At 38.2% G+C, this 141,377-nt stretch overlaps 6 protein-coding genes, 1 long non-coding RNA gene and 1 other non-coding gene across 8 annotated transcripts; 2 read left to right on the top strand and 6 right to left on the bottom strand.

Moving 5' to 3' along the window:
* Positions 1-738: 738 nt before the first annotated feature.
* On the bottom strand, positions 739-18,008 carry LOC134817725 (zinc transporter 6-A-like). The gene is made up of 9 exons (XM_063826968.1): positions 17,731-18,008; positions 17,403-17,514; positions 17,019-17,206; positions 16,708-16,815; positions 16,391-16,474; positions 16,164-16,289; positions 15,758-15,863; positions 12,763-12,859; positions 739-1,178 (listed from the first exon to the last, which is right to left on the bottom strand). The coding sequence occupies exons 1-9, from the start codon at positions 17,813-17,815 to the stop codon at positions 975-977; spliced, it is 1,110 nt and encodes a 369-aa protein (XP_063683038.1). The 5' UTR covers positions 17,816-18,008; the 3' UTR covers positions 739-974.
* An 834-nt stretch (positions 18,009-18,842) lies between these two features.
* On the bottom strand, positions 18,843-31,579 carry LOC134817944 (titin-like). Its single transcript, XM_063827324.1, has 8 exons — positions 30,378-31,579; positions 29,799-30,161; positions 22,154-24,199; positions 21,803-21,972; positions 21,405-21,557; positions 21,138-21,292; positions 19,944-20,078; positions 18,843-19,791 (listed from the first exon to the last, which is right to left on the bottom strand). The coding sequence occupies exons 3-8, from the start codon at positions 24,027-24,029 to the stop codon at positions 19,488-19,490; spliced, it is 2,793 nt and encodes a 930-aa protein (XP_063683394.1). The 5' UTR covers positions 24,030-24,199; positions 29,799-30,161; positions 30,378-31,579; the 3' UTR covers positions 18,843-19,487.
* Trnal-caa (transfer RNA leucine (anticodon CAA)) lies at positions 24,534-24,645 on the top strand. The gene is made up of 2 exons: positions 24,534-24,571; positions 24,600-24,645. It is a non-coding gene; the product is annotated as a tRNA-Leu (tRNA).
* Positions 31,580-31,830: 251 nt separating the features above from the next.
* LOC134818318 (coatomer subunit epsilon-like) lies at positions 31,831-33,860 on the bottom strand. Its single transcript, XM_063827831.1, has 3 exons — positions 33,700-33,860; positions 33,237-33,355; positions 31,831-32,891 (listed from the first exon to the last, which is right to left on the bottom strand). Exons 1-3 carry the CDS (start codon positions 33,845-33,847, stop codon positions 32,271-32,273), a joined length of 888 nt encoding a protein of 295 aa, XP_063683901.1. The 5' UTR covers positions 33,848-33,860; the 3' UTR covers positions 31,831-32,270.
* Positions 33,861-34,270: 410 nt separating this feature from the next.
* On the bottom strand, positions 34,271-42,763 carry LOC134817831 (dual specificity mitogen-activated protein kinase kinase 2-like). The gene is made up of 6 exons (XM_063827171.1): positions 42,636-42,763; positions 40,590-40,695; positions 40,219-40,361; positions 39,508-39,654; positions 35,957-36,128; positions 34,271-35,640 (listed from the first exon to the last, which is right to left on the bottom strand). Exons 1-6 carry the CDS (start codon positions 42,750-42,752, stop codon positions 35,297-35,299), a joined length of 1,029 nt encoding a protein of 342 aa, XP_063683241.1. The 5' UTR covers positions 42,753-42,763; the 3' UTR covers positions 34,271-35,296.
* Positions 42,764-43,005: 242 nt separating this feature from the next.
* On the bottom strand, positions 43,006-44,581 carry LOC134818240 (uncharacterized). The gene is made up of 2 exons (XR_010160615.1): positions 44,273-44,581; positions 43,006-44,071 (listed from the first exon to the last, which is right to left on the bottom strand). It is a non-coding gene; the product is annotated as an uncharacterized LOC134818240 (long non-coding RNA).
* A 16,105-nt stretch (positions 44,582-60,686) lies between these two features.
* LOC134818560 (uncharacterized) lies at positions 60,687-74,562 on the bottom strand. Its single transcript, XM_063828175.1, has 9 exons — positions 74,427-74,562; positions 74,150-74,202; positions 72,811-72,898; positions 72,310-72,415; positions 71,885-71,945; positions 71,548-71,675; positions 61,988-62,022; positions 61,506-61,653; positions 60,687-61,244 (listed from the first exon to the last, which is right to left on the bottom strand). Exons 1-9 carry the CDS (start codon positions 74,549-74,551, stop codon positions 60,933-60,935), a joined length of 1,056 nt encoding a protein of 351 aa, XP_063684245.1. The 5' UTR covers positions 74,552-74,562; the 3' UTR covers positions 60,687-60,932.
* Positions 74,563-80,599: 6,037 nt separating this feature from the next.
* On the top strand, positions 80,600-97,512 carry LOC134817825 (kinesin-like protein KIF6). The gene is made up of 17 exons (XM_063827165.1): positions 80,600-80,729; positions 81,083-81,232; positions 81,391-81,466; positions 81,600-81,694; positions 90,095-90,197; positions 91,282-91,371; positions 91,808-91,973; positions 92,169-92,256; positions 92,896-93,039; positions 93,159-93,349; positions 93,720-93,909; positions 94,642-94,839; positions 94,970-95,111; positions 95,264-95,393; positions 95,638-95,828; positions 96,005-96,163; positions 96,961-97,512. Exons 1-17 carry the CDS (start codon positions 80,670-80,672, stop codon positions 97,080-97,082), a joined length of 2,295 nt encoding a protein of 764 aa, XP_063683235.1. The 5' UTR covers positions 80,600-80,669; the 3' UTR covers positions 97,083-97,512.
* The last annotated feature ends 43,865 nt before the right edge of the window (positions 97,513-141,377 follow it).

Here is a 141,377-nt window from a genome sequence, read left to right on the forward strand (position 1 = left end):
ACACTTCAAACCTCAAAAATATGATTAACAATCGAAACCAGAAACAGCTGCTTATAATGAAGTTGCACTGCTGAAAGATGTATGAAACAGCGATAGTGAAAAATCGTGATTGATAGAAGCTGGAGTAGAGTTGAATGGTGAAGGTTTTCTAAGTGTACGTATATGTACCTTGTTTTTGATGAAGCTTTAGTGGGACACGAATGGATGGAGACATCCTGATCCGGTAGATTTCCACAAAATGGTCAACCCAACAAAAACTCGGCAGTAAACCTGAAATTGTTAACGAAAGCACAAATTGACCATTGGCGATGAACTTTAAGTTTTAATCACTCGAAATTAGCATGCTATACCTTTGATCATGAATCACAGACTTTTAATCGAGTAAATAGTGTAGTCAAATATGAAGTATAGAATAACTGAATAAGGTGTTATTAAGGCTAGACGTTAACTAAGCTTGAAGCAAACTACTGAGGATATAGAACCAGCGCAGCACTCCTGACAAAACCAATTTTGCAATTTATCCAATGCGAAAATACGTATTAACAGTTAAATGAAAAAAGTTTGGGCGAGCGATTTAGTGAGCGCGTAATGGTCTGGCCCGGCGCGCGCTACTTCGTAGCACGTGCCAACACTTCGAGAAGAAAGCGGCGCGCGCTAATTCGGAGAAATTTAGACGAGTAACATCCGTCACGTTTTTTAAATTTGTGCGACCAGAAATTTATACTAACTGAAACTGTCTTTGTTATTATTTCAGTGCGAACCAGCGCTCACACTCTCACAGAAAATCTTACATCACAGTTGACAGGATAATAATCTTAGTTATTAATTCTATCAACATTCTCTAATAAAGCGATGATTAAGAAATCCGCTTATTCTGATCTAAAATACCCAAATGATACAGAAATCATGCTTCGTCACGTTTCTCCCAAAAAATCACATACTTTAAATTAAAATAAACACATATTGGTTTCTAACTAAAGCGTCCTCTCATTTCTGAAGCCAGAAGCGTTAAGTTTAGTAGCAGGTCTGAAGCCATGGGTAGCCGATGCTGACGTCACAGTTGGTCGTGATGACGTCATCAAGGGAGTATGAGCTATGTTGTTGAACAAGGCGGCGGTCTCTTCTTTTATCACTTGAACGTTGAGAAGTGTAACGTGTTGAGACAGCCTGTGTGTTACCTGTAATATAGTACAACGTCAGTGTAGTATTCTCAGTATGTTCCAACTTCCACTAAGGATGTCAATTATCATGTCGAAAAAGTGGATAAAACAATTATACTTCGAAGTTTTCTCCGGAATTTTTTTGAAAGGTCACACGAATGAGCTTAAAATTATGTCTATTACCACCGCAACATTCCATTAAATATCTTACCTCAGCTAGAACAGTCTGCTATAGATATCTTACCTCAGCTAGAACAGTCTGCTCCATTAAATATCGTACCTCAGCTAGAACAGTCTGCTCCATTAAATATCTTACCTCAGCTAGAACAGTCTGCTCCATTAAATATCTTACCTCAGCTAGAACATAGAACAGTTTGCTCTATTACCACCGCAACATTCCATTAAATATCTTACCTCAGCTAGAACAGTCTGCTATAGATATCTTACCTCAGCTAGAACAGTCTGCTCCATTGAATATCTTACCTCAGCTAGAACAGTCTGCTCCATTAAATATCTTACCTCAGCTAGAACAGTCTGCTCCATTAAATATCTTACCTCAGCTAGAACAGTTTGCTCCATTGAATATTTTACCTCAGCTAGAACAGTCTGCTCCATTAAATATCTTACCTCAGCTAGAACAGTCTGCTCCATTAAATATCTTACCTCAGCTAGAACAGTCTGCTCCATTAAATATCTTACCTCAGCTAGAACAGTTTGCTCCATTGAATATCTCACCTCAGCTAGAACAGTTTGCTCCATTGAATATCTCACCTCAGCTAGAACAGTTTGCTCCATTAAATATCTTACCTCAGCTAGAACAGTCTGCTCCATTAAATATCTCACCTCAGCTAGAACAGTTTGCTCCATTAAATATCTCACCTCAGCTAGAACAGTCTGCTCCATTAAATATCTCACCTCAGCTAGAACAGTTTGCTCCATTAAATATCTTACCTCAGCTAGAACAGTTTGCTCCATTAAATATCTCACCTCAGCTAGAACAGTTTGCTCCATTAAATATCTTACCTCAGCTAGAACAGTATGCTCCATTAAATATCGTACCTCAGCTAGAACAGTTTGCTCCATTAAATATCTCACCTCAGCTAGAACAGTCTGCTCCATTAAATATCTTACCTCAGCTAGAACAGTTTGCTCCATTAAATATCTCACCTCAGCTAGAACAGTCTGCTCCATTAAATATCTCACCTCAGCTAGAACAGTTTGCTCCATTAAATATCTTACATCAGCTAGAACAGTATGCTCTAAATATCTCACCTCAGCTAGAACAGTTTGCTCCATTAAATATCTTACCTCAGCTAGAACAGTCTGCTCCATTAAATATCTCACCTCAGCTAGAACAGTTTGCTCCATTAAATATCTTACCTCAGCTAGAACAGTTTGCTCCATTAAATATCTCACCTCAGCTAGAACAGTTTGCTCCATTAAATATCTTACCTCAGCTAGAACAGTATGCTCCATTAAATATCTTACATCAGCTAGAACAGTATGCTCTAAATATCTCACCTCAGCTAGAACAGTTTGCTCCATTAAATATCTCACCTCAGCTAGAACAGTCTGCTCCATTAAATATCTTACCTCAGCTAGAACAGTTTGCTCCATTAAATATCTCACCTCAGCTAGAACAGTTTGCTCCATTAAATATTTTACCTCAGCTAGAACAGTATGCTCTAAATATCTTACCTCAGCTAGAACAGTTTGCTCCATTAAATATCTCACCTCAGCTAGAACAGTCTGCTCCATTAAATATTTTACCTCAGCTAGAACAGTATGCTCTAAATATCTTACCTCAGCTAGAACAGTTTGCTCCATTAAATATCTTACCTCAGCTAGAACAGTCTGCTCCATTAAATATCTTACCTCAGCTAGAACAGTTTGCTCCATTGAATATCTTACCTCAGCTAGAACAGTTTGCTCCATTAAATATCTCACCTCAGCTAGAACAGTTTGCTCCATTAAATATCTTACCTCAGCTAGAACAGTTTGCTCCATTAAATATCGTACCTCAGCTAGAACAGTTTGCTCCATTAAATATCTTACCTCAGCTAGAACAGTTTGCTCCATTAAATATCTTACCTCAGCTAGAACAGTTTGCTCCATTAAATATCGTACCTCAGCTAGAACAGTTTGCTCCATTAAATATCTTACCTCAGCTAGAACAGTTTGCTCCATTGAATATCTTACCTCAGCTAGAACAGTTTGCTCCATTAAATATCTTACATCAGCTAGAACAGTATGCTCTAAATATCTCACCTCAGCTAGAACAGTTTGCTCCATTAAATATCGTACCTCAGCTAGAACAGTTTGCTCCATTAAATATCTTACCTCAGCTAGAACAGTTTGCTCCATTAAATATCTCACCTCAGCTAGAACAGTCTGCTCCATTAAATATTTTACCTCAGCTAGAACAGTATGCTCTAAATATCTTACCTCAGCTAGAACAGTTTGCTCCATTAAATATCTCACCTCAGCTAGAACAGTCTGCTCCATTAAATATTTTACCTCAGCTAGAACAGTATGCTCTAAATATCTTACCTCAGCTAGAACAGTTTGCTCCATTAAATATCTTACCTCAGCTAGAACAGTCTGCTCCATTAAATATCTTACCTCAGCTAGAACAGTTTGCTCCATTGAATATCTTACCTCAGCTAGAACAGTTTGCTCCATTAAATATCTCACCTCAGCTAGAACAGTTTGCTCTATTAAATATCTTACCTCAGCTAGAACAGTATGCTCCATTAAATATCGTACCTCAGCTAGAACAGTCTGCTCCATTAAATATCTCACCTCAGCTAGAACAGTTTGCTCCATTAAATATTTTACCTCAGCTAGAACAGTATGCTCTAAATATCTTACCTCAGCTAGAACAGTTTGCTCCATTAAATATCTTACCTCAGCTAGAACAGTCTGCTCCATTAAATATCTTACCTCAGCTAGAACAGTTTGCTCCATTGAATATCTTACCTCAGCTAGAACAGTTTGCTCCATTAAATATCTCACCTCAGCTAGAACAGTTTGCTCCATTAAATATCTTACCTCAGCTAGAACAGTTTGCTCCATTAAATATCGTACCTCAGCTAGAACAGTTTGCTCCATTAAATATCTTACCTCAGCTAGAACAGTTTGCTCCATTAAATATCTTACCTCAGCTAGAACAGTTTGCTCCATTAAATATCGTACCTCAGCTAGAACAGTTTGCTCCATTAAATATCTTACCTCAGCTAGAACAGTTTGCTCCATTGAATATCTTACCTCAGCTAGAACAGTTTGCTCCATTAAATATCTTACATCAGCTAGAACAGTATGCTCTAAATATCTCACCTCAGCTAGAACAGTTTGCTCCATTAAATATCGTACCTCAGCTAGAACAGTTTGCTCCATTAAATATCTTACCTCAGCTAGAACAGTTTGCTCCATTAAATATCTCACCTCAGCTAGAACAGTCTGCTCCATTAAATATTTTACCTCAGCTAGAACAGTATGCTCTAAATATCTTACCTCAGCTAGAACAGTTTGCTCCATTAAATATCTCACCTCAGCTAGAACAGTCTGCTCCATTAAATATTTTACCTCAGCTAGAACAGTATGCTCTAAATATCTTACCTCAGCTAGAACAGTTTGCTCCATTAAATATCTTACCTCAGCTAGAACAGTCTGCTCCATTAAATATCTTACCTCAGCTAGAACAGTTTGCTCCATTGAATATCTTACCTCAGCTAGAACAGTTTGCTCCATTAAATATCTCACCTCAGCTAGAACAGTTTGCTCTATTAAATATCTTACCTCAGCTAGAACAGTATGCTCCATTAAATATCGTACCTCAGCTAGAACAGTCTGCTCCATTAAATATCTCACCTCAGCTAGAACAGTTTGCTCCATTAAATATCGTACCTCAGCTAGAACAGTTTGCTCCATTAAATATCTTACCTCAGCTAGAACAGTTTGCTCCATTAAATATCTCACCTCAGCTAGAACAGTTTGCTCCATTAAATATCGTACCTCAGCTAGAACAGTCTGCTCCATTAAATATCTTACCTCAGCTAGAACAGTTTGCTCCATTAAATATCGTACCTCAGCTAGAACAGTCTGCTCCATTAAATATCGTACCTCAGCTAGAACAGTCTGCTCCATTAAATATCTTACCTCAGCTAGAACAGTTTGCTCCATTAAATATCGTACCTCAGCTAGAACAGTCTGCTCCATTAAATATCTTACCTCAGCTAGAACAGTCTGCTCCATTAAATATCTTACCTCAGCTAGAACAGTTTGCTCCATTGAATATCTTACCTCAGCTAGAACAGTTTGCTCCATTAAATATCTCACCTCAGCTAGAACAGTTTGCTCCATTAAATATCTTACCTCAGCTAGAACAGTATGCTCCATTAAATATCGTACCTCAGCTAGAACAGTCTGCTCCATTAAATATCTCACCTCAGCTAGAACAGTTTGCTCCATTAAATATCTTACCTCAGCTAGAACAGTTTGCTCCATTAAATATCTTACCTCAGCTAGAACAGTATGCTCCATTAAATATCGTACCTCAGCTAGAACAGTTTGCTCCATTAAATATCTTACCTCAGCTAGAACAGTTTGCTCCATTAAATATCTCACCTCAGCTAGAACAGTTTGCTCCATTAAATATCGTACCTCAGCTAGAACAGTCTGCTCCATTAAATATCTTACCTCAGCTAGAACAGTTTGCTCCATTAAATATCGTACCTCAGCTAGAACAGTCTGCTCCATTAAATATCTTACCTCAGCTAGAACAGTTTGCTCCATTAAATATCTCACCTCAGCTAGAACAGTTTGCTCCATTAAATATCGTACCTCAGCTAGAACAGTCTGCTCCATTAAATATCTTACCTCAGCTAGAACAGTTTGCTCCATTAAATATCGTACCTCAGCTAGAACAGTCTGCTCCATTAAATATCGTACCTCAGCTAGAACAGTCTGCTCCATTAAATATCGTACCTCAGCTAGAACAGTCTGCTCCATTAAATATCGTACCTCAGCTAGAACAGTCTGCTCCATTAAATATCGTACCTCAGCTAGAACAGTCTGCTCCATTAAATATCGTACCTCAGCTAGAACAGTCTGCTCCATTAAATATCTTACCTCAGCTAGAACAGTTTGCTCCATTAAATATCGTACCTCAGCTAGAACAGTCTGCTCCATTAAATATCGTACCTCAGCTAGAACAGTCTGCTCCATTAAATATCGTACCTCAGCTAGAACAGTTTGCTCCATTAAATATCTCACCTCAGCTAGAACAGTCTGCTCCATTAAATATCTTACCTCAGCTAGAACAGTTTGCTCCATTAAATATTTACCTCAGCTAGAACAGTATGCTCTAAATATCTTACCTCAGCTAGAACAGTTTGCTCCATTAAATATCTTACCTCAGCTAGAACAGTCTGCTCCATTAAATATCTTACCTCAGCTAGAACAGTTTGCTCCATTGAATATCTTACCTCAGCTAGAACAGTTTGCTCCATTAAATATCTTACCTCAGCTAGAACAGTTTGCTCCATTAAATATCTCACCTCAGCTAGAACAGTCTGCTCCATTAAATATCTTACCTCAGCTAGAACAGTTTGCAACATTAAATATCTTACCTCAGCTAGAACAGTTTGCTCCATTGAATATTTTACCTCAGCTAGAACAGTATGCTCTAAATATCTTACCTCAGCTAGAACAGTCTGCTCCATTAAATATCTTACCTCAGCTAGAACGGGGGGGGGGGGGGGGGGGGGGGGGGCCAATGGCATAAAATGGCATAAAATGGAGACTTTTTCTATGGAGAAAATGGAAAAACCCATGAGTAATTCTCCATTTTCTCCATTTTATGCCATGAATTTTGTCTTCGAAATTTCATTTAACACCTAAATTGGACATCCTAACATGTTTATTGACGCCTTACTAGGGGCGTAACAAGCTTATGAAAGCTCATAATAGGAGGGTTAATTTTTTAAGTCAAAATTTTTCAAAGTTTTTCCGAAAAACACTTTTCTCCACGTTTCATGCTACCCTGTTCATTATTTGCCGAAAATATTTGTTCGGTTTTTCGAAGTTCACAACTTCCCCTCGATACACAATTTTGGACTCGAGGTAATGCGATCTCGGAAGGCAGACCTCCCCTTTGAAACACGAGCTCGGAATCGGGAGCTCTCGATACGGGAGGTACGTATCGAAAATGACTCGGACCGAACATTTTCTAAGTTAACATTTTTCAAAGTTTTTCTGAAAACCACTTTTCTCCATGTTTCATGATACCCTGTTCATTTTTGGCCGAAAATATCTTTTTTTAAAATAATTTTTCTCGAAATTCTAGATTTTTCAGGTTTTCAATGGCATAAAATGGCATAAAATGGCATAAAATGGAGACTATTTCTATGGAGAAAATGGAAAAACCTATGAGTAATTCTCCATTTTCTCCATTTATGCCATTGGCCCCCCCCCCCCCCCGCTAGAACAGTTTGCTCCATTGAATATCTTACCTCAGCTAGAACAGTCTGCTCCATTGAATATCTTACCTCAGCTAGAACAGTTTGCTCTATTACCACCGCAACATTCCATTAAATATCTTACCTCAGCTAGAACAGTCTGCTCCATTAAATATATTACCTCAGCTAGAACAGTTTGCTCCATTAAATATCTTACCTCAGCTAGAACAGTCTGCTCCATTAAATATCTTACCTCAGCTAGAACAGTTTGCTCCATTAAATATCTTACCTCAGCTAGAACAGTCTGCTCCATTAAATATCGTACCTCAGCTAGAACAGTCTGCTCCATTAAATATCTTACCTCAGCTAGAACAGTTTGCTCCATTAAATATCGTACCTCAGCTAGAACAGTCTGCTCCATTAAATATCGTACCTCAGCTAGAACAGTCTGCTCCATTAAATATCTTACCTCAGCTAGAACAGTTTGCTCCATTAAATATCGTACCTCAGCTAGAACAGTCTGCTCCATTAAATATCTTACCTCAGCTAGAACAGTCTGCTCCATTAAATATCTTACCTCAGCTAGAACAGTTTGCTCCATTGAATATCTTACCTCAGCTAGAACAGTTTGCTCCATTAAATATCTCACCTCAGCTAGAACAGTTTGCTCCATTAAATATCTTACCTCAGCTAGAACAGTATGCTCCATTAAATATCGTACCTCAGCTAGAACAGTCTGCTCCATTAAATATCTCACCTCAGCTAGAACAGTTTGCTCCATTAAATATCGTACCTCAGCTAGAACAGTTTGCTCCATTAAATATCTTACCTCAGCTAGAACAGTTTGCTCCATTAAATATCTCACCTCAGCTAGAACAGTTTGCTCCATTAAATATCGTACCTCAGCTAGAACAGTCTGCTCCATTAAATATCTTACCTCAGCTAGAACAGTTTGCTCCATTAAATATCGTACCTCAGCTAGAACAGTCTGCTCCATTAAATATCTTACCTCAGCTAGAACAGTTTGCTCCATTAAATATCTCACCTCAGCTAGAACAGTTTGCTCCATTAAATATCGTACCTCAGCTAGAACAGTCTGCTCCATTAAATATCTTACCTCAGCTAGAACAGTTTGCTCCATTAAATATCGTACCTCAGCTAGAACAGTCTGCTCCATTAAATATCGTACCTCAGCTAGAACAGTCTGCTCCATTAAATATCTCACCTCAGCTAGAACAGTCTGCTCCATTAAATATCTTACCTCAGCTAGAACAGTTTGCTCCATTAAATATTTTACCTCAGCTAGAACAGTATGCTCTAAATATCTTACCTCAGCTAGAACAGTTTGCTCCATTAAATATCTTACCTCAGCTAGAACAGTCTGCTCCATTAAATATCTTACCTCAGCTAGAACAGTTTGCTCCATTGAATATCTTACCTCAGCTAGAACAGTTTGCTCCATTAAATATCTTACCTCAGCTAGAACAGTTTGCTCCATTAAATATCTCACCTCAGCTAGAACAGTCTGCTCCATTAAATATCTTACCTCAGCTAGAACAGTTTGCAACATTAAATATCTTACCTCAGCTAGAACAGTTTGCTCCATTGAATATTTTACCTCAGCTAGAACAGTATGCTCTAAATATCTTACCTCAGCTAGAACAGTCTGCTCCATTAAATATCTTACCTCAGCTAGAACGGGGGGGGGGGGGGGGGGGGGGGGGGGGCCAATGGCATAAAAATGGCATAAAATGGAGACTTTTTCTATGGAGAAAATGGAAAAAACCCATGAGTAATTCTCCATTTTCTCCATTTTATGCCATGAATTTTGTCTTCGAAATTTCATTTAACACCTAAATTGGACATCCTAACATGTTTATTGACGCTTACTAGGGGCGTAACAAGCTTATGAAAGCTCATAATAGGAGGGTTAATTTTTTAAGTCAAAATTTTTCAAAGTTTTTCCGAAAAACACTTTTCTCCACGTTTCATGCTACCTTGTTCATTATAAGCCGAAAATATTTTTTCGGTCAAAATTTTTCAAATTTTTTCTGAAAACCGCTTTTCTCCACGTTTCATGCTACCCTGTTCATTATTTGCCGAAAATATTTGTTCGGTTTTTCGAAGTTCACACCTTCCCCTCGATACACAATTTTGGACTCGAGGTAATGCGATCTCGGAAGGCAGACCTCCCCTTTGAAACACGAGCTCGGAATCGGGAGCTCTCGATACGGGAGGTACGTATCGAAAATGACTCGGACCGAACATTTTCTAAGTTAACATTTTTCAAAGTTTTTCTGAAAACCACTTTTCTCCATGTTTCATGATACCCTGTTCATTTTTGGCCGAAAATATCTTTTTTTTAAATAATTTTTCTCGAAATTCTAGATTTTTCAGGTTTTCAATGGCATAAAATGGCATAAAATGGCATAAAATGGAGACTATTTCTATGGAGAAAATGGAAAAACCTATGAGTAATTCTCCATTTTCTCCATTTATGCCATTGGCCCCCCCCCCCCGCTAGAACAGTTTGCTCCATTGAATATCTTACCTCAGCTAGAACAGTCTGCTCCATTGAATATCTTACCTCAGCTAGAACAGTCTGCTCCATTAAATATCGTACCTCAGCTAGAACAGTCTGCTCCATTAAATATCTTACCTCAGCTAGAACAGTTTGCTCCATTAAATATCGTACCTCAGCTAGAACAGTCTGCTCCATTAAATATCTTACCTCAGCTAGAACAGTCTGCTCCATTAAATATCTTACCTCAGCTAGAACAGTTTGCTCCATTGAATATCTTACCTCAGCTAGAACAGTTTGCTCCATTAAATATCTCACCTCAGCTAGAACAGTTTGCTCCATTAAATATCTTACCTCAGCTAGAACAGTATGCTCCATTAAATATCGTACCTCAGCTAGAACAGTCTGCTCCATTAAATATCTCACCTCAGCTAGAACAGTTTGCTCCATTAAATATCGTACCTCAGCTAGAACAGTTTGCTCCATTAAATATCTTACCTCAGCTAGAACAGTTTGCTCCATTAAATATCTCACCTCAGCTAGAACAGTTTGCTCCATTAAATATCGTACCTCAGCTAGAACAGTCTGCTCCATTAAATATCTTACCTCAGCTAGAACAGTTTGCTCCATTAAATATCGTACCTCAGCTAGAACAGTCTGCTCCATTAAATATCTTACCTCAGCTAGAACAGTTTGCTCCATTAAATATCTCACCTCAGCTAGAACAGTTTGCTCCATTAAATATCGTACCTCAGCTAGAACAGTCTGCTCCATTAAATATCTTACCTCAGCTAGAACAGTTTGCTCCATTAAATATCGTACCTCAGCTAGAACAGTCTGCTCCATTAAATATCGTACCTCAGCTAGAACAGTCTGCTCCATTAAATATCTCACCTCAGCTAGAACAGTCTGCTCCATTAAATATCTTACCTCAGCTAGAACAGTTTGCTCCATTAAATATTTTACCTCAGCTAGAACAGTATGCTCTAAATATCTTACCTCAGCTAGAACAGTTTGCTCCATTAAATATCTTACCTCAGCTAGAACAGTCTGCTCCATTAAATATCTTACCTCAGCTAGAACAGTTTGCTCCATTGAATATCTTACCTCAGCTAGAACAGTTTGCTCCATTAAATATCTTACCTCAGCTAGAACAGTTTGCTCCATTAAATATCTCACCTCAGCTAGAACAGTCTGCTCCATTAAATATCTTACCTCAGCTTGAACAGTTTGCAACATTAAATATCTTACCTCAGCTAGAACAGTTTGCTCCATTGAATATTTTACCTCAGCTAGAACAGTATGCTCTAAATATCTTACCTCAGCTAGAACAGTCTGCTCCATTAAATATCTTACCTCAGCTAGAACGGGGGGGGGGGGGGGGGGGCCAATGGCATAAAATGGCATAAAATGGAGACTTTTTCTATGGAGAAAATGGAAAAACCCATGAGTAATTCTCCATTTTCTCCATTTTATGCCATGAATTTTGTCTTCGAAATTTCATTTAACACCTAAATTGGACATCCTAACATGTTTATTGACGCTTACTAGGGGCGTAACAAGCTTATGAAAGCTCATAATAGGAGGGTTAATTTTTAAGTCAAAATTTTTCAAAGTTTTTCCGAAAAACACTTTTCTCCACGTTTCATGCTACCTTGTTCATTATAAGCCGAAAATATTTTTTCGGTCAAAATTTTTCAAATTTTTTCTGAAAACCGCTTTTCTCCACGTTTCATGCTACCCTGTTCATTATTTGCCGAAAATATTTTTTCGGTTTTTCGAAGTTCACACCTTCCCCTCGATACACAATTTTGGACTCGAGGTAATGCGATCTCGGAAGGCAGGCCTCCCCTTTGAAACACGAGCTCGGAATCGGGAGCTCTCGATACGGGAGGTACGTATCGAAAATGACTCGGACCGAACATTTTCTAAGTTAACATTTTTCAAAGTTTTTCTGAAAACCACTTTTCTCCATGTTTCATGATAACCTGTTCATTTTTGGCCGAAAATATCTTTTTTTAAAATAATTTTTCTCGAAATTCTAGATTTTTCAGGTTTTCAATGGCATAAAATGGCATAAAATGGCATAAAATGGAGACTATTTCTATGGAGAAAATGGAAAAACCTATGAGTAATTCTCCATTTTCTCCATTTATGCCATTGGCCCCCCCCCCCCCCCGCTAGAACAGTTTGCTCCATTGAATATCTTACCTCAGCTAGAACAGTCTGCTCCATTGAATATCTTACCTCAGCTAGAACAGTTTGCTCTATTACCACCGCAACATTCCATTAAATATCTTACCTCAGCTAGAACAGTCTGCTCCATTAAATATCTTACCTCAGCTAGAACAGTTTGCTCCATTAAATATCTTACCTCAGCTAGAACAGTCTGCTCCATTAAATATCTTAACTCAGCTAGAACAGTTTGCTCCATTAAATATCTTACCTCAGCTAGAACAGTCTGCTCTATTAAATATCTTACCTCAGCTAGAACAGTTTGCTCCATTGAATATTTTACCTCAGCTAGAACAGTATGCTCTAAATATCTTACCTCAGCTAGAACAGTTTGCTCCATTAAATATCTTACCTCAGCTAGAACAGTTTGCTCCATTAAATATCTTACCTCAGCTAGAACAGTCTGCTCGTTGGCATCTCGTCTGACCCTTACGTCGAGGGTTCCCGCTAAAACACCCCAAGTTAACGTCCAGAAGTGCTCGTTCCTGTAAAAAGCAGTGATGTTCACATCTTCTAGCTTAGATATGTGAAATAAATCAAAATATTTGTATGTTTATGTCACCAAATAAATGATAGACGAACAACACATTCATGATTGTAATTTCTTTAGTTTGGGGATATTCTTGTAGGTAAAAAGACACAGGAAACGGTCCAATTTCTTCAAATTTTCTTAAATTCAGCTACCTATACCCTTCTGTCGTAAGAGTTATAATACGGAGTTTTTTTTCGTGCTTGTCCATATGATGACCGCTACAACAATTTAATATATTTTGATATCTATACAAAATTTGGGAAAAATAACCTTATTTTTTGTGTGCATGGAATGACCGAGCAAATGACATGTAATTTAGTATCTACAAGTATTATTCGACTGAATCGGCAAGATCAGATTTAGACAATTCGTAAAAAAATCATTAGGAATTTGCTGTTTGTAGTAAATGGGAATATAAAGTACTAGTGGACTATACTACAAATTGTAGAACTGCGAAAAATATAATATTAAAAACTTCTGAAACGCTAAATGGAAGGGCTAGACACTAGTGACCTCTGTCGTCAGCATCAATATTTTCAGGGGCGCACTAAAATTTTGGTTTTGCTTCGGTGCCTCGCCGATTTAATCGACCATTATCCCTTTTTGGATATAATCTAGGAGTTATTTCGCCATCCAGCGCAAAAAAGGAGCAACGACTAACTTTGCCTAGTTCTGACCTAAAATGAAGAGCTATTATTTACTGGTCACTTTTAGTAAAAAATAAGGCTGTGAGACTGACTAATTCTTTGTTAGTGATATGCTAAATGATTTTATGTTTTATAATTTGGATTTATTAGTCGAGAACTGGATAATTATCTTGTCCATCATCACTTTAAAACTCAACCGTTCGCCATTGCGATCACTTTGATATCTCTCGAATATTTGAAAAGCACGTTTTGAGTGCACGAAATATATCATGATGCTTTTAATCACGACTATCTTCATAACTGGAATCTCCGCTTTTGACCAAACAGGTAGGCTGGTTTCGTACTATTGCATAATGCAGAATGCCTTTTCATTCTAAACTAATTAATATTAAATCGTTAATATATTAATATGAATCAGCACGAAAGATTTTTGAGACTTTCAGGTCAAATAGCATTTCCTTTGACAATTTGAACACCTAGGCTGGAAAGCAGTACGAACTGGCGGTAGCATAAACTATGACCTGGAGGAGACACCACTAGAGATAAAATCAGACACCAACCTAGGGAGGAAACTCGACATTCTCTTCTATTCTAACGATCAATGGGCAGGAGGAATCTCAATTATTTCCCAATCCACTCCAAGATACTATCTCTACTACTGCGGCGGGTCATATTATGAAACCTCCTCAGCAAGCCTGCCATCTGCCACTATCGAGATATGGAGGATCACACTAACCAAGACCTCTGGTGTCCGAGTTGTGGTACAGTGTAACGAAGTGGAAGTGGTCAACATCCTGATGTCGATCTCTACGTGTAGCGGTGCCTATTCGCGTGTTAGCTGGAGCAAAGACGTAGATCAGATACTGTTCACTATCAGGGACACCGGTTCACATTTCTACAGAAAAAGGATACCAGGTACGGTAATTTGAAGTTAGAAAAATAAAGTATGACAAATGAAAATCATTATGAGCTGTCAATAAATTACGTAGTTGTTAAAGAGTGTGTAACGTGTATTCAAATTAAATTTATGATTCAAGTTAAATCAAAGTTTGTAGAGACTGAACGAGGTTGGGAAGTTTCAAAACTGGGATATGGGTGGGGTGATTAGTGCAATCTCTATTTATAACACAATTTTTATTCGACTGTTATTATTAACCAAGATATCTATTAACCAAGGTATAGGTATACTATACTACCGCCATGTTCCCATCTATCTGGATATTGGACAATATCAGAAAGATTAAAACGGGGGGGGGGGGGGGGGGGGGGAGATTTCCTCTAGGCTCCGTGTGTATTAAAGGACTTCTGTAAGACCTTTTGTTGAGAGGGATAATTTAATTTAATTGAATACTTGTCCTCCAGCATTCTTTGTTAAACAAATCACTAGTACCATGTTAACGCACAACATAATTCTCCCGAGTAAAATATGCTCGCACAAAACTTGGTTACCATGAATATGGAGCATAGTACTCAGCCTCCTAAGGGCCAATATGAATAACCGGCATGGAATCAAGTCACGTGGGTAGTCATGGGGTTTTATTGGCTAGATATTCTGAATAATTCAAGTGCGCGATAGACAACTTTACCCTGTCACAATTTATATCGAAAAAATCTACCACTTAAAATATCCTTGACGCCACCAATTGCTCATCTAAATTTGACATATTTAATTAACAAAACATGTAAAGTCTTACTCCCCAGACGCTGGATTATCGCGTATTTAAGAGACACCGTATGATGGGTCCACTGCCCGTTACTCACTTTGACTAAATTTCTGCTAATTCTCAGTTGTTTTTACCATTGTAACCCCTGTTTTACGCTAGTCATCGTTATTTTTAAGGTTTAGACACTGTCCAATGGATCGACAGGTATGGTCTGTTAACTGTTTTATTTCCAAATACCCTTTACTTTTGTGATACAAAAACAGTATTCACTAAGACAACACTCTAAATTCTAATCTCTAATAAATTCTGGACCTACGTAAAATACAAATCCAAGTCACCCAGATCTCTGAAAATACAATTTAAATCGTTGCCGAAGAGTCAAGCTGATCAAGCTGACCCCTTTAACGATTATTTTGTTCAAAGCCCAATTTTTGTTATGGATTAGTTTTTTAAAGTTTTTTAATGTATGTATCAGCACACAAAATGGCTATAACGTGGTTTTAACCTCATTTTGTGACGTTATCAAATGAAGATTCTAACCTGAACTCCAGTACTCCGTCAAGGGTTGCAGCCTCCCTCAAGCACTTGTCAAGAGAGGATATCATGTGACCGGGGGTGGTCTGGAGCAGCACTTTGCTTGTATACACTGACAGATAATATCTATAAGATTTAGAGAATTAATGGGATAATTGAGATTCTGATAATGAATAGTTCAATTATCATATTCATTTAAGAATGAGGTCTAGGAGAATTCAAACTACAAAATAGATCGACTAACGTACACATAATATATATAAAACAGACAGACAGACAGACAGACAGACAGACAGACAGACAGACAGACAGACAGACAGACAGACAGACAGACAGACAGACAGGCAGACAGGCAGGCAGGCAGACAGACAGACAGACAGACAGACCGACAGACAGACAGACAGACAGATACCTGTCATTGGCAGTAAGGTAGCGATGGTAATAAAGCTGATAAGGATAGCTATAAGAGGATCTGCTCCTGGCAGATCATATGAAGTAACTAGGTAGTATGAAGCTGCAACCCCCAGAGAGGATAAACCTGAAACGGGAGGAGAGTTAAAAAGTTAGAGCGTCCATTTCTATCATGAATATCATAGATCATTTGCCGGTAAATAAAAATAAAAACAAAACAAAACTTACATGTTACAAGAGCTAACGGGTTGAGAGGTTTACCAGGCAGAAACAATCCTGCCAGAAGAGGCACATACCCGAACAAGCTGCTACCTAATCGGAAAACAAGCTTAAAGTGGCAAATCAGTAGTCACGTGACATTTGGAGTTAATAAAATACCAGTTCTAAATAGTGAGAGGTGAAATGATACCATCGAGTGTTTTTTTCCATAAAAAATACTTAACTTAAATCAATATCCATACTTCATTCATTTTATCTTGTCACGAAGGCGGATTCCGTCGTAAAATAAAAAAGATTGAATTGCAAGAAGTTCCGAGTTTAGTTACCTAAATCGTTGACTGAGTCCTGTACCCAGTTGCTGGGAGAGGAGCGAGCTAGGTGCTCGTAAGCTGGGTTCTTCACCAGAAAAGTAGCTCCGAAATGTAGTCCAAGACCTGGTATTGAGTATATTGATTAGTAGGGGGAGGCAGGACATATTATTTGCTTTGACACGTGATGATTGGTAAAATGCGACCATTTAAGTAAAGCGTAGTTTGCTGAAATCTGTTCAAACACTTGCTTAGTGTTTAGTGCTTATTTCATTAATAAATATAACTTCCAACTTTGACTCAAAAACAGCGCATAAAATCTCACAAACCAAACACAGTAGCCGGGAGCATGGAATCAGGTCTGAAGTCCAGTCCCTCGAGGAGATGATGCACAGCTTCCTTTATGATAAAGAAGGAAATGAACTGGGTGAGTAGAGTAGCGGAGAACACAGCCAGAACCTCTACTCTGGAGTAACCGTATGTGAAGGTCAGGGAGGGAGCCTGTTTCTCTGACCATCTGAACAATAAATAATTCAATATTCTCCTCACATAATGTTGCAGGTTGAGCTTCAACCCGCTAATTTGTTTCAATTTCTTTCCTAGCCCCAACCCTCTGATGTTTCGATCAATTTTCAAAAATTTGTATTACAGCTATCAAAAATATCCAGTATTGGACTCTACCTGCAGCCGATAGGATTAAAGAAAGTAATTACCTGAAGATGAGAGCGGATACGAGATTAGCAAAGTCAAATAGGGTGAGAAAGGTGAGGGCCCGCAAAGCTAGACTGTTTGTAGAGTAAACCCAGTAAAACATGAATAGTATACCTGGAGAATTAGAGTTATTAGAAATGTAATAAAATAAGCAAATATTTTCTATTATATAGGTGAATACTGAATAATTATATAACATTGACTTAACTTAGCATTATGAATGGCCACCGAAAAATCATTTTACTGCTCTTTGACTGCAACTAAAATAAGTCGGATTTAGTTCCTTAATCCAAGTAAAATATCATTTTCAAAAATTCAGGTTCAACTGACCTAAGAATGTTCCAGATATGGCATAAATACATCTCCGAGATTGAGGGTCACCGGAGAGCGATCTCAACTCCTTTAGCAAACCCATATCTTCAGCAACACCTCCGAAGTTCTAATAACACCAAACTTTGAGTAAGTTAGTTTGCAGTTATAAGTAATTACTCGGTTGTAATCAATTATTTAATTGATTAATTAATTGCTCTGCCACAGATGAGATGTTAAGGTAATGTTGTGATGTAGCTCCTTGATAGAGTAGAGTTCTTTCTCGCATGCTAAAAAAAGAATAGTTTCGTTAAAATTTATTTTAAAGATCGGTCCCGTTATTTGAAAAGCAAACCAAATATCAATTATATAAGATACCTTTGTAGCTTTGTAGGTAAACACAAACTAAATATATATTATATATGTGGTAATAAGAATCTAAATAAAACAAAAAAGTTTTTGTTATAGATTTTAGCTAATTCGATTTATTTGATGAAGTATAATAAAACAGTTCATTCAAAATGTGTACTGGTCTATATAATAATAGTCCAGCACAATAACTTTCTGATATATCATATCGCTACATTTATACCGGCGGAACCGTAAAGCGGTAAACAACGATGACAAATTATTATTTGCGTATACTAAACTAATACTTAATTGTGATTACTTAATATAATCATGAGCTTAACTTTTGTATTATATGCTTAATTAATATCGACTTTCTTTGTTTAATACAAGCACATTACACAAATCAAGTCGATATTAATTAAGTTAGATATAACAAATATAATAATAATATATAATAATATAAGATATAACAAATTATCTAGTACACTCTCTGAATGATGGACGATATACAAATTTGATATCGAACGGTCAATACAAAACAAAGACACGACCCAAAGCAAAAAAAAACTGTCCAAACAAAACACTCTCTCTACATACTCCGGAGAGATCGATTAATCATCAAAAGATTTTCCACGTTTTAAAAACGATGTTGGGTTGATAACACAGAAAGTGCTGTCATGTTTTTATTACGCCACTGAAAATTTAATTTATAGAAAAGTTCTATGGTAGCCAATAGAAGGTTGTATGAAATGAAATGAAATGAGGTATTTATATCCCGCTCATATGATTAACCAACAACACAAGGAAGGTGGTTAACCATGTCAGAGCGGCTGACTGTGAGTGATGTGAGCAAATGTGTAAAAGTGAACTAAAGTATAACTCGTCATAAGGTAAAGACAAAATTAAAACATCTTTTATTGTAAACCACACTAAACTAAATAGAAGCAGAAACCATACAATACATGTAGGTAAAATAAAGGTACAGTGACATAATCAGTCAAGAAAGAGACAGATCCTAGAAAGTTAGACATCAAGACATAAAATGGAGTGCGGTAAAAAATAGAAGCCAACGTGTCTTGCAAAGTGAAGACAATGGAAAGAAAAAACATCAGAACTGATTATATAAATGATTCTTTAACATTCGCTTGAAACAGTTGGTATCAGTAATACTTCTCAACATCAGCGGAAGAGAGTTCCATGCAACCGGTGCATGGCTTGAAAAACGTCTGTCATCAACTTTGGATCTTTTATTCTTTTAAAACAATTTAAAAAAATACCATCAGTGTATAATTACAGCGGGAGTTTTACAAGAGTTTTTTTTTCAGATCAACTATGCAGATAATCTATACTTGATATAGTACAAATATCGGCTTTCGAACAAGTAAAACCAAATTAAGAATATACCGCTGCTAGCAGCTCATTTTAAGTCAATCATCATCGTCGTTGTCAATATCGTTGTCATTTTCATCGTCATCATCATCATCTTTTTCGGATTCTTCACTTTCGCTTTCACTTTTCTCCTCTTCACTATTTTCACTTTCACTATCACTTTTATCTTCAGCTTGTTTATTTAATTGCTGGATAGCTCCGTCTTTTTTATCTTTGTTCTTGTCTTGGTCTTTGTTTTCCCCGTCAAGTTTATCTTTGTCCTTATTTTCGTCATCACTGCCTGCTTCGTCATCGAATATATCGTTGTCAAGCAATTCTCGTTCCAGCTGTTTGGCATCAAACCTAAAATCGCGTGTTTCAAATTAAATATTCTGCGATATCATCACTCATCAGACTTATAAAAATCAAGCCTCAAAAGTTGACGAATTTTTACGGTTTATAAAAAAAAACCTTTAAAAAAATATTAATTAAGAGTCCATTATCAGCACTCTTACGTGGATTGAATGTTCTGGAGTTTTCGTCGGGCATCAGTTTTATTCCTCTTCAGTTGTTTCCGCAGCATAGGATCTTCTTTAGCGGGGTCTTTAGTAATGTCCACCTGGTCCATCAGATGAAACCCACCGTCCAACCTGAGTAAATGTGGAGTTATAGGACGTGAATCTTGACTAATGATGGGTAGGCGATGTTAATTGTTTAACTAGCTATTAAAAGGAGCAGTTTGGACTTTGGAGCATATTAATATTATATTACTTTATAAGTATCTACGCCTGCAGTTAGTAGCCCAGTGATTATTTCAACAAGTACACATAAGGGGGACATAATTGTAATTCTGAGACTGATGTGCTGCATATTTTGTTAATATTACTCCACTATCGTCAGTATTGTGCAATTCGTACAATAATTAAAATCTCTCACTCGATAATTGCTAAGGGTAAGGGTTACATAAGCTAAAGAATCGCACTCAACACCTGTTAAGGGGAGCGATTTTTATTATCATATTATACTTTTATTGTCCCGGTCATCAAAGCGTGATCTTTCTAAAATTTACGCAACATTTGTCAAGTTTATACATGTGTTTTCGTCTTTCGCAAGAAAGTTGACCTTAAATGGCTTATTTTGCCACGATGCTAGGCCAGGTATTATCTAAAACAATAAGAAAATAAATAAAAGTTCGAATGTCAGGTGTAAACGTGAACAAATATTACTTCAGCTCAGTATTCTTTTAAGGTTGGGGCGAATGGGTGCCTTGAGAAAAATTGCTCTAAAAAGTTTCTCCCCGTCAGTTTCAGTCTGATAACTTTTTGGGTTGTTTGATTGACAACATATTCCTGAAGAGAAACCTACGTTAAGAATTTATTCACATAATATATGTGTTATTAATTGGAATTCTTGCCCTTACTATCAACACTTGTTGAGAGGAGTGATATGTACTTAGTATTATATATCTTAGTATATTATATTATCGTATAATCGTCCCGACGGTCGTCTAAGCTGGGTTTTCCGAAGAAAATGTACGTCGATCTCGCACTATTTTTCAATTCTATAATATCTTATTTGTTTTTGTCTTTCTGGCTCACGGAGAATTTACTTCGAATAACTTAATTACGACAATAATAGAGTATGAACAATCTAAGACAGAGAGATTAAATTTTTCTTAAATTTTCGGTATAAACGTGAACAAATATTACTTCAGTTCCGTTTTTCTGTGTGACTGTATCTGAGATCCAGCGTCTAGGAACACTTGCTTGGCCAATGTTTTCACTTTTTTCTCCTTCATTGAAATTTTGCACTCTTTTAAACCCCGCTCGATCAGACGTCTGACATCCTGAATATCTGGAAATTTCTGAAAATATAATTAGGTTTAGGATTTATGCTATTAGTGGTAAATAAGCAGGATTTCATTTTACAATATTTAATTTCCAGCCAGATTAAACGGGTTTAATGGGTTAGGAAACCTGTCGTGCGTTGAGTCTTTCTTCAATATACTGGGATAAGACTGGAATGCCACAGTTAACTTTCACGTTGAAGTAGTAATGACAGTTTAGGTCACCTTGAACCTCTTCTAACTTTTGTAAAACCTTCCTATGTTTCTTCTTCAACTTTGCCTCCTGAAAACGTTGCCGGTTATTTAAATTAAATAATATAGGCTCAGTTGAACTATTTTGGGGGTGAAGAAAGTGAAAGCATTCTGGTTTCAGCACTGCACCTTGGTTCAAACACTATCAATTTTTAACATGCCATATAATATAGTGCGAAATTTGCTAATTTTCAGTATGTGAATTGTGATCGGTCCAACGGTCAATCCACGTGTTATGACATAACATCACGTATTAAACAATCATAACATGCAAACCTGTAGGTATAGATTACCCCACTTGTCCATCTCTTCACAATCAATATCAGCCTCCTGGACAGCCTTGATCCGTCTGGCTAACCGGACTAGTTTCCGGCTCAGTTTCTCCACTTGTGCTACTTTCTGCTTGTACTCCTCCGACTCTTCGTCCACTTCCGGGTCAGGGTCATCTTGAAATATTTTGCTAGTCTCTCTTCAATCAATATTTAATTAATTTATTCAGCGCATTTAATTAATGTTTATATACATACTTGGAGATGTAGAGATAAGAAGAGAGAGCGACGCTGATTATAATTGTTCCTTAAATACTAACACATATATTTAGAGATAAAATCATCAAAAGCATCTCACCTTCGCTCTCAGATTCCTTGTTCGGCTCACTATCGTCAGAGTCGCTAACCACGGTAATACGTGAGCTGCTAGGCTGTGCATCCATCTTAAAACAGGCTGGTATCTTAAATCCAGTCACTGCAGGTCCTGCAGGTTTCAAACTAACTCTCTTTTTCTCTGGCTCTTTGCTTTTATCCGGTTGGGGAGGGTTTAGAGATTGTACTGATAGCCTTTTAGGTTGTTCAGTATTTAGAGATTGTAATGATATCCTTTTAGGTTGTTCAGGATTAAGAGATTGTAATGATATCCTTTTAGGTTGTTCAGTATTTAGAGATTGTAATGAAAGCCTTTTAGGTTGTTCAGGATTTAGAGATTGTAAATATGATATCCTTTTGGGTGGTTTAGGGAAGAAGATATTACTAACTGGATCAGTTGTTTTTGTTTTGTTTTCATCTTGTTTCATATCAGAAGGGGTTTCAGAAGGAGTTTCAGAAGGGGTTTCAGAAGGGGTTTCACATGGCATCACGTAATCTGGTCTCAAGGTAACTTCACGGGACTTGTTTTGAAGTGGACCAAGTTTAATCTCCACGTATTGCACATTCCCGGGTTTCACTGAGGTAATCATGCAGTCACGTGATGTCTCCTTAATAAACTCAATGCTTTTCTGGGATAACGAAATAGGAGTGTGCCGCTCGGGTCGTTCGTCACTCTCCATCTCGTAATTTGAGATATCCTCCTTTTCGACGAGACTCTGACTGGAGGGTATAGTCAAGTCATTAGGACCGACTTCAGCACGTTCGTCCGTTTTTTGTTTTGCGGGGTTTGTATTTTGACCAACAACAAAAATAACAGAGTCAGATGATTCTTCTCCAGCTTCCATACGCGATTCTTCAGTAGAAGTAGACACTTCGACATCATTAATGATAGTCAATGATTCGCCGCAATCAGGTTCGCTGTTAATTAGACCAACAATTTCTTCTCTTTGATCTTCAACAGGAGGATCAATAATTTCTAACGAACCAGACACTGGAGTAGTTACGACCGTGTTCTGTTTTGTTGGGTTCGAATTCTGACCAACGATGAAAATGACGGGGTCTGATGATTCTTCTTCAACTTCCCTCCTTGTTTCATCTTCAGAAGTAGACGCACCGGCTATAGTCAAGGATTCGCCACAATCAGTTTCCTTGTTGATAGGACTGACAACTGTATCTCCTTGATCGCCCTCATTTGGTTCAATTATCTCTAAAGAGTCAGACGTTGATGATTTGTGTCTCCTCTGTTTGATCTCCTGTTTCATTTCGGACAATTCACAAGAAACGTTTTCAGGAGCTGGCAGATTCTCGACAGCTTCCTCTGGTGGCGATGTTTCAGTCCCCAGCTCATGCATGTTATCATTGAAAATTCTAACGGAATCCGATGTCGAACTCTTATCGCTGGAAGAATTGTCGGACTCTATCTCTGTAGCAGAGAGCAGTTCGGATGAGGTTGGGATATTTTGCTGAGTTTCAAGAGTTGCGATTATACAGGAGTATTTTAATAAGTCATCTCTGTTCAGAACATTTGTACTCAAGCTATTCCTTTCTTCCTCAGTATTCTCCTCATCGTGATCTTCTGTTTCTTCGCATTTTCCGGAATCTTTCTCCCTTTCAGTTTTATCTGATTTTCCTTCAGAAGAATTTTCTATATTATCGGGATCAATTTCCTCCGCTTCTTCGGTGGTTGCATTCTTTTCCACTTTCCGTATTTTGTTCACTTTCATCTTCGTTCTTTTTATTAGAGGCAATAATAGTGATATCTCCAATATTCCCAACACTCTCCGGAGAAGTTTCTTGAGCACACTTCGAAGGATCCATTTGTTTGCTTCCAACTTCACCGTAATCAGTGTCAGAAAGATCATTTGAGTCGCAGCCAGATTTAGAATTCTCGCTCTGATCGGTGGCGTCTATGTTTGTGGGGAAAGGAATTAAATCCTGGTCGATAAGAGGCGAGGACAAGTTGCTTGAAGACTTGGCTGCCGATGGAGAGGTCGCTTTCTCGTCACGTGGTATCGATATAGATGTCCTGGAACTGAAATAATACGATATTTAGTGAAATAGAGAAATTGACTTTTTATCGACCCCAAGTTTTCCGCCCGACAGAATTGTAGCCATGTTATTGATATTTTGATAACAATTGTGCAATGTTATTAAACGAACTGGTACTACCATTTAACGTTTGTTATATGTTATACAATAGCGTTATGATCTTATGTTCAAACAATATCGTTACATGTAATACGATACAGCTAATTATACTTATTAGTCACACGAAAAGCCTCACAAGACCACTGTATGGTTATCACGGTGAAGTGACGAGGCTTTATTTAGCGCTATATAGAGAGTAAGAATTCTTATAATAGTATGTCAGGATGGCCGAGTGGTCTAAGGCGCCAGACTCAAGAGTAATCTTGCATTCGTACGAATGAGCATTCTGGTCCACGAATGTGGGCGTGGGTTCAAATCCCACTTCTGACACTTTTGCTGCACTGGTTAAGCACTCAAATTAAGTTAATCTGGAAATTTCAATACTTTCTGGGTGGAACCTCTTGTGGGTAATTTATAATTACAAATTATAATTACAATTATAATTACTAATTATCCCTGACAACAAGGAGCCTGTTGATGTCGTACAGACTTTTAGGATGCACAAATTTTAAAATTTTTGTTATAACATAATATTATAATAATACATATAATATAAGTATTCATTCCATATTGTAAAAAATGTTCAAGAACTTACATAAAAATTAAAACTGACTAGATTTCAGGATCTTGGTTTGGTTTGGTTGATTCGTTTCATACGTTTAGTCAAGAGCCGACGTTTCGAACACTTAAATTTGGGTACAGTTCTTTTTTAAATATTATTATATAATTATCAATCATGAAGACCATCGACACTGTCCGCGCAACCATAACAACGACATGCTAATTGGACAGCTACAAAGGAATGCCAATTGAGCACTGAGCTGCAATAGTTAATTAAGTCACAGAAATGTGGCATTTTTAACATTATAGGGGGGGGGGGGGTGACATGTCTCCAATGTCTCCAATGTCTTTTGTCTTTTTTGAAAAGATAGGGTGCAGAGACAAGTCCTGGAGACATTGGAGACATTGGAGACACAGCTTTTGGAGACATTGGAGACATTGGAGACATTGGAGACAAAGCTTTTGGAGACATTGGAGACACTGGAGACGTAGATGTATGATTGGAGAAGGAGGAGGATCTAGGAGGAGGATGACCCAGGAGGAGGACTCAGGAGGAGAAGGAGGAGGATGAGGACTCAGGAAGAGGACTGAGGAGGACTGAGAAGGAGGAGGACTGAGGAGTACTGAGGAGGATGGCTGAGGAGGATGGCTGAGGAGGATGACTGAGAGGGAGGAGGAGGAGGAGGAAGAGGAAAAGGACTGAGGAGGAGGAGTAGGACTGAGGAGGAGAAGGAGGAGGACCTAGGAGGAGGACCCAGAAGGAGGACTCAGAAGGAGGAGGAGGAGAACTCAGGAAAAGGACTGAGAAGGAGGAGGACTCAGGAGTACTGAAGAGGATGACTGAGGAGGAGGAGGAGGAGGAGAAGGACTGAGGAGGAGAAGGAGAAGGTGGAGGAACTAGGAGGAGGATGAACCAGGAGGAGGACTCAGGAGGAAGAGGAGGAGGACTCAGGAGGAGGACTGAGAAGGAGGAGGACTGAGGAGAACTGAGGAGGAGGAGGATGAGGACTGAATAGGGGGGGGGACTGGGGGAGGACTGAGGAGGAGGGGGACTTGGGGAGGACTGAGGAGGAGGAGGAAGACTGACGAGAAAGATGAGGAGGAGGACTGAGGAGGAGGACTGATGATTGAGGAGGAAGAGGAGGAGGATGAAGAGGAGTAGGAGGACTCAGGAGGAGGAGGACTCAGGAGGAGGAGGACTCAGGAGGAGGAGGACTCAGGAGGAGGAGGAGAACGACTGAGGAGGACTGAGGAGGAAGAGGAGGAGGAGGAGGAGGAGGAGGAGGAGGAGGAGGAGGAGGCTGTGTCTCCAATGTCTCCAAAAGCTGTGTCTCTAATGTCCCCAATGTCCCAAATGTCCCCAATGTCTCCAATGTCTCCAAAAGCTGTGTCTCCAATGTCTCCAAAAGCTATGTCTCTAATGTCCCCAATGTCCCAAATGTCCCAAATGTCCCAAATGTCTCCAATGTCTCCAAAAGCTGTGTCTCCAATGTCTCCAATGTCTCCAATGTCTTTGTCTTTTTCGAAAAGATAAGGTGCGGGAGACATTGGAGACATGCCATTATAGTGCCTGACAACAATACATTTTATTTTGAGCAGTGCATTAGGGGGTATGTATATGGGTCACGTGGCTAATAGCCGGTACGTCTACGTCTGAGCATGCTCGGTTAATAGCTATACCAAAACTATGCCTGTAATGTCGAAAACGTTATTTTTTGTGTGTACCAATATGTTCGACTTCAAATGAACATGTCCAATGTCCATATACTTTTGAGGCGACATACTGCGTTTAAAGATACTTTTCAGCAGGATTACTGTAACTAAGACTTGGGCCAATGTTTAAACTTGGGCCAATGTTTAAACTTGGGCCGAAGTTACATCCTGGTTACGGTTACGATTCTCCAAAAACAATTCATATGAACATAACATTATTATGATGTAATGTATCTAATATTCCCATTGTTAAGAACGATTATAAAGTCGAGGAATAGTAAACAACGGCATTCAACATGGCGCTCCAGGGTACCTCGTCATAATCGACAATTACCCTCAATCTCATGCTCAAACAATGAAAATATGGAAATAAGCTCCGACTCTCATGCGCCTAGCACTAATTGCTGTGGAGAAATTATAAAAATAATAGGCCTGATCATCTCCTCTTCACATACCTGGACCAGTCAATCTCGTAATAGAACTCTCGTAATAGAACTCTCGTACTATAACTCTCGTAATATAACTCTCGTACTATAACTCTCAAGCTTAGTTTTATTTTCGTTACTCACACATACAGACATTTTGGAGACAGTATTTTCCTAAAGGGATAAGTATCAGTCGAATCTGTTAAATAAATCACACGAATCCGGGCCTCATGTGACTTTTTCATTACTTTTTCATTATATTCGATTAGTGGTAATCTTTCTTCGCTCTTATGAGTGGGTCGATCATATAGTTTAATAGTTGGTGACGAAGTGTGAGTCTCCACTCAGTGTTTTAAAACAATTAGTTGTCGACGTTTCGGCAACATGCCTTTGTCATATGAAACAAGCGCGTCACGGTCCATTGCGTGGTTAGATAAATTGATATATTATAATATATGTATAATTATATTGTTTTGTTGATATGTCGTGTAAGTCTGTGGAGTAGTAGCAAGAAGGTATCGTATACATTTTAATTTGTTCTCTTGATTATTTATTAATGATTCAAATTCTGTATTTTATGTAGGGTCGGCACCAATGTAATTATGGTTTTACCACCGTGTTTTGGTTCAGCCGAAATTAATTTTACTATGATGTTTACATAATGTTTCTCACTCCAGCTGCAGTCTGGTAGTGTTGAGTCTCAGGAATATTTTTCTAGCTATCATTTTCCATGTTTTTGCCTCACAGGAGATATTGTGGTCTTTTCTAAATAAAACTGTAATGCATTTGTAACTGTAAAGTTTATCTGAATTTTGAAATAATAGACAGGACCACAGGACGTTACAATAACTTACATTGCCGAAACGTCGATAACTAATTGTTTTGAAACACTGAGCGGAGACTCTCACTTCCTCACTTAGGTTAAAATATAGTAGCGCCAGATCATATGACTTTTCCGTAGGTTTATTGTGAGTTCGTTATATTTGTTTAGTATATATGTTGATAATAGAGTATAAGAGTAACGCAGACAAAAGTCGTGCGATTAAGTTTGCCTCTCTTATTTGCCACTGATGAATAAACGTGCAAAACGGGCATCATTTACATCATGTCGGAATTATTCTATATCTTTAATTGTACCATGAAACTACTTGTTTGTTATTATCATCAAATTTCAGATAGGATGGATAACTCATCCGCTCGGATTACAACAAGTTGGAGTACAACAATTTCTGGATTCAACCCCGCTGTAGATGTGACCTACGGGTTCATCGTATGTCTGTGTTTCCTAATCGGAACAGTGGGCAACATGGCCAGCTTCCTCTACTTCAAGGCACAGAAAAAAGACATTTCAAATTTTATCTATATGCTGATAACAGCCAACGACATACTGATCAGCATTACAGTACTACCTGTAGGAATATCTCTTTGGTCAAGAAGACGGCCAGGTATTTTGTTTGGTAGCGAGATTGGTTGCGCGGCTTGGTGTTACGTGTGGAAGATAGGAGTTGATCTCAGTATATTCTTCGTGGTCTGCCTAGGAATAATGAGGACAACCGCACTGCTGAGACCTTTTAAACAGCAACAAAGAAAATATCTGATAATGGCAGTAATAACGTACTTAGCGATACGATTAACTATAGCAATAGTAATTCATATCAAACAAGAGGGTATGAGAGTAGTATTCAACCCCGTTTTTACACGCTGCGTTTTCAATACACCTATCACATACAACAGCACTCTTCTTCTTATATGGAATATCAGTGATTTCCTGTTCCACATAACTCCTCCAATCGTTGTCGCAACAAGTTGTGTAATATCAGCTGTGTTGCTGTTAAGAACCAATCAGCAAGTACGACAGACGGAGCTACAAAAGTCAAGAAACAGAGCAACATTAACCATTTTACTGTTCGCTCTGCTCTATGGAGTGTGTAATGTCCCTGGTGCTGTTGTATTGGTGTTAGCAACATACGCTCATCACAGTGATAATAAGGAATGGCTCGTGAATTTGAGCAGTTTTGATAAACAACAATACTTCATGTTTGCGATTTGTACTCTGCTGCTAGCAGCTAACTCTGCAGCTAACCCGATCCTTTATTTTTGGAGAATGCCTGGGTTGAGAGATTTTATCAGAGGGACTTCGAGACTAAACAGAGTAATAAGGAGGCGTCCGAACAATGCTAATCAGCTTGAGTGGGGGCGTGAGATCAGAGATGCCGGAATCAATGACAATCGATATTTACAAAGAGCTGCGACAATACTAGACCACTTATACAACTGTAGAAGAAACATTTTTGTAACAGAAGCTAACAAAATAAATAAATACTTGAAAGCATTGACCTGATGTGACAAGCTTTTTGAGATGGGTATTATTTATCAGATGTTCATAGCATTGATTTATTATTATTGAAAATATTACCTATCAATACCAATTAATTATTGTCTACTATATATTTTACTAAGTTTTGGATTGTTTTTGTCTAAACAGAGTTCCTTCGTATTCATATCTTCATAAATTCCATTTAGGTATTTATGAAGATATTAAAGCGTTATATTTTTATACATTCAATGTTCGTACTATTTCTTTTTCAAAGTAAGTTTTAAGTATTTACGTGATTCAGCGATTACGTGATTTTATGAGCCTATTATTCCAAGTTTTCGATCACAGACCCTCTTTTGCCGACACAGAATTCATAAAACGGAGCATGATAATTTCAATTTGGTATTTTATGGGAAACTATCACTGCCTTAGATAGAAAATTAAAGATCACTAAAATCGAAATCTACCTGGACTCACTAAGGTTCTCAGAAACCAAATCAATGACCACAGTGCTTGTCCCCAGAGACGATTCCTTGACGACTGGGCTGGTTCCCCGGGACGTTTCCTTGACGACGGGGCTGGTTCCCCGGGACGTTTCCTTGACGACGGGGCTGGTTCCCCGGGACGTTTCCTTGACGACGGGGCTGGTTCCCCGGGATGTTTCCTTAGAGGGTGCTGTAATCTTCGATTTTATGAATAATTCCATGCAGTCCCCAAGACAACACAGAATCCTTGCAGCGTAGGACTTTTTGTTCAATGTCAACTCGTTTTCTGTGAGCTCAACCTTCTTTATTCTGTCCAGAGCAGTTCGTTTTACTCCGTGCAGTGCACTGAAAAAGGAGTAGATATTGGTCACCAGTGCAGAGATACGAGACATTATCATTTAAAACAAAAGAATTAATCCTAGCATTAAATAGTTATAACTCTGACGCTGCCAAACGTTTGCGCAGGTTCAGTTCGCTCCTAAGTTCAGTTTGCAAAGCAAACCTGCACAAAAGTTCAAAACAGTGACCCAAGTTATTATTAAACGAATTCGTAGTTCTAACCTTCGGAATTTCTGTTGAAATAGTTTAATCATCTTTACTTTAGTCTCAGGCAGCACTTTCGTCAGCAACCGTATGAAAATAGCGAACATGACATACTCTGACAAGTGGTAGGGTACAATCTGGTAGTGAGCAGAGAACCAGTCCCCAGGTTTGATCTCCACTGGGTTTATATCCATGAAATATTTCATCATTAGCAGCCTCCGGAGGTGGTAGAGCAGCGACAAGGGTGACTGAACATTCAGCAACATTGAACAGTACGTGTTTACGGAAGCTAGAGAAACATTCTTCTTGTCCAGGTGTAGTGAGAGAATGTGGTTGATAAATATCCTCATAACCTCCTGCACATCGGCCTCATCAGAAAATTTTGTTTGGATTGAGGTGAGGTTATCTACAATCTTTTCGAAGTGACTAGAGTTATCCTGTGAAGGAGTGAGTGGTGAACTTGAGCTCCTTTCTGAGACTGAAGGAATATTCGAGATAATCTGCGCGGGTATTACATTGCAGGCAGTCTGGAGCTGAGGTCTTGAGTGAGTAGCGTGAGAAGCACTAGAATTAGAGGAACCTTGCCGTACGAGCATTACGGGAGGGAGCATTCCGGGAGGGAGCATTCCGGGAGGGAGGCTGACTGCAGGGAGGCTGTATTTCGTCATTTCCTCAATTATCTCCGCTCGGGAAGGATCTAACCTCCGCCCCTCAAAATCCAAATCAATGACCACTGGGCTTGTCTTCCTGGACGTTTCCATAACGACTGTGCTGGCTCCCCGGGAGGGTGCCGATTTATGGGAGGGAGGCTGTCTGTAGGGAGGCTGTATTATTGTATGCCCTTCCTCAATTATCTCAGCTCGGGGAGGGTCTAACCTCCGCCTCTTCTGCGGACGCTCACTCTGCAGACGCTGACTCGCAGCATTTGTCTCGGACACCATGTCATGCGCAAACCCTTTGAGTCTTCTAACTACGTTCTCTTGGTTGAGACCTCGTGTGCAGTTTTCAATGTGCTGTTTGAACTTGGAACTAAGGAGGTAACTGTTGGGGCACGTGTGTTTAACTGCGTCAAGATTAGCAAAGAATTGACTGAAGAGTGCGCTCCTAGGAACAAGTTGTCGGACATCTTCAACCATTGAGATGTAGAGTGAGTGGTTGTCAGGTTCCTCGTCGGAGTCGAGGTTCACAACTTCGACCATTGCTACAAGATATTGTTATATTGAGTAAAGCTGAAGTAGGTTTGATGTCGGCCCCCAGAGGGCTGGATCGCAAGATCCTTTTACAAGATATGATTAATATTAGGTAGTCAAGAATTAAGATCGTATATTTTTTGACAGCTAGATGTGTTTTTGGAATCATACTATACTTTGAGATCCTTGAGAAATCGAAAGGGAAGTATGAATATTGTTTAACATTATATTATAGCAGATTCTGCTGGTTTTGGGTAATGCAAGTTAATGAAGATGTAGGGTTAACGTAATAAATCAATTTTCATTACCATAATTCAAAATTTATACATGCAATTCAAGTTTAGTGAAACATAAAACATTCCCTCAAATCTATTCATTTTAATATTAACTGTGGTTAAAATTCTCTCTTGACCTAAAACTCATACTGACTAATATAAGGAAGCAATTATTTACTAACACACGGGCAGAGGCTGAAATGTTTAGCAAAACTTGTCTCAAATTGAATAACGTTCGAACAATGAAGCAGTGGACATCAGATCTACTATATATATTGTTAACTCGTCATGATTATATCATTATATAACCCAAATGTACAACAATTGAAAGCAAGCAATATATTTTACTACATAATTTTAGAACTCCACTGTCTACAAAGTCTCTAAAGTAATAGACGAAGAAGGTCAAAAAGGGGCTGATCAGATAAGTTACATTGAGCTTTACCTTAACGGTTAGACAACAAAGCTGAGGAAAATTCGTCAAAAAGCTTCTCCTTCTCCTGAAGCCTCAAAACATACGGATGATCAGGATGTGAATCCTTAACTTGGGAAATGTATCGTTTAGCAGAGTCTTTAGCTCCCAAAAACTGTGAAACTATCGACAGGTTGATCAAAGTTTCCGGATGACCGCTATCCTTATCCAAAGCCTTTTGTAACACATCCTCCGCTTGTTCAGACTTACCTTGCAGCAAGAAACAGACTGCCTGACCGTTGAGAAGTATTGGGGTGGGCCCAAACTTATCTGCAAGCTCTTGATACACGTAGTATGCTGTCTGTATGCTCTTTGTGTCTGCCATTGCGATATTGAGGGCAGCGAGAGAAAGCTGGGATACTGTCGTGTCCTCATCAATCTCCTGCATTTTCTTCACCTCTTTAGTGGCGATATCCACTCGGTTCATCTGAAGCAGGGTCTGGACTGCTAGAGCGTGACATTCCAGCGAAGAGGCGGAATTTGTGACACGGAGAGTTGACTCAAAGTCTCCAGCTAGCAGATAAACGTTGGCACACAAAAGGGCGACGACATTCGGGCAAAGACTTGCTGCTCCTTCGTTCAACACGTTTCCTACCTGAGGGATAAGAGTCATGTTAGTACTGTAGGAAAACGTACTTTGTTAGGAGTTAACAGATGCTGTGATGCAATAAATTGGCAATATGCACAGTGCATAGGTAAGGTTGAAGGGCAGCCAATCTGCAGTTATCAATATCTTGAAATAAGAGTAGTAATAATTGAATCCCCTGCTTGCATTTGTATGTGTCACAACATCCTTCAGATAACTTACAAAACAAATGGAAGCATTTATTGCGTGCATGATAAAATAAGCCATGAACCTAAAAAGTTCTGAAACATTACGGCATCATATGCCAATAGATATACAACGGGGATTGAAAGGGGTGAGAATGATCAAACTAACCTCTGAAATAACAGCGTCTTTGTTACTAGGATTCTGCATGATCTTAGCAAGAAGTACCAGCGCTAGAAACTCTGGTCCGGACCTTGTCTCCACCTCTCCCAACACCAAGTTATATTTACCTGCAAGGACAAACTCTAGTTTCCTGAATCAAAAATGTAAACAAACAGATCATTATCAGTGTTGCCAGCATGTGTAAGGTTTCTATTTCAATTATAACGGGCTAAAAGTGATGCTAGCAACATTGATAAGTATTCTATGTTAGATCACAGTGATTTCTCTCCAAAATTAATAAAAACTAGGTATATAACAAATGTAAGTAGGTTTCAGGTTACAATAAAGACATTCGTGTCCAACTAACTATCACATCAACGCTAATAAAACACAACTTATTAACTATTTGTGGCAGCAGTTATTGTGCGAGAGATGTAACCAAAAACTAAAACAAGACCAGTAGCAAACTAACCTTCAGCCAGATAGGCTCTGTACATCAAGATATCACATTCCAGGTCCAAGGGTTGGTCCCCAACTTGCAACTTCTGGGCTTCCTTTACGCACTGTCTGTAATTACCTATGTAGAACGAGGTCTTCACCATAAAAAGAGGGTCCGACATTGCTTGAACCTAGAATGATGAGAATTATGTAATGTGTAATCAATGTTCTACCGCATATGTTTTGTTCAAATAACGAATTGGCATGATTACTGTCTAATTAGTACATGGTAACTTCACATTTGATCGGCGGTACATCAAGCTCTGCACACGTACTCGTCGACCAGTTTAACTTTCTTATTGCTAGTTTCCGATGCATAAATAGGGTACTTTCATAGCACGCAGGTAGGAAAATAGTGTACTTTTTGGCGCGCGTTTACTAGAGTGAAAACTGCCACGACCAACCCTTCCAGTTTGTTGATGTTCTATGATGCCCAAGTTTAATCTAACCGATACATTCTACATAAAAATATTCATATTCTTACCAAAATAAATCATGGAAATAGTAATGCCAGTAAAATCTAAGGAACCATTAAAAATGCAGAGTCGTTTATAAATTTAGTATTACAAAAAGGAATCACTGCAGAGATAGCAGTAAATCCATAAATCACTGCTATGTTTATCGATAAAAGGGCACACAAAACAGTTTACCATCAAATAAACTTCAAAAACCACGAATATAATCATTATCATACTAATGAGAATAATTTAATCGAGTAGGGGTGGTCGATCTTTAGAATAAAAATTGCCGATATGAATAACGACTTTTAAACTAGAAATTTCGTCTCTCAACTCGAACATTTCATTAAAAGTCTTTGTATGTAACATATCGTACAATGGTTTTAGAGTCGTTACGTTTTGTATAGATAAAATGATAGCATACAATACTATAATAATGATAACAAATCCTCGGGGTAATCCTTTGCGATTACGTCAATATTTTCGTGTATCTACAGCTAGCACAAGATTCAATTTTAGCGGTTAAACACGAACTTTTTAAAAATTCAAATCATCAAAATATCGTAAATTCTTAACGTATCCTAACTATATAGCGAGGTTATGATACTGCGTAAGAAATGTGCCTTGTCAATTTTATGTTATCAAACAAAACTATCTAGTGTTAAAAGCGGCAAACCAGTTTGGAAGTTTTATTTCATATTAATCTCATTATCATATCTAATCTCTCAAGCACCGCGAATCTAATCGAAATAACTTTTGGCAGAAACAACAGTTTCTACGAGTCCAATTCTTAACAATCTAAGAATCAAAAATGGTTGACCTCGGCGTACAAAACGATATAACAATACCACAGCACCAATATGCCAGCCATACAAAACATGCCAGGTATTCAAGATTTGCTCTCGGAAAAGCGTCGATCAGTTTGGCGCAATGTCCAATGTCGACACAATGTTTAAAGTAATATAGTCGATTACAAAACCTTGGTTGGCCCTCGCCCGTCCTCTTGGTGTCGCTACAAAACACACTCCATCCTAGCGAGTCGTATAAATCCTCACGACTCTCTCATGGTAGCCTAAAACTGAGCAGGCGCTCGCAGCCCCGTACCGCTTTAAATCATAGTTTAAAGTTCTTGGCAGCAGCCTGACCCAACACATTACTAGCCCAGCCCTCCACATCCACCTGCCTACTCTCACTCTCCAGAATAAAGGGGTGCGTGAGCAACTCGCGGTACTTGGGCCGCGCATCAACGTCCTTAATCAAACACTTCACCACAAAATCTCTGAAGTTATCGGAGAAGTCGCCAGTCTCTGGTAGGGAGGGGGGTCTGCCTTCCACCACGCTTGTCAGCTGATCAAAGACACTGTTCCAGGGGGGAAATGGGAACTTTCCCGTTGCTAACTCTATCACGGATATCCCTAATGACCAAACATCTGATCTTACGTCAAACCCGTCCCGACCTGGTAATGTGGTCACATTTATAACGGGCGGAATGTATAGTTTTGTCAGAAGAAGGTAGCGCCAATTATCAAAATACGAATATCAAATATATTTGACTACTTCCTTTACTTGTTATGTTACAGGAGAGGATTCAATTCAACACAAACATTATCGACAATATAATCTAAGTTCTTCCCTTATTGCATTATATTTCTTATATTACAGAAAACACAAAAGTTATATTAGGAAAACACGAAAGTTATATTAGGAAAACACGAAAGTTATATTACAGAAAACACAAAAGTTATATTAGGAAAACACGAAAGTTAAACTCACCAGGAGCAGGGTCAATGCGTTCAGGAGCCATGTAGGGTTTACACCCGACCTCCCTGGTGGCAGCTATACTGTTAACTAGCTCCCCACTTATACCAAAATCACACATCTTGATACAACCAGCACTGTTTATCAAGATATTACTTGGCTTTACGTCACGGTGAATGATGTTCAGCTGCGAAATTGTAGGTTAAATGTTAGTGTTAGTGTTAGTAAAAAAAAATTAATGTACACAAATTTTGCCTCAGATATATGTTTTTTACGTTTTGAATTTTTTACACTTGTTTTTAGATCATGAATACGATGTAGTTACATTGAAACGTCGAGTAAACTCCTTTCCCTAATAGAGCATTTTCACTTGTCGCAACAACCGGGATAAAGATAATTTTACACAGAATACGTTAGTGTTAGTGTTAGTGTTAGTGGTGGTGTTAGGTACCGCGACAGTTGACCCCCCGACAATTGACCCCCGACAATTGACCCCCTATGTAATTACACTGGGGTCAATTGTCGCGAAATCTAGGGTTTAGTACGACAATTGACCCCCGACAATTGACCCCCGACAATTAACCCCCCGACAATTGACCCCCCGACAATTGACCCTCTATGTAATTACACTGGGGTCAATTGTCGCGAAATCTAGGGCTTAGTACGACAATTGACCCCCCGACAATTGACCCCCCGACAATTGACCCCCCGACAATTGACCCCCCGACAATTGACCCCCGACAATTGTAATTAAACTGGGGTAAATTAATCGGGTTAGGGTTAGACTTAGGGTTAGGGTTAGGGTTAAGGTTAGGGTTAGGGTTAGGGTTAGGGTTAGGGTTGGGGTTAGGGTTAGGGTTAGGGTTGGGGTTAGGGTTAGGGTCAGGGACAGCTGTTCCTGGGTCAGGGTCATGGGTCAGGGTCAGGGTCAGGGTCAGGGTCAGGGTCAGGGTCAGGGTCAGGGTCAGGGTCAGGGTCAGGGTCAGGGTTAATTGTATTAAATTATATTTTCGGGGGTCAATTGTCGGGGGGTCAATTGTCGGGGGGTTAATTGTCGGGGGGTCAATTGTCGGGGGGTCAATTGTCGGGGGGTCAATTGTCGGGGGGTCAATTGTCGGGGGGTCAATTGTCGGGGGGTCAATTGTCGGGGGGTCAATTGTCGGGGGGTCAATTGTCGGGGGGTCAATTGTCGGGGGGTCAATTGTCGGGGGGTCAATTGTCGGGGGGTCAATTGTCGGGGGGTCAATTGTCGGGGGGTCAATTGTCGCCCACCCGTGGTGTTAGTGTTAGTGTTATTTTAGGTGGTGGTGATAGTGTCAAAGTGTTTCATTACATTGCTTTTCTATAATCTATATTTTAATATTTTACTCCCCTTTACTTCTTCTCAATAAGATTACCAAGTTAACATCATAATACACCTCATGTTATTTTCCTGTTTACACAATTTTTTGTTTACATTATGTGTGAATTGTAATTATCTCATCATTACTTTACTTTTCCCCAAGTGTAACAAGTCCTTAATGACCGTAACAATTATCTGCCAGTCAAACTAGTAAAATCATTTCTCACTAATGCGAGTGTATACTCAGCTCAAGATATTTAAGTGCTCTAATTTTCGTCATTGACTAAGTAACATGATATTTACAAAACACAGCATTCAGCAAGGATAAAGTAATCATTATTTAAGTAAACCACCGCGCATTCCCATAACATTCACCCAAACATTAATACATCACAAGTCCACTCAAATTTACCGGTGGTCACGGTTCAAAACTACCGGTTCAGTACTGAGTGCTTGTTAAGCTGTTATCTCATGCTGTTGTAATGAAAACACGGAACAGTATTGATTCAAACATGCTCGAACATGCCAAATGCTTGTACTTGTCAGATATCACTCTGTCAAAGAGTAACTCTACAAACAACTGCTGTTTGTAGTTATCAAGATACCGCGCAAAGAACAAGAACAGCATATTTTACGAATATATCTAACTGCTTTTAATAATCATGATAATAAGCATAGTTTAGGGTTTATTGGTAAGTCCTATCGGTTAAATCTCCTGACAATTTGCTCATCTTAGCCGAAAATTTGCGCATCGTATCCAAACAGGGAAAGCGGAAAGTTAAACGTCAGAGAATCTTAGAACGGAAATTGTTTGAGCACACCGACATACAGACACAAACTAAAAGGGGGGCGTGTAGTACAACAGGTAGCTTACAAAAACTCTCAAAAACAAGCCACCCTTTCATGGAGTGTTGGTGTAAACAAATTCGTGATTAATTTGTGAGTTTAAAAACAAACATTTCATGTAAGGAGAGCAGAGAGAGAGCATGAGATATATAAAGTTTTAATGTTTGACTGTAATAATTTCACAATTATGAAGAAAACGCCTGTATGTGTTTAACAGTTAACAGTTACAGTTGCCGTCAACTGTTGTGTCTTGGTTGCACTGTTAAGGAATCGTAGCCTTATGAAAAAGCTCCAGACACAAACATATAAAATGTTCTTTACTTCTGCATCTGAGTTCTAGGTATGATAAAAGCAATAACATTACCCTTGGTGTGATTATATAACAATAGTAATGAATTTAAGTTTAATAAGACCACTTTTAAGATAAAACTTATACTCAGCAGTGCAAGTGTTTAATCTAAACATCCCAGAAAAGTGCTTGAATAAGATAAGGACTGGTAACGTATGCTTGAAAATATATAATATATATATATAAGTCTAATGACAGAAAATGAAACTAATTTTTAAAAATCGACACCAATATTGACCTAAATAAATTATCGCTAAAGTTTTTCAAGTTCATGAAGGGGCAGTTTAAACAGAAAAGTTATTGGAAGATCTTTAAATGATTCCAGTGATTGAGCCGATAAAATGGTATCAGATTGTAGATCTTTGGAGCGACCACAGAGAATATATATATAATAGCCTTAGCGATTGTAACACATACTGTTTAGTATTGGGCGTGTGTTTTTACTGTGTAGTGCGTAATGCGTATACTGTACACCCCCTGTGTTGTGTGTATACACTATACTGTATATTGTACTGAAGGTGTTTTGTTTCTAAGACTAATTTCAGCTATTTATAAAGTACACTTTTAATGAGGTAAACGTTCTTAAAGATAAGAGATTGAAAACTACTGCTGCCAAACTAGCTTCTTCCACAGAAACTGTGATCAGAATTTGAATTATTCACATGGTTGATTCTTTGATAAACACTAGACTCATTATATTTCCTATTCTTAAGAATTTGGCGGTTATTGGAGTAATGAAGTGAATGATTTGATCAAATTAATTTGTGTAAGAACATATTGGGTCGGATTTATAACTGACCATGATAGTGTGGTGACTGTGTTAATGGTGATTGGTGAGTTATTTTCTCAAGATCAGCAACTGAAGGTTACCCCGTTAATCGAGTGAGAATGGCAACTACTAAACTAATAAAGAACCCTATAATAAATGTCATTGAAATATAACTTCAGATCAACTTAAAACTCAATAAGATAATAGATATATAACCTATTGAGCAGCTATGATCTCAATAAAACCAATCTGAAACTAACCTCTCTTTTGAGGTAGCTGAGAGCCTGGACAATGGACACCACCATTTTACCGAGCACATCCTCTGGTATCTTTATACTAATCGTCTGGTACACGAACCTATAGAACTTATCCAGGGACGTGTCCATACGTTCCATACATATCCACACCTGGAGGTGGGGAGAGTTAATTACATGCTAATTAACCCTAATTAGGTAATAATTGTTGATTAAAAACAGGGCTGTAACCAGGGATCTTTCTTGGGATTAACCTATAAAGCGAGTTTTAAATTGGTTCATCTTAACCAATCCTCCTGACTACAGACTAAACATAACGTGACTTTAAAGTGAGGTGTAATCACGTGACTTGTCAGGTGTTAATCACGTGACTTGTCAGGTGTTAATCACGTGACTTGTCAGGTGTTCATGACTTTCAGGAGTAAATCACGTGACTTGTCAGGTGTAAATCACGACGCGTGAACTTGTCATTCAGGTGTAAAATCACGTGACTTTCAGTAAACACGGATTGTAGTTAAAATCAAGTGACTTGTCAGGTTTAAATCACGTGACTTGTCAGGTGTAAATCACGTGACTTGTCAGGTGTAAATCACGTGGACTGTCAGGTGTAAATCACGTGACTTTGTCAGTGCAATCAGTGTACTGTCAGGTAAATCACGTGATTTCAGGTGTTCACATTGTAGGTGTAACGTGAAGTCACGTGACTTGTGTCCTTACCTCTCCCTCCCTGAACAGGGCTCCGTAAAACTTCACGATATACGGACACTCTGCCTTCATAATAACAGTAACATCCATCTGGAGAGTCTTCCGTTCCCTGTCGTCAACTGTAACTATCATCCTCTTTACTGCCATCTCAACTCCTGTAACATAATCATTTAACAAGACTGTGTCAGATCATGTCAGAGCTTCAATTACTGCATTATGGAGAAAAACGTATAATCTTAGACATCACAGGCCACAGCATAGCTATTTCAACAGACCACTGGAAATCTCGAGGACATTTACCAATGATGAGATATATTTTCGATCAACGTAAATAACCATCCCCTCCCCAATGAAAAGAAATAGATAGTGCTGAGTAAAATTACCTGAAGGTTTATGTTTCATCCGGTGAACAGAACCGAACCTTCCTCTGCCTATCTCTCCTTCGTCAATTAGATCCTCTACTTTACACGGGTATTCCACACCATTCACCTGGAGTGGTAATTGTTATTTAATTAATTAATTGAGTATATATTATTACCTTGAGTAATTTTATTGTCTGGATAAAATGATCAGTATTGTCACTGCACTAGTTGTGTTCATCAATCATCATTAAGACTTTAAGTTAAGCAATGTGAGTCAATTTCTAACATCAGCTTCAGGCTATTAACATTGATTACAATCCTCAACATGATAAATAATACATGGTTAATTTATGTAAGTTCAATAAGGGTCGCTATTTATAAAGTAAGTGTAAACTGTACATAGGTACATTCAGATGTATTAATCGGAGAAGATCGTGAAAAGCACTGATGAGTAGGAATCAGCGGTAGTATTATTACACAAGGGGACTCTGTCACGGGTCACCCACGGGTCACCCACGTGATAACTGTCAGCCATCACGCGAACTTTCTCACACAGCACACAGCACACAGCACACACATTACACAGGCGCACATATACACTCAGGAACAAAAGATTTTGTCAACTGTGTTTATCTTTCTACACTTCGAAGTGATGATTTCATCGCAATATTTCTCACTTAAAAATGGAAACAGCAGAAACGCGGCATGTTAAGCAATTAATTCGATCATTCACTTTATCGAAAAAATGTGCATATAAATTCGATTTGATTTATGAAATTATCGAGTTTTACCGTACACAGGAGAGTATAACTTGAGAAGTAAAACGTCTTGCTCAAATTTTGTTAAAGGTAAAGTATCGGCGAGCACAGCATTACAAGAGAAAGCACTGTGCATCGACTAAAGCAAAGGAAGGCCAAGATTCAGCAAATAATTAGGATTTAATTAATGTTTTATTTTTATATAAGGTATTGTAACAAGTCAGCTCTATTAGGTAGTTCTAATTGAGACATAGCCTTAACAGTAGAAAGACAAGACAAGTTGCTTGTGCCTCGTGATATGTAGCATTGGGCCTAAGACGACAACTATTCAATTTAATCGTTTTCATTCAAAATTCAAAAATTACGATTGCGAGAATATTCTCGAGTATTCTGATCAATTTGACAGTAATTAGCAAATAAACCAAACTATCCATTCAATGGAGGCAGAAAGCGCGGGAATATTTAGGGTTAGTTGCTGAGATCAGTAACAATCACAATATCGTACATGGTTTTAAATAATTCATACTCTGGTATGAAGATCGTTGCTGATTTTAAATAAGGAAATAAATGAAACTGATCCAAGAAACCGAAACTAAACATTCCCTGCCCATTCCACCCCATCACACATGTGCAATCAAACACAAGAGTTTGCCGGTTGCCCATGTCAAGGTGCAGTGTGCACCAATCACATCTATAACACTACACAGCAGATAATGAGAACTCAGATTTCTACAACTTATTGGTAACATATTGGTATAGATGTGTATACGTCACCATCAGCGGTATTTCGAACTCATCCTCCGCACTCCGAATGGTCAGATAACCCGGTCGGGACAGATAGCCGGGTTGTGGTCGCTACAAGGGATGTAGCTAAAGTTTCAGTTAATAAGTTAGTTGGTCAATAAATTAATTGATAGATTGATTAAGTAGCACGAGTTTGAAGTTTTTAATAAATCAGCATAAAAACGAACATGATTGTGGACATCCCGCCGATATATAATTATAGATAAATTGGGTTTATTGTTAACACCTTATCAGAGAATCAAATTAAGATGAAACGATACGAACATTAAAATCATATAGCTTTATTTATGTATATTAAGTAGTCAGGTAAAAATGCGAGTGCAAATTAGCATAGGGCTTATAATTTTTGACTAAAACTACAAATATACATAATTATACATATGGATGGCCAAGCTTATAAGTTATATATGTAGCGAAAAACAAATTCGATCAACTCATTAAAATCAATGTTTATGTGCGACAATAACAGCAATAAGCTGAAAAGATAAAGCAAGTCTTCTCTCACCTGCATAGCTTCCTTATCTCCAATGATATTCGAGGGAGGTTCCGGCTGTCTTATCACAGGCTGAGGCAAGCCAACTGGTGGCCTTATCGGCTTTATTGCTAAACGTGGCAAGTTCATACCTATAATCATTTATTTATTAGCATAAAAAGTATCTAAAAATGGAAGTGGCAAATATGTTGCAGCAAATTCACTAATTGTTCTCTAGAAATAAATTGATAAGTTGATAGTTAAATATTTCATTCTTGAATCATTTGTAGATTCATTGAATAAGAAACAATTTTTCGAACTGTTACGAAATAGCAAAAAATTCAAATTTTGTAGCTTGTAAACTGTGTTCATTATTTCATAAAAAGAAAAGGAAAATATTACACAAGATGGGACCCAATCAAATTATCATCATGTGACTAAGACAAACGGCATCTGTAGCACAAAATTTGAACTCTCGTGCAAACTTTATCACCATAGAAAAATGCCCAGGGAAATAAAAAATACCGAAGTTTTTAAACGTTACCTGTGTTACAAATTATTGAACGATTGTAACGTTAATCTGAGTCACAAATAAATAACAAACTCGAAAACTGTATAAAACTTCCATTAAAAATGCAAATTCTTAAACTTTGCCGCATTGCAATTGTACCCAATATAAAATTCATAAGCAATACTTAACTCACTTTGAATGCTGGGTGAAAATAAATACCTATAAATTATCATATAAATTAATAGTTAAAAATAAATTTATTGTTAAAAATATTTAAGTAATACATTATAAAATACATTTATATAGTATCATCTTAATGCAGTCAGGAGCACAAACTGTATCCATTTCACTCAATAAGTTATTTGCATATAAATATCATGCACTAAACAACACAACCTTAACACTTGATCTACAGAGTTTACTTTCCCAACAGATATTCATACATGTCACCTGTGATATCATTAGGATCATGAAATTTCACGCCACCAGGCCCACCACCAAGCTTAGCATTAAACATTTTAGTAAGCTTATCCAGTTGAGCAGATTGTGGGGTGGGTTTCTTTTCTTGTGCTTTTCTAACTTTCTCATGATGTGAGTGATTCCCTTGGTGCTTTATAGCCTTATTGAACATACTCCTGACTTCAGTGTGAGTTATGAGCCTATCAAAGAAGAAATCTCTCTGACCAGTTTTGGTCTGTTCAACACCATTGACCATGAAGTGATCTTCTGGGGTGGTTCCTGTCTGATTATCACAACAGATCCTCTGATACCGTCCTCCCGTCCCGGCATGTTGACGGGCACAGAGGGACAGCATTTATCAGCAGACATAGCCGGGAAAACTAAATCTGCAAGACTGTTTACAGTCTCTTTGCTTTCACTGTCGTAATAGATGTACAAGTCTTTATACTTGGCATTTTCAGAACACCATGCCATGCCAACAGGACGTCTCCAACCAAATCTGAAAACACCGTTTATAGAAGATCAAGGTATATAAAAGAAAAATGCAGCAAAGGAGATGAGTGACTTGATTTCATTATGGATAGAATTGAAATGCAAATTCGGATATATTTCCTAAATCCTGATGAGAAAATCTGCAAAAAGTACATCCACTAAAAGTACATAGCATGATGTTTAATTACACTACTATTAACATTCTTACCTTGATTTCAATTCTTGTATCTCTTTATACTCTACGAGTCCCTCCAGATATGATGTGTATATTGGTATTTCATCAGAACTGATCCCTTTATCGCATGGTCCAATAACAACACAGCTTTGACCTAGATACTCCAATTTTTCAGGTAGCAAAGAAAATGTACTTGGCTTGTTGACAATTTCAACCTCATATCTGTTACCGATTTCCTTTATAACAACACCCTCCTCTCCATTGAGATCTGCCCTTTTTACCAGGCCCTTCACTCTCACATACTCCCCGCGGTTGAATTTCCTCTGCATATCTAACAAATTAACATAATTGCATTAATGATGATGCAAGTTGTAAAATAATAGGTTATAATTAGCATTTTATCAACAATACATGGACACGTTCATTGAAGTTTGAGGATATTACTAAACAAACAACAAAATAGCGTGCTGAGTGGAGTTGGGTTAAAAACATATAAGAGATACGATGATTTAACTTGTAGAAGCTTTCAATAAACATGTGTTAATCGTCGTCAGCTGAATGTGATGTTTTTGATTGAAATAAATTTTCGTGCACATACAGAATGAATGGTTAATAATTTAATATATATGTAGACCAAGGTCTGTGCACGGGATGCTTCCTGGAAGAATCCAGTTCTTTTAGCGGGGCACCCTACCTAAAGCCAAATTGAGATATAATAATCATATTCCTAAGAAATAATCAGAAATCGAATACCAATCAAATAATATGATATATAGGAGTAGTAACCATATTTACTGTGCAAAATGCCCCAACCACATAGTGTAAATTTATATAGAATTCAAATTCCATATCATCATTAAACCTCAATAGTCAATATAATAGCCCAAGCAAAATTAAATAACTTCTTATATACCTTACTGTCATACTACAAATTGATTAAACATTTGAAATCTGTTAACCAGAGAATAAATTTCTAAACCTAATGCAAGTGAAATAATTTAGATGCAATAATGAATGCCTAATGTGAGTATCATCTGTCAATGTCCTTGTAAAACAGTCTGTACAAGAGATATGAGTAACTAATATAGAAGAAAAAACAGGAAGTTGTCGTCTGTTGAAAAATAAATAAAATATCTAGAATATAAATTAGAATATAAAATAACATTCAGTCAATGTGTCGTCAATAAACTGTACAATTATCAAATGTTAAAACTGGGTGATACAGTCACCAAAAATAAATACTAAGTATGATAAGTTAATAAATTAAATGTGGTCTATAAAACTACCACTAGGTATAATAGGTCAATAAATTAAAAGTGGTTTATAAAACTACCACTGTGCGAATCCCTTCTCCAGTTAAAACATGTCAGTCATGTGCAAAATCAATCAGAATGGTAAGGTGGTCAAAAAGGGAATATCCTTTCGACATAAATTATATATGCCTCAGATTTAAAAGAATTAGAAGATACTTAGTTATCGTCGACTATGATTGCAGTGTAAAATTTGTCATATGAATTGTCGACGGTGTAATTAGGGTCTGTTGTTATAGATGAGAGTAGCTGTTTCTTATACGAATCACTTAAGCTTTTAACATCGGGCAGATTTCGTAGATCTGTTGGAACATTATTCCAACATTTTGCCCCCAAGTATTGAAAGTTTTTATGTGATGTTGATCTATTAACATATAGGTTGCAGCTTTCGCCGCTCCTACTACCTCCTGATATGTAACTAAATTTGTTCATAAAGTTTGTAGGACAATTGTCATGGATGATTCTAAACATATAATTTGACAGATGGAGTTGTCGTCTAAGATGGAGCCCAGCTCAAGATTTATGCGAGATTGCGAGCCGGACTCATCGCACAAAATTTGTAAATAAATGAAGAAACAGAAAAAGTTTAACTTAAAAGTTGAGGTAATTAGGAACTTAACATGTATTTTATACTCTTAACGTGTATTTTATCACTTGTTTGTAGCGTGAAAACTTCGACGTAACGCGCGCGAGATTTTTGCCAGATTTTTGCGAGTTTCGTTAAAATCTCATAGCTAGGCTCACGATATCGTGAGATTCTCCGCGAGATTTCGGCACCCTCTTTCAGCACTACATATTCAGTCGCGCGCTTGCATTTTCATCGCTTTTCAGCGTGTTTATTCACTGTACTGTCTAAGTCTTAAAGGATACTAGTTGTTATAAGATCAAGATTCACAGTGGTTACTATAGTTACCATGGTTACCATTAAAGGAGGTACTATTCCTGGCTACAGTCTACTCAATCTTTCTCAGAATATACTTGATACTGCCATAGGCATAGTGAATTAAAAGTTTGAGAAAGGGTCTCTTCAACTGGAGAACTGACTTATTAATCCTAGCATGTAATTAACTCTGGATCCTCATCACATTGATTCCATTCTAAATTCTAGCCATAAACAAAACAAACATTACCAGATAACTCCGTTTACAATAATTTGACATGTTCCAGTGTGAACGAGGCCTTCCCCGGACAAATCCTTAAATGCCAGTCTTCTCTTGATCTTAGTTCTCTAGATGAAGTACGAACAGTATAATCTATCGGATAACGTATATAACAAGGTGCTCTGATGATAATTTTAGTAAAATAATTAATAATTGCCAAAAGAATGACTGCTGACGAGACTCGAACCCGAATCAACTGCTTGTCGAGCGCGCCCTAAACCATCGGGCTAAGTGAGGCTCACCATCATTTACAATATGTAACATAATATAATTCATAAAAATACGCACGTAAATTTTTCGTTATTTATGGATCCAATAACAGTGACATACTTTTCGCTTACAAAGGGACTCGTGAAATCTTTTTGAATAGAAAATAATTAGTGGGGCAAGAAATCTTGCAGGCTGGAGGGGGGGTGGGGAGTACATTTCGCCACTGCATGTGACACGTGAAAATCGCACTTCTAGTGTCAAAATCCAATCTCATCGCACTTTTTTTAGAATCTTGATAGGGGAGATGGAGTGGTAACCATTTCATGTCTCTATAAACATTAAGGCTGCTCTCTGTTTGTGGAACGTTGAGAGCTATTTTGGCTACCTTTTTGTACAGAGTGTCAAGTTCAGCAAGTTTTGTCTTGCCAGCTCTACAATAGATCGTGTCTAAATAATCGAATTGTGGCAACATGAGTGCATTGGCAAACATTTTCCTATATTTAATGGGTAGCAGTGCTTTGCTTCTATACATGGCACCAATTCTCTTCATGACCTTCCTAATAATATAATCTACATGGCTTTTGAAGCTTAATTTACTATCTAGAATGAGGCCAAGATATTTGTCTCTTTGCACTCCTTGATTGTGAAAGTTACCTCATTACATTCAATGGTTAATTCATCATGTTGATTAACAGAATCAAACAATAGGAATTCAGTCTTCTTTTCATTGAGTGATAATTTATTAACACTGAGCCATTTAAAGATTGTCATAAGTTCTATTTTTATGTTTATAAATGTGCTTCTGCAGGTTTGATCAAAGAATAGTGCACCATCATCTGCAAATAGAAAGGGCTTAGACAGGTTACAGGCATAAATGATGTCATTTATGAAGATACTAAATAATATAAGCCCAATGATGCTTCCTTGTGGTACACCACTCAGAACTTCTAAAAATGAGCTTATTTTGCCATTGATCCTTGTGCATTGATATCTACAAGATAAGAAGTTCTTAAACCAGGTTAAAGCAATGCCACCAATTCCATAATGCTGGTGGACAATGCTTATATGTGGTGGACAATGCTTATATGGACACGTTCATTTGAGTTTGAGGATATTGGTAAACAAAAATAATAGCGTTTTTGACGATAGTGGCTTAATTTTGACATCTATTAACCTAGCACGTTCAGAAGTTCTGAACATTAGCCGCGTAACCCATACTCCCATATGCACTGCTCAGAAAGAAAATCTATTGTTGTTAGGCACTGTAATGGTTCAAATGTCACATTTTGTGTGACTTAGTTAACTGCAGTTGTCTAATTATCATTCCTTGGTCTGGAACATAGTAGATTAGGTCAATCTAACAATTATGATACAACATTGGTTAAAGGGCACGGATCGAACGGTTACAAGGCAATATTTAGGTAACTTTGTCACACTCAGAATACCATACCTCTATTCTACTGTGAGGTGTCCTCAAAACCCTTTTTACTCATTATTTGATGGTTGATCTACCAAGTACGGAGTACCAATCATAGCCTTAAAATATGTTGCTTTGAATAGTAAGCTAATACAGGCACTTGGTTATTGGGAAATGAGGTTAATTCTGTCACAATATATGGAATTTAAAATTTTGGGCGAATTATTTATATCTGATTTTGGTTTGAAAGGCGGGAAAACTTTACATGATGACAATGTAGTTGATGCAAGTTAAGATCAGTTGATGTTTACATTGTCACAAAAAATTAAACGAAATCGTAAATAGGTTAAAAACAATGATTATATAATGAAATAGTCTCTTATAATAAGTAATAACTCTTATAATAACTGATGTGACAAAGTAAACATGTCTTGCCCCTATTTTGAAGATCTATATATTCTATAACTCTATTAGAATTTAACATTCTTTCAGAAAAAATTGGTAGAATATTGTCCAGAACATCAGAGCTCAAGTTTAACAATTTTGGGTTAAATTTGTCAAAGTCACTAAAAATGTGACAAAATTAACTTTTCCTGCCCCAACAATTTCAAGATAGTGTGTAAAAATTAGCATAGGCTGCCTTATTACCTAAATAAATCAATCCAAACTACAAAAAAATATATGTTAATGTGATGACGATTACCTAACTGTAATAATAACTGATGTGACAAAGTAAACATGTCTTGCCCCTATTTTGAAGATCTATAACTGTATTAGAATTCAACATTCTTTCAGAAACGATTGGTAGAATATTGTCCAGAACATCAGAGCTCGAGTTTAACAATTTCAGGTTAAATTTGTCAAAGTCACTAAAAATGTGACAAAATTAACTTTTCCTGCCCCAACAATTTCAAGACAGTGTGTAAAAATTAGCATAGGCTGCTTTATTACCTAAATAAATCAATCCAAACTACAAAAAAATATATTTTAATGTGATGACGATTACCTAACTCTAATAATAACTGATGTGACAAAGTAAACATGTCTTGCCCTTATTTTGAAGATCTATAACTGTATTAGAATTCAACATTCTTTCAGAAACGATTGTTAGAATGTTGTCCAGAACATCAGAGCTCAAGTTTAACAATTTTAGATTAATTTGTCAAAGACACTGAACATGTGACAAAATTAACTTTTCCTGCCCCAACAATATCAAGATAGTGTGTTAAAATTGGCATAGGAATTAGGATGCTTTATTGCCTATATTTATTGATCCATACTACGAAAAAGATCGGTTAATCTGATAACGATTACCTAACTCTTATAATAACTGATGTGACAAAGTAAACATGTCTTGCCCCTATTTTGAAGAACTATACCTCTATTAGAATACTATGTAATTTTATCATCAAAAAAATGTCGATAAACTAGTTATTTTGCCAGCAAGGAGCTGACAGAGTTATGATAATTTTTTGTGACGAAATTACCCTATTTTTGACCATGTTGTGGTAGATTAATTGTGACACTGTTAACATATTACCACACGTTAATGATTTATGTGACTGGTGCATGGTACTAGCAGTGTTGTTTGATCCATAGTACGTAATACAAAGGGTTTAAGCGGGTATATCATTATTTGTTCAATTTCACACATGTTCAGATATCATCAAGATTATGTGACAAAGTAAACTTGTCTGTGCCTTCTGTGTTTTAATTCCTTGCGACTATATGATATAATAACAATTCCTAGCACTTCCAGGCCATTAACTAAACCTACACTACTCAGCATTGCTTATCAGGGTTCCCTAAACATTGTTCACATATTTTCTTAAATGTGTGACAGATTAAACCTGAGTGCACCATCTAACGAAAAAAAGTCGTCAAATATGTAGGTAATGGTCATATGTACACATCCAATCAACTGGACACTCAAAATTTTGGTCAAAAACGGCAGCAAGGGGTCCATATTTACTCTGTCACATGTTTATAGTGTGACAATGTAACCATTTCCGTGCCGGCCGTATTTAAGCGATATCTTATCACCTGATTAAGATATCGTTATGTGACAAAGTTAGCCTAGAGGATGAGACGATTATCCTAACCATCAAGGGTTTGTGTAATTTCATAGTGTGACAAAGTCAACTACACTGTGCCTTTTAATAGGGTCACTTATATTTACCAATATCCTCAAACTCAAATGAACGTGTCCATATGTGATTGAGTGGTGTCAGGGATGGAGGGTGGGGGAGGTGTGGGTGGGAAAGTGAAAAATAGCGTGTTCGACGATAGTGGCTCAATTATGGCATCCATTAATGTAGCGTGTTCTGAAGTTCTGAACATTAGGAAAACAAATTTAGGAAACTAAATTTAAATTTTGGTATTTATTAATAACAATCAAAACATATCATTTCATAAAAATAAAGCTGCGCGTTGGTTGACTGCCTCAGTAAGGTGAATAATATAAGCTCGAAGGTGCCCTGCGAATTTACAGAACCTCATGCGGCGATCACATGATCATGAGGACCTGTGAGCGCCAAATTTAATTTAAAGTTTTCTAGAAATCATACATCACTACGAGTTACTCATGCTTTTTTAATTTTTATAGGAGTGTAGATTGTCAGGTATTTCACTCATTCATACTTAGTCGGTTTAAAGCTGTTATATTTATGTTTAGAACTCACTATTGTTTAAACTAGCCACGTGACCCATACTCCCATATGCAATGCACTGCTCAGAACGAAAATTAATTGTTGTTAAGGCTGCGCTCTGCCTGTCATTCCCCCGAATGTTTATGAACATGATAGCCTGAGGTCCCCAGGTAAAGGACACCTTGCAATTGCAATTTGAACTATTGACTGCTATTATACTGCACGGCTGAGATCGTACACGTGTGGTGTCTTGTTTCACCCATGTTACAAGTTTTTGTTTGCTATCACCTGTGAAGTGTGACACATTACATACATGAGGCCCTGTGTGTAGTGTAATCGGTAGTTTGGAGGAAGCTTGGGCCGGCCCCAACTCCCCCTCCCCTCCCCAGTCCGTTGAGTTTAATTCTACTAAGTTACCGAAATGTGACGAAATTTGCTTTTCATGCTATGCCATAATATGTAGCAGTAAAAATTCAATGTGATGAAAAATTTAATTGGCATGCGAAAAAAATCATCTAACCTCTAACTTATATTATATTATGCAATGACTGATGATGCGTTACTGCGCCGCGCCGCGCACTCAATTATGCTTCTCGCAATTATGCTTCTCGCTAGATCGGTGAAATGCGCTACTCTGCCTCGCCGAGCTGCGATGAATTGAAATCGTCAATTAAGGCCTAAATTTCCCCAAACATTATTATGCTTTTGAAATTTTGGCTCTAGTAACTAATAAATGTGACATGTAACTTAATTGAAGGATTAAGATTGAATAGACCTTACCTGAGGACCCCAGGCTTTAATTTTTTTTTTTTTTTTTTTTTTTTTTTTTTTTTTTTTTTTTTTTTTTTTTTTTTTTTTTTTTTAATTTTTTAGAGAGGCTGGGCCAAGATAGCCCACGAGAGGATAGCATTGAGATGCTCTGCCTACCTCTGGGGTGTGGCAACCTTGGGGAAGGTTGCCGGTGAAATCAGAGTGATTGGTGGAGGATGGTGTAAGATGTTATTATATGAGTCAAAATGATACGCTTAATGCCAGCTGGGTTTGTAAAAGTTAAACGAGACGAGACAGCATATGAAATAATACTTTAAGTCACCCCGGTCTGATCCAGCTCCTCCGGCACAATTAAGCGTTTGGTGCGGTTTGCGAAATTGACAATTGTGGTGATGTGTTGGTTGTCGAATATGTCATTGACAGAGAGGTAGTAGTCCTGGAAATATTGACCTCTAATTTGGGCAATAGCCGGACACTGTCCAAGAAAGTGTGAGACAGTTTCCTCTCCGTCGCCGCACATAGGACAAGCACTGGTGTTTGATTTGCAAATGGTGTGAAGGTGTTTGTTTAAGCCGCAGTGACCCGTGATGAGGTGAACTGCAGTTCTGTAATCTTGTCTGTTTTTGCTGAGTGTAGTGTTGAGGTTTTTGATGATTTTGGCATGCTTGTGGCCGAGTGTCAGTTTGGTGTGTCTGGGACCGTCAGTTAACCAAGTTTCCTGATTCAGTCTGTTGACTTTGTTGTCGATTTGACGCTTGATGTAGGATTGAGGAATTGGACACTTCAAAGTGGATTCACTGATTGTACCAAGCTTGGCCAGCTCATCTGCTTTTTCGTTCCCCCACAATCCGATGTGTGCTGCAATCCATCGTATCTCTAGCGTGTTGTTGGATCCGAGTGCATTAAGAGAGTCGTAACAGTCTCTTGTAGTTCTACTCCGCGTTGAAAGCGCAGAGATAGCTTGTATAGATGAGAGACTGTCAGACCATATGATGATGTGTGTGTTGGTATAGGTAGAGAGATATTTGCAAGCTTCAATGATGGCGGTGAGCTCTGTTTGGTAAACAGTGCAATAATCAGGGAGCTTGAATGATCTTTCTTCAAGGGTGGTGTTATTGTTGTCAGTTGTGATGATATAGCCAGCCCCGCATCCTGAGTCAGTGAGTGACCCGTCAGTGTAGCAGGTGATCGTTTCACTGGTAATGTTGTCAATGGTGTTTTGAAGTGAATTTCTATATTCAGTGTTATCGGCTCCAGGAGTTGTGACGGTGAAGTGCCGTCCCAGCATCATGGTTGGTGTTGTTAGGTCTCTCGTTGCTCTAGGTGGGATAATGAGGTCTGCCATGAATTGTTTGTTGATAGTGGTATGATTTTTGATAGTTCCCTTCCTGAAGGCGATAGTTTCAAGAGTGAGGCTGCCATAAGCTTGTAGCCTGGCCGCACCCTTTGCTGCTTCGCCTTGCAGGAACAGTATGATGTCAGAAGTGTCGGTGAGGTGATTCAATGCGATAAAAGGTGTGCTTGGCATGGCACCAGACATCATTCTGAGTGCCAATGCCTGCACACGTTTGAGTTTCTTCGCGTTATAGTCCGTTTGAGTGGCCCTGATCCATATACTACAGCAGTAGGATAGGATTGGACGGATGACAGCCGTGTACATCCATTTGCATGTTTTAGGGCTCATACCCCATGTGGGGCCGACAGCTCTTCGACATTGCATGAGGGATGCCGTGGCTTTTTTGGTGGTGTTGATGATATGTTCATTGAAATTGAGTTTGCTGTCCAAGGTGACTCCTAGAAATTTAGCAGACTTGGAAAGACCTATAATGTTGTTGCCAACTGTTATAGGTCTTAGAGTCCACTTACTATTCCAGGTAAACATGACTATCTGAGTTTTAAGGGCGCTAATAGATAGCTCTTTGGTTCTGCACCAATTTTCTATCGTTTTAATAGTTTTGCATGTTCGGTCCCAGATGATGTCTAAATCATCCCCTTCCGCTAGAGACAACAGATCATCCGCAAAGGCTTGCAGGTAACCCGGGATGTCTTTTGCGGTAAAGGAAAGGAGATTGTCGACTACCAGATTCCAGAGAAAAGGAGAGAGAATGCCTCCTTGGGGGCAACCTCGCCTGATCCGTACCCTTCTCGACTTATCCTTATGATTTAGTGTGATGAATCGATTGGTTACCATGTTGATGATCCACTGTGCAGTAGCCAAGTCCACTTTCGTAGCCTTGACTGCTTCAGAGATAGCCTTGAACGAGACATTGTCGAAGGCACCCTCTATATCTAGAAAGACACCTAGGACATATCCTTTCTTGGCTATTCTGCGCTCAATGGTGTGAGTAACTTTATGAAGTGCCGCTTCTGTGGAGCAGCCCTTCTTAAAGCCGAATTGTCGTTTGTTGATATCATTAGCTATGTTGAGGTCATGTTGCATATGCCATAAGATCACTTTCTCCTGCAACTTTAACATCACGGGCGAAAGAGTGATCGTTCGAAATGACTTAGCTTTGTTGTAGTCGGTTTTTCCAGGCTTAGGGAGAAAGATTCCAAGAGAGTCCCTCCACAAAGTTGGGATGTGTTGCGTTTCATGGTTTTTTGTCATAATGTTTTTTGTTATGTCTTTGATATGAGCCCAGGCTTTCTGGAATATGATAGGTTTTAGAGTGTCAGGTCCTGCAGCCTTCAAGGGATCGAAGGATAGGAGAGCCTTTTCGATTCTTTCAGGGCTGTAGATTTTGTCTAGTAAGTCTGTGGAGATCGGTAAGGGGCAGAGAGGCGGAACTGGCGGATCAGTAACACTCTCCTTGAAGTGGGTTTGTGTCATGACCTCCAGTGTCTCCTCTGCGTTTATGGTGAGTTCGCCATTTGGTTTATAAACGGCTTCAAGTTTGTTATTGGTGTCAGTACAGGTTTTCAGAATCTTGTTCATCCTTCCAGATTCCTTAACCGATTCTGTGTCTGCGCAGAATTTCCGCCACGCATTGCGCTGGGAGTTGGACAGGATCTTGTTGTATTGCTTGTTGCTTTCTCTAAGAGCGAGCCACGAAGCATCAGTTTTGGTTCGACGAGCTGTGATGAGTTTGCGTCTTATACCCCTCTGTGCTTCCTCAACTTCTCGAGTTAGCCAGGGTGGTTTTCTGACAGCGCTGGAGATGTAAGTAATGGGACATGCCTCCTCGAAGGCAGCTCGGAGAGTAGTATTAATGGTGTTAACTTTGTGATCAATGTCGTGTGGTGTGTTAACGCAGGTGTTGTGGAGATCATTGTTGTTGTAAAGAATCTCGTCAAATTTCGCCCAGTCAGTGTTCTTGACTAGGCGTATTTGTCTTGGTTCTTTTTTGGGACCAGAAGTAATGTCGAACATGATATATCTGTGATCGGAGTTTGAGTAAAGATCACTAACGTGCCAGTTACTGATCAGTTCCGCCCCCAGTTGGTTGGTAATAGTGAGGTCAATGATGGAATTATGACCTCGTGAGTTGAGGAATGTTGGAGTTGAACCTTTGTTGGAACAGGAGAGCCCTAGCGACGAGAGGAAATCAAGTAGTTCCTCTCCTCTTCTATTGCACAACTTGTTACCCCAAAGAGTGTGTTGGGAGTTGGTGTCAGAGCCTATTATGAGTGGTATTTTGTTGTCTATAGCGTATTTGGCTAGAGGTGTGGTTTCGTGGGATGGAGCTGGTCCATTAATATCCATGTACGAAGCTGCCAGAATTACTTCTGTCGAGCTAAGTTGAATCTTAATAGCAACTTGATCCGGGGTTGTGAATTGCGATAGTTCCCAACTTTTTTCAGCTAGGTTTTTGTGTATTACTATGGCGGCACGGGGCCTAATGTCCCCAACTTTGTAGTAATACTCGGTTAGTTCTTTGCTTATTGGTGGAATTAGGTGTTTGTTATTAGTGTATGGTTCAGTCGCTAGTACAATAGGATTTTTCCTGCCATGAGTGTTCACCAGCAGGGTTTTCCAAGCGTTGTACTTGCGTTTAATATATAAGGTTGATTTGAGTAACAGAGTAATATTCATGATGAGTTTTACCTGTTTTTTTGGTATTGGGGACGTGGCGTGCAGCACCTGCAGTTACCCTCACCGGACGGGTACTAGGACCTTTTGGATTGGGCACTGTGTCGGGGGGCTGGTCGAAGTCGAATAGCAGCAACCAGCGTCTCCGGGAGAAAACTGTGTTTCTCTAAGAATGTCTCACCCGAAGGTGAGACATCCACCCAGATCCGCTGCCTCTGTTTAAACTCCGTCGACGGGCCCCCACCTTCATGTAGCTGCACAGCCACTGCCTCCCAGATGTTGGTGATCTGTATCCTATTCCACGGTGGGGTAGGATTGATAGATAATGTTGTTATCAGTATATGGGAGATTATGTGCGCGTTCCCGCGCAATGTTGTTGAAATAGGTCCTTTAATCACAATAATGTCTGATGTTAAGCGTAAATCAGGAAACCTGATCCGCTCTGCGAAAATCAATGTCTCATCTGTGTTACGCAGTTGATACATCTCATTACCGCTATCAGTCATGATTGTTTTGTAAATCCGGAGTTGTAGTATAGGGGTAATAGTGGTGGATTCCTTGGTGGTTGCTGAACGAGCACAGCCCCGATTGAAACCAGCACCCTCGCAACAAGGCTGTGAAGCCTGTGCAAGTGTGCCAATCCCACACGAGGCCGGCTCAGTCCCGCCTCCTCCACTGGTAATCCGGTGTTGTAGTGTAGGTGTAGTAGTGGTGGATTCCTTGGTGGTTGCTGAACGAGCACAGCCCCGATAGGAACCAGCACCATCGCAGCAAGGCTGTGAAGCCTGCGCAAGTGTGCCAATCCCACACGAGGCCGGCTCAGTCCCGCCTCCTCCACTGGTAATCCGGTGTTGTAGTGTAGGTGTAGTAGTGGTGGATTCCTTGGTGGTTGCTGAACGAGCACAGCCCCGATAGGAACCAGCACCATCGCAGCAAGGCTGTGAAGCCTGCGCAAGTGTGCCAATCCCACACGAGGCCAGCTCAGTCCAGCCTCCTCCACTGGTAATCCGGTGTTGTAGTCCAAGTGTATTAGTGAGAGTTTTAACACTTTCTGCGAATCGTAGAAAGATGTTTGTTTTACTACCGCGACAGTAATGATATGCCGCTAATAAGGTAAAGGTAAAACGGGTGCTAATGATCGGTATTAAGGGCCCGACCTTGAAGTACACACCCTGAACTTCTAAAACCCTATATGCTCAGGTGTGAGTGAACGCTGTGAGAGCTCCAAAAGAAAAAGGGATCAAATGAGGTAAAGGAAGACGGTTGGCACGTGCGACCTACGTTCAGTTTTGCTCAGCTGAACAGTACAGCTTAGTCTCGGCTGGTCTTGTGATACCGATTAAGCCCCCTTACCACGGCAAGGTCATTTGCTTTGGATAAAGCACCATTACCAATCACTATAGGTGAGAGAAACAGGATAGGATTGGGTCCTGGGCAGTAACTCCAGAGCAAATGGGCAGAGTCATAGGTGGTGCTCTAGTGCTCAGGATTGACTCTGCCGCTGTACTTTAAATCAATAAGTACCTACACGTGTGACAGACGCCCCAGCCGACAAGCCCCCTGACGCGATGCATGCGAGCCCAGAACAGAGTGCCTACACCCAGTGGCACGCCATGCTAAGACAACGCCGCCAGCTATCGACCCGGATGCTATCCCCACGAGCTACCTAGCGACTTTCGTCGCTTGGGTGCTCAATGTGGACTGCCTCCGTTACGACCACCAGCTTCGCCACCCAGCCCAGCGGTCCCCTGGTTTCAGCCATCCACCCCAGTCTCAGCACACACCACACCGGGAACCGCCAACCAGCACATCCAGACCCACATGCCAGGCCTCATCGAAGCTACCTGGTCTTTTGCCCGGAACCAGACAAAAGGGGCTTTAATGTTGGTAATAGAGATTAGGCGGAATGACAGGCTGAGCGCGGCCCAGTAAAATAGACCCTGCGCGCGGCACTTACGCCCGCACCTGAGGATTACTCAACAGTGTGTGGCTGTGTGCGCACGCAGTGGGCTGTGTCTATATGGTTGAATTTTCAACTTTATCTATAAATATAACATTGAACATAATATGCATTAATTGTTTTGTGGTAAATAAAATGTTTGTTTTTCTTTCATTAATTACTATACAACATCTAAGGAATTTGTAGCGCGATGCGTTACTGTGCCGCGCCGCGCACTCAATGAGGCTTCTCACAGCGACATCGGCTAGATCGGCGAAATGCGCTACTGTGCCGCGCCGAGCTGCCATGAATTGACATCGTCAATTAACTAAGGAATTAATTTTTGGGATCCAACTGAGCGGGTGCGGACTCTGGCACATGTTTTGAACTCGTTACTGTATGCTTCTTGCCACACGCGTACGTTGTATTGGTATGACCCGCCGAGCACTCGTGTGTGGCTCCTCTGTATTGTGTATCGTAAGAATGAAGAACGACCGTGGATGTCAACTGTCACGACGTGCTACAAACAACAAAGATTTGTCAACTACAACGAACAAATATAACCTTCGTCCATGATCATGATCTCACTTTTGCATCAATAAAATTGTTTTCACAAGTCATCAGTCGACAGTCCCCATAACTGCTCCAAAATGACGCTATGATAGACGGCGCACGTTGTAGCGCGATGCGTTACTGTGCCGCGCCGCGCACTCAATGAGGCTTCTCACTCTAGATCGGCGAGATGCGCTACTGTGCCGCGCCGAGCTGAGATGAATTGACATCGTCAATTAAGTTGCACGTTATGTCTCCGCCAAAAGCACACCCAATTTGATATGAATGAAATATGTCTATAACTTGCTTGATTATGCAATTAGTTGGCGGTCCTAGACTAAAATTAAACGGGGAATCGTTTAAAAACACTTTAGAGGCACCTTGACAAAAGATTATTAGCTATTGTGCTTTTTATGGACAAATACGTCAGTAGCGTTTTTGAGCATGTTATTTTCTTTCAAAAGTATTCCAAGTGATTTGTATTAGTGCATATGTTAAATCTGAATACATTCCAAAATAATTTATCTCGATTCATGAAGTTTGAAAGAAGTTACAGCAATGCGCGCAATTTGGGGAGTGTGCTTTTGGCGGCGATATAAACTGCGCCATGATAGATATACTGTGTTTTATTTGACTTGACGGATGTTACTCGTCTAAATTTTTTTGAAGTAGCGCGCGCCGCTTTCTTCTCGAAATGGCCCGATGGCCAGTGCTACGAAGTAGCGCGCGTCGGGCCAGACCATTAACAATGGTCAATGCAATTGCATCTATCATTTCGAGAAGAAAGCGACGCGCGTTACTTCGAAGAAATTTAGTTACCTGGGGACCTCTTGTCATACGTTGTATGACCCGCCGCGCACGAAGTGCGCGGCTCCCCCTGTAGCGTCTATTATATTCATAAACAAACGAATAGAGATTCGGCGGAATGACAGGCTGAGCGCCGCCCAGTAAAAATTTAGACGAGTTACATCTGTCAAATACTGTGTGCATATTATTCAGATAATAGCAGACGATCGGTCTTGTTTAGCTTCATAATTGATAATTGTTTGACATACGTTGCATGCCACTTTTCGCGCGCGCCGCCGAAACATGTATCAAATAATTGTTTAAAAAACTTAAAAACTTTTCTGTCTTTAATTCCTCCATGAAATGCACATTAGCGTAAGTAGCTTAAGCTTTTGTCCAAGTGCATTAAAAATAAAAGTGATTTTAAACGATTTCCCGTTCAATTTTGATCGAGAAATAACAATCAAGTGTGAATTGCAAAATCAAGCATGAAATTATAAACCTATTTCATACATGGAATGTGAGCTGTACAGCGGACACTTCTTATTATACTAAGCCCTAAGGATGCCGCTGGTTCAGGCGAAACTAGCACGGATAACGGCAAGAAAAATAACAATATTCGAACACAACGGACGGGTCTTGTCATACGTTGTAAGACCCGCCGCGCACGAAGTGCGCGGCTCTCCCTGTATCGTCACCATAGTGAAACGACCGTGGGGGTCGCAACGTGATACAAGACGGGTCTACGTCGAGGAGGCATACAATTGAAAACAGATTAGCTCTCTTTAACGGCTCCCGCGACAGAGTTATTTTATTGGACATCCAGAATTTCTATTTTATTCTGTGGAAGTACTAAGAAATAGTACAAATAAATATTGCTGTTTAACTTTAAGGGATCCAATCAAGCTAATGTAGATTTTAGTAAATAGCACGTTTATGTCTCGGTAAAGGGTTTTATAAGGGGTATTAAACTTACTCCATGCACCCTACCAGTTATATTACTAGCAGAACCAGTAAGAAATACAAAGATTGAGAAACGTAAGAGCTATCCACTTACAGAATTATAGTTATACCCTTTCTCTAGAACTCTAGGGGATATTATGCTGCACGGTGAATGGTAGCAAAGTGTGGCGGCATGCGGTAAAGACTATGAACGTGTGACAGTGAAGCAGCGTAAAAGCTAAGTGTCTATTGAGACTGTTGAAAAAGCATGCTTATTTACGTAATAATGGAGCCACAACGCCTTTACCACACCGTACCGCGACAATTGACCCCCTATGTAATTACACTGGGGTCAATTGTCGCGAAATCTAGGCCTTAATACGACAATTGACCCCCCGACAAGGTTAGGGTTAGATTTAGGGTTTGGGCTAGGGTTAGGGTTTGGGTTAGGGTCAATTGTCGGGGGGTCAATTGTCGGGGGGATCTAAACTTACAGAATAATTAGTGTCAAAGAGTTGAAATAAATGAGACTTCTTCGTTAATTCTGCCAAAATTTCCGGACGTCCAGATTTTCAGAAACCACCCCCTCCCCAGTCCCCCTGTCCGAAATTCCAAAACCACCCCCTCCTTATTTACCGGACGTCCTAAGTAGATGGCCCCTAAGCTCATGCAATAAACGCCGCCGAAGTTAATAATTTATAAACTCGGCCCAATTTTACTGCTTTTAATATCCCGTATGTTGTTTATTTGGCAGGAATATCGAAGAGAACATTTAAATTCCTGTATGTGTTCTTAATCTTAGATCAATGATCTATTGCAATTGGCCATTGGGGCAGGAAATTCCAAAAAATATATGGGATAGGAATGTGTTGTGAATCGACAAAAACTGTCAGACATCGACAAAATTTGTCAGAATTGTCAAATTTGATCATCTTGAACTTTTTCCATTAGATTCAATAGCATTATCATTAACTTGTTCAACATTTTCTATTTCGACAACTTTACTCGATGAATTAATATTATCAAGCGCATTTAAATCGGATTCGATTTTGACAGATGCTTGCAGTTCTTGCGATTTCTTCTCCAGGTTTAAGTCGCCATCTGCATCGGGTGTGGGGACTTTGGCTTCTTCAAACTGCTTCTCAGAGTTTGACGAAACTCGATCTGCTTGATTCAATGTGTTTGTGTGTTTCAGATTTTGGAGGAGATCTTCAGACTTCAGCTTTATCTCGTCACACAACTGAAAGATAATTAATTTCCAGTTAATGATCAAATTGGGAAGTATATCAAGTCTGGGGATCTACTGAAAATTTGCATTTGAACCAAAAATAAAACACAACAAGATATCATGACAATGATGTACAGTAAACCCCGATATATAGCGGAGTTATGACTATAAGCGGAGTTTTTTTATAGGGAGAAAGGAAAAGCCGCGGTAAATCGGGGTTTGAGGAAAATCGGGGTATTACTGCACTTAGCCAATGTTACATGAAATAAGAACCATGGATGTGGAGGATTGCTGCTGGTCGAGTCTCGAGAGTCGCTCCTCAGCTTTTTTGACCACCTGACCGATAGCTTCTCTCCATATTTGTGAGGTGGTGCGGGAGTACCTGGGTTTCTTCAGACACGGTCCATCACACTCAATCAACCTGTCATGGTTTGTTATTGTTCAGGAGATTTTCAATGATACATTTACCACAGAGTTTTTCTATAAAATAGGTATTATAATACTCATTCGTTAACAGTTAATGGATTTAAGCACGAAGAACTAATATTCAGCGGAGAAAGTAAATAAAAACAAATATCTTTCCCATTATTCCCAGCTTAACAAATAAACTTTACGGGAAATTTCAGTATTTCGGCAATAGCAGGGGAAAAAATCTATGCCAACTCATGGCGCTTATTATATTATATTACATAGACTAATTTAAGTTATTACATAGACTAGTTTATGTTATTTGTTTAAAGTTTTTAACTACTCACAGTTGCGGGGGTGTAATTCCCGTTTCTTCTGATACCTGAAAGTTTTACGTGAATATACTTTATTTTGGATGTTTAAAAACACTTAAAAACCACAAATTTGTAGTGATTAAGTGGTTGATCAAAACAGTGCACCAATCTTGAATCTCAATTGTCATTTATTTTCACTCCCCGATTTAATAGTTTAATCTTAAAGTTACTTATTGAAGTCAGTTAGTTCGTTTAGCTCGTATTAATAGCTAGCTTTTAATGGTTTTGTATCAGACTGTAAAGCGTAAAAGTTTCGTTCGTAAGCTTAAAATACAAAGTTTCGATATTGCTGCCTTGCGCTAACGTTTAGAAATATTTGTTGACAAGTATTTCAATATTTGGGGAAAATGTATACTTATAGTTAATTTAGATAATTTATACACCATGTGTTTTAGCATAACATGAATTAAACAGGAATTAAACTATTAAACAGAATTTAACATGAAATGACCAAGGAGAAGACTAACGAGCTCGTCTTACATCAATTCATAAAGACGATCAGAACTGAAATTCTGGAGATGTGCATAAAAGCAAGTCCATGGAGATGAGTTAGAGACCATGATAGGTTGATCATTGATGCGACGTTCATGAAGATAAGTAGGGGACGTGAAGTGATGACTAGGACTTCTTCTTTGGAGGATTTCAAAGGTGTGAGGAGTCTGTGAGGTAATTTCCAAATTCTTTTGCATGGAATGAGTTCATGATGGCCCCATATTCTTTGGGAATTATGAGGCTTTTAAGGTTGTCTGAGAGGTCCAGACGCCATCATTTCATTTTCATTGCATAAACTCGGTGTAGTTATTGACTACTGATTAGTGATTAAGACTAATGTCCCAGAAGTGGGGAGATACTGGACGTAATACAGTAATAGTTCGGCCGATCGATTAATCAAGTTGAGTAAATGTTGGCGCGCGCGCCCTAATTGATGTAAGCGCGCTATTGCATCTACAATGTTTTGAATCGTCGTCGCGTTTGCCGTCTCCAGAAGACGTTTCCCTGAATTTCAGAGGATGTTTTCACTGAGTTGTATCGTTGCCCCCATCCTGAATCTGCCTTCATATATAGGTTGCGCATGCGCGTTCCCTACAACATTTGGTTTATATTATATTTTAGGATAGTTCACGCCCTATACTAGTTCAATATCTCACCACAGCTTCACACCCTAATTTAATTAATTCACAGATGATTAGATGATACCTGAATGTGTTCGGGGTATTGAAGTATAGTCGGGCCTGTATCCGCCATCAAATTCTCCAAATTTTGACAAAGGAAATCGCCTTAATACTTTAATATAATGTACATAATTCAATATAAGGTGGTTTGAGGTGGTTAAGTTAGTGCATTTGTTTTGAAATACTTTTAGTTGTTAATGGAGTAGTTGTAAAGATTATTTTATGGTTTATTTCACCATAACGTAATTAAAATTTCTGCCCCCATTTAGTAAGATGTAATGTAAGGTGATTTTCAGTATTTTTATCAGTGCAAGTATTCTGTAATACTGTTAGTAGTTACTGGAGTAGTGTGAACAACAATATAAACTATCAAATAAACCATTTGGAAACCATTTTAGGGTTTTTTTGATCGAATGTATCGTAATTAAAATTTCTGCCCCCATTTACTAAGATGTAATGTAAGGTGATTTTCAGTATTTTTATCAGTGCAAGTATTCTGTAATACTGTTAGTAGTTACTGGAGTAGTGTGAACAACAATATAAACTATCGAATAAACCATTTGGAAACCATTTTAGAGTTTTTTTGATCGAATGTATCGTAATTAATTTTGTTGCCCCCATTTGCTAAGATGTAATGTAAGGTGGTTTTCAGTAGTTTTATCAGTGCAAGTATTCTGTAATACTGTTAGTAGTTACTGGAGTAGTGTGAACAACAGTATAAACTATCAAATAAACCATTTGGAAACCATTTTAGGGTTTTTTTGATCGAATGTATCGTAATTAAAATTTCTGCCCCCATTTACTAAGATGTAATGTAAGGTGGTTTTCAGTATTTCTATCAGTGCAACTATTCTGTAATACTGTTAGTAGTTACTGGAGTAGTGTGAACAACAATATAAACTATCAAATAAACCATTTGGAAACCATTTTAGAGTTTTTTTGATCGAATGTATCGTAATTAAAATTTCTGCCCCCATTTACTAAGATGTAATGTAAGGTGGTTTTCAGTGGTTTTATCAGTGCAAGTATTCTGTAACACTGTTAGATATTACTGGAGTAGTGTGAACAACAAGGTAAACTATCAAATAAACCATTTGGAAAACATTTTAGGGTTTTTTTGATCGAATGTATCGTAATCAGTGCAAGTATTCTGTTTATTAATACTAATATAAACCAAATGGTTTATTTGATACTTTATATTGTTGTCCACACTAGTCCAGTAACTACTAACAGTATTACAGAATAGTTGCACTGATAAAACTACTGAAAACCACCTTATATTACATCTTAGTAAATGGGGGCAGAAATTTTAATTACGATACATTCGATCAAAAAAACCCTACAATGGTTTCCAAATGGTTTATTTGATAGTTTATATTGTTGTTCACACTACTCCAGTAACTACTAACAGTATTACAGAATACTTGCACTGATAAAACTACTGAAAACCACCTTACATTACATCTTAGTAAATGGGGGCAGAAATTTTAATTACGATACATTCGATCAAAAAAACCCTAAAATGGTTTCCAAATGGTTTATTTGATAGTTTATACTGTTGTTCACACTACTCCAGTAACTACTAACAGTATTACAGAATACTTGCACTGATAAAACTACTGAAAACCACCTTACATTACATCTTAGTAAATGGGGGCAGAAATATTAATTACGATACATTCGATCAAAAAAACCCTAAAATGGTTTCCAAATGGTTTATTTGATAGTTTATATTGTTGTTCACACTACTCCAGTAACTACTAACAGTATTACAGAATACTTGCACTGATAAAACTACTGAAAACCACCTTACATTACATCTTAGTAAATGGGGGCAGAAATTTTAATTACGATACATTCGATCAAAAAAACCCTAAAATGGTTTCCAAATGGTTTATTTGATAGTTTATATTGTTGTTCACACTACTCCAGTAACTACTAACAGTATTACAGAATACTTGCACTGATAAAACTACTGAAAACCACCTTACATTGCATTACATCTTAGTTTATGGTTTCTTGATGGTTTGTCTTGCGGTTCTTATCGTCCTTTCTACTATTCCACTAACAGTATTACAGTATAACAGAATAAATGGTTTCAAGATGGTTTATTTCACGGTTTGTATTGTTGTTTGCACTAACCTGTGGACCTATGGACTACAGTCACTGGTATGCATAATTCGATTACGTATATCCGACCGAGCAAGAAATCGTATCACCAAGGAAACTTAATTAGATTGGCACGGTCAGATCATGATGGGGGCAGACGATACAACGTGGGGGCAAGAAATGGGGGCATGATACAAATACGATACAAATTCAGCGAAAACATCGCCTCCTGAATTTTGTAGTGGATTTTGTAGTGGATTTTGCGCGCCTCACGTACGTTACAATATTTATCATTGCAGAATCTACGACGCGACGGTAGAAGTCAGAAGTCTCAATAAACTGCTCGTACTTATACTTTTATATACACTTATAAGATATGAAAATCTAAGTAACACATCAACCCCACTCAGGCCGCCCATCCCAAATAGCTTGAAATCTGTGACAAATCCCTAAAAATCCAGAATGAGAATCTTTACCCCTGGGCCCTGAAGGGGATTTGTGTTGCTGTATATTTGAAACATGATTGGTGGTTAAATAGAGAGTACATATCCCTAACCATTACAAAGACCAAGTTTTAAGCTCTTGAACCACTCAAGCCATTCTTAGAAGCCATGCCAATCCCAAAATGACTGAAATCCTCGTAAAATCCAGATCGAGAATCTTTACCCCTGTAGTGCTTTTATGTTCCGGGGTAGGTGAAACATGTTTTAGTTTAAAAATGGGTTCTACCTGTCCCAAACCATCATAAAAATCAAGTTTCGACCTCTCAACCCACTCAGGCCACTCCCAGGGGCCACGCCCATCCCAAAATGACCGAAATCCAGCTAAAATCCAGACTTTAAAATCTTTACCCCTGTAGTGCTTTTATGTTCCGGGGTAGGTGGGACATGTTTTAGTTTAAAAATGGGTTCTACCTGTCCCAAACCATCATAAAAATCAAGTTTCGATCTCTCAACCCACTCAGGCCACTCCCAGGGGCCACGCCCATCCCAAAATGACCGAAATCCAGCTAAAATCCAGACTTTAAAATCTTTACCCCTGTAGTGCTTTTATGTTCCGGGGTAGGTGGGACATGTTTCAGTTTAAAAATGGGTTTTACCTGTCCCAAACCATCATAAAAATCAAGTTTTGACCTCACAACCCACTCAGGCCACTCCCAGGGGCCACGCCCATCCCAAAATGACCGAAATCCAGCTAAAATCCAGACTTTAAAATCTTTACCCGGCCCCTGTAGTGCTTTTATGTTCCGGGGTAGGTGGGACATGTTTCAGTTTAAAAATGGGTTTTACCTGTCCCAAACCATCATAAAAATCAAGTTTCGACCTCTCAACCCACTCAGGCCACTCTCAGGGGCCACGCCTAACCCAGAAAAGCTACAGGAAGTGGGGTGGGGCAAAACTAACGTTACATACGTTGAGTCTTATACAGGGGTGTAGGAAGCGGGGGGCAGGGGGTGCCATCGCCCCCCATGAAATCTGGGGAAGTGGCCAAAAAGGGCCAACTTTTTAATATAGGTTTCTAAAAATTTTTGGGAAAAACAATTTTTTTCCGAACATTTTTAAGTCAAAAATCTTTTCAGTCAAAAATTTTCAAAGTTTTCTTGGAAACTAGTTTTGTTCATGTTTCATGCTACCCTGATCATTATGAGCCAAAAATATTTTTTTCGGTTTTCGAAGTTCGATATACGATCGAGGGATCCCCTTTGTAATGCGATCTCGTAAGGCAGGCCTCCCCTTCGCAATACGACCTCGGAAGCGGGAGCTCTGCTTTCAGAGGTACGTATCGGCCAGGTAGCGTAGTTGGTTGATCATCGGATTTGTAATCGTAAGATTGCGAGTTCGAATCCCACTGCCTGCCTAGTCGTGGGGTGAGCGTCGTTGACGCTCTGCTAAGGATCCCGAGTGGTCTATGTAGCCCCACGGTTCACTCAGCCGAATGCTCGAGAAATCGGGTGTGAGGGTTAAATGAGGAGCTGTGCTTGATCAACACAGCGAAGCCTCGGGCGAAGAAAGTGTGGCATAGTGCCTTAACCGTTGCTGGCCTTAGGAACGATCCTTCGGCTTCTTGTAAAGCTCTTCCTTGAAAGTGCTGGTTTACATTGTAATGCAGGTAATGCCGAAGTAAAATAACAAAGGTGGTCGACTCATTCGATGGCCTTGTTGCGTCGCAACGAATCCTCATAAGATAAGATAAGATAAGATATCGAGAATGACTCGGACCGAAAATTTTCTAAGTCAAAGATTTTCAAAGTTTTCTTGGAAACTACTTTTGTTCATGTTTTATGCTACCCTGATCATTTTGAGCCAAACATATTTTTTTTCGGTTTTCGAAGTTCGATACACGATTTTGGACTCGAGGGATCCCCCGATCCCCTTTGTAATACGATCTCGGAAGGCAGGCCTCCCCTTCGTAATACGAGCTCGGAAGCGGGAGCTCTGCTTTCAGAGGTACGTATCGAGAATGACTCGGACCGAACATTTTCTAAGTCCAAAATTTTCAAAGTTTTCTTGGAAACTAGTTTTGTTCATGTTTCATGCTACCCTGATCATTATGAGCCAAAAATATTTTTTTCGGTTTTCGAAGTTCGATATACGATCGAGGGATCCCCTTTGTAATGCGATTTCGGAAGGCAGGCCTCCCCTTCGCAATACGACCTCGGAAGCGGGAGCTCTGCTTTCAGAGGTACGTATCGAGAATAACTCGGACCGAAAATTTTCTAAGTCAAAGATTTTCAAAGTTTTCTTGGAAACTAATTTTGTTCCGAATGTTTCATGCTACCCTGATCATTAGGAGCCAAAAATATTTTTTTCGGTTTTCGAAGTTCGATATACGATTTTGGACTCGAGGGATCCCCTTTGTAATGCGATCTCGGAAGGCAGGCCTCCCCTTCGCAATACTAGCTCGGAAGCAGGAGCTCAGCTTTCAGAGGTACGTATCGAGAATAACTCGGACCGAAAATTGTTTAAGTCAAAATTTTTCAAAGTTTTTCTAGAAATTACTTTTGTTCATGTTTCATGCTACCCTGATCATTTGCATTCTGAGCCAAAAATATAGTTTTCGGTTTTTTGAAGTCCGTACCTTTCATTCGGTAGGTTGTGGATGTGATACTGATTGGTTTCATATACTAATTATATATATATATAGACTCTTATACCACCACCGTGTTTCATATTATGGACCTGCAACTTTGCAGATGGCATGCTAACTACTCATTCGAGGATTTCGTCGCCAATGCTCGAAAATTTGAATATTTAGACTACGTCCATATAATATTAAATCACCTATATTGTTCTTTCCGGACATGCTAGACGCCCATTTATTTCAGATTACTGCAGATAATTAATTGTTGCATCTGATCTGAAAAATTGAGGCCAAACGTATTTGAAATGACGAAGTTATCAAGCATTTAATGTATCTCGTTAACAAAATTGATTGGGTGATTATCTGATAGGTCACCTTAATTGGGTTCCCTTGCAATTTGACGGGGCCATCTAATCACCTGTACAGGTAATCGAATCACCTGATCACACGTAATGGATAAACTCGTCATGCCTCGTATGAGTATCTCGGTCATCTGAGAAGCTACAACTCTCATTTTTTTTCAGATCAAACGTAATTTGAATGGCCAAATACAATCCTATAAAATCTGGCTCGATCTGATTATCAAAACTATCAAATAAATGCGATCATGAACCTTCATTAAAAAAAATGAAAATGAATATTCTTTGATTTAATATATTGCTCGAATGAGTGGTGATAGTAAGTCATACCAAAAAGAATACCCCGGAACATAAATCCCTTACAGCATACAGGTGTAAAGATTCTCATTCTGTCTGTCTGGATTTGATTTTACCCCGGAACATAAAAGCACTACAGGGGTAAAGATTTTACAGTCTGGATTTTAGCTGGATTTCGGTCATTTTGGGTTGGGCGTGGCCCCTGGGAGTGGCCTGAGTGGGCTGAGAGGTCAAAACTTGATTTTTATGATAGTTTGGGACAGGTAGAACCCATTTTAAAACTAAAACATGTCCCACCTACCCCGGAACATAAAAGCACTACAGGGGTAAAGATTTTAAAGTCTGGATTTTAGCTGGATTTTGGTCATTTTGGGATGGGCGTGGCCCCTGGGAGTGGCCTGAGTGGGTTGAGAGGTCGAAACTTGATTTTTATGATGGTTTGGGACAGGTAGAACCCATTTTAAAACTAAAACATGTCCCACCTACCCCGGACCATAAAAGCACTACAGGGGTAAAGATTTTAAAGTCTGGATTTTAGCTGGATTTTGGTCATTTTGGGATGGGCGTGGCCCCTGGGAGTGGCCTGAGTGGATTGAGAGGTCGAAACTTGATTTTTATGATGGTTTGGGACAGGTAGAACCCATTTTAAAACCAAAACATGTCCCACCTACCCCGGAACATAAAAGCACTACAGGGGTAAAGATTTTAAAGTCTGGATTTTAGCTGGATTTTGGTCATTTTAAGATGGGCGTGGCCCCTGGGAGTGGCCTGAATGGGTTGAGAGGTCGAAACTTGATTTTTATGATGGTTAGGGACAGGTAGAACCCATTTTAAAACCAAAACATGTCCCACCTACCCCGGAACATAAAAGCACTACAGGGGTAAAGATTTTAAAGTCTGGATTTTAGCTGGATTTTGGTCATTTTGGGATGGGCGTGGCCCCTGAGAGTGGCCTGAGTGGGTTGAGAGGTCGAAACTTGATTTTTATGATGGTTAGGGACAGGTAGAACCCATTTTAAAACCAAAACATGTCCCACCTACCCCGGAACATAAAAGCACTACAGGGGTAAAGATTTTAAAGTCTGGATTTTAGCTGGATTTCGGTCATTTTGGGATGGGCGTGGCCCCTGAGAGTGGCCTGAGTGGGTTGAGAGGTCGAAACTTGATTTTTATGATGGTTAGGGACAGGTAGAACCCATTTTAAAACCAAAACATGTCCCACCTACCCCGGAACATAAAAGCACTACATGGGTAAAGATTTTAAAGTCTGGATTTTAGCTGGATTTTGGTCATTTTGGGATGGGCGTGGCCCCTGGGAGTGGCCTGAATGGGTTGAGAGGTCGAAACTTGATTTTTATGATGGTTTGGGACAGGTAGAACCCATTTTTAAACCAAAACATGTCCCACCTACCCCGGAACATAAAAGCACTACAGGGGTAAAGATTTTAAAGTCTGGATTTTAGCTGGATTTCGGTCATTTTGGGATGGGCGTGGCCCCTGGGAGTGGCCTGAGTGGGTTGAGAGGTCGAAACTTGATTTTTATGATGGTTTGGGACAGGTAAAACCCATTTTTAAACTAAAACATGTCCCACCTACCCCGGAACATAAAAGCACTACAGGGGTAAAGATTTTAAAGTCTGGATTTTAGCTGGATTTTGGTCATTTTGGGATGGGCGTGGCCCCTGGGAGTGGCCTGAATGGGTTGAGAGGTCGAAACTTGATTTTTATGATGGTTTGGGACAGGTAGAACCCATTTTTAAACCAAAACATGTCCCACCTACCCCGGAACATAAAAGCACTACAGGGGTAAAGATTTTAAAGTCTGGATTTTAGCTGGATTTCGGTCATTTTGGGATGGGCGTGGCCCCTGGGAGTGGCCTGAGTGGGTTGAGAGGTCGAAACTTGATTTTTATGATGGTTTGGGACAGGTAGAACCCATTTTTAAACTAAAACATGTCCCACCTACCCCGGAACATAAAAGCACTACAGGGGTGAAAAGCACTACAAATCCACTACAAAAATCAAGGAAACGTGCTCTCGCCGTCCTATCCGGGAACATAGATCGCATACGGGGGTAAAGATTCGGGGGGTTTGGTTTTTTACCCTCTAGAATAATATCAATTTTAATTTTAATTCAAATTCAATTTCACTCTGTTAGTGATACAATTTAGAAATTGATCGAATATCTGGCTATAATAGTAAGTAGTTTAGAAAGTGCTTGGCCGGATTAGATATCATAACAATGATTTAGGCTCATCATGATAGCATGATGAGGGTAGCATGAAACGTAGGGAAAAGTGTTTTCTAGGGAAAAAATTCAAGGGCTGTAAAACACTTTAAAACAGCTAACACTATGAATAGAATTGAAAAACAACAAAACTTTTAAATAACCATAAACATACATAAATATCTATGTCCTATACCTATTTTGAAATCGGAGGGAACAATAGGTATTTATGAGGTTGATGCCTATTATTATTAGCATTAGATATAAAAAGATAATGAGTATACTGACACAGTGAGAATGTAGCGCGTCTATCATGTCTGAGATTGTGAGAGGTTCCCCCTCCTTGCTGGGTCTCTTCCTGCAAACTGGTCTCTTTTCTCTCCGCGTCTTATTAGAGTAGTCGAGTGAGGGGAACTCTGTAGTGTTAGGGTGAATTAGAAACAAATTTATAACAGTTAGCTTGTTTACCAATAATCTTATTTAAGATTTATAATCATTATTATGTTCATTTTTATGTTCATAGTTTTACTAGAAAAGCGAACTTTACATTTACATTAAAATGACATTTTACTTTATAATGATAATGTAAATTACACAAATTGCATGGTTCGCACAGTTAATTTACCGAAATGAAAAGCTGGGTTGTCCGAGGCAAGGATAGACGTACTGTAGCCGGAGTAAGTACCCTGATAAATTGAGTGTTAGTTACCATGGTAACCAGTGTTAGTTACCAATAGTTACCAATAGTTACCGATGCAATATGATATCTTTTTAAATTCTAGTGGCTCAAGCTCAGTTTGAGGGGTTAAAATGGTAGCTCAAATTAGTACAGTAAAACCGGGCATTACCGCGTAGTCATTCCCTTATCCCAAATAGGGCTTAATATCCATAATATAAACAAACAATACCCCGATTTACCGCGAACCCTGATTAGGGTTTACCGCGGCTGTTCCCAAAATCTGCAGTAAAATTTGGTTTTACCGCAATTAATTACTAGGCTTCGTAGGAAATAATAAGCTTATGAAGATGAAATGTTTACAAAGTTCTCACAGATTGTTGTCGTGTTTTCTCTCTTATCTTCTTCATCTGCTTGTGCTTCTTCAGCATCCGCTTCATTTCTTCCTCGCTCATCTCTTCTTCATCGCTGCTATCTGAACTGAAATTTCGGGAATTATTTTAATATTTCGCCGAATTCCATCACTCTACGTCCGAAACCGATGAAAATAAACTAAAATTGATTTTTTAAGGAGATTACTTCTGTAAGGGCAAAGGCGAACTATAAGTTATCTGACTAATAAATACAGAAAATTAAATAGTTGAAATAAACACTGTGTAAGTTAGAATATTGTCACACGATCCTCTCAATGACACTGTCTTGTGACTTAGTCCTACTGGAAGGGGAGTAAGCAGCTCTGATACCTCTAGCTTTCTACTTATTGCTTATTCGCTAAACATGACATGTCACATGACGTCATGACATGTGTCACTGGTCACATGACGTCATGACGTGTCACATGACGTGTCACATGGTAACTGGTAAGTTGACAGCACCTGTCTGAAAGGAGGATGTCTTTTAGCCACATGTTCTCTTCAGTTAGCTCACTTGTGTCGTACATAAACTTCTCGTCAGGCTTCAGATCTGAAGAAAACATGTGTTTTATATACAAAAAACTCTGGGAAAACTGTGCAGTTTTGCGATATAATTATTATGTAACTATAACATGCACACTGACGTAATCAACAGCTCCATTTAAATTAACAATTCTTAATCGTATTTTGAATTGAGCATAAACCTAAATTGTGAATAATCATTAATTATTAGTGAATATTTCATATTTTAAAGGATGAGGGGACCTTAGAATTTACTTTCAAATATTCGCGTTTAAGTCCTGTGAAAGTGTGTAGAATCAAAAAATACGCCGGACTGTGAAATCGATAATTCGTGCAATATCACGCCGCGCTCCTATTGGCTGATAGCAATTTTGGGCTGTGACGTCAATTATGTGTAAGACCAACGTGCGTGCGCGCACACCCTTCGCTCGTGTCAACATTTTGTCCTGTCCTGTTTTACTTGCGTCGTGTTACCTTTGGCGTTTGCGAGAGCGGTATCTTTGGTTGCACTGAATTAGTCTAAGTTACGAATAATTCTCTTTAATAGTTAAATGTAACTCAGAAAGGCTTTCTTGTAGTTGTAGTAGGTATTTCTATTTATAAATAGCTAAGATAAGTAGCATCCGCTAACTAAACCACAAACTGCTATTTTGTTTTGACTTGTTTGAAACCCGATATGGACACAATTAAAAATCGGCATATTTCTTTATACAAGAATAAAGGAATGTATTTTCATATGCTTGTCCAACTGGAATGAAGACATGCATTTCATACCTACCCGATCCGTTTTTATTAGGACCGTGTTGTGTTGATATGACATGTTGATATATCAACTGTGGTACGATACAGGGAGTTGCTAGGTGTTACGTTGGGAGCTATAAATATACATAATTTACATGCCTTTCTGTGTGACTTCAATCTTATTTCAGGTGTATCTCGGCTCATGGTTATCGTAGGGTGATAATTCTTTTTTCAACCGGTCATAAAAAGTCTCCTCTCCATTGGTTATAGGCTTGTTAGTATTGTAAATTGTTTATGTATTCTTAATTAGTAATTTAGTCAGCCCGCACGCTCATTTTACCTGTATTTCTATATGCGCGGATCAGAGCAACTCACATAATTGACGTCACAGGTTCAAATTGTTTTGGCTGGATATCTCGGCGCGCGAATGAAATACAACTTTGCGGATTTCACTAAAGTGGTTTATACGATTAATGTAATAATATGATTTGCACGAGAAAAAAACTTTTTCTAAGGTCCCCTCATCCTTTAACCCTACCTCTATCAAGAAGCAATGAATCAGGATTCGAGGTATTTTCGTCGTTAACATTCCTGTTAATTCATATTGTTAACCACAACTACAAATACAAAATAGCGGTTAGATAAATTTATGACTGATAGTTTTATAAACTAACCATTTGTGAAAGATACACGGAATAATTGTCGTTTGAAAAAATCGGGAAAGTAAAATGAATGAAATGAGAGCAAGAAATCTTATCAGATTCAATTTATAATTTTGATAATTACAAAATCAGCTCAATTCCCTCATGATTTACCAAGAATATTTGAAAGTGGGTACGGGATCCACCATCACATTTTCCACTTCAGAGAGCAGACGTGATATGTTGAGGAATCTCTCCAGTGCTTTGACATGATGAGGAACGCTCAGATCTCTCTCCATTTTGATACCTTATAAAAAAAATTAAGTTTATAAACAGTATTGAAATCGAGCTCTATACTAACTTTCAGTACCTAAATCATGAACAATGTCTTGTTTAAAAATAAACAAACACTGAGACTTGATTTCTCAATACTTTTTTACCGCATCAATTATCAGCAAACCAATAACCACGATTAGGATAATAACAATTGTGAGACAATTTAAATAGTAACTTCCCTTATTATACATACATTGTGTGATTGTGTGAACAGATTGTAGATTTATATCTTTATACTGAAGTTTTATAAACTATTAATTTAAGATAACGAAACAAAACGAAACGAAAAGAAACGAAATGAAATGAAACGAAAAGAAACACAGTATTTACTACCCTGCCACTATGTAACTAAGATATTGTATAAAAAGTCGGGCCCCCTTCCCCTGTATCTCATGGAAATCTCACACACCTAACTCTGTTCTTTACGGAAATATTCCACTGCTGACAGATACCATAAAGACACGACGACTTCATATGGCCATCGGTATAGAGGACGACCTCATAAGACCTTTCCGGACGTCCTACAAGAAGATACTGGATTGGATCCTGATAAGTTATGGCTCATGAGTGAGATAGAGATAAATGGAGAGAAGCGCTGTCACGAAACTCGTTCCAGACTTTATCTGGATCGACCTAGGCAGGGTAGGCAGGTAGGCAGGCTTTATCTAGACCAGTACTAATATACAACTTTTACTAAGCTGCTGTTTGTATGAACAATACTGTAAAGCATTTTGGGTACATTATTTTACTAAGCATAGAATGATCACAGATCAATGAGACTAAAATCGTACAAAATTGGCAGAATGCCTGACTTATTGAGTAAATTTTCATGTAAGAGGTCGCTCACATAGGTATGTTTTGCAACTGATGACAAGAAATTATTCCATGCCTGTATTAAATCACTTTATTGGTCTACTTTCTCGAAAAAAAAGTAGACCAATAAAGTGATTTAATACAGGTTACGTTTTTAGAACCTGAGTAGTTCTCACAAAAATTTTATATGCTGCTCCAATACCGCTCAAAAACAACCTTAACATTTTCAAAAACTTTTATAAAAGTATAAATACCATCCTCCCAGGATCTGACCTCTGTCACGCTAGGGATCCCATTTCTTGAGATATGCTACAAGATGCCATTTAAGCAAGAGCTCATCTAGCAGCTAGAGGAGGCAAAGTCCCACCGATATCAACACCATATTCCCCATATATTGACAGATACTTTGACAGCAATCAAAATAGACCTTTTGAATAGTGTTCATTGTCCAAAACAGTCTTGTCAGCTACTCGAAGGAAAAAATGACAGCCACACCTAAGGATTTCTCAACAATGTGTGGCTGTGTGCGCGGCGGGCTGTATATATGGTTGAAATTCAAATTTAAATTTATTTATGTCAGGGGACTGGCCCGTGGTACCAGCCAATGTTTACTCAAAAAATATATATAATATCAATGGTAATAAGAAATTCATCCCCGTGGGGCACATGCATAAATATAAAATGTAAAGGAAATCTCAAACTATTCAATTTAGATTCTACCGGTAAAGTATGCAATGAAGGTTTATAATTTAAAGTTTTATTTTCCAATGGTTAATAGGTAAAGATAAGAAAAGTAAAACAAGACTGAGCACTTCAAAATTTGTAGAATTTGTAACTTGATTTGAAATCGCGGCGATAAAAAAGAATGTCCTATGTTGGCAGTGTAATTGATGAGATATGCGACGTTTATTGAGTGATGCATAAGTGTGTGCATATAATCTAAGATGTAGAGACAAGGTTATTATCGGCATTTTGGTTTATGTTACGCTTTGATTTTCTTAGTCCTGTTATACAATATAACATGAAATTAGGCCAATCGTCTTCGATGTTTTCATTTTGCTGATCGATGAGCATAGTTTTTATACAAGTTTTGTAAATGTTCAGGTTAAATAGACTAGGCGGGGAAGTTGCTGCAACATTATATCGGTTTATTGCTAATAATGGACCTTTAAAAAATACTGAGTTGTTGTAAGGGTGTTGACCATACTTTTCTGACCATTGTGTAGTGAGAATAGAATCCAGGTTAGTATTAAATAATGGTGCACTTTTGGGAATTGTTTTCTTGAGAGACAATGGTACTAGATTAGGAAAGTTTTTCAATTTATGCATTAAAATGAGTGCGTTCTTTACAATGATACTGTGTACTGTCAATATTTTATGTGAATAAAAGCCAGACTTGGTACTTGCTGGGGGGATACCGTCCTTGTACCAGTAATTGACGAAACCAGGTAATACTGCTCGAAGGCCCATTTTCTGTTTTACAAAAAAAAAAATATAACATTATGTATTGATTGTTTTGTGGTAAATACAAATTTTGTTTTTCTTAAAATTTTATTTTTCTCAATTAAACCCGCTTCATGGACTCATCCATCAGCTTCAACTTGTTGAAAATGCTGCTGCTAAAGCTATTGTAGGACTTTACAAACATGATCATCCTGGAGATACTCCGAAAGACCTTCATTGGATGCCTATCAGTAACATAATTCAGTAAAAGTTATCACTCCTTGTTTATAAGTGTCTTAATGGTATGGGACCAGATTATTTAAGTACTATGTTAAAATTTGCAAACTATAATCATCTTATCTATTTGACTGAACCTAGGCCAGACCAGGGTACATACACAATGTGGAGAAAGATCTTTTCAGAAAGTTGACCCTAAATTATGGAATGAACTGCCATTTGAAATTAAGAATTGCTCAACATAGGACTCTTTTAAAGTGTTTCTGAAAACATTTCTTTTCAAACGTGCTGATAATATTGCATCTAGTTTTTTTAGTTTGCTGCCATAATCAATCCTAGTTTATCCCTAAATGTTTCTACTGGAAAATGCATACACATTAACGTTTATTTAGTGCATCAAGTTTAATACCCTTGTTTGTATCCTTGTATCCTTGTATCCTACATACAATTAAATCAAGTGATACAATCGGAGGAGCACAATCAATTCAAGTGTTGCAATTAGCAGAGCACAATAAATAGGTTACGGAAATGGTCCATTAAGTAAAATACAATTTTAAGTAAAATTTTCCACAGAAGAATCAATACATATTGAATTATAAATATCCGATAATTCCATTAATAATCATTAAAAGTTGTTTTGTCATTTGTAAAATCAAAAACGAAAAGCCGTACGCTGAACTGTGAACGCGCGCGGCGCCTTTTCTGCAGCTGCCTAGCTTCAAGCTTGTAGCCGCTAACATCAAAGCCGCCGCGCGCGCCCAGTGCTGGGGTGCATTCTCATTAACAATTAAACTTGGTCAAAGATAGTCATATACAATTCCTAAATTAAATCAATAATCATGTTAATATGAGTATTCAACACTACTCGACAACAAATATTTGCCGGCCCATCAACGATTCAGTCGCCGAAACAAAAATCAAATGTTTGCTTTTTCGTTTCAGGGACTGTTTGAACTCAGTACTATATCCGACTAATCATACTTTATAATGGTTAAAATTTCACTTTAAACAATCACATATAATATACATACAATTATTATTTTATTAATTTGGAATAAATATCTCCAGCTCGACCCAAGAATAAATCCTTCAGAGTGTTTTGCTAACATAAACAAATCTAGTTGAATAGAAGATAAGTAGCAACACATTAACTTGCCCTCACTTAGTATGAGCAGTAGTATTTATAGGACATCAATGGGAAATATCGGGTAAATAAACAGCTCAGGTCTTGGGAGCCGGCTCAAGCTGATCCCTCCACATTACACACAGGGCCTTGTAAATGTAATGTGTAACACTTTACAGGCGACAGCAAACAAAAACAAAAACTTATAACATGGGTGAAACAGGACACCACACGTGTACGATCTCAGCCGCGCAGTATCATATAGCAGTCAAATTGCAAAGGGTCCTGGACCCCCAAATCGAGGCAAATCATAAGAGATTACCTGTAGTGGGATGCGCACGATGTGCTTTGTAACGTTTACAATTAACTATGTGTTAAAACTGCGCGGCTGAGTAGTCCAGAGGTAGGATTGGACTCCCTACAACACAAAATTTCACGAAGATCATGCGTGCGCTTACATTAAAACGCATGATAGTAAATGAAGACCTTTATATTGCGATTTGTTATTTCCTAACACTATTACTAATTACTATTTCTATTTTAAGCACCAGCCACCAGATAATAATTTTAAGGCGTCCACAGACGCCTGGACGCCCTCAATAGCCGCCTCTGCCAATTATCACAGACTCTTCTACTGTCCACTGTGCAGCTGCTCTTTAAGCATTCCTTTAATGACCAACCATCATGGTCTATCTTAAGAGATGATAGTGATAACAGCATCACTGTCTTCCGCTCTCTAGCACAAATTGCTATTGGCGAACTATCATAAAGATGATTATTCTCCTTGTGATATTTCTTCTCCTTCAGCTTCTACCACTCACTAGTCACTCTACTGCCTCATCTTCTGGATGTCATTATCTTTAGTTTAGTTGAGGATTCTCAACACCCACTTTCAAGTCGAGTTCTCTCTACCCACTTAGTCCACATACCTTGCAAACTTACAGTACGGTATTTTTAATGGTCTAAGTTCCTAATACTCGCCAAAGATGGTCCCACTAGTCAATCGTAGGAGGAGAGAAAGCTTAACAACAAATTAGGAGGCTGCATTTTGTTTTGATTTTTTTAGGTCTTAGTATTTATCCCCATTGTTTTACAGTTTTAAGAGAACTCTCCTTAAATTATTTTTATGCAGTCACTCAGATAAGTTTATACCAGTTGGGACCTCATAGAAGCTTTTAAAGTAACAAGTGGTTTGACTGATTATGGATCGGGGATGTTTAGAATTGGCAGAATCTTGTTTCAAGCAATAGATGTAGTAGAAGTTTAACTAAAATCAAGAATATCCAGAAGTCTCCCGGAGCGAGTTATTCCATATTGGAACAAACTCCCTCCGGACGTCAAGAACTCTGTGACAGTTTTAGGCTTTAAAATTAAATAAGAAGGATTTAAGAAAGATATGATTTCTAAAAGAAATACAAATGATTGCTTTTTTTGGGATGTTTCTAATGAAGTTTTAGTAAGAATTGAGGGAGCCAGTTATGTCAGTAATAAAGAGAAACATAACGATTATCTTTGGTTTCATCCTTATGTGGCAAAGAAGCGTTTCATAAATCTTTATTCCACTGGGAAGTTTGATAAGGTTTTTGAAATAGGATAATGTTTTGATTCATTTTTTAAAAGATATTGTTTTTGATAAATAATCAATGTTGATGGGGAAATATTCATTATACTAGTGTAACCCGGCCTTTGGCCGGGATTTCATTGCTGCAGTTAAAAAGGGTAGGAGTATTTACCCACTGAGTCAGTAACACATAATCGTATAATCAGTTCTTTCTCGTGGATAATTAAGTCATTATTAGACACCACCTTCCATGATCATAAGGTCCGGTACACCCTGTACCACGACTATTACACCTCATCACTCCCGTCTTGAACCGCTTTCCATTTTGATTTAAATCGTTTTAGAAATTAACCCTTACTAGCAGGAACCTGTCTAATCTAACCCTAAAGTTTTGTCAAGATTCAAGAGACTAAAATAATTATACTTGTTCATCTCCAGTAGCTCAATAAAATATTATGCGAAAACTGGAAAAAATGATTTGTACCCCCTGGCCCCCCCCCCCCTGGCCCCCGCCCCGATATATATATATATTTGTTTTATTACAATGATTATATGCCTAGACTGTTGCTTTGCAGAAATTTGTTGTTTTACCGATTGGCCAAGATGATGGTTACTCAACGTTATATTAGGTGTAAGGAAATTATGGTTCACCTCTCAACAACTATCCAGAATCCAAATCTATAAATTTACTTTAATCTCATTTCTAGGGCCCGATGTAATTGCTATGATCAGTTTACTGGTCAACTGGTGTTTCGGTGTCCCTTATTTTGTTTACACTCGGTCACTTGTCAAGGCATGTAAGGTCATTCGGCGATATTTTCTTTGAAATAAAATGATGTATTTGTGTAACAATTTGAAAGTTTATTGATAAAAAAAAGCATTATCTTTAAACAGCTGTGTCAAAATGGTGAAAGAGGGTATAAAGATTTTCCTAAGGGCCAAACCGTCCAAAAAACTGAAAGGGGTACGTTTTTAAAACTTTTCATCTTCGCTTTTATTTTATTGTATTTGTATTTGTTCGAAATCGTTGTGTACTGTTTACCAATAAAGTACATCAAAGTATCTGTTTTCGGATACTAAATAGAACACAACCTAAGTAAAAGGTCTTGTGACTTATTACAACTTCTTGTGATAGATTTATTACATACAGCTGCTACTATAAAGTTAAATTTCAAATTCTGGAACAGATAAATAAATAGAAGCGGATGTTAGAAATAATCTTTTCTAATTTTTTTTGAAGATATAATTTAACTGCTCCTAATTTAAGAACTGGCATTTGTTCTTAAATAAAGTCATCATTTTCCTTCTCTTCCACAGCACACAGAACTAGACGATGATGGGATTGTAACATTTAACATACCTAAAGAAGACAGTGAGGGTTATGTAAACAATAAAAAAGATTTATACAAGTTTAAATTTGAGGAAGTATTTCCAGAGAAAACTCAACAAGATGAGATTTTTGAGAAGGTAAAGTATTATCACTTGAAATAATATTCTCACAACTAAAGAACATGACATGATCAAATGTGCAAAATGAACATGATGATAACTAATCTGTATTGCATATAATATGAAATAGTGCACCAACCTCCAATTTAATTATTGTTCACTGATCTCTGCTCAAGGTGTGTAAAAATGCTGCAGAGAGTGCACGTAGTGGATACAATGCTACAATATTCGCTTATGGACAAACTGGATCAGGTTATTATCCAAAGAATTTGTTCGCTTTTGCATATATTTTTCAATTTATCAGGCCTATCTTTACACAATGTCATATAACTTTGTAATTGTTTAATTATAACTTTGACACATATTTAATTATAAATTTGCCCAGGAAAAACGTTCACAATCACGGGAGGAGCCGAGAAGTACAAAGACAGAGGGATGATACCAAGATCTATTAGCTATATCTTCCAGTCTTTCGAACAGGTAACCAATACCAAGATCTATTAGCTATATCTTCCAGTCTTTCGAACAGGTAACCAATACCAAGATCTATTAGCTATATCTTCCAGTCTTTCGAACAGGTAACCAATACCAAGACCTATTAGCTATATCTTCCAGTCTTTCGAACAGGTAACCAATAAAATTAATAAATTTTGTTTAAAATCAAATAATTATTTGATCAAAGTATCGTTTCACATAGTATTACATAGTGAGCAGCGTTCTGTCAAGTTGTCCATAATAAGTAAAAGACACGTGAACAGTTTAGCGCAACATCAAAAGAGAACAGTTCATTGACAGCGCTAAGTTTGCTGCTTAGAGACACGTGATGCCCATATAAGGAGCTAATCTTCGTCGTGTTCTGCCTCACACCGAGAGTTAGCTTTAGCTGTGAAGCAAACAGTTCTCCGCGGAATCATCCCCTGCACCTCCTCCTCTGTAATCTTGTCATTACTCTCCTGTAATTATTACTGTAGACACAAGTCATATATGTATATAAGGAGATTTTATGGCTAGTACCCAACCGCTAACAATAGTTTAGAAAAAATTACAAATTTCTCTAAATAACCTGGCTCCACATAAGGAGGGATTTAGCAACGTTAACCTCCTCGTGCACCACATCTGCTTCGTCCCCGTTAACAGTCACCACTATATCCCTTACTAGCTCCTGGTGTACCAGTGTGTTAGCAGTGTGGTATTTGGTATGGTATTTAGTATGGTTAGCAGTGTGGTATTTAATGTGGTATTTAATGTGGTATTTGGTGTGGTATTTGGTGTGGTATTTGGTATGATTAGTTGTGTGGTATTTGGTGTGGTATTTGGTGTGGTATTTGGTGTGGTATTTGGTGTGGTATTTGGTATGGTTAGCAGTGTGGTATTTGGTATGGTTAGCAGTGTGGTATTTGGTGTGGTATTTGGTGTGTTAGCAGTGTGTTATTTGATGTGGTATTTGGTATGGTTAGCAGTGTGGTATTTGGTGTGTTAGAAGTGTGGTATTTGGTGTGGTATTTGGTGTGGTATTTGGTGTGGTATTTGGTGTGTTATTTGATGTGGTATTTGGTGTGTTAGCAGTGTGGTATTTGGTGTGGTATTTGGTGTGGTATTTGGTGTGTTAGCAGTGTCGTATTTGGTATCAGGTATGGCTAGCAGTGTGGTATTTTGTGTGGTATTTGGTCGGTGTCATCACAATATTATGACAATATTTACTTTGCTTGTGCAGTAAAAATTCTTATTGTCTAGGTTGACATGTGAACTCGAAACAGTTATTTAATGTAATTTCAGAATTTTATATTTCTATATTGTGTAACTCCCACCGAGATTTCCTCGCCGTCAACATATCCGTTATCATCCTGGTCGTAATGTTTGAACAGGTCGTGATGTCTGCTCTTGTTAACTCCTGTACTGAGCATGTGCCTGAAAAAGAGGAGTATTAGAGTTACTTTCCAAAACTTTTAAGTACTTCAGTTTTAGTCAAGTAGATAACATCTCTAAACATATAGGATGTCCACATTTTGTTTGACTTGTAGAATTCTGGAGTTTTTAATACAAAGGAGATTTTGACACATACTTGTTTAGAAAATTCTGCTGAATGTTGAGGAAGTGGCCTAGGTCTGTTAAACTGACGGTATTCTTCCCAAAGCAAGTGAACAGTGCCTGACAATTATTTTACAGTTTCGTAGTGGTTTAATACCAAATTATGATCACGTTAAATATTTAGTGTTGAGGTCTTTATTGATGATAAATAGGCATTTTATAAGCATGCGTTTCTTCATAACTTAAAATAACAGCCATCATAACTTACACTAATTAACTAATTAATTAACTAATGAAATAACCTGTACAACAATACAAGCAGTGGCTTGTAGATTAACCAGTAGCTCAGGAGAGAGAGATTTGCGTCTTGTACTGTAAATGGAGGAGTTAGCTACTGAGTTTTCTAGCATGTCTTTTATCATCTTCAGGGCTTCCTCGCTATCCATGTCTCCTGAGGTGGATCAGTTCTTTTCAAATAGTACTAAAAAATAGTACTTAATATTACTAAATGCAATTTAAGATTAAATTTAATGTATTATTTTCACTTTTCTGATATCAAATTCTTCAATCTCCGCTTATAAATGTACCGTGCAGTGGCCGGCTTATTTCAACCCTTGTTGTTCTCAAAATACTTTATTTCAGCATTGTTAATTTAAACTTATTTTCTGCTTGTCCCCCCCTGCTCCGCTCTACGAACCAGAGTCGTCAGCATCGTAGGTCTTGAAGAGGTTCATGAAGAAGTGCCCCGTGATCGGTGAGAAGAGCAGCGAGAATGCCTCGTACAGTGGTTCGTCCAATGGGAGGGCTAGGATCAGCTCGCATATCTTAATTCTCTTCTTAAAGGGGTTCTCTGAAAGTAGTAGCAGGGCTAGGACCAGCTTAAGATAAACAGATATTTTAAGTGATTAGATTATATTATTCAATATTGTATACAAAATGTTTTAAGTAAATGTAACTGTAGTGAGAAGAGCTAGGACCAGCTGTAGCAGTTAGTCCACAATCTCGGATCTCCACCAGGGCTTCAAAGAACGGTTTCAGCTCCGTCACATCCACCAAACCCTTGTCGTTCGGTCTAAAATGAGCTAAGATCTCGATGAGAGCATTGCCAAATATAGGGGGGTCGGTTAGGTACGGGTAGAGGAAACTAATCCGGAAGAGTGTTAAACTCTCCCCTGTTTGGAGTCCTTGAGATTGTGAGAAGTATCTGAGAACGGGGATTAGTAACTATTATTCCGAGTTAATAGGTTAATAATTAGTTAATAATTAGCTAATTGGTGTGCCCGTATAACTTTTTAACCCTGCACGAAAAACATGAAACCGTTTGGGGCCTTAATCTCTGGTCTCCGAATCATCTTTGCTGAAATTTTTCAAGTCTTATGAAACTCTGAGGAAATATAATATAGAATGTAACCATGGTACCAGTATTGGAAGATCATGTCTCACCTCCTAAGGGCCTCAGTTCTTTTAGTTATCTTGGGTCTGTTACTAAGCACAGGACAAGGTTTAATAGGCTCTGTTACCTGCTGTACCTTATCAATAACACCTGCATAGGGTTAAATCTTACTAACAATATTGTTTGTTTTTATTCTACAATCTGCGACTAGATTAATCTTTTTTAAGCAATTAAAATATCTACAAAACATGATGTCAGTTTGTCGAATATGATATGAGACTGTACTTGCCTGGTTTACAGTATAGTACGTTGATGATAGTCCCAGCTGATAAGTGTTCGGGTTCGTTAACACATCTAAACAATAGAGCAACGCATGCTTTAACCGCATCTGACAAGGCCTTCTTACTGGCTAGTGGGTGGGAGGCTTTCTTTTTCTGTCCTGCTACCTGTAACACATAGCTGTTACACTGTAACACATAGCTGTGTAACACTGTAACACATAGCTGTACCAGTGTACCAGTGTAACACATAGCTGTACCAGTGTAACACTGTAACACATAGCTGTACCAGTGTAACACTGTAACACATAGCTGTACCAGTGTACCAGTGTAACACATAGCTGTACCAGTGTACCAGTGTAACACATAGCTGTACCAGTGTACCAGTGTAACACATAGCTGTACCAGTGTACCAGTGTAACACATAGCTGTACCAGTGTAACACTGTAACACATAGCTGTACCAGTGTACCAGTGTAACACATAGCTGTACCAGTGTAACACTGTAACACATAGCTGTACCAGTGTACCAGTGTAACACATAGCTGTACCAGTGTACCAGTGTAACACATAGCTGTGTAACACTGTAACACATAGCTGTGTAACACTGTAACACATAGCTGTACCAGTGTACCAGTGTAACACATAGCTGTACCAGTGTACCAGTGTAACACATAGCTGTACCAGTGTAACACTGTAACACATAGCTGTGTAACACTGTAACACATAGCTGTGTAACACTGTAACACATAGCTGTGTAACACTGTAACACATAGCTGTGTAACACTGTAACACATAGCTGTACCAGTGTACCAGTGTAACACATAGCTGTACCAGTGTACCAGTGTAACACATAGCTGTACCAGTGTACCAGTGTAACACATAGCTGTGTAACACTGTAACACATAGCTGTACCAGTGTAACACTGTAACACATAGCTGTGTAACACTGTAACACATAGCTGTACCAGTGTACCAGTGTAACACATAGCTGTACCAGTGTAACACTGTAACACATAGCTGTACCAGTGTACCAGTGTAACACATAGCTGTACCAGTGTACCAGTGTAACACATAGCTGTGTAACACTGTAACACAGCTGTTACACTGTAACACATAGCTGTACCAGTGTAACACTGTAACACATAGCTGTGTAACACTGTAACACATAGCTGTGTAACACTGTAACACATAGCTGTGTAACACTGTAACACATAGCTGTGTAACACTGTAACACATAGCTGTACCAGTGTACCAGTGTAACACATAGCTGTACCAGTGTAACACTGTAACACATAGCTGTACCAGTGTAACACTGTAACACATAGCTGTACCAGTGTACCAGTGTAACACATAGCTGTGTAACACTGTAACACATAGCTGTTACACTGTAACACATAGCTGTGTAACACTGTAACACATAGCTGTACCAGTGTACCAGTGTAACACATAGCTGTACCAGTGTTACACTATAACACATAGCTGTACCAGTGTAATACTGTAACACATAGCTGTACCAGTGTAACACTGTGTCTGTAACACATAGCTGTACCAGTGTAACACTGTAACACATAGCTGTAAGAGTGTAACAAAATATTTATACTTTAATTGGCAAGCTTGTCTGTAAGATTTTGAATTATTCAAAGAATTTCAAGTCTAAATGGAGACAATATAAACACGATATATTATAACACAACATAAACAAACCAATCGGTTCAACAGTTGCTGAGTTTGTCTTTTATTGAAGGTTAGTGCCTGTAACTCCGGGTAATATACATTTATCAAATACTTGAGATGCCTATCTGTTATCCCAAGTTGGACTATATCCTGGATCAACTTCAGTCTGGGGTTCAGTCTAAAGTTCTTCAGTATCTTCTTCAGGGACACTTGAGATTGGGACTGCGTGGAGGGCTGTTCCTCTCCCAGCTCAACTATTACCTGCAATTAGATCATAACCTTCAACCTTGATTCTTTCAATTTGTTGTTAATCTTCTTTATAATATCTATGATTTCGACATTTATTTAGAGTCGATTAATTAGGAGAAGGCACGAGATTTCTCTTATATCTGTAACGTGACGACCACAGTACCTTGCTACTAGCAATTATCATCTCCTGCTCGAATGTCTTATCACACGAGTTAGGAACCGGAATCAGATCACGTGACCCTCCAGTTACTGAGACTGTATAGTATAGTTGTAGTATCTTCACTGCCCCCTCTATATTGAGATATTCCCGTGTACGGGCCTCCTCCAGGGTAACTATTCTCTTTATGTAATTTTTATCTTCCTGCGAATATGGGTTAGGAAGTGGTCTGATAATTGTGCTTATAATTGTGGCAAAATGGAAAGGTTCTTCTTGTTTTCCTGCTAGATCCATCAAATGAGCGAATAAATAAACACTGTGATCACTGATTTCCTGAGCTTGCTAATGGAAACCGATATTGTTCATACTATGGTATCTTTGTCAAACTACGAGGCAGCCGATACAATAAGAGTATTGACTCACCATGCCAGCCGTGTACACGTGACTAGAAGTCCCCGCCATTACCTCTGACTTGAACAGTCTGACACCTCCCTTATCTGACATCACGTTCACAGGAAAAATAGTAATAACGCGTAGGAATGTGTAAGGTTGTGTAAGGATGTGCAAGATGTGTTAGCAATAACTCACAAACAAACAGTCATAGCAGATACAGATACTGATGGTGTTTAGTGACCCTTGTGAACTTTTAGTAAATCATGATAATCACACGTGAGGGATAATCAAATTTGGTGTGCTTGTCAGGCATGATAATCCTCCTCGCTACTCAGAGAGCTTGCTGGGGAACATGATTAATTTGAGTTGATTATCAAATTGTATCTGGTTTAAGTAAACCTCGTGTTATATTTGACTGTGTCTGTATTGCGATAGTGATCTGTGACTGAGTAACTCTGACCCAGCACAATATTCGACACTGTTTTAATGGTGAAACTGTTCTGGAGGGTAGTTTTGGTTAAAATGTAAATAAAGAAATAAAGAGCCATTTCTCCAGGGTCAGGCTAGAGACAAGGATAGAACTATATAGTATATACTTTTGTAATTTAAAGTTGACGATTGTCACTTGTTTTTATATTTTTAGTCCTCACAACGTATTATATGTGAGGAGAAGAGAGAGGAGGAGAAGAGAGAGGAAGTCGCCACTAAAAAGGATTTGTTAAAGGCCTGCTACAAAGAGGTAGAGGAGGAGATCCTGAAAGGAAAGATCAGGAAAGTTGAGGATACTGCTGATTGTTGTAAGAACAAGGAAAGCTGGAAGCTTGTCAACGATATTTCAGGGAGGACAAATCCCAGCTGTGGACTCGTGGAAGGGGGCAGCTTAACAGAACGTCTTGAGAACTGGAGGAAGCACTTCTCTGGGTTACTTGGAACGCCACCCACAGTCCCTGACAATAGCATTCCGATCAGGAATATACACCCTCCACTGAATATAGAGGATGGCCCGTTCACCATTGAGGAACTACGTCTTGCCAAAAAGCAGATAGTAGAAGGCAAAGCTTATGGTGATGATGGTATCTCACCTGAAGTGATGAAGAGGGTGGACATCGATGACGTCATCCTGAAGTTCTGCAACGATGCATTATGTGATGGTCTCATGCCCGATCAATGGAAGCTCAGCAATATTGTTCCTGTGCCAAAGAAAGGGGACCTCACTAAGACCGACAACTACAGAGGAATATCTCCGACATCGATAGTCAGTAAAACTCTGAACAAAATGTTGCTGAACAGGATGAAGCCAAGTCTTGAGGAAGTTTTAAGGGACAACCAGAATGGCTTTAGACCTGGGCGCTCTACAACATCGCACATCCTTGCTCTACGAAGAATTATGGAGGGTGCTAGAGCCAAAAATCTTAAGGCCACCATGGTTTTCATTGATTTCAAAAAGGCGTTCGATAGTGTGCATAGAGGTTTGCTCATGAAGATATTGAAAGCATATGGCATACCAGAAGCCATAGTGCGGCTCATTGAGGGTATCTATACGAGCACAAAGGCTAAAGTAGTTACAGCTGATGGTATAACAGAAATTTTTGATATCCTGGCTGGAGTACTGCAAGGAGACAATCTTGCCCCGTACTTGTTCATTATCGTGATTGACTATATCATGACAGTGACTATAGACGATGATGACTCGGACTCTGGGTTCACTCTCAGGCCTGCACGGAGTAGGAGGATTGGTGCCGAGAAGATCGCAGACGTCGAGTTTGCAGATGATGTTGCCCTTATCACTGATACCATTGAAGTGGCAAAATTACTCCTGGACAGGCTTGAAAAAGCAGCACTGACTGTTGGGCTAGCCATGAACGGCACTAAAACTAAGTTCATGACACTGAACATGACAGAGGAGGCGAGCAGTCTTAATAGCTGTTCTGGAAACCAGCTGGAAAAGGTGACAGACTTTGTTTACCTTGGAGCTTGGATAGCAACAACAGAGAGGGACCTGCGGGTCAGAAAAGCTAAGGCTTGGGCAGCCTGCCACAAGCTAAAAAAGATGTGGAAGTCTGACCTTAGAAGAGGACTAAAGATCCGTCTATTTGTTGCTACTGTGGAGTCAATACTTCTTTATGGTTCTGAGACGTGGACGTTGACAGAGCAATTGAAGAAACGCATTGATGGCTGCTACACTAGAATGCTAAGGATGGCACTTAATGTGGATTGGAAGCAGCGAAAAACCAACAAAGAAGTCTATGGCAACCTACCGAGAGCAACCATGAAGATCCAAGAGCGCAGGATGCGACTAGCAGGCCATATCCACCGGTACCCAGAACTAGTCGCAAACCGCTTGCTACTCTGTGAACCAACTCATGGGGTGCGGAGTAGGGGGAGACCAGCCATGACCTATGTTGATAGCCTACGAGCTGACACGGGTCTCAACGACACTGGGGAAATGGGCGGACTTATGGCGGATAGAGTTTTATGGAGACAGCGCATCAATACTCGGACGCTGAAGCCGCCTTAAGTCAAAGTCAGTAAGTCAACGTATTATATAATATACAGTAAAACCTCTCTATACCGTGCCTCTCTTTTCATCCCCCGCCCGATAGACCCGGATTCACTTTAGTCACTGTAGTCACTGTAGTCACTTTAGTCACTGTAGTCCCTGTAGTCACAAAGTTATTAAACACGTGACCATGTTTACCCATTTCAGAACCCTAACTGTCAGTACACGATGCACATTTCCTACCTGGAGATTTACAACGAGAGTGGGTACGACTTACTGGATCCTGCTAAGGAAGTCACACGATTAGAAGGTATTTTGCTTTCTTGTAACTTGCGCTTAACATAAATAATATTTACATTTAATCATGCTGCAGTAATTAACGGGTTAACGCGAGAATTTATGTACTCAAAAGAACTCCTGAGATTTATAAGACAAAATCATAAAGTATGTTATTATGCACATAATATAGAACAAAACATGTGAATAATGTTTAATAATGTCTATTATCTCAGTGTTTCTAGTTTCAATAAGTCTGTAACGAGAATTGTATCTAAGGGGCAGGTAGGGCATCAAAACAGTAAAACATGATGTCATAATAATTTCTACAGGACTGGATATGTCTCACCGCTTTTCAAGAAAGGTAGTAGGTGTGATGCTGCTAACTTCAGACCGGTTACTCTGACCTCACATGTAGTCAAAGTCTATAAAAGAGTGGTTAGGAAACACATGGTTCAGCATCTCGAAACCAACAATTTGTTATCTGACAAACAACACGGCTGCTTGACCCAAATGCTCGATCACTTTGACGACATCTTTGAAGGGTTTACTCAGGGGAAAGACACAGACTCTATTTACCTTGACTTCGCCAAGGCTTTCGACAAAGTCGACCTGGACCTTCTTTTGTTAAAGTTAAAGAGGTACGGATTTCAGGGCAAACTTCTAAGTTGGATCCAGTCATTTCTCTCTGACCGTGAACAAATTGTAGTCCTAAACGGTGTTCATTCGGACAGTGCCAGGGTTCTAAGCGGTGTCCCTCAGGGAAGTGTGTTAGGACCACTATTGTTCATTTTGTTTATTAACGATCTAGAGCTAGCTGTTGCCTTTTCTAGGGTAAGCTTCTTTGCTGACGATACTAGGGTCTCCAAACGTATCGGTTGCTTAAATGACTGTCTGCTGCTTTATGCTGATCTGTACGGTTTTCTCGACCTGGTCACACTGAAACAACATGAAACTCCACGAACAGAAGAAGTTTGAGCTCCTGAATCATCTCCATAACAGAAAGAGCCACTTTTCTGAACTCCTTTTTAACGTGGAAACTCTACTTTACAAGGTCACTTACAACTTGTTACTTGCCACCTGGCAAATAGATATTAACCAGGTCTTTATATTTACAGATTTGCCGAGGGTGCGGCTACAAGAAGATGCTGAAGGTAACTTCCACACCCGTAACCTGACAATACATCAAGCAAACTCGGAGGAGGATGGTATGTGATAAATATTTGCAGGAGTAAGGCTTATATCCGCTAGAAAATTACCAAATCTAAAATATAGGATAAATTGAAAAATGTTGCTACTTGCTTCATTCATAAGACTTAATAATTTTACTAAACCAGTCGCAGCCATTCCACACCCTGGTTCCATTATATTATGAAAAACTTGTTTTAATTCTAAATAAAATGCTCGAATATAGACTACCTATTTTATAGACCGTTGTCTCCGCTCATTTTTATTGAATAACCTTTTTATCGACTTACCTATTTGGTATTTATAAGGTTAGATAATTAGTTTTAAACAAGTATATTCTTTACTCGACTTAATCAAGAAAAATTTGTTGCGAGCGTATTTGAATGCATAATAACTGGTATAATTCGTTCTAAAGTTCTCATGTTTGAACATCTCATCTAAAGTTACATGTTTCAGCTCTGAATCTACTTTTTATGGGCGATACTAACCGAATGACGGCAGAAACACCAATGAACATGGCTTCCACTCGGTCCCACTGTATATTCACCATCTATATTAGTTGTAAGAGTGAGGATTCTCCTACAATACGGCGCGGAAAACTCCATCTTGTTGATTTAGCCGGGTAATATTTCTAAAGAATTACCTGTTTTGAAATGAAAATGTTATGCAGGGGGAGGGAGGGATGGAAAATAAGAGAGGCGTGGAAAAGGAGATTAACACAATGAAAGTATGAATGTTACAATTTCGCTTACTAGATTAATTACCATATTTTGATAGAGTTTGATTATACATAAGAACGAGTAACTCGTATCCTCAGTTCTGAGCGTGTATCAAAGACCGGTGTTTCTGGGACAATACTCAGCGAAGCCAAATACATCAACATATCTCTGCACTTCTTAGAACTGGTTAGTCATTACTTGATGATTAAGTTCATCACTCATCAGCAACATCGCATTTCGCTTCAATATCATAATTTTGGTTAACTTTTAGACAACGGTGTAAAAAGGTTGTATTTTCGGAAAATACACATGTCAGGAATCCGCGTGTCTTGAGTAGTTAAGAAAGCTTTTTAAACCCCACACTGTTCAAAATACATTTATTATTATATACATGTACAGGAAACAGAGTACAATCTATCTTTAGAGTACAATCCTTAAAAGTCTTTAGCTATCTAACTTCACGTCCTTTTCAATTTGTATACTTTGTAAACTTTCTTAAATAATTTACTCTTAACAAAATTCACTTAAATCTTATTGGAGCCATAATTTTGTATAATTTCAGCATTTTATTTTCGTGTTCAGCATTATTATGATTATGTCATAGTCATAGAATTTCTATATATAGTCATACACAAAGCTATCACATTATGTGTCAGGCAGTTAAGTCATACGCATAAGTTAGTATAAGCAAATCATTTTTTATGTTCAGACATTAAATTTCGACAATCTGTTGGTACTAAATGATAGAAGGTAACACTTACCAATATCATTTCCAACATTTTGGACGATTTAATAATAAAAGTTAATAATTTATCAATTTATTAGGTGATCACAGCACTAGGTGAGAGGTCGAGAACCCACATACCTTACCGTAACTCTATGATGACAAGTATGTTACGTGACAGTTTAGGTGGTAATTGCCTTACAACTATGGTGGCTACAGTGTCCCTGGAAAAGAAAAATATTGATGTGAGTTAGACCTGTACGGGGATGTTTAAAGTTCCTTGTTGGTAATTCTTGGGAAATTTGTGCTAAGTGCTTCACTGCTGGTATGAAATTATGAAGAAATGACATTTAACACTGTTTAGGAGTCAATATCGACGTGTAGGTTTGCTCAGCGTGTGGCGCTTATTAAAAACGATGCTGTACTCAATGAAGAAGTGGATCCCAAGTTAGTTGTAACTCGACTGAAGAAGGAAATACAAAACTTACGAGACGACATTGCTTTAGCCGGGAGGGAAGTTTCTACTGACCCCTTGAGTGACGAGGAACTTTTAATGTAAGTTCTAATTTCTCACGTTAACCTGAGATTGGAAACAGAGCATCGCGTCCGCGCCATTTTAAATGTTTTTGCTGAACGATTTTGTTATAAATAAAGTTTTAATTTTATCACTGTGTGTGTCGAAAATAAATGCGCGTTAGCGCGCATCGCGTGTGATTCAAACCCACGCTTGTTATTTAGCAACCCCATTCGTAACAACAAACCATTCATCGTACCTATGGAGAAACTCTTCCCAGTTCCCTATTCCATCTTAATTTTGTTATTGATAACCAAAATTTGTTTAAAAAACGCCTGATATTCTTTTCATTCTCAATAATAGAACGGCTAATAAAGCACTCAAATACCAGTTACCACACTTTCCCAACAGGTGCCGAGAACGTGTTAACAAATACATAGAGTGCACTGATCCGGAAGAGCGGCTGGATATAGACGCAGATGTCAGGAAGATTCACTTTTGTTATCAGTACTTCAAACATCTGCTGAAGCAGGCTGCAAACTCGCGACCTGCTTCTAATCGCACTGTTACTTCGGCAACTTCGCAAATACTACCCGAACAGGTTTGAAACGAAATCACCATTTAATTAGATGTCAGCTGGGGTTTGTTTATATTTTCTGGTTCACGCGTTAAGACGTCATTTCAGCAGCAGTTTTCATCAGTCAGCAATTCGATTGACTCCCTCAATTTACTACTGTTTTACTTAATCGTAACACATTTCTTTGATTGGGGCGACATCTGTCCGACAGCGACATCTGTCCGACTCAGAAAATAGGTTATTCGGACAATAGTTTATATCAGATCCTACCGTATGATTTTCTTGAAACTTTCCATAAAGTATGGTGGTTATTATAGGACGGATAATCTGTGTAAGTTTGAGCGAGTTTCTATGTGCCAAATTTGAGATATCACCGTAAACACAAAAATATATCTCCAATTCGGTGGTTTGCAGTGGTTCCAAGGCATATATCTGGAGATCCAACGATACGATTTTCTTGAAAATTTCTAGATAGTAAGATAGCTTCAACAGTGAACTGAACCACGTGACTTAAATAAATAAATGTAATCTCCAGATGTCGCTGTCGGACAGATGTCGTGTTACCGAAAGTCAACAGTGAGCTGCTTTAAATAAAGAAATGTGCATCACTAAATTAAAATGTCACTATTTTTAAAATAATTTAGTGTGCGAGCAAAATACTAACCTAAAAAGGCGAAATAAGTTTCACGTTAACATTATATCATCTAGTGTTCCGTCCCTCGCATGTTTATAAATCCTCACCACTGCACTTGTCAGGTGGACAAAGAACTGAACAAGCTAAAAGAGCTCCTCGCTCAGAGGGACACAGAGATAAATATCCTGGTTAACCTGTTGAAGAAAGAAAAAGCTAAGATAAAAGGAGGAGGAGGAGGCGGAGGTGTTGAGAAGCCTATCTCTCCTCCGCCGGTAAAACCTCATCATCAGACACAGAGGAATGTTAAAACACTGTCAAAAGTTAGTTCAAACTTAAAATTATGGTTGTTTCTTACAATCTGGTATTTGATAAACAGTATTCACTAATTAGAACATATTGTAACGGTTGTAAATTAATATTTCAAATGGTCTAGCTTTTTGCTTGTTTAAGGGACGCCAGGAAGCGTTTGACATATTCAGAAGGGACTACAAGAACAACTCAGCTATCGAGCAGAACAAGTCCGAGCTAAAGACTAAGATGAAGGAAGCAAAACAAATCGGCGGGCTTGTTAACAAATCCCGGGAAAAAATCAGTGAGTATTTTGACGTAAGAGTGGGCTGGACGTTGTTCTTTAAAAAACTGTTTGATGTAGATTGTAGACCACATCATGTGGTATATGTTCGTGCTACTGCAGTAACTACATGTATTGCCATGGTGATGTTTTAATAACTATACCTCCTCCAGACTCGTTAAAGAGTTCGATAGAACAGCGCCGTATTGCCATGGCAGTACAGGGATTGGTACACTCTGATGTTGCTGAATTCGATCCCAAAGAAGAGGAATTGAAGAAACTGATAGAGTCTGAGAAAGAGAGGTTGGTGAAGATAAAGCATATACCGTATTTTTAAATGTTTAGAAATAAAATTATATATACATACAATTGTATATCTATATATTTTAGTTTTCTTCATGTCACATAAGCAAATTTAACATTGGTGAGCATCTGCTAGGTTAACTTAGGTAAATTGCGGTATCGAAATCTCAAAAGAGCAGTTGATTTCTCTTAAATTTTGTGATAAAACACCAATCAATATTAAAGAAACTTCTCGCCCTCACAGCTACAAACAAAGGTTTGCCCGACTGAGAGAACTAAAGACAGGTATCGAGCACCTGCAGCATCTACTAGAGCAGCAGCGTGTCCGCTTACAGCGCGACTTTGAGCTGTGGTACGTGGAACAAGCAGCAGGCACTCAGCAGGGTAGAACTGCTTGGAAAACTCCGTCTCCTAAACATCTGGCTTCTCTTACTGGTATGTGACTGGTATGTGTCTGGTATGTGTCTGGTATGTGTCTGGTATGTGACTGGTATGTGTCTGGTATGTGTCTGATATGTGTCTGGTATGTGGGAAAACTGTGTTAATCTTGTAAATCGTAGACGAACTTTAAGACATCGTTGAGCTAATGTTGACTAAATTTGCTTTTTCAGATGAAGTAAGATCATCGGGAAACCCAACCCCTAACACTGACCTCCCGTCTCCGCCAATGTCAAAAGAGAGCAGTTATCTTAGTAATCACAACTCAGTTCTAAGCAACAACAGCAACACTAAAAATCCTGTACCTAGCATTAGAAGTAATGATCAGAAATGTGAGTTTAACTTCAATTTCAAATACACATTACACATGTGTCTCAATTACACAGTGTATCAATTACATGTACTTTACATATGTGACTTGTATTCAAAACAGAGGTCGAAATTAGTCAAAAATCTTTCTCAAATGCCAATCATTGAAATAAGCAATGAAATCACCGACTCCAGCAATATCAATGAAACAAATCTCAAAGATCATCTCATGGAAATTTTGTCTCCTTACTCAACTGTAATTCCTCAAAATCACCAGAGCCTCCATATTCACTGCCACCGCTCACTTGATATTCAACCAAACACCCCACACTCCACAGTATATTCAATTTCAAGAAAGGCGCTCCTATGCTGTCAACTGTGTGTGCACTTATTTCCTTCGCTGCTCCGAAGAGCGAAATAGCTTCACCGAAGATATGCGTCAGCGTAATTCAAATGCACGAAACTTAAACAATTTTACTATCAATTTGGTGAGAACCTCGCGAATTAGTCATAATTAAGATTTAAGAATAACCCTGGCCTTGACTTCAAGCAAAGATGATTGTTTTCATTAATCTCTGTACAATTATGACGGTCCATGATAATGGATCTATAATTTAATTTTAATCCTGTGTAAATCCTGTGTAATCCTGTGTACACATGTGTCTCAAATACACATGTGTCTCAAATACACTTATGATAAATACCTCCATTTTACTAGTCTATATTTCTAATCTAAAAACTCGATTCTCCTTTTTAAAGATTTTAAATTTCATTGGATCCCAACCAAAACATAAGTACAACAAAAGGTATATATTTTCAGCGTGGTCAGTATCTCAATCGACCGTTAAAAACGGAGCCTTGACGGGGGATGCCGGAGTAGATAACGATATAATGTCTTTTATGCGAGCCAGAGAGGCTATCCTTAGACGGAGCCAGAAATAACCCTTCCTTGTTATACACATTCTACACATTCTACACATTCTACACATTCTACACATTCTACACATTCTACACATTCTACACAATCTACACAGAATGTGTGTTTGCTTTTACATTGACTGTGTAATGAGGTTTATATTTGTACTTTTTAGGCACAAAAATAAGCATAAGCACTCTGCAGATGTTACACAAGAAGAACGTTTTTGATTGATAGATTTAATTGGACTCTCTGTAAATTATGAAATATTCAACTATTTTTAGATAAGGTTAATAAATGGAGTGGGTAACATGAGCTGGTTATTCTTGTTTTTGTAAAATTTGTCAGTGACAATAACAAGGTTCGACCGGGATCCCGGCTTAATCCCGGTCCCGGTCAAAAATCGGCCGGGACCGGGAATCCCGGTCCCGGCTAAAATGCCGAATTTTGACAGGTTTTTTTTGCTAATCTTGTTGAATTATCAAAAAAAGTTTGCACAAATGAACGATTTTTTCAGAGCTATTAACAATAATCTCAGAATGTGTGTAACTGTCTGTGCGCGTGTAATTTCCGAGCGACTTAATCAAGAATACTTTTGCATTTCCACTGCGATAGTGAAGTCCCGGCCGTAGGCACGGGTTACACTATAGTATAGTACAACTACATTATAGGATTAAAGAATATTGAAAGTAAAATTGTTGTTATCTACGATCCTGGTCGTATTTCCGGCACTTTTTCCAGTCCCGGTCACGGGCCCGGCCAAAAAAGCGTTCCCGGTCGATCCTTGGACTGACAAAATAACATGTCAAGGGATGGTAAAATGTCGAATCGTTTTCAACCGATTAATAAATCCTATTCAGGTTTGATTTTAACTGTGACTATTTTTTCTAGTGAATATTAAGAACCGTCTTTAGTCTACCCCTATTAATATTTTTATATTCATGAGTATACTAACTACTAGTACTGGAAAAACGAGAGTAGAGTGGATTTTACGTAGAACTTGATTTTGAAAGAAGATACAAAATGAGTGCAACGACTTTATTTGAACACTTTTTTAATGCTCTTTTTCCGTGTTTAACCTGAGCTTGAGTTATATAACTTATACTTAATTAACTCTGAGAACTACAATGCCTGAGGTTGAGAACTCCAGACGCCCCCCCCCCCCCCCCGCTCCAGAAGGGTGCAAGCAATAAACTGAATTAATTGGAGCTTTGTTTCACGGTGGAAAGCGTAGTATCCTGATGTTTATGATTTTATGATGATGATGATGAAAATCTAAAGATATGGCTACAATGAGCATTTTAATAACAATATTAATTCAATCCTATAATGTGTCATGAAATAATATTAAAACCGTTGTATGTATCTACTTAACAAACTTCTTATCGGTCATGTAATCCAGAAAATGTGTTGCTGTTAATAGATAAGCAGCGTTATCACTCAGAAATCAACCCAGTTATAATAACAAATTTGAACAAGGGGGGACCAACATTTTAATTGTCTATCCATCATAATCTGATGAGTCAGTTGTGACTGGTGACACGTATCCTAGTGGTGGTCGTCGATTACACGCTATATGATGCGGTAAAAGTGGTCTGGGTTTCTTTTCCTTTTTCTTAGTTACTCCTGCACTGCTACTTTTGATTGCTGAACTTGTCGAGACAGTGTCCTTATCTTCTACTGATTTTGCTTGACTGCAAACTGCACCTTTCCTGATAAAATGATGTTCGTTTGGCGTTTCTCGAGCTTTCTCTCTCAATTCTGCTACCAGTTTTCGATGTTCTGTTATGATTTTATATAAGCTTATTAAGAGAACCAGTGTGACATTCGTATAACTTATAACATTGCAATTTGCATTTGTCGAGTTATTCAGATACTGTACTCGTGTATAAACCATAAACTGATATAATGATAGTTCTATCACCAATTACAGTGAATAATAAATTAAGTTTATGTACATTTTTTGGTTGATCATATTTTTTTCAAATTTTACTGAATGTGCTGCGTTTTACTTACAAATGAAATGAAATACAGTATTTTATCCCGCTTTTATTAACAATACAAATAAAATTAAAGATTGTCAAAGCGGCTGTAAATATAGCCAGGCTAACGTGGACCGTGGCAAGTAAAGTGACAAGTAAAATGCCACCTACTGTTCCAAATATACTGTTAACAGTATTTGGAACAGTGGGTGGCATTTTTGCCCTCTCGCGACTTTACCACAATATAACTTCACAGTGCACAATCAATCGACCAGATATATTCATACTCGATCTATCCTCAATTCTATCGATTTCCATTCCGATAGTGCAAAATTCATGTAGATTTCAAACTCAGGAAATTAATTAAAATTCCCCAACCCGAAAAAATACCTCATAAACTTAACGGGTGATAAGTTCGGCTGCTTAAAATTTGCTTAAAATCTCACCGATTATCCGTGTCCTGGCCATACAGCGATGTGAAAAGTTTGAAGAAAGTGGGACTTTTGAGTCTCGAGATATGCGCCTTTGTGACCACCAAAATTGCCCCTTTGGATAGGGTTTTCGGGTTTCAAGGGATATCTCGAGTTCGGCTGCTTAAAATTGGCCCAAATTTCACCGATTATCCGTCTCCTGGCCATACAACTGCGTGAAAAGATTGAAGAAAGTGTGATCTTTAAGTCTCGAGATATAGGCCTGCGATACTGGCCTGGGGGCATCTCCGTGTGGCAGGTTACATTAATCGCTTAGAGAGTTGAAACAGTGCAATTTAATAGATTATCGCTTATAAATCTATAAATATACTTTCCAGCTTCCTGCGTCATAAACAATACCATTTCCTTACCGAACGTTAAAGTTAATAAATAATATATCAATAATAATATTAACTTTTCTTATACCCTGCTATAGAGCAGTATTGTGTCCAACTACAACTACAAGTACAACTACAACTATATAGTAATTATCATGATAGTTGTAGTAGTTGGACGAATTACCGCTCTCTTCCAACAACTATCATAAAGTAAAATCGGCGTTAAACAACATATCGTCGACGAACGATTCAGCAGAACGAGCTATCGCCCTGATGACCAATTATAATACAAGGATCACTAGAACTGAATCGTCTTTAAAAAACTTGTTCAAGTGGTTGAGGACCATAGGTATAAATTTTCTTTCACCTCTAAGAAAGGTTTAAGGAACTTCCATTGAAATTACAGTATTCAGTTCAATTTTGAATAATATACATAGTTTGACTGTCTTGTGCAGATTGTTTTAAAATTTCCTCTTTGTTATTCTCATTTATTTTGATATTTCCCATCAAACAGCTGTAATGCTGTGAGTGTATATCAATTGTCTCAAAATCACTAATGTAACTACTTGGGAGCAATAATAAGTGTTTATACCCCATTAATATGCACTTGCTACCCCAGTCACACGAGTCCCCATGAGCAATGGTTGAGACCGCGCCTCAAAATGGAGGCACGGAGACATGTTGATCACTTGATGCCAAGATCGAAGAGATATGAGACCTTGACTAAAGATAACCATTATATCACATTTATATTACACTCCATTGCTTTCAGTTTCAGGGCTCTATCTACAGAGTACAGGGCTTTATCAGATTGGGGTCTCCCGCCCCCCCCTCCCGTCCTCCCGCTAAATCTACTAATCTATATTGCGACATGATTATTTGTCGAGATATCTATGTTAAGTATTTGGTTGAATTATATGATGTGTAATCGAATTCGCGCACCGTGGACGCGTTCAGATAAAAATGGTTTTGAGATCTGATTGAGCTTTTCTGAGCGTTTTATTTGCAGTGATAGTTATAGGAGCTTAATGACATTGCACATAACCTTTCAGTTTCAGTGATATTATACATCTAAAGCGAAATCTAAGTAAAAACTATAATACTATAATAAATTACCTGCACCAAATGCCATAATTTCTGTCATGTGAATACACGCTTCCTTTTTGTAGCCCCCTTGGTCATGTCTCACCGTCAGCTTCACTTCATTTCCACACTTCAGATGACAAGGAATTCTATACGTTTGGCCCTTTATAGTCAAAACAAAACTGATTTTGAGAACTCCGCAGAGATTCTCAATTCCTGTATCGGCGTTGACTACAAATACTTTCGTATCCTGCATACGAGTAGCGCCCCTGTCGAGATGGGATTGGATGATCACCACTTCAAAGAAGCAGAAGACTTCATCAAACTTCATTTTGAACCACAAGTCAGTGTTGAATACATACTGAGTGTGTGACAATGTTTCCAGATCACCGTCAGTAGCATATTCCGCCTTATATGCCTTACCTTCCCAAGTCAGAGTGCTGCTTTGGGAAACTGATGCGGGTTCAACTTTTTCTGAAAATACTTCAATTATTAATACGAATTATTTAAGAGCTGCGGAACTTAATTTCAGATTGAAGCTCTGCAATATAGTATCATTGCCACCACTTAAAACGTTTTATGTTTACGTACCTGTGCATGTAACACCATTTTCCACCACCAAGAACATTAGAAGATAAGGAAGGATATTCCAGCATGCCGTGATAGGTCGGATAACACAAATCATCATCTAAGTTATTCGAATATTCGTGTCAGAAGAATGAAAGACTGAAAAATACAGCATTTTTATTCCGCTCATATCAGCAATTCAAATGATAGTAAAGTTTGCTCGCTGGCAAATGAATATACTCGGACTATATACTCGGGGAAAAAAAAAAAAAAAAAAAAAAAAACCTTTTTGGCCGGACGTTGAAGTAAATCAATGTCTTCCATTATGTACTTATACTTGTATAAATTTTGAAAAGCATAGTACCAGCACAGTGGCAGTTTTAATGTAACGATAAAATAGAGATAAGAGAGTTTAGATTATCAACTATGAGTATTTTTTTTTCATCAGAATTAATGCTACTCATTGTCAATTGTCGGGATTTTATCATGTAGCTTGCATCGCGTGACCTAGGAATATGATATGTAAACGCATTTTATAGCCAACTCAATTTGGGCGGACAGAGACAAAACTATTAAATAATGTAACTAAAGGAAGCTCGGACAAACCCTAAAAAGGAACCTCCAGCCCTGCGATGTGACCTAAAAGTGGTTACGTATTATGTGAACGACCCCCTTGAGAGTAAGCATTGCTTTGTGAGCTACGTGAGGGTCGCCTAACGACTATTACTAAAATGGAGGCTTCGAAAAGATAGGCAAATCAGGACAATAGTTATAGAAGGCCGTAAGCATTAAAGCAGAGATCATTATCATAATTGAGCAAGGATTGCTTGGTCTCATTAATACATACCAATGAGCATTGAGCATAAGCACGTAAAAAGTCTTTGTTGAGACGCTTGCTTTATAAAAACTCAAAGGATTATCTGACCGAGTGACAGCGTCAACATCACGTCATTGGCGCACGGTGCGTCCCCTTATCCAAGACAAAGATAGATTCTGCTCAATATATACATCCTCCGCAAACATTCTCAATACCTAAGAGTAAGTCTCCAAGCTTTGTTTCATCTCCGCTTTATTAGTCGCTGTTGGAATAACAAAAAGTAATGACATCTTGTATTGTGAGTGTCATGTGATTCGGCCGTATTGACCACTCGTTTTTAGGTTCAGCCACACATTCCTAATTTGTCCTCCACCGTAGTGTCCGCCCTGTCCGGTCCCGGGCTAAACTGTTTCTGAAAATTTGTGAAACATTTGAAACGACTGAGCAATTTTTCTGAAACAGATTCCCAGTTTCCTCCTTTTTAAACCAGCTAGTGAAAACATACGAAAAAAGGAACTAATGTCAACAGTTCGAAATCGCCCAAAAAGATAAAATTAAAGTATATTATTATTAAAGTATATCAAAGTATATAAAAGTATATTAAAGTATATCAAAGTATATTAAAGTATATTAAATTATATTAAAGTATATTAAAGTATATTAAAGTATATTAAAGTATATTAAAGTATATTAAAGTATATTAAAGTATATTAAAGTATATTAAAGTATATTAAAGTATATTAAAGTATATTAAAGTATATTAAAGTATATTAAAGTATATTAAAGTATATTAAAGTATATTAAAGTATATTTAAGTATATTTAAGTATATTAAAGTATATTAAAGTATATTAAAGTATATTAAAGTATATTAAAGTATATTAAAGTATATTAAAGTATATTAAAGTATATTAAAGTATATTAAAGTATATTAAAGTATATTAAAGTATATTAAAGTATTTTAAAGTATATTAAAGTATATTAGAGTATATCAAAGTATATCAAAGTATATTAAAGTATATTAAAGTATATTAAAGAATATTTAAGTATATTAAAGTATATCCCCGGGCCAAAATCGGAAAAAAAAAAAATTTTAATATACATACTTAAATTTGACCAAACCCAATCATGGGTAGAGTGGACCACTGCCAGTGTCTCTCTTTCCCAAACAAAAGGAAATGATATTAATTTTAATTAATCAAAATTTTTCAAAGTTTTTCTGGAAACTACTTTGGTTTATGTTTCATGCTACCCTGATCATTATGAACCGAAAATATTTTTTTTGGTTTTCTGAAGTCCGTACATACCTTCGGAAGGCTGTGGATGTGATTAGTTTTATATACTTATAGCTTTATAGAAAACGTGATATTTGGCCCGCAGATTTGAACGAAAATAGGCGAAATAGGTCTTCAGATTTAAAGGAAAATGCGCAATTTGTCGCGGAGAAATAAAAGGCCAGGATCTGAAAAAATTGCGATTTGTTGCGGCAAACGTGAAAACTCTTGATTCCGCACATGACGCAATTTCCTTTTGTCCTTGCCCCGAAAGTTTTTAAAATGCAGGCTTTGGCGCAAATCATGTCAGTCAAACAAATTTTGATTTGAATAAAAGTGAAATAATAATTCAAAGTTTTACGAAAATTTTGTTTCACAACAGTGATGAAATTTCCAGTCTTTTGGAATGGTTCTTTCCTTTATTCCTAGCAGATTTCTCAGTAATAAACAATAATTCATAATTCCTTGAAGTTTTAAAGATAATCATATTCTGAATTAATAACACCGAAATGGAAACTGGTTAGAATAATGAGAAAAACAAGGCTTACGACATTAAAAAGACTGTCTTACACCAACTTACATAAATGCTCATTTTGAAAACTTTGGAAGTATAGGTATAAATGCGTAAACTTATCCCGAAGGGAATATATAGAAACAGCTAGAACAACATTTAGGAAACACCAAGCTGAAAACCTGGCACTTTAGTTTTAATGGGAGCAAAATAAGCAGAAAATGCTAAATAATCAATTCAAACTGAACAACGTACCCTCTTCAAGGATATCAAAAATAACATGCCATGAAATCACTGTGCCAGGTGCCTTGCTCAACTTGATCGTAGAGTGTGTTCTAGAAACAAAACCAAAGACCCAGCTCTCTCACGATCAATGTCCGTGGTCGTCTCGACGCTCTAACTAGGGGTATTGTCCAAGACTTTTCTAATAGCACAATAGCCTTTGTTTTAATCATTGATTTATGGGGTTTAGAAAAGATGATTTAGAAAAGCCTCTGCTTGCAAATCTAATGAATATTAAAACACAGCTTTTGTCATTCGTCTGGACTCTGGGGACGTGCTTCTTTAATCTCACGTAAACGGGTCTTTAACAGTCGCCGACATTTTTCGCGCGCGACAGCAGCAGTTAGCAGCAGTTAGCAGCAGTTAGCAGCAGTGAGCAGCAGTTAGCAGCAGTTAGCAGCAGTTAGCAGCAGTTAGCAGCAGTTAGCAGCAGTGAGCAGCAGTGAGCAGCAGTTAGCAGCAGTTAGCAGCAGTTAGCAGCAGTTAGCAGCAGTTAGCAGCAGTTAGCAGCAGTGAGCAGTAGTTAGCAGCAGTTAGCAGTGCAGTTAGCAGCAGTTAGCAGCAGTTAGCAGCAGTTAGCAGCAGTGAGCAGCAGTGAGCAGCAGTTAGCAGCAGTGAGCAGTGCAGTTAGCAGCCGTTACTGTTAGCAGCAGTTTCTTTGCACTATAGTCCTCCTGTGCGTGATGCCCGTGAAGATGCCCACTTCTAAACCTAACCTCTCAATAGGTTCAATTTAGCTGGTAGGTTCATACATAGATAAATTTTAAGATTATGAGGGGGAGGGAGAAGTATTGCTTTTGCAAAATCTGGGAGACAATTTGCTAATTGGATTTTATGACAGTGTTCGGAAAAAGTAAAACGAAAAATTCTGTGATATCAAATTCTCAAATTATGACGCTTCATCAACAAATTCTTGACAGATTCTTAATTTACTTTGAACGTTTTTGATTGCATGTAAACATTAATTAGCAGTTTATATTACATTATATTTATAAGTAGCCTCATAATCGGTCTTATCGACCATTGAAGAGAAATCACCAATCAATATGTACAAACATTTTAACAATAACAATTACATGAAATTGTACGATAAAGCAGGTAAACTTAAAAGTTAAAACCGATACGGCAACAGTATTTTGCTTTTTGCCAGCGTAACATCAACGTTTTATTGCAATTTTCACCAAATCACAACAGTGAAAGCAGTATTAATGACATTCTCACTTTTCAGAACTAAGTGCCTAATATAATTAAGATATAACATCTGAACAGTTTTATTCCTGTTCCATATGATCGAGGATAGTCAGGGCTACAAAACCTGACCAAGTTTAGCTCAATCCAGTACTGCGCGTTCGAGATATGAGGTTAAATATACCAAAAATAGGGGTTTTCTGGTGTGACATCATTGTAAATTTTTTGGAGTATAACCTCAATATCTCACAAACTATCCATTTGTGGTCTTTCTGAGTTACACTATCTGTTTCCTCTGGCAATTTCGGTTCAGAGTCAATTAAGTTTGAAACAAAATCTCAGTAAATGTGAAAGTTCTGAGGATGTCAAGTTTGTAACAAGCGCGCGCGCGCGCGCGCGCGCGCACACACATATGACCTCATATCTTCCACATTTAATGATTTTTCATGGAAATTCTTTCACCATCTTGTAGCACTCATGTGCTGAGTAGGATAGCATTCTAATCATGTCTTTAAAAGCTTTAGATAGATACTGAGGAAGAAAATTCATGCTTGTAACAAGCGCGCGCGCGCGCGCGCGCGCGCATGGCCCATACTATATGATCAATGGACGGGAGGATTAAAGTACTTTCATACACACCAGCATGCTCATTGATGGCTTAAAATGAAGCTAAGACATACTCCTATCAGATCCACCATAAGTTAGATACCATAATAATCATTAAATGTGTCTAAAATGAGGAAGCTTTGACAAGTGCGAGTGGTTTTGGCAAATTTTGGTATAAAATGGGCCCTGAGATCATATTTTTCTCATTAAAATCACATATATCACGTATATTTATGTGTGTTGGGTGTATCCTCATTGGTATCAACCATTTCAATCATCAAGAGCAGCTTTCCTGATTCTTTATCTCATGAAAATGGGCAAAAAAGCTCATAAATAGTCCAAAACCGGTCATTTTCGCCGCTTTAATAACCTCATTCCTGGCACCCAGAACACTTTGGGTACTCAAAACATAATTTTTCGGATACTTCAGACCCCTAACTAGCACATGGAGCCAGAAAGAACAGCATGTAGAGACTTTTAAATTTCCATGGTTGGGAACCCAATGTCACACTATTCGTTCATTAATCCTGCTTTCACTGACAAGTTCACTATAATCAAAAGTACTGTCTGTTCTGTCAGGATGATAGTTCAGATTTTCAACAAATCAGCACTGATCTCAGCATGATTGACCCAAGTCATAATTTCCTAAAGATACTCCAATCGTATATCATTAAAGGCGATTAATAATTACGGGATGGTCAGCCCAGGATCACAATGATCTGGATGAGTGCTCTCAACTGGAGAGGAAGAGCATGTGATCAGACTGAGAGGAGTTCATCACGTTGCTGGTCAGCTCCGTGGTGACTGGTAGAGTGGAGACAGAGGTTGCTCCGAACTGCGGGGTGACCACTCCAAACGCTGTGGTCGACAGGGAGTGCTTCATGTGTCTGTATGGATCCTGCGAGGTAATTTAACTTGTTACACTTAGTTAAGTATTCTGTGTATGTGGCTTAAATCCATGTTAACATGGGACCTATTTAACGTATTGTCGTTAGATCAGAATGTTAATAAAGTAAAACCTCGATTTGCCGCGGAGTTTGGGGAAAAGAAGTATCTGCGGTATACCAAGGTTTTGATTGTTCACATTATACAATTACATGTTAAGCACAATTTGGGGAAAGGAAATGGTAAACCGGCCGGGTATGTGGTACATCAGAGTTTTACTGTATTACTATCTATATTAAAGTATTAACAATTATTTTACGAAGGAGAAAGTATATTAACAAGCGTTTTTGATCAAATTCTTGATCAACACCAACCCCTAAACCATTATTAAAGTTGTTTTTACCTGTAGAGAGGCAGCAGCGCTGCTGGGATTAGCGGTTATCCTAGCCCCGTACAGTTTCCCAGCCCTGCAGCCGTCCAACTGTGCTCCTGCTGAAGCGAGGAGTATTAGAATGGGGTAATAATCGAGGGGGGGGGGGGGGGGGGCGTATCGTGGCCGTATAGAATAGTAATCGGTAGTATTGGTATAATTTTAGGTGCTAAGTAACTTAACATCAATTAGAATAGTAATCGGTAGTATTGGTATAATGTTAGGTGCTAAGTAACTTAACATCAATTAGAATAGTAATCGGTAGTATTGGTATAATGTTAGGTGCTAAGTAACTTAACATCAATTTAGTTATATCGGGATAGACCGTGTAATGGCCGTAGTAAAGAGGCCATTTATAAGCCGTATAGAAGCTGTATAGTGGCCGTTTATAGGCCATATAGTGGCCGTATCGTGGCCATATAGAATAGAGGCCGTAATATAGTGGCCATGTATAGAAAACCTAATTTCTCAATTTATCATTGCATTAGGGAATTGCTTACGATGTCCGTATTGAATAGAGGCCGTAATATAGTGGCCATGTTTCTCAATTCATTATTGCATCAGGGAATTGCTTACGATGTCCGTATAGAATAGAGGCCGTAATATAGTGGCCATGTTTATCAATTTATTATTGCATCAGGGAATTGCTTACGATGTCCGTATAGAATAGAGGCCGTAATATAGTGGCCATGTTTCTCAATTTATTATTGCATCAGGGGAATTGCTTACGATGTCCGTTGTGGCAAAACCTAATTTCTCAATTTATTATTGCATCAGGGGAATTGCTATGGTAACTATGGTAACTATGGTAACTATGGTAATGAGGGGAATTGCTTACGATGTCCGTTAGTCCTCTTCCACTTCTTCCTCCGGTTCTGGAACCAGGTTTTAACCTGAGTATCTGTTATCTGGAGGTACCTTGCGAGCTTCTCACGATCCCAGGTCGACAAATACTTTGTTTTCTGCCAACCAGTAAGATGTTAAATCTTTGAAAATTTCGTAAACGAACAAAGTGGTTATACGGTAAATTACAAAAATCAGCAATCGGTGCGAGTTGAAATTCTGAAATAAATACATCAGTTTTTAAAATAACTTTGGTGTTTGAAAATCTTGATACAATTCTTGCTTATAATTATATGTTTCAATTATATGACGGATGACCCTAAATAATTTGTATAAGTGTGTCCTACCTGAAACTCATTTTCGAGTCTCTCCAGTTGCAGCGGAGAAAAGAGAGTTCTTGCTTTTCTATACTGCTTCCTGCTTTTCTTGTAGGGGTCAACAATCTGAAATATGATGGATAATTTGAATTGTTAAATTGTACGAACTATATACCAAAAAAAAAAACAGAAGCGGTATATTTCATTTATTGTTACACACAGAGCAGTGCATAAAATGTCAATGCCCCCTCAGGGTGCAACAATTCAGGCTTAACACGTTAACATCCAGCACAGAGAAGCTAAATTAATCTCCTGTCAGTCAGTGATAAACGCCGCATGGCAGCAGCTCTTACAAACCTGTAACCATGGCAGCAGCTCTTACAAACCTGTAACCATGGCAGCAGCTCTAACAAACCTGTAACCATGGCAGCAGCTCTAACAAACCTGTAACCATGGCAGCAGCTCTAACAAACCTGTAACCATGGCAGCAGCTCTAACAAACCTGTAACCATGGCAGCAGCTCTAACAAACCTGTAACCATGGCAGCAGCTCTAACAAACCTGTAACCATGGCAGCAGCTCTTACAAACCTTTAACCATGGCAGCAGCTCTAACAAACCTGTAACCATGGCAGCAGCTCTAACAAACCTGTAACCATGGCAGCAGCTCTAACAAACCTGTAACCATGGCAGTAGCTCTAACAAACCTGTAACCATGGCAGCAGCTCTAAGAAACCTGTAACCATGGCAGCAGCTCTAACAAACCTGTAACCATGGCAGCAGCTCTAAGAAACCTGTAACCATGGCAGCAGCTCTAAGAAACCTGTAACCATGGCAGCAGCTCTAAAAAACCTGTAACCATGGCAGCAGCTCTAACAAATCTGTAATCATGGCAGCAGTTCTAACAAACCTGTAACCATGGCAGCAGCTCTAACAAACCTGTAACCATGGCAGCAGCTCTTACAAACCTTTAACCATGGCAGCAGCTCTAACAAACCTGTAACCATGGCAGCAGCTCTAACAAACCTGTAACCATGGCAGCAGCTCTAACAAACCTGTAACCATGGCAGCAGCTCTAACAAACCTGTAACCATGGCAGCAGCTCTAACAAACCTGTAACCATGGCAGCAGCTCTAACAAACCTGTAACCATGGCAGCAGCTCTAAGAAACCTGTAACCATGGCAGCAGCTCTAAGACACCTGTAACCATGGCAGCAGCTCTAAAAAACCTGTAACCATGGCAGCAGCTCTAACAAATCTGTAATCATGGCAGCAGTTCTAACAAACCTGTAACCATGGCAGCAGCTCTAACAAACCTGTAACCATGGCAGCAGCTCTTACAAACCTGTAACCATGGCAGCAGCTCTAACAAACCTGTAACCATGGCAGCAGCTCTAACAAACCTGTAACCATGGCAGCAGCTCTTACAAACCTGTAACCATGGCAGCAGCTCTAACAAACCTGTAACCATGGCAGCAGCTCTAAGAAACCTGTAACCATGGCAGCAGCTCTAACAAACCTGTAACAATGGCAGCAGCTCTTACAAACATGTAACCATGGCAGCAGCTCTAACAAACCTGTAACTATGGCAGCAGCTCTAACAAACCTGTAACCATGGCAGCAGCTCTAACAAACCTGTAACCATGGCAGCAGCTCTAACAAACCTGTAACCATGGCAGCAGCTCTAACAAACCTGTAACCATGGCAGCAGCTCTTACAAACATGTAACCATGGCAGCAGCTCTAACAAACCTGTAACCATGGCAGCAGCTCTAAGAAACCTGTAACCATGGCAGCAGCTCTAACAAACCTGTAACAATGGCAGCAGCTCTTACAAACCTGTAACCATGGCAGCAGCTCTAACAAACCTGTAACCATGGTAGCAGCTCTAACAAACCTGTAACCCAGGAGGAGCAGGGTTTATCTTCTCCTTATTCTGGATGATAGGCTTTCTATCCAGAGTACTAGAGATTGCTGGGATACTTCTCTCTGTACGCTCCACTGTAACAATATTATATGATAAGCTGAGATTGAAAACAACAAGTATCAGTATTTATAGGACTGAGACTGATCAAGTTGTCGAACAATTAAAGCAATTTTGAAGAGTTGTCAGTTGTGTTAGCCTTTCAGCAATGGGTCGCTTACTATGAACAAAAATGAAGTTCAGTTGAATCAGAAAATATTGTATCTATGGGATTACAAAAAACATAAGCCGATAGTTACGTTAAACTATTCATTTCTGATTCTTTAATATAAATTTCCAAAGTTAATGAAGTTATCAAATGTCACTTCGTATAAAATACCTTTGACGTTATAAGCTGAAGGCCGAGGCGATGGTTTTACGAATCCAACAGTGTGGTGTTTTTGCTCTTCTTGGCTGTGGTCGACAAATGGCCACGAAAACCTGAAATAAGAGGATAGTTTTAAAACTAAATAATGATTCTTGGTTAATACTAATACTATTAATAATACTAGTCGTAGTAGCGTGAAACCTCGTTCCATTAGTCAAATTAAATAATTTCAAAAGACTATATATAGTCTATAACTCCACTTTTGACCTATTTGGCGGCAATTTATTAATTCCATAATTGCACCGGTTTTTGTTCCAGGGGGTGCGATTACAAAACTAATTGCACTGTTTTGAGAGTGACCGAAATCTTATTAGGCACGATTACTAAACTAATTGCACTGATTCCCTGAAAGATGCTGTAAATCATGGCTCAGGCAGATAATTAGAGTTAGAGAGAGCACCTCGTAAAATGAGGACCTAATTAAAATCGAGTATTTTACTACTGTGAGGTGCTGATTCAAGTATTGACTTAAATCAACTACCTGAGGTAGTTTGGCGACCGTTAGTGCAATGGTCGCACGAAATAAATTGGAGAGCATAAATTTAAATTTATAGTTTAGGACAACATCTTTCCTTGTGTTTGGAATTAGTCAATCCTTACATTGCATTAAAACAACACAGTATGAGGCTGAGATCTCACTAATTATTTGTAAAACAAAAAGTGGCATAACTTATGTTCTGATAAATATTTTTGCTTCTAAATTTCACAGAATGTTAATAACAAGTATCTAAACCTTTGTGGCAAGTTTTGTGTGATTGCGAGCTTCACTGAGCTTATTTGACCAATTTAGCCCCTGAGCGAGCTAGCTTGAATTTCTCACCCAGAACTGTTTACATTGGTTAATAGAAACCACCAAAAAAAATCCTGGGTCACAAAATTAAAAAAACCAGCGATTTATTCACGTTTTACCAATTCTATTCACATGGATCCATCGCACATTAAAGCTAGCACACTCAGGAGCTAACTTTGTCAGACAAGCTCAGACTCACACAAAACTTAACACGAAGTTGTGTCTAATTATGATTGACATTCTCTAAAAATTTGAATCAAAAATATTAATCAGAACGTAAGTTATGGCGCTTTTCCATTCTGAAATAAAATAATTAGTGAGATCTCAGCGAGCTGTTACAATTTTAAGAGATAAGGATGGGTAGACTTTTGAGGCCCACCCTGTATAACAACAAAGTCGGTGCAATTATAAACTAATTACACTGGTTATAACATCAGAGGCGTGGAGTTATACGTGAATCTAACTGCATGTATAATACGATTACACCAGTTATTGCACTCGGCTGCGCCTCGTGAAATAACTGCAATAATCGAACTCGGCTTCGCCTCGTGCGATTATTGTATCAATTTCCACTCGGCTGCGCCTCGTGCAATTAATAGTGTAATCGCATTATACGCAGTTAGATTAGCGTATATAATGTTACAACTTTATAAGATACATTGAACAAAAAGGGCCAACAAAATAAATAAGCCATTGATCTATTCAACACCTTTGTTTGGGTACCGCGTGGAAGCCAGCGTACTCTGAATGAAAAATAAAATAACTCCAAAGCAGATAATATGATGGGCGTCCAGTAAACTTTTAAACAGCTTTTAACTACGAAAGAAATTAAAAAGATCCAATATCAGTGCTTAGCTGATTAGTTGGTTAAAATTTAATAACTTGATGATGACTGTATGACCATGAAGCAGTTTGTGTCAAGATCACTGACTTGCAGTTGTATAAAACCTAAACTACCGAGCTACACGATCACGTAATTTGGGAGCGAATTCTAACATGAAATCAAAATAGTTGTTACTGAGTTTATAAGACACGTTTGCAGGCTGAAACATGTACATTGGTCCGCAATATCATATAATTATAACCTGACAACCACTATAATAACTAAAATATCAGCTAAACGTGTTCCCAATTAAATGTGTTCCCAATTAAATGTGTTCCCAATTAAATCTGCTCGATAATACAAGTTTGAGGTCCAGTTAGCAAATATAACAGTAACACAGCAAAGTGCTAGTTTGGTTATAAGGTTTAAGAAATGCGGTTAATATTACCCCGCAAAGCTAGGCAAGCTAAAGTACTGGGCACCCCCGGCTGTTCCTGCTGTGCTGGTCCCTGTCGGGTCCGGCCCTACTCCTGTTGCGACTGGGATGAAGTGCCCCGGGTTACTGGTCTCCAGTTGTCGGTTCTGTGAGTAGTCGTTCATATCCGGGATTTATACAGGGCAACTGGTTGTTATGGCAACTGGTGGGTTTAATGTTCAACGAAACAAGGATATTGAGCTCGAGAAATAAATTGCTTAAGCGCGGTCGTTAGGGAGTATTTATATAATGCAGAGTTAAGGGTGAGTAGACATCGTGTTGGTGCTCATTTCAGTAACTCTTGACAGCAAGTTAAACTCCCCAGCCAGGTGACTGGGATAGATCACGTGGGCGCATTTACCGGACCAATCAGAGCGCAGTAGCGGTCACGTGGTACACCCCAGGTACCCAATCAGCGCGCAGCTGTGGTGGTTTAAGTGTTTACCTGTTTAGATGGTCGGGGGAAGGTTCCCTTTCGTTTAAACGCTTCTGCGAGCAGCTTTAGCGGTGGTACAATTCTAAATACCTTCAATGGCATACTGTTAGCATGAAATCATGTTCCTGCAGTCTCATTGGTGGAGCTGCTACACGAGACAGCTTCGACGCTGATTGATCTTTAACTCGTAAATTGCTACTCAGGTGCCGTTGATAAACGGAGCGAGTATTTGTTTTACAACATTATCCTTTTTCGGTAAAATTACTGGACAAAATCACAGTCATTTAGTCGTATGGTTATTTATAATCATATGAATTTCAACGGTATGGTTTTGATAAAGCTTTAAATATTCCGGTTTAAAGACCAGCGCTAATTACGTTCCAGTATCACCCGGCGAGCCATTTCCTCAAGCTTATAATATGTAATGTCAACTATTAAACTCAAGTTTTGTCGAATTTGAGCACCAACAATTACGAGCAAGTTAAAGGGATAAAAGTAACGTCAGATTGTAATAAACCTGAAAATTTTCTTTCAGTTTCACGAGAAAGAATTGCATTATAATCATTGCATTACTTTAAACATGTCAAAAAGCTATATAAATTCAAATTATTCGCGCATCTAATCTTGAAATTATGTTTCAGAAACAACTAAAGAATTAAATCGTTATGAATGCATATAGTTATTAGGCATTTTTTTGGGTAGAGTGGACCGCTGCCAGTGTCTCTCTTTCCCAAACAAAAGGAAATGATATTAATTTGAATGACCGTCCGCAAATGAAAAATGATAACGAAAGTGAAATCGGTCGCTCGCTTTTCCCATTCATTCACGGCTTACGAATTGTAAAAAGTTTCGATTAATTGCATCAATCACATGCTGTAAAAATCTTTTTGCGTTGCTTTAGGGTCGATACCTAGTATTTCGGGATAAGGGTGGTAGTTAGTGTCCAATTAGCTGATGTTTATTGAATTGTTATTGCCGAGTACAGCTGCCTTTGGGTAGTTCTTCTTAATTTATTACAATTGTAAATGAATGGGAAAAGCGAGCGACCGATTTCATTCTTGGTATCATTTTGCATTTGCGGAGGGTCATTCGAATTAACATCGCATCATTTCCTTTTGTTTGGGAAAGAGAGACACATGCAGCGGTCCACTTTACCCAATTATGGGTTTTGGTCAAATATCATCTCTTTTTGATTAATGTCAAGGTGCTTTACAAAGTCGAAATACAAACTGATAACTTCATTAATAAGGAGGTTATTTCAACGATTTCGAAATTTTATCTTTGAAAATATTTCTTTGTGTTTAGGTTAGCATATTTGTCGATCACTGACTGAATATGCCACTTTATACTTATTCAAGTTGTCATTAAATTCATGTATAATGCCATTTAACTTTCGTGCCCTAGACACCCTTAGATGTCTAACTCAATTTTAACCTGGTTTTACTTTTTAAGGCACCTGAATATGGTGATTTTGGGTTTTTACCGAATTTCGTATAACAGTACTGGCGCGTATTTTGCGCAAATTTCTTAAAAACCTAACTATTTCGTATTCCTGTCATTTTTGACATTGTATTACAATGTTTTGTACTTAAAATATACCTGCTGAACGACTTCCGATGAGTCTTAATACCTGGGAAAACAGTGAAGGAGGTATAATATAGTATTTGGAAAAGCAAAAAGTATAGTTAGTTTTTATCACATCAAAAAATATCCATCCAACAAATCAGATCAAAATTTCTCACCCAAATCTTTGCAATTTTGCGTGCAAAAAAGAATCTCCCATTTGTATTTCCAGTAGGAGGTGTCGTCTCTTCGTTTGTCGAAAACCTATCGGAAGCCATTCAGGACAGGGTTCTCCGAGCTTTGTTTGCGTCCAGGGATAAACTGAAGGTTGGTTGCCATTGTGGATTGCGATAACAAGGAATACAAGGAATACAAGGAATACAAGGAATACAAGGAATACAAGGAATACAAATTTAAAATCTTGAGCTACAATAGTAACTGTTAAGATAATAACAATATCATAAGATTTGAATTTATTATATTAATATAACTTAACTAAAGTGAAAAATAAAGATTTGACATAGAATATTTTGTTTTCAGTCGCCTTGGTAATGCTGTAATGCTTGAGCCAGGTCACTTTGCAGTTTGCACTCGTCGTTGCGCGAAAAGAAACAAAAGCGGGTACAGTGATTTTCAGTGTTCACTGTTCATGTACTGGCCAGAGAGTCAACAAATTTTTTGCGGTTGTTAAAACACGTAGTGGCAAACCTAGCAACGACTCTCGTGAGGTGGACTTGACTTTCGTTCGTGATAAGTTCAATGATTTCACTGTTGTTGCTGATGAATTTGAGGACGTTTGCTCCAGGGATGACAGCGTGAACAGAATAAGATGTCGCAGACGGTTTGATTGGATTTGATATGAGTGACTGGATCTTGTCTAGGACTTTTCGCCTCGATGCAGCGTTAAGATCACAATGGTTAAGGAAGTGATCTTCATTCTCAATAATACCAGAACCTAAGACTATATTGCACCAGGAGCATATTCGCTCGTCACGAGGAGTTTGATTATATCGGCCAAGTTCAATTTCGAGTCGATGTGCACTGATCCGCAGTCTTGTGATATTAGCACGGTCTGCATATTTAATGACACTATCTAGGTAATACTCTTTGTTAAATTTGGATTTTAGGTCACGATAGAATTCTAATTTCCGAGAAGTGTTGATACAGGACCCCCAATATTCTCTAAAGTTACATTTCAAGGTTTTAGTAATGACGTGTGGTGTGAATATTTTACTCCCGATGGGTTGTGTTGATTGAGGAGGAATTCGTTTCTTGAAACCGTTGTGAATAAGAAAGTCCTCTTTTGGTGGTTTTGCGATACTCGGGTTTTTTTCGAAAAGTAACTTGGAGTGATTGTTTTTGAGTGTGCGGTAGGCTGTGACATGATCGGTAGAGAAACATGGGTCTAGCGCGAGGACAGGCTCCAAACCCCTGTACCAGTCCAATTTCATGTTCATCTGTTCTTTGAAAGCTAAGGAGACAAGGGAGTTATCTTTGAGATTTTTCAAACGTTGGCTATATTTGAGAGTGAGGTTAATACATTCATAGATTAATGGGTAGCGGCCTGACTCACCCCAGACGCCTGCGTTGCTGGCTTTACGATTTACCCCCAGTGACCATTTAAGAAAGTGAAGGTGAACTTTTTCGCTGTTCAGAAGGCTAACTTTCTTGAGGATACTAGTTTGAAATTTTGTTTTTGTGTCGGCATCCATATTGAGATCGACTTGTTTTGTTATGTGTTTTATGATAGCCATGTTAGGTGTGTAAATAGGCGCTCCGTAAAGAACGATAGGTTTAATAAGACCATCAAAGAGTGTTGTTAGAGAGCGGAATGATAATTTGGATTTGTTTACTGAGCTTTTCATGGCATAAAGTGCACGCATGGCTTTCTTTTTGAGCTCAGTTCGGGCATTTGTGAATGTGCCGGATTTGTGTATTTCCATTCCTAGATAGCAGTATGACTCGACTTCTTCTAACAAGTGATCACCAATTTTGAGGGGAACCGGCTGATAAGTATCAAAACGGGCATTAAATTTCATGAGTTTAGTTTTATCTGCATTAATTTCGACGCCCCATTCCAAGCAGAAATTGTTCAAAGCATCGAGTTGCTTTTGGAGGGTTTTGGGGTCCAGTGCCAAGAGTATCAGATCATCTGCCCATAGTAAGTGACTGATAAGTTGGTTCATTAGTTTCGGACAGTTATCATATTCTAGTCGAGGGGAAAGATCTCTGATGTATATCTTAAATAGATCAGGGGAAAGTGGATGACCCTGTTCAGTTCCTTTATTGATATCAAATTTTTCGCTGACAAATCCAGATAGTTTTATCTGGCCAGTGGAATTTTTATACATATGTTAAAGAACATTAAATGTTTTGCCAGTGATACCTAGTTTAGCTAATTTTAAGAAAAGAGCTTCACGGCAAACAGAGTCGAAGGCCTTCCGGAAGTCCACAAAAACAGCATAGACGGGAACCTTGAGCTTTTTGTATTTAGACGTAATTGTGTTGAGTGTGAGTATGTGGTCATATGTTTGAGCTCCTTTAGCGAAGCCAAGTTGATTTATGGGGTCCGGGTTGTATTCATTTTTGAACTTGATTATCCTGTTTAACATGATGGTCGAAAATAATTTTCCGATTGTACTACTCACAGCAACTGCTCTGTAATTGTCTGGATTATCTTTGTCGCCTTTTTTGTGTAGGGGTGTAATAATGCTGTTGTTCCATGGGTAAGTTCCAGTGTCCAAACAGCGGTTAAAGACTTTGCAAAGGAGTTGTGTGTTTGTTGTGGACAAGGTCTTCAGTATTTCATTACATATCATATCCTCCGAGGAACTTTTGCCGTTTTTGAGTGAAGAGATCGCAGTAGATATTTCGTCCACAGAGATCTGGCCATTGAGTATTGATTGTGCAGGGGATGGTTGGAAATTATTGTTAATAGCCTCTGCATTTTGAAGCATTTTTTCCTTATTCTCTACAGTTATGGTGCTATGTGCATTGGCATAAAGTTTACCAAAGAATTTTTGAAAGTTGTCCATGTCATGGCAATCAAATTTGTCAACTCTTCCTTTAAATTTTTTCAGTTTTTTGAATTGTTTCCAGTTTAGAATTTTACCAGATTCAATATCTGTATTCAGTTTGTCAAGATATTTGTTTTTTGTACGGTCAATTAAACTTTTGTACGTATTTTTTACCTGGTAAAAATTTTTTCGAAGATAATCGCTATTGGGGAAATCAGAAACAATTTGAGCTGCACGAGTACAAGATATTTTAGCTTCTCTGGTGGCTTGTGTGAACCAGGGTTGTTTATTTATTGATCCCTTTTTGGTTATTTTGGGATGTTTGGTCTTTTGGAGACATTTGTCTGCTATTTTGTTCAAGTGTACTGTGATATCTTCGTTTAATTTGTATGTACCTATGAGATCTTCGGGATAATCTGTTTCTAAGAGGCTTTTGGAACATTCTTCCACAAGTGGGTCCATCATTGTATCCCGTAAGCTTGAAAGGCTATCAGGAGTTATTTTGTAACGAAGTGGGGCTCGAGCGTAAGTTTCATGGAGTGCCTTTGTGTTTACAAGAGTGTTGGAAGGAGAGAAGTTGAGTGCCAGGAGTAGTGGTTTATGATCAGAAAAGCAAGTGAACGGCTGGATTGTCATATGACTTAGATACTTACTGCAGTTTGGGGATATAATAAAGTAGTCAACAACGCTGGCACCGCTGGTCTGAATACAAGTGAAGTCACCATATGAGTCTCCTAAAGTTCTCCCATTGAGAATATGGAGTTCATTATTGACAAGCATTTCTAGAAAGGGTCTTTTGTAATTGTTCGACTTTTTGTCCTTTGAGTTCCTGGTTGGAAGTTCTTGTGGAGTGTAGTCTTCTGGCAGGGGAATGAAGCTCTCGTAGCCACATTTGTCCTCTTTGATAAAGTCGATGTCATGGCCGATACGCGAGTTGAAGTCACCACAAGTAATGACATCACCTTTACTTAAAAGAACATTGAGAAATTGGTCCAGTTCACGGATGGTGTCAAAGCCCGAAATATTTGAGTTTTTAGAGGAAGTGTTAGCTGGCTTAATGTATGAGTTAACAATGAATATATCATTATCTACGCCAAAGTAATTTTTGTCAAGTTTACAGGCAACAACATCTTCAATTGTGGATTTTTCAAGTTTAACGCCTTTGGATATTTCGTTTTGGACCATTATGCATACGCCACCATGTTTTTTTTTGATCTCCATACTGGCACTGCTGTCCTATATGTACTCAATACTCATGTCCTGTGATGTGATCGACAGTGTGTTAGGGTACGGCTAGCACGATCCTGTCCTCAACTAGTCAATCACGTATCGATGGATCAGATCTTAAGGGATCACATCAGCATTAGAACGTCACGAGATACCCGTGAGCTTGTGAAATACGAATGTGAACCGAAATTACAATATGATCCGAAATTCGGACAGACGTCGCCAACTCCTGTCCGACAGCGACATCTGTCCGAAATTCCTAATGCAGCTGTCGGACAGATGTCGCCCAATCTAGCCTGTCACGTGACCAAAACGGTTTTTTCACATATAATAACTCTCCAGTGAAGCATTTTTACCCTACGTCATGGGGGGTGATCCGGAATCAGCGTCCAAAAATACACCGAAATAGATGGGCCTTTCACAAAAATTTTCTTAAAATTTGGGCGAGCGATTTAGTAGGAGCGGAAATATTTATGTAATGATATCATTTTATTTTAGTTTTGACAAGTAGTATTGTATAGTTCTCTGTATGTTTTGTAATTAAAGTTACAACAAGTTCAAAGTCAAGATTGCCAAAATGATTGAAATATAATTAATACAATTATCGTGTCCTACGCCCTCGTGTCTTCCTTTGATCAGATTTAGCAGTTGCCAACAATTTCATATTCTTATCCAAGCTTAAATTCAATTTGTTTCTATCTTGCAGATTTTTACAATTTGATAGACATCATAACTATATGTACTAAAATAATAACACCATCAAGATCAATACACGAAGTGTTAAGCCGTAGAACATACATATTACATTACACTGGATCGGCTTACACAGTGTAATTTCCTCCAGCCTGCGCCGCGCGCCTATATAAACGTATGCGGCGAAGACTGGAGGAAATTACACGGTGTAAGCTCGCTCCAGTGTAATGTAATATGTATGAACTACGGCTTAACTGTGACATAGCAAAATAATTCGCTATACAACTTTAGTTTCTACTGCGCACAGTTTCTTGTTATAGAATATGGATACACTTGAAAAGGACATTTAGTTCTTAATTCTTATATTAGTTGACATGTGTATTATTATCGTTTGTCTTTTAATTTTATTAGGCGATGTCATGTTAAAATGAAAATCACAGTGACCGACAAACAAAGGGTCATCCAAATTTAATTTTATCTTCTGTTTCAGTGTGTCAAGTTCAACCACTATCTAAAACTCTCGAACCGGACGAGGTTTGCTCTGAACGATGTCCCAGAGTTTGATGCAAGGAAAACACAGCGTGTTTATAAAGAATCTCTTTATTTCTCTGTCCATGAGCCCGAAGACGAGAGGGTTAACAGCGCTGTTTAAGAAAACCATCCAATGCATCAACCAGGACACTTTCAGAGGGACTTTCACGTTCTCAGGGTTATGCTGGGAGGGTATAATGGTGTTAGATTTCACGTTCTCAGGGTTGTGCTGGGAGGGTATAATGGTGTTAGATTTCACGTTGTCAGGGTTGTGCTGGGAGGGTATAATGGTGTTAGATTTCACGTTGTCAGGGTTGTGCTGGGAGGGTATAATGGTGTTAGTTCACGTTGTCAGGGTTGTGCTGGGAGGGTATAATGGTGTTAGTTCACGTTCTCAGGGTTGTGCTGGGAGGGTATAATGGTGTTAGATTTGTTTTATTTTGTTACAATGTTGGATATGTAATACGTATAAAAAGTTGATGATGTTAAGATGATAATAACAATAAGTAATATTAAAACTGTTAAATAACAAGTTCACCCAATAGATGAGGGAAGTAATAAAAGTAGGTCCGGTGCAAACAAAGAAAACTCCTACGATGGCCAGGGTCCGCAGGGCGGGTCTCAGTGTCACGGACATGACACTCCGCTTCTTTCTTGTGGCGAGACGACCTGAGCTTCTTCTACGGTACATCTTCGACATACTTGACATTCTGCATAGCCTGCGGTTAAGCTACTTGTTATTTATAGAATAAGATTATTAAAATAATTATTAGTTTTAATTAATATTATTAATTAAAATAACTAATTTAACCATCTGCTTAATTAATATTATTAATTAAAATAACTAATTTAACCATCTGCTTAATTTAAAATTTTCGCTGATGAGCTCTATTTCTATAGAACTTTACCAGGTAGTTCAATAAAGTGAGACAAGACGCAGTTGTGGAATGTGGTCCTTACCCGTCTAGCCGGATTTATTTGTGATTTATGGTGCTCACTCTAATTAATTTAGTCGTTTTACTTAATTTCCTAAAACTACCATTCTCGTCTTACTTCAATTTTCAGTTTATTACCACTATTCTCGTTAAACTTATTAAATAAATTCACTAAATACTTTATAACCTAATCAAAATTGTGGCCCGACTTTATAACTACTGCCACCCACCTGGGATCGTTTCTGCAGGAGTCGTCTGGGACGATCTTGTCAGGTAGGGTGGTAGCCACACTGCTGTTAACTACCTGCACCTTCACAGCTGTCTGCTCCTCTATCTCTATTGCTGTGCTCCGAGGGCCGGAGGAGCTGTCCCCTGCCTTTTCTTTCCGTCCGTTGTGCGTCATCCTGGGGGCTTGTGTGTGCAAACTTGTGGTTTAGAATCAGATAGCAAAGAATGATGTATAGTGAGATTTTCTATGTGAAAACATTGGACAACACCTTCGGATGATGTGGTATACAGAACCAGACTTGCTAGGTTACTAAATTGCTAAGTTACTAACTTAGTTACTAGCTTAGTTACTAGCTTAGTTACTAGCTTAGTTACCTGTGTCGGGAGATGAGGGAAGGCATGACAACGTAAAGGATTAGGGAGTAGCACGCGAACACGATGGTTATTGGGATGAGCAGTGCCATCAGCATTACTAACAGGAAGTATGACCTGGAGGACCTGAGCAGTTTTTATATGTTAGATACAAGTTGGAGGCTGAGGATATCACTTCTTAATTGTAAAAAATTTGTGTACTCGATAAATTTGATTTTTAGCGACTTATTCCCAGCCACGTGTATTTTCTCTTGATCTCATATAATTTAATTAACGTACAAATCCCATATATTTTCTTGCCAAAAATCTGGGGGGAAATAACTAACTTGTTCTCAAGTCCGAGTCCGCAGTTGTAAGAGTGTTCGCTGTACTCGTAGTTACTATGGTAACTAGTAGTGTTACCATGGTAGCATGTATGTAATTGTGATATGTTACTATGGTTACATTGACAATCTGACTAACTTGTTCTCAAGTCCAAGTCCGCAGTTGTAAGAGTGTTCGCTGTACTCGTAGTTACCGTAGTTGAAGAAAGGTAGGATGGAAACAACCACTGCAATTAACCACACTAACACTATCCACTGAGGGAACATGGTTAGATGGGATGATTTTTATTAGAAATTAAAAATTAAAATATATATCATGGGTTTGCACGTGTGTTCATTCTTTAGTTTGTTATATCTTTCTTTTATTCGACGGATTATTGGCGATAAAGGAACAAACTTCGATTCTTCGTATAAAAGAAAACTTCTTTTGCTAAATTGCCTTTATATTTTTGACTAATTTATTTAATATTATTTTAATACCGTACCTGTTTGACTACAGTTCCTGTGATACAGCTTCTATGCCAGAGGGGTTTAGAGACCGCTAGACACCTATCTACCGAGCTAGCAGCCAACGTTAGCGTTCCTAAAGGATTTACTGTAATTTTATAAATAAATTTACTGCCAAATGTCTAATGACACTGACAATTTATATACGGTAAATTAAATCGGGGTTTTACTGCACCAAGAAATATCAAATAAAATTTACAAATTATAATCTTATGAAAAATGAGCTTATACCAACAATTAGGCTAGGTTACCGATAAGCAGAAGAAACTGAAAGAGTGGTAAAGTATCAATAAGTTTGTAAACCTGTGATAATGAGAAGATTATCAGTAGCAGCTATAAGATTACACATTGTGTGACCGAACATCCACTGATCAAATATTGCAGTCGTTATTGTAGCTGGACCTGGTAGAAAACAGTATAATTAGTCTAATTAGTCTAATTAGTCAGAATGGAAAAGGTCAGTAGATTGGAGTAAGAGAGGATTTACAAATTGAGGCAATTTATTAAAATTTAAAGTGTATAATACTTAATAGGAGTGCAGTAATAATAAATAGTAAAATTATTAGAATGACATTCAATGTATTGATGATTCCCATCTGACATTAAAATTTGAAGAAAGCTCCGATCAAATTATTTCCTGCAGAGGACCCAAAAATCTCAGTTAAAGAAATTACAAAAACTAAAATCCTACCAGTGGTCAGGCCGACCAGTAGATCACAAATAGCCAAGTTAACGTAGAACAAGTTGTTAACATTACTCGTCTTCTCCAGGGTTGTCAATGCTCGGAGTAGTAGGGTGTTGAAGAGGACGATGAATACCTTGAGGGGGGAAATGGGTATTTCTGGTAGAAAATGCAGCTTCTATATTATTTGGATGGTTGTCAACTGTCATGATTATGTGTATGAGTGAGGATATTTTTATTTGATCCTTACGGCAACTGACTGATGCGTCGCAGTCATGCCATTACCAACAATGCTTAATTATGCAATATGAATAACTTTCTTACCTCGGTACCAGAATGAGTACAAATCAAGAACAGCCTTGCTTCTAGGTTCTCGTCTAACACCGGTTCCATGCCTTCTGTAACGTTTACTCTGCAGTTTGTGGGGGACTCTCGTATTAGTCCACCTTCGTAAGGAGTGAAGGAGTCCACTTGTAGCTGCATATATGTCACATGACAGTGTTACATTAATTACTTGGGTGCCATAGTAGCTGGAGTTTGATGCAAGTTAGTTTTGGGTTGATGGGGTTAGCGCCCTAACTTTATGGTTATGAGCTGGAGTTTGATGCAAGTTAGTTTTGGGTTGATGGGGTTAGCGCCCTAACTTTATGGTTAGGAGCTGGAGTTTGATGCAAGTTAGTTTTGGGTTGATGGGGTTAGCGCCCTAACTTTATGGTTAGGAGCTGGAGTTTGATGCAAGTTAGTTTTGGGTTGATGGGGTTAGCGCCCTAACTTTATGGTTAGGAGCTGGAGTTTGATGCAAGTTAGTTTTGGGTTGATGGGGTTAGCGCCCTAACTTTATGGTTAGGAGCTGGTGTTTGATGCAAGTTATACAAATTATACTGATGTGACCATTCGACATGTCAATATAGAAATTACGATTCTTTACTGGAATTGCCGCTGACATCGAACACTTTTGACAAAGGCCAAATCCCCAGATGGCACTCGTGAAGAACCAGTCCAACCAATGGGTACTGGAAAATAAATAATTCTTACCAATAAAGAATCTTCTAATTCTTCTAACTCACGGTTACATGTTTTTGCAAGAACAAAGATATTGTAAAAAAGTGTATTGCTCAAAGAAATGTGTGTTTTGCAACATTTATTGTGTCTGCCGAAAGTTTTATTTGTAAACATGAACAATGAACAGCCGGCCTTGAAATCATTGAGAAGGTCCCGTCACTAACTCAGACTTCCCCGCTGCAGTTTCCCAATAACATTTACAGGACCACGATATGATGAATGACTGAAGCTGACGAGTGAACTATAATATACTCTGCTGTAAAATAAAAAGGTGTACATTTTTATTGTTAACGAGGGAAAATGGTTTCGTTTTCCTGGCCAAAATGAATCTCTTACAACAAACAACTACAACTGTAAATGCACTTGTAAAATACATTGAAATTAATCTGCCCAGTACAAACAGTAAATAAAATTAAAATTAAAAATTATTAAATTAAATTAAAATCTTTAAAATTCTGCTCGTAACGTAAAGCTTAACAGCAAATTTGGTTGAACGTTGAATACCTCATTCACCTTTTTAATAAGCAGAAAAAAAAAATCAATCAACTGATTTCAAGAAATTGTTGTTTATGTCCAAATAAAAAAACTCTTTTATCTTTACAGATTGCGCAAAGACCTAAAAATGCTTTTTACGGTTTTTGTGTCCGATGAAATACAAATTGTTGATCAAATCTGTGTAACATTTTTATATAATAAATATATAAGTTTAGGGTTTGGAATTTGGTTAGGGTATAATAATTTTGTCTCAACCTAAAGCTAACTCTAATAGTCTAATATATATTTCGCACCGACAAATCACCCGCCGTAGAGTCTCATGCTGTTTAGTCTCGGACCTGTTTCGTAACGTAAAGCTTAACAGCGAATATAGTTGAACGGTGAATAATCAATTCATTTCTTTTTAATAAGCAGAAAAAATCAATCAGCTGATCAACTTGCAGTTGCAAGAGATGATCGTTTATGTGCCAAAACTCGTTTATCTTTGCAGATTGCGCAAAGAACACTGCTAGTTACCATGGTAACTCGTTTATCTTTGCAGATTGCGCAAAGACCCAAAATGACCCCATTTGGTTGTTCCCATATCCAGAAAGTCGGAAGATGGGCGAATGATCTACGAGGGAATTTTGGTGGTAATTTGGTGTCAAAAGAAAATTTTCTGAATACCTGAACTTTTAAAACTTTTTAAGGTCATAAGAAAATTTTTTGGGGGCTAAACATTGAACTGCGAATAAATTTAATTCTCTCTGGATATGGGTGCTTGTTTCTGTACTATGAAATACGAATATCAAATCTATGCAACATTTATACCGGGCTGCATTAAGGTACTTACTTAAAGAAATCATCGATACATTAAGCTGACATACAATTGGTCTTAACGTTAATCAATTATTTTATATGTACGATGATAAAAAAGGAGGATGCAGTGAGCTAATATAGTGAGCATCTACATGATGCTTAGATAAAACAGCCTATGCCATCACTCAAATCACTGACGCAGTTTCTGTTTGATGATCGGGAACTTTAGATAAACTTTAGATAAAACAGTCTACGCCATTACTGACACAGCTTTCAATTAATAAACAAGAAACTTCGGTGCAATCTTCGCATACTGATATAATATATCGTGATGAGGTTGAGATTCTCATTAACATTTGACACATGTTTTGATGTTCAGCAGTGAAACTTAAAGAGCTTGAGAGCATGAGAACCTACCCCACACTTAGCAACCCCACACAGTTACCATAGTTACACTACCAGTTACCATAGTTACCATGAGAACCTACCCCACAGGCTTTATAACCTTTATTGCCAGGATCATTATACTTCAAACTAACGATTAAATGGTCAAAAGTCTGACTGCAAATGTGATACTTTTGATCATATCATACGCAACCTTCGTGTTGGTCATGCTGGGTCAGGAGTGTGTCCTAACCTATGTCAAGTGTCTACTGGACTTGATGGCTTTCACTTGGAATGCATGGCTGCATTAAATAACAAGCTATTAATATAATGATATAAAACAGTACGTAATGTTGCCTTTATTCGGACTCTGCAAATTTTATAATTATAGCATGAGTAAATTCAAACAAAGAAAAAAGAGGTTAGAACGGCAATAAATTAATCAATCAAAGCTTTTTCACGTCAAAAATGTGTGCCACCATTATGAAAGTAAAAAGATCTCAATAATATTCTCCAGTAATATGGACACCACATTGAAAGAAAAACTGGTCGAAATAAAATCCTCCGCATTGCACCAAATGGAAAACCAACGAATTATAAATAAAAGCACAAAATCATGACATCTTACCCCTCCGTTATTGAACGGAGTTAACAATTTCTGATAGCAATAAGGTTAATGCGGTCTCCACGTGCCTGAGTACTAACCCTATAACTATCAATCTCTCTGCGATTGGTTTCCTCCGATCACGTGGCTGCATCAGAGGAAGGTTTTGATTGTTTCACGCTTTCTTGTAATTAATCATTCGGAGGTGAGTAGAGAACTTTCTGTACGTTCTTTCAATTCAATCATCTCTCAAAAGCCATTATAAAATTTGAAAGCGTTCTTTGCTTCAAAAGTTTACCAGCCATCGACATTATTAGTTGGAAGGAGTTATATGTAATATTAATATAATACAGGGTGGGCCCACCCTGTTCAATAATGATATAATTGTATGATATCATAATAATATAATACTATAATAATGCAATATAATAATATTATGATACAATAGTAAAAATAATTTTATGAGTCTTACATTGAACATAGAATTTGATGGATTGTTAATCAACATTTATACCTATAGTGTATAATGGCAGACGGTGGCCATCCGAGCACATGGTTTTATTGTGAATCTAAAAACTGATGGACGGGGTGAAACATATGATTCTGACAAATATGGTTTTCCTCCCCACCGCTACCAAGATCTAAAAGAAGTATATTCACTATTCAGTTGCCTCCCCACAATTACCCAGATCTATAAGAATTGTTACCTTCCCAGTTCCCACCAATACCCGGATCTATAAGAAGTATATATTCAGTTGTCATACATCGTTAAGATGACAGCTATGGTGGCAAATATTTCCATTCATTACGAGTAGAATATCGTTTTAATTGAGTCTGTGACTTGCTCACTCTAACCAGAGACGATCAGAAATTTGCCTGAAACAAGCTTTAATTTCTGCTAATGAAAATGGTGCGGTTTAGAAGCGCCAATAGCGTGGCTCATGTCTAGCACCTGGGGTATATTGACATCAAATGTAAGGTTGTCTAGGGGATTGATTGTGGTTGCTAATGTGTCTACGTGCAGGTAGAATCTAATAACATGAACAATCTATCATGTTTATGATTTAGAGATTAAGGTTGTGATAGAACATAATAGCCTCCCAAAATCTGTTAAGGCCTAGTTTGAGTTTCGTCTACATTAAAAATACTCAAGTAAACATTTTGGAAAAATAAGTTCACTGAGCCATGCAAAAATGTTACACTCCCTATAATCCCCTCCAACCCTACCAATGACTGCTCCCTGCAGCTAACACTTTGTTGGAGAAGCAGTGAAGCGGAAGTAGGCTGCAAGAGGGGGGGGGGGGGGGCTGCACCCTTAAGAGCATGAAGTACTGTCACAGTCGTACAAACAGTGTTTGTTCATTGTTGTTCTAATAGCACTGACAAATTTCCTGATAAGTCAGATTATTAACAGAGTGGAGAGGCTTCAGCCAATCAGGTTTGGGTATTCCAATCACGTGATAGCAATTGACCAATAAGAGACTAGTATAGAGGTTACATGATGTGTTTAAAATACCAATGGGAGGAGCTGGAGGTTCGGTATTACTCCTTTATATTACTTCACAATCAGTAAATAAATCAGATCACAGAGCGTCATGTATGCACTTTTGTCACTGCTTCTGATCAGTTAATGATGAGATTGTATTGTCGGTGAAGTTGTTTTGCTTTCTTCTTTGGTGGCCTGATTTGGTACACGTACTAAAGTTCGACAAGAGAACTTCGACTATCGACCTAGAGTGCGCTACTTGGACTCTAGTTCGGCACAAAACATTTCTTTCTAGCTGTCAAAAATTCTTAATAATGGAAATTTCATAGATCTACACTCGTATCTAACAAAGAAATTTTAAATATCATGGTGCCTTGGTGTTCATGTTGATAAGATATAATTTATTACGTAGTAAGTTACTTGTAAAATACCAACAAATTACTGGCACTCACTTAAGAATAATTACCAATTGCACTTTATAATTTATCCGTCTTATCTTATCCCCGTCAAAAGTATTACCGGTTTATTAATTTCCGGTTAAATTTAATTCAGTTTTCAACGGGAGGGGTTAACTTGAAATAACCACCGAGATTGTTGTTGTACGTAGGCCATTTTTATTCTCCAATAGTTACTGCCATACATAAATGTTTTTTTTCAGGGTAATTTACTTTTTAATAATTCGAAAACGCTAATTAAAAGTATTTCATTTCACTACAAATTTTCTGTAAGTACAAAGTGAATATAAACCATTAAACCTGAGCTTTTGATGTCGCTATCAAATCAGCAGGTACATACATACAATCACATTTCTACTATTTCGAGCATTTATAACGAAAAGAAAAAAGTCACAATTATTTAACAAGTAAATCGCAGATGAATTTTTGGATCACCCTGTTATCCTAATAAATAACAGCGAAATAAACAGCCCTTTTACTTATATGTTTCAAGAACCCCTTCCAATAAATTATAAAACCGTTTAGTATTACGTAGCGAGGGAGGATCAAAGCTTGATTTTCTGAAAGTATCAGATAAACTTTGAGTACATGAGTGCATTGAACCTACCTCTTGAACCTATTGAGCATTGGCTATCTAGCATTGGCTAGACTTCCAGCAAGTTGGAAGTGGGATTTTTTATTGTCGACTATTATAATCGCTAAATGAGTGCAGGTCAGGAAGCGTTTTTCTTGAAAATGAACCGTTTATAAAAGATTACAAATCGCTAACGGCATGGTTTTTAAATAGTCGGTTATAATCCTAAATACAGTACATGACGCATCGGTTAGACTTCATTTAGTTTAGTAAATGAGTTTTGCTCGGCTTCTAAAACCTGGAACAATGATATCATTGCAGCAGAATTGAAGTTTCAAATATTAAAAGAAACGAATTATTAATATTAAGTTAGTGATCTTATATATGCTTTTTCTGTTTGAGATTTGAATAACGTTACTGTAATGTTTCAAATTATATTTTAAATGTTTAAAAAATATATATATGTTCAAAATGTTCAAAATTATAATCTCCTGTGGGGACTGACCTTTATTTACTCCTTCTTAAATCTTATAGTTATATGATTATTGATTATATAAAGCGCTGATTGTAAAACTTGTATTTGTCCTACGGCTGCACTTTCTCTAAGTCTAAGTCATTTAAAGTAGTGCTGTTTAAAGCCTAAAGGAAGTGTATCTAAATGCAGATCTCTGAGGGACTACGTAATTTAAATTGAACACAAGCATGAGGATTGAAATATTCGTTATACTGTTATACTACACTAACATTATGAGAGCGTCAAATTATTCATTATACTTATGACTTAGTATTAAAAGTATTAATAATTGTATTAAAACCTAGGATAAGAGATATAACCCATGCTATTGATAGCCACATGACACATCGTGCCGTTACAATTGCAAGCTACCTACAGCTATGAGTTTGATTTCTACTAAGGAATATACAACGGCTACCTATAATTTGTGAATCCAGCTGTAATAAACGATAAAATGTACATTTCAACATTTATAACTAATCTTTATTTTAAATAAAATCTGTAGCATAATGGTCCCCCGGCCCAGTACCACATAAAGCAATATAGGTAAAATACATGTAAATAGATGATCGTTATAGCTCACTACTCAAGCTGACGTTGGGTATTATATGAAATTGACAAGTCAGTAATGATGGTATTAAGCCGCGCAATTGCCCCGAAACAATCCAGCGTATAATCTTAAGATTGATGGCGATCATGAAGACATGAAAACAACGTATCTCTAGGCGCGACCCGCTTGTGACTCCACTAGTTTCAGCTGCAGCTGTGAAATTAACTTTAATCTAGTCGAGTCACAAGCAGGTCGCCTGATCGAGATACAACGTTTTCATGTCTTCATGATCGCCACCAATCTTAATATCCATACTTTCTACTTTAATTAATAAGGTGGGGACACATTGTCAGCCAGTGCATGGGGAAGCTGTCAGAATTAAGCTACACATCTTGACAAGTTCGGGTCTGAACGGATATTGAGCTCAGGACTCTGGTGACGTCATAAAGGTGCTATAACTACTACATACTGGTGCACACTGGACTACGATCCACAATGTACTTCAATATGTTGCAATAATCTCTGAAGTTATTAACTGACTTCCCCGTAGCAAGAACTAAAATGGGAATTAAGACATTTACCCAACAATGAATATGACAATTTAAGCTTCTACTTCTGGCCTATTTAAGTATATAACTGTTTATGACCTGAAAGTAAAACTTATTTATAACTTAGTTTATAAACTATAATATAAGTTTTAATATCCAGATCTATAGTTTCAGTTTAACACAGCAGGAATCAGTACCGTGTCCAGATCTATAATTTCAGTTTAACACAGCAGGAACCAGTACCGTGTCCAGATCTATAGTAATTTCAGTTTAACACAGCAGGAATCAGTACCGTGTCCAAATCTATAGTTTCAGTTTAACACAGCAGGAATCAGTACCGTGTCCAAATCTATAGTTTCAGTTTAACACAGCAGGAATCAGTACCGTGTCCAGATCTATATTTTCAGTTTAACACAGCAGGAATCAGTACCTACCGTGTCCAGATCTATAGTTTCAGTTTAACACAGCAGGAATCAGTACCGTGTTCACATATAAAAGTTTAGATAGGGTAACAATAAACACGACTTTTGTCCGACAACGACTTTTGTCCGAACCCTCTAATTTCGGATTCAGACAAGAGTCACTGTCGGACAAAATTCGCCCAATCCTAGATACCTCAATCTTATAACATCTCTCTCCTTCGTTAGGAGTAAGGGCATGTTCATCCGTTTATGATACATCGCCTATACTACACGTGGGTGAACAAATCCGTGCATCAGCTTGAGCTGGAGACTTCACAGGTCACTTCCGGGTGCAGGGAGAGCAACAAGTAATCAAATTTGAGCCGAGCAACGCTCAATAAAATTACCTAGCAACCAGTACCATGGTCTAAGGTAAAATGACCATGGATAGAGCCGAGTACTTTAGTACGTGCTGAAACTTGCACATGCACTAAGAGAGTAATAAGAGAGTAATAAGAGAGTAATGGAGTGGGAGGAACGTATCCTGGCAGCGCACAACCCTGAGACCTGCAGACCACGCGCGCAATGGTCAGGCTTCTTGGATACCATGCTGGACTCTGCTGGGATCATGTAGCGATATCAGCTGCAATTATGTGATTGGGAAAACAAAATCAGATTTCAGTGATGTTGTACAAAAATGCATGCACACTGCACAGCGTATAACTGTATTACAAAACAATGAATAAAGGGTGTTGAGCAATCTGTGGTCAAAAGTGACAAATTTTATTGTTTTTTTTGGGTTGTCTGCAAATAAAAAAGTATAAACTTTCTTTGCGAATATATTAATACTATTTTGTGTTACTGTTTATCCTTTAATCGGGAACTGAAAGTAGTATCCGGTATCGTTTACCACTGATATCTCGTCAAGTCACACAATTTAATGTTGCCTCCGTTTTTTTCTGAAACAGCGGCATATAACTAAATGGTTCAGCGGCCTTGTGCGGGTCACATACCTAATTGATTCCAGGTAGTATTCACACAGCAAACACAATACATACCTATTTGATATCGTATCAGGTTTCGTGATCTAGTTTCTGGCCGTATCCTACTATAAATATCTGGATAGATACTGTATTGGGGAGATGTCCCCTTGTGACAGTGATTCTAGGTTTTGATTAGTCAATACTGGTTGCTTATCGCTCAATGCTGGTAGCTGATCGCTCAGTGCTGGTAGCTTATCGCTCAATGCTGGTAGCTGATCGCTCAGTGCTGGCTGCTTATTGCTCAATACTGGTAGCTGATCGCTCAATACTGGTAGTTGATCGCTCAATGCTGGTAGCTGATCGCTCAGTGCTGGCTGCTTATTGCTCAATACTGGTAGCTGATCGCTCAATGCTGGTAGCTGATCGCTCAGTGCTGGCTGCTTATTGGTCAATGCTGGTAGCTGATCGCTCAATACTGGCTGCTTATCGCTCAGTGCTGGTAGCTTATCGCTCAATGCTGGTAGCTGATCGCTCAGTGCTGGCTGCTTATTGCTCAATACTGGTAGCTGATCGCTCAATACTGGTAGCTGATCGCTCAATGCTGGTAGCTGATCGCTCAGTGCTGGCTGCTTATTGCTCAATACTGGTAGCTGATCGCTCAGTGCTGGCTGCTTATTGCTCAATACTGGTAGCTGATCGCTCAGTGCTGGCTGCTTATTGCTCAATACTGGTAGCTGATCGCTCAGTGCTGGCTGCTTATCGCTCAATACTGGTAGCTGATCGGTCGATGCTGGAAGCTGATCGGTCATAATGGCAGAAACGTGTCAGAAGAGATATGGTTCCAGTATCCAGATCTATAGGTCCTCATTGCAGAGATATTGCGTACCAGGATCTTGTACTTGATACTACATATACTACAATACTTGTATACCCTGTTTGGAATCACGCGTCTCATCTTCATGACGAGATTAGGTTTTTTATAACTGATGCTGGCTCTAATGCTCTAATAGACCATGGTAAGAAATCGTGTTCTTTCTAAAAGTAAAAGAAACTTTTCGTATCACTTATATGTTTTAAATAATCCCGCTCCACATGTCCTTAGCTCATACGTTTTGTTTGACCGAGAACCGCGGTTACCGGTTAGTTAAAGGTGATATAAGGAAGTAAGGATATATACTATATAGTCCATATTGTTAAGATCATGTAACGTAAACTAACAGCTACATTTCCTAAGCTTCCCGGTCATCTCACGTTTCATGACATCTTATATTGAGGATTTAAACATCCCCGAGTTTTAACATCCGATTCTAATTTAATGCCACTGTACTCCTTAGAACGGAATCACCCTCAATACATCGGTTTCTAATTGGTGCTATGCTGCAGTCTTGCTGCTTTAAAATTGGTGTGGCTTTCAGTGACTTGATACCGAATAATGTGTGCAGTAATCTTGTCGATATTATACTCTTGCCGATGTTGGTCTTCTATCTACTATAAGTCAACTTTTAAAATAATCATCATCACACTTACTGCTATTAATAGTTCATTAAATTATCTGACATTAATTGACATTCTAGTCGCCACATTTGCTATAGTTATAGTATAATTTGTAGTGCTTTATGCATAATAAATCTTGAGCGCAGAGCCCGATCGGTTTTATTTTGCATTTATTTTTGTTCATCTACAAACTCCTTGCCGGAACTTAAGTAAGACAGGATTTAAAGAAATCGTATCAACATTATTAATTTCTATAACTCCTAAAATTTCTCTGTCGAAAAACTGCTTTCATCTTTTCATATGATCACTGACCGCCGCTTCTATCACCAAACTTGTTGACAGATTTGATTTGCACAAATTACAGCTGAAATCTCCAAATCATACAATTTCTCAATGTTAAAATCAACGTATCACTATCATAAGCATAAGGTGTTCATAAAATATAACATTTACAATAAGTGACATAACTGAATCAATATCATGTAACAGTATATCCACGAAAACTGAATCCAGGACGAGGAAATTATTAAGATGTTTTAAAGGCTGTTTACCCAGGACCTGGATTGCGGAAAGGGTTTATCTCTTGGCACTGGCGCCTCTTTTGTTAATTTGTCCCTTAAATTATACAATATACTTTTAATATGTTTTTTGAGATCCTAGTTTTAATAGTCTGTAATACCCTTCTTATCTCTGACCTGGTTGCTAGGTAACTGGTTGCTAGGTAACTGGTTGCTAGGTAACTGGTTGCTAGGTAACTGGTTGCTAGGTAACTGGTTGCTAGGTAACTGATTGCTAGGTAACTGGTTGCTAGGTAACTGGATGCTAGGTAACTGGTTGCTAGGTAACTGGTTGCTAGGTAACTGGTTGCTAGGTAACTGGTTGCTAGGTAACTGGTTGCTAGGTAACTGGCTGCCATCCTAGTTTTTATATGAGCTTATCTTGTTACCCGAGCTTTGTTTCGAGAGCACCTCAGACTATATTGATAATTAATTGAGAGTCAACGTCAGATAAGGGCATCGGTCAGACTTGTGTAAAATATAAATCAAAATTATATTCTTGCGTTTTATTTAATATATTTTGTACGATCAGCTAGTTTGAATTGCACCAAAAATAACCGATTCTATTACTTTGTGTTTTTTGTATAGTTCTCTAGACACTAATTATATCATAGCCAGCTAGTTCAGGCCCTCTAAATACTACTAGTTCAGTTCCTGGGTTCCCCAAACCGTTTAAGTATCAGGGTGAGCATTTTACAGTAGGTGTTAACTGTGAAAACGTTACTGGTAATGGTTGTTGTCATGGTAATGGTTGTTGGTTGCTATGGTGGTTACAACTTTACAAGGTGCCAGGTTCTCACTAGGACCTTATTATAATTAGTTGTATCACAGCTCTGAGCAGTGAGCAGTGAGCAGTGAGCACTCTCTTTCATCTTCTCTAAGTATCAGGACCCTGTGTAATCGGAAGGTAAATGTGAGGAGTTCCACTATATTAATATAGCTAGAACGCAAACTCACTATTTTGAAGGATTTATAATGTTGAAAACTTGAAAGGTTGTTTTGTAACTTGAGTCTTGAACGCAAACTCACTATTTTGAAGGATTTTTAATGTTGAAAGGTTGTTTTGTAACTTGCTGGTATTGGTTGTTGTCATGGTAATGGTTGCTGGTATTTCTGCGGGTTCAGTGTGGAATCTTTTCGGATTTTGTGGTTCTATGTTTCAGTCTCCTGATCATGATATCACTTTCTAATTGTAGAGAGATAGGATTTTCTTAAAAAACTTAAAATAGCTTTGTCTAATAGAATAGGGCAAGGGTTGATTAGTTTATCATAACCAACAATCGAGTTTATTTTCGTTTTCTTTTTAAAACGGGGCATAAAACTTTAATTGAACTCTGTCTAAAAAAGTAAAGGGCACGAGTTAACAAGTTCAGCGGGATAACAATGGGGGTTGTTTTTGTCTGTAATATGATTACCTTTGTTGAAGCTGTCTGTTTGGCTACTTTGTTGGGTTATACTTTAGTAAATACCGTGTAAATAATAATATCATACTCATTTTGTAACGATCTTTATAATTTCTAATCTCTAATTTTCTAATTCCTAATTTCTAATTTTATTTCTACTCATTCTGATATATATATTTGTCTTTGGATATAGTTTCATTCATTTCGTACGTCTGTTCAATCGATTGTCTCCGCTGAGCTGTGTTTAAAATTGTAAAAATGAGATCTCCCATCATTATAGGTCGTAACACTAACAAGGCTAAAACCCAACCACCTAAACCATCAATCGTATCACGACTAAAGTAAGTAATAGTTAAATAGTTAATTAAAGTAAGTAATAGTTAAATAGTTAATTAAAGTAAGTTAGTTAAATAGTTATAAGTTAAATAAAGTAAGTAATAGTTAAATAGTTAATTAAAGTAAGTAATAGTTAAATAGTTAATTATAGTAAGTAAGGAAGTAAGTAAGATTAAAGTAAGTAATACAGATAATCAGTACAGCATTAAAGTATATACCTAACTGGTTGGAAATTAAAATCAACGTCATAATCTAAACCAGGGGGTCCTTTCCGAAATGAAACTTAAGTTCTTACTTAGTTTAAGTAATCGCCAAGTAAAATCATGTTTGTCCTTACCGAAACACTACTTAAGTAAAGTGCAGCGTTTCCGAAACTTTTACTTAAAGTGTTTACGAAACGCGTCAAAGTTACAAATTTACACGTGCAAGTAACAAATGCGCGCCTAAAATGCGCGCAAAAACTCTGATGACGTAATTCGTCATGCAATTGCTTGTTGGTGCGATCACGTGCTTGTTGGTGTGCCATGGATTTTGTTATCATGAATATAACCATTCATGTTGAGTTGAATTTGATATCGCAATTTGAATTTGATAATCAATAAATGTTAATTTTATGAGTTCTAATATTCACTATTGAAATTCGAATCTGCACTGTGATTAAATCTGAATCTCCCTAATTTGTTTCCTCGTAGTGTTACCATGAGTGTGGCCGGCAAACAAAGAGCACGCTCGTTTACTTCTGAAGAGAAGACTTTACTGTTGCAACTTGCTAATGCTGAGAAAGCTTATTTGAAAGGTCGCTTCGGGCCAACTATAACAAAGAAAGGGAAACAAGGAAAATGGAAAATACAATGAAATTTGGGATATTAAGTAAAAACTTACAATTCTAAGGTTGGTCTGAACCAAACTTAAAAAAATTAGCAAAAAATGAAAAATTGGAAGCAACTTAAGTAAAAAATAGCTCTTAAGTTGAAACTAAGCAAAAATCGAAGTAAAAACTTAATTCAAAAATTTTGCTTGAAAATTTGCTAACTTTGTTACTTAAGTTGGTTTTCGGAACGGATTTTAGCAAAAAAGGGAAAACTAAGCAATATTTACTACTAAGTTTCATTTCGGAAAGGACCCCCTGGTCTTTAGCTGAGCATTAGAATGATTCATCCTGCATATTACCAAGTTGCCAATAATTATGATGCATAATTTAATTATTCGCGGTAAATTATTCTTCATTATTCATCCTTTCAGATTCTTCAAATTTGTCGTGTCTTTTTAAACTCTGTTTCTCTCTGCAGACCAAGATTAGAATTTAAAGGACTTGACGGAACTACACTCAACATGCTCCGAACTGCAGCCCTTAATGCTAACAACAACGCTTCCTCCAGTGACGATGACGTAAGTGCTCTATATTATTGATCCCTGTTTAGTGTTTATAGCTGTATACCTTACATCTGGGGGGGGGGGGGGGGGGGGGGGGGGGAGAGAGAGATTCCTGTGATTTATGACGATAATTGTTGTTTTTGTATCTCTGTGGATCACACTTTGACTTAGAGACACCAAATTGTAAGAATCATTCGAAAATAAAATAGAGAATAAAATCTTTATTGGATCTATTCGATATCAATCATCGATCGTTTAAAGCGACCGGAAAGAATTCAATATTGAAGAAAGATTCGAAATCAACTACTATACTTTTAGTTTTAAACTTTAAAATTTACACGATAAATAGATAATGGAGATTTACGATCATATGCTATTTCAATGAAACATCCTAATTTGATGAGGATGACCTGTCTTCTGTTATAAAGTTATAACAACTAATCTGTTCTCATGAGAATATTATGCAGTAACTAATCGTTAAGTCTAGTCTTTCTTGAGACGATGCATTTAGCTATTTCATTGCAACATTTCTCACGTTTATTAACGATGACGGTATGTGCTTTAAGTCAATGCATATCAAGTACTAAGTTTAAATGAGTCAAACGTTACCTGGGTATAAATTTACAAAAATGATCTGTCCTGGAAACAAAAAATCATGGCTAATTTTAACCGTGCAGAATTTTAACTGTGCATTGTTCGAACCGTGTTATTGAGTGTTGATGATAACCGATAATACGCGGCTTTACATTGTTCACTCTTTAAACATATTGTTACCACTTATAAAAAGACAGTGTATATTAGTACTTACCGTGTGTCTTTAACTCTTTAAGTCTACCGCTGCTCCGCCTACAGCTGCATTTCAAGTTCACTTTCCTTGCGTTTGATATTTGCTAGTGTTTCATAGTCTGGTCAATGCATCAGAAGGTGCGATCATGCACCAATTAGAGGGTAGGATGACATTCCAAATAAAAGAATGCTCTTCTACCCTCCGCTGCACGGTATGCACTTGGAGATTTATAGAAGAAGATGCTGGCCCACAGGGAGGAACCTTTTCTACAGTTCACAACTAAAACATCTATAGTTGTTGATTGTTCCTGATATTCATTCCTCGGGCATTCTTCGCTCTTACTTTAGACCCTATACCATGGCAGCAGCCTCCTCGTCAGCTTGGATCAGCTTTAATCTGTCCAGCGTCCGGGCACAGCTAGGTTCCCGGCCTTCCGACGTGGATTATCCCTGCTCAATATATTGTAAATCCTGGTTTCTTTATTTATAAGATTGATATAAATGTGGGATACATCAGGCCCAGAATTCGGATACGATGTGATGTAGTCGAACGTCTGAACAAACTGATACTCTACCGTTTCCTGTTACCTTAAGAACGACAAATTTACCATAAATTTAGTCAAACTTTTGACTTAAATTGTTGTAAACCAAATTTCATGTGACTAAATTTTTCGGCGACTAATTTTGAAGTAGACCAGAATTTTAGTAGAGCATATTATATGAATTTAATTTGATTGAGCTTACATTCTTTATCCTTTTATCATATGTTTATGATAAACAGTTAAATATCGCTAACTGTACAATGTACACTAACACAGGTCCCTACTGCACGTGTGAAAATAAGAAATTTTATGTTCTGATATGTTACTAATGTATGTATTGTTGGCTCGCCGTTTAGTTGGAACGTTCCCAGATCGAGAATATTCCTCCTTGCCAAAATACGCGCTTATGGTGTAAGTAACAGGATCACGAGGTTGATAATTTGTCCACGTGACCGTTTGGCGCGCAGTGTGCACGTGGGCCCATGGGAAATTTCTGATACATGTGTTCCGTTATCTATACTTAGTTCACTCCCCGTCTTTTGTTACTTTCTACGTTTCTTTCTACGTTTCTATATAGATTTGTACCTTGAGTTTTGCAGTGTCGTTACAATTTCCGATTTCATCATGAACTTCGACATACGTTCTGCGAAATTGAAGAAAAAAAAACTAGCTTAGTAATGGAAAAATCAAATAAATGGAATAGAAAATGGTCTCGAAAAGTCAAAAAATGCGACTAAAATTGTTGCAGACTAAAAATTTGCGAAATTTGTGCCCAAAATTATGGTAACCAAAATTATAGTCACCAAATTTATTGTGACCAAAATTTGTTGGCCCTAAGGTACTACACGTACTGACTGTAAAGCGACTCAGTGCTAAAGTTTGAAAACTAATAAATCCCTCCCACGGTCACAATAGAAAATAAAATTACTCAGCTTAATCATTAAACAAATTAACAAACAGACAAATTTGGTTCCATACCTCATGTGCAGGTATCATTCACGAAAACACAAATGACAGATTTAGTTATATAATCATAAGTTATATATAATCAATCTTGGCTGAAATATTCTCAGAGGTAGGACTCTTTAATATCTTTAATTCGAGACGCAAAATTAAAGATATTAGTTTGATGTTGTCGAAATAGGCTTATAAGGGTTCAAAACGGAGTTATACAATTACAATTTATTAAGTCAATGTTTTCTTAGATTTTGCCCATATTTTAGTTTTATAACAAATACAAAGAAACTGATCTAACCGGTACTGTCTTGAAGTAATATTCTCAGAGCTCTGACACTATTTCAGAAGTACCTGCAGGTAGGCCGATTGGATTTCATGATTTTAAAGCTATAAATGCGTGTCGTTGTGGAGTATTGAAGACAATATGAAACTATATGTGTGAATTGGCTGTTAGGACTTCATTATAATCGCAGTTTGGTTTTATCTTTGATTATAAGGTTTCCGATTTCTGTACAATCTGACACCATAACGCTCTGAAAATCACCCAATATTATGGCACATAAGTAAGTAGGCACACCTTTAATAAATTAGTCCTGCAACCAAATCCACACATCACCCTGCACCCTGCACCCTTTGAACGCACCTGTGACTTGCAAGGTGACTCTCAAATCCAATTCCCCTTACATTTCAAATCCAATTCCCCCTACATTTTAGATCCACCCAACATGATATCACCCAACATTCCTAAAAACCTCGCACTATATTCTCGTACTTTTTACATCATCCCTCAATAACAGGTACTAGCTGCGTCATGTTATACTATTTATAGTGCTTCTCCAGACGACCTGCCCGTCTGTCTGCTAGATATAAACTAGATTAGACTACCCGCACTCTCCAGGTTTCTGGGTTATTCCACAATTTAGTTTTTACCACTCCTAGTTTGTAGGTTCAGTACCTGATATATTTCACCTAATGATCTCTCCGACTCTCCTGATGCAATGAGGAGTGACTCGTATATACTTGATGAAGGCGCAGAATAATTGATAAAGGCGCAGTATATTTGATGAAGGAGCAGTATATTTCATTATTATCAGGTTATCATGTATGCTAGATGCAATGATGCATGTAGATATAAGATCACCTAACGGACTTATGGGCCATGGCCCATGGCACAGAGGGGAGGGGTCCTAATAAAACATATTTGAAATTAGGAGTAATTTCAGCTCGACATATTGGGACTATTCTTCTTTACTCACCTGCTAGTGTCAGATTACTAGTGGGTGGGTAACGTTGCAGAATTGTGGAAACTTTGTTGTTGTGCACGTGTCCGCTGTATACTTCAGAAGTGTACTAGGTATCTGTCATTTCTTATCAGTATATCGACAGGTTAATGTTGGTCGTATCTTATCACTCATTATCAGTTGATACAGATATAGGTTGGCAGGCGCCTTGGCCTTGTCATTGGTAATTTGTTCA

This window comes from Bolinopsis microptera, chromosome 7 (assembly GCF_026151205.1).
Source record: "Bolinopsis microptera isolate Bmic1 chromosome 7, MBARI_Bmic_1.0, whole genome shotgun sequence".
In the NCBI taxonomy this organism is placed as follows: domain Eukaryota; kingdom Metazoa; phylum Ctenophora; class Tentaculata; order Lobata; family Bolinopsidae; genus Bolinopsis; species Bolinopsis microptera.

What these genes read in the sequence shown, in the direction of transcription:
- LOC134817725 (XM_063826968.1), bottom strand. Translation starts at nt 17,815, where the DNA reads ATGGGTTTGCTAAAGGAGTTGAGATCGCTCTCCGGTGACCCTCAATCT. An exon ending in CATATCTGGAACATTCTTAG is followed by an intron (nt 17,515 to 17,730) that starts GTCAGTTGAACC and finishes CTAATTCTCCAG; the next exon opens with GTATACTATTCATGTTTTAC. An exon ending in GACGGAGTACTGGAGTTCAG is followed by an intron (nt 12,860 to 15,757) that starts GTTAGAATCTTC and finishes TGCTTTTTACAG; the next exon opens with GAACGAGCACTTCTGGACGT.
- LOC134817944 (XM_063827324.1), bottom strand. Translation starts at nt 24,029, where the DNA reads ATGATCTTTCTGACACTGATTACGGTGAAGTTGGAAGCAAACAAATGG. An exon ending in GGGGTAATCTATACCTACAG is followed by an intron (nt 21,558 to 21,802) that starts GTTTGCATGTTA and finishes CAACGTTTTCAG; the next exon opens with GAGGCAAAGTTGAAGAAGAA. An exon ending in AAAGACTCAACGCACGACAG is followed by an intron (nt 21,293 to 21,404) that starts GTTTCCTAACCC and finishes TTATATTTTCAG; the next exon opens with AAATTTCCAGATATTCAGGA.
- LOC134818318 (XM_063827831.1), bottom strand. Translation starts at nt 33,847, where the DNA reads ATGTCGGACCCTCTTTTTATGGTGAAGACCTCGTTCTACATAGGTAAT. An exon ending in CAGAGCCTATCTGGCTGAAG is followed by an intron (nt 33,356 to 33,699) that starts GTTAGTTTGCTA and finishes TTGTCCTTGCAG; the next exon opens with GTAAATATAACTTGGTGTTG. An exon ending in AAGACGCTGTTATTTCAGAG is followed by an intron (nt 32,892 to 33,236) that starts GTTAGTTTGATC and finishes CTTATCCCTCAG; the next exon opens with GTAGGAAACGTGTTGAACGA.
- LOC134817831 (XM_063827171.1), bottom strand. Translation starts at nt 42,752, where the DNA reads ATGAACTTGCCACGTTTAGCAATAAAGCCGATAAGGCCACCAGTTGGC. An exon ending in GAGATAAGGAAGCTATGCAG is followed by an intron (nt 40,696 to 42,635) that starts GTGAGAGAAGAC and finishes TTACCACTCCAG; the next exon opens with GTGAATGGTGTGGAATACCC. An exon ending in TCAGCTACCTCAAAAGAGAG is followed by an intron (nt 36,129 to 39,507) that starts GTTAGTTTCAGA and finishes ACAATTTCGCAG; the next exon opens with CTGAACATCATTCACCGTGA.
- LOC134818560 (XM_063828175.1), bottom strand. Translation starts at nt 74,551, where the DNA reads ATGGAGAGAGATCTGAGCGTTCCTCATCATGTCAAAGCACTGGAGAGA. An exon ending in TTCATTGCTTCTTGATAGAG is followed by an intron (nt 72,899 to 74,149) that starts GTAGGGTTAAAG and finishes TGTTTTCTTCAG; the next exon opens with ATCTGAAGCCTGACGAGAAG. An exon ending in GGAATTACACCCCCGCAACT is followed by an intron (nt 61,654 to 61,987) that starts GTGAGTAGTTAA and finishes AAACCATGACAG; the next exon opens with GTTGATTGAGTGTGATGGAC.
- LOC134817825 (XM_063827165.1), top strand. Translation starts at nt 80,670, where the DNA reads ATGGTGAAAGAGGGTATAAAGATTTTCCTAAGGGCCAAACCGTCCAAA. An exon ending in CAAATCCCGGGAAAAAATCA is followed by an intron (nt 95,112 to 95,263) that starts GTGAGTATTTTG and finishes TACCTCCTCCAG; the next exon opens with ACTCGTTAAAGAGTTCGATA. An exon ending in ATAGAGTCTGAGAAAGAGAG is followed by an intron (nt 95,394 to 95,637) that starts GTTGGTGAAGAT and finishes TCGCCCTCACAG; the next exon opens with CTACAAACAAAGGTTTGCCC.